The sequence below is a fragment of the Manacus candei genome, unplaced genomic scaffold (genome assembly GCF_025592945.1).
Source record: "Manacus candei isolate 608988 ecotype Guabito, Panama unplaced genomic scaffold, ASM2559294v1 h1tg000008l, whole genome shotgun sequence".
Lineage (NCBI taxonomy): Eukaryota > Metazoa > Chordata > Aves > Passeriformes > Pipridae > Manacus > Manacus candei.
The window spans coordinates 25176531-25320709 of NW_026138056.1; the positions used below are offsets into that span (position 1 = coordinate 25176531).

Below are 144179 nucleotides of genomic sequence, written 5' to 3' on the forward strand. Positions count from 1 at the left end.
GGAAGGGGCTTTAAGACAAAACCCAAACCCAACAAACCCTATCCACTGTCTGTATAACTATTCAATTAAAATCCATGTATATGGACAAATCTTTCTCTTCACAGGACCTGTCAACTGACCAGGATAAATTACTGCAGCCTAGGCAAAAATTATTTTATTAGACATAGGAATAAAACGATGAACTCTTCAGACATTTCCATTTCTATTTTTCCTGACTCCACAATTAAGAAAACATGATTAGACTTCCATCTTACTGAATCCCAGATTACAAGCAAAGAGCAAAAAATGCAATAACATTTAAAAACCAGTTTTAAGCAATTAAAAAGAAATTATCCAGCCAGACAATAATCTTATGCTAAAACAAGCAATATCAAACTGGAAACATAAGTCTCAAAATCTTATAAGTTTATGAGTGTTTCCATTCCAAGGTAGAAAATTCTAAATCACTGCTTTTGCCTCAAACATAATAATTATGTATTTTTAGTTATGATACAAAAGACAGAAGATGCTGGCTTCCAATACTCTATCCAAATTCTAGAACAACTGTTATTATTCTATATTACTTGGCAGACAGCGACAACTCCTATAAGGCAAGGATGAAGATTAAGCCATTGTGGAAACAAAAGTGCTTTTGTTAAAGTCCAAAGGCCAAGAATTTCTGTCCATAAGGCCAAAAGGAGACAAAAAGCAATGTCAGTATTAACAGTCAAGAATATATTCTTTAGAAGTTTTTGGAAATTAACCTGAAGTTTGCATTTCAAGACTACTGTGAATGAGGTTTACAAGAAACAGTTTGCCTTAGGGAAACAACTATTACAACCCTCCTATAAGTCTTAAAGATCTCAAGAAGTACCTTAGATGTTCCCTTCATAATTTGTTCCTCCACCTGTTATGATTCTGAGAGCCCCAGTACAACCGGATATCACAACCAAACTGATTTAGAGTCAAAGTACCAGACTAGACACTTAAAATTTTCCCCCCTGGCTTAAGGTACAAGTTGAGAGCAAGGCACACAGGATTTGTGAAGGTCTTTCTAGAAACATCAGAGTTGAAATGTGACTTTTGGCAGCAGGTATATAATATATACAATTCTCTCAAAATTTCTGATTTCCAATTTTCCAGTTTCATGTCAGATTTCCAGAATCAGACAGATTCACAGTTCCACCACTTCAAATCAAGGCATGGCATAGCTACTTCTACTGAAGCAGACTGGGCATATTACAGGGCATGCTGCTCTAGAGTTCTCAAGCCAAGCAAGTATAAGTCTGCCAAGTCCATTTCAGGAGGTGTGAACCAAACACTTGGGAATCGTGACTGTAATTAGCGGAAACATATAATAAATTATACTGCAATAACTCTAAATAGCACTAAACAATTGAAGAATGGATAGTTACTTGTAGAGAATATTTTGTACTGGAAACGTTTATTCTGAACAGTAAGCAATTGAACTGTAGAAGATACAGAATGCAGATTTATTACTCTGTTGGGTATAAATTCAATTATAATAACAGGTTTTAATTAAAATTATTTTATTTATCAGCTTGATTGCTCATAATTATCCTCAATCAATAAGCAGTTCAATACTTTGGTTACCTTGATAGACTAATTTAGTAACTTCTTCTTAAGACTCAAATAAATCTCTCACTCGTTCTCAAGTGCAATGGGTTGAATTATATCCATTACAAAAGCGTACAGAGGAAACATTATCTGCATATTAAACTGGAAAACTAACTGGATGAAGCTTCACATTGAATACAATTTTAAAAGATAATGGAAGAATTCTTAAATTGAGATTTTTTCCAGTTGTAGCAAAGGGCACAATAAATCAGTTTTAAGAAGTTGTAGCTTCTAAATATTTTTTCATAAAAACATATATAGGAGAAATCAAACTATTCCTAACAGAGGTGAAACAAAGCAAAGCAGTTAGAATAAAGGAATGTTTCTCATAACTTGATCCATTTATTTAATTCCCTCTTCACGGAGCATTAATTGCCTCCCAAAACAAACACAAGACATTGTAAGAACCACCACCCTCTAAAATCGGCCAGACAAGTTTTTAAAGAAGGTCCAACGCACACTAATTCTCCAAGATACACTTTAAAAGCACACACAGAAGCGAACAGTGCTACTCAAATCAACTCTTCCTATGATCATACACGCTCCCTTCTAATTTTCAGGTGCTAAAAGCTATATCTCAGAAAGGTTTTTTGTTCCTTGTAAGAGATTTCTAACCAACAAACAATAAGACTCTGCAACATTTCCGATTATTTCAGTTCTGTTTTAATGATATGGGGCAATTCTAAGAGCAGACATTGTGCAGCTAGTAACTACAAAATAAAGAGGTCTATTGGTGTGGTCTTGGAATCCCAATTTGAAATGCAAATTTGAGTCAAGGTAATTAACTGAAAAGCCAGAGTATCTGAAAACGCATACTAAGTTTTTACTTCAATTTTGTAATACTTCTTGAGGAACTTGGAAAAAGTGAAGGTGGTAGAACATCATATATCACCAAGATTACAAAAACTGGAGGGAAATAATACATTGCAACAGTGATCCTCATTAAGTAAGTTATTTCATCACAGTAAATGTTTAAAAAAGCGTCAATGTTTTTTAAAAAGTGTTGAATCCTCCCCTCAAGTATTTGAAGAGAGATAAACCTTTTTCCTTAGTCAAAATGGCTTTTTAAAAAAAGTTTCTCAAAACAACATCAATAATCAAAAAACATGAATTGTATTTTCCTTAATCCATAATATCTCTAGTGCTGAAGAGCCATCCATGTAAAAAGCAGATTCTTTGGGGACATTAGTCAATTAACTTAATAAACCCCAGTTTTACGAGGATTTATCCTTCCTGCTGCGAGGTGAGTCCGCTCCATTTGAGGTCACTGTTCCATTTATTCCATTTTCTACAAAACAAGAAAACATTTTTCAAATACAATGAGATGTTTTATATTTTTTTACATTTTTCTAGGTCCTACACAAACAGTCTTTTAAATTATTTTCTGACTTATCTTCTACATTAAACCTCATAATTATCATCAGGAATGCAACAGTATAACACAGTTTTTACAAAGTGCAAAATTTAAAGTTTACTACAATAAATTCCAGTTTGCTGATGTGGCCAGACACTGAAATATGTGCATTATATACACCAAGACTGAAAAATCAAGACTAGTTACAGTATTTGTGAAAAAGTAAAACACAACCTGTAGATGACGTTCTGTGAAATTTTGGAGACACAGTATACACACAATTCCCTTGTATAGGTCTTAATTATTTGTTCCACCTATTTTATATTAGAAATTCTTACTAAAATTACACTCCTTCATTTACAAGTATTTCATATATATGCACATACAATTTTATAAAAGATGGACAGAAGGAAACACTAGTTCAGATTTGCAATGAGTATGCATACATGGAAAGAGTACTTCAAATAGGTGGAACACAAAAAAGTGTTTTAAACAGTTCAATTACATATATTACTCTTTCAAAACCACAGTTTTGCTGCATCCTGTGCAAGTGTTCTGAACAGACAACATTACAGGAACACTAAAAACAGAAGAATAAGAAAGAACAGAGTTCTTTTCTTTCTATTTAAAATAAACAAAAAAATTCTTCAGTCTCAAGACAGGTATAGCTCAATTATTTTGCGAATTAAACCACAACTCCAATTAACTGACTTTTTCACTGTTCGTTTACTGCTTGCAAGTGTCCACTGAAGTTGGATGAAAACCAGCAAATTCATCAAATTATATGAATGAAATAGATTTGGAGATTTTGACTCACTGATTAAAACACCGTTAAAGTTTATATTTTAAAATTATTTGACATAAAAGACTTCAGTTAAATTAAAGAAATACCATAGTGAGTATGCAATGAACACGGAGCTCTGGTTAAATAGGACACTTCTGATTCAATAGGACACTTTCACATAGGAAACTACCTTCACTCAATTATAAAAAAAATCCCCCTGTATTTTCTGATGAAAACAAAAAACCCCAACACCACACAGAAGCCAAGTTGTGATAATTACAAATCATTTAAAGGGAGTGCAGCAAAAAATCTAAAGCACATCATTTTAATAAAAAAGAAACTTGGGGGAAATAAAAAATGGATCACCCACCACAAATCTCAGTTCTTGATGCAAATAGTCTTCACACACACTATGTTCAATATATCAAAAGGTGGAACAAGTTGGTAATACATGATTGGGAGAAAGGATCATGCTGAAAAAAGCTTTTGAAACAACTTCAGCAGTTTCAAAAAAGTCCAGAAGTTATTCAAGCTAGCAATTAAGTACACAGAAGCTTAACTGATGGTAGAACAGAAATACTGAAGTATGGGGAAACTTTATTTTTAAAAGAGGACATAATTTTTCTTGGAGGAAAGAGCATTCAGTTCATCTTTCATGCTCTTTCTATAAAAAGAGTGTGACATAATCAAAAAGTAAAACCTGGAGTCATCAGTACATTTCCAAATGCTTCAACACAGGTTTAGACTAGTAAGTAGTTATTACCTCCCTTTAGACAACTAGCAAATTCTATTTTTTGTAAAAACAGTTCAACACAAGACTATTTACTGAGTGGATCATCAAACCATCTCTTTGCCCTAAAACCTCAGAATTTTCTGAAAATAAACAACAAGCCTGAAATTAATTGCAAGAAAATTTTACAAATAATTGTTTATGAGAACAGATCTAAAATTGTGTCTGTTCCCTTTTTATAAGTGAAAAAAAACATAAGCATGACATATATTTTGTTCGAGAACTGAAATGAAAGATAATAAAAATATCATGTTACAAACAGTAATTCCTTCATTTGGGCAATTAGAAAATCCAAACAATATATAGTGTGTATTTTTTAAATCATTTCTCCCCACAGTAACATTCACCAATACTGTTTCTGTAACGGAGTCCTCTCACTTGCAAGTTAAATATAAAATGCTTCTTTAGCAACTCTATTAAAAAAGGCTCTGCACATCCTGAGGTTGTTTTTGAGAAGTCAAGGTAACAGAAAAACTGCAACTACAAACCTCTTTCTTTTCTGGAGGTCTTTCCTTTAGCTGATACAAACTTCTTTTTCACTGACTGAGGCTGGGAAGAAGAATGCTCTCTCCACCTCCGAAGCTGGAAATTAATGAACTTCCACATCATGAATGCTTGAGTCATGCAGATAGAGGCCAGCACGCTGATTCTAGAAACAAAACACAAGTGAAGTTTTATCAGTAAGTTTGTCACGCATGAGAGTGATTCTTTCTAGATAACACGAATTTTTACAAGTTCAGTTTTGTTCAGGCTATTTTTTATTTTTTTTGGCAACTTCCACCCCTTCCTCCCTGTAAAATCCATTTGCTAAGCCATGCAAGTGTTTGCTCCCACAGCGCGACTGGGCTTAAGCACAGATGATCAAAACGGGATATACAGCAATAGTGAAGTCTTTGCCCATCAAAACTGGGAAGCACTAGGTTTGTTTCCTGCTCTCTTTTTCAGAATTACTCTCAAGGTACCAGGCAGCAACAGCTGAAAATGGTTTAAGAGTGTCTTGCCATTCTGAGTATCAGTTCTACAGGGTAATGCTTACATTGCCAATGTTTCAATAACTTCCTTTTCTAGATTTAATTCATAAGAAGGCCAGGTGGTTGGTAGAACATTCTGCATCATGTTGCAATAACAGGAGCCATAGCAACGACAGAGAGGCACAAATCTTCAACCAAGACCAAAGATGCTGTGGACATACCACCTTGACCTCTATAGATAAACTCACTGCAATTATATCCAGAATTCAATTTACTAAATCTGAAACATTTAAAATTAGTGTTTATAATTGAATATTCCTTTTAATTCTGGGTGTCTTTTGACAAAGAAGAGTAACCAGTTACAGATTTCTCAGCTGTAGACTGTAAATAATTCAATTCATTTCACTGTAGTTTAAAAGTTTGTTACATAAGCTATTCCCATTGATCCCATCAGTTGCATGAAAATACTCAATCATTCAGAATTACTGGCATTAATACCATACCATACCATACCATTTATATTGTGTATCTAACACAGGTTTACAGTACATGCTTAAGAACTGTTTCAGGTTTACTATACCTAACAGCCAGGACATTAAAGTTTCCAGTACTGAAATTCAGCTGCTGATCTTCTGCTCTTGCTAGTCCAAAGCCAAAAGTGAGGACTGAGAGAATCAAGGTGAGAAGCCTTCCCAAAACAAAAAGAACTGCCCATAGTGAAAATCTAGAAATAAAAACACCACAAACACTGAATGAATTTTCCATTCAAAACACATGCACTAACAAGACAAATGTTTACCCTTCACCATGCAAATTTGTTTGGAATATAAGAACTTACCTAAATTCATTGCACCTATTCCACATGAGTCTTGCATTATGTTCTGAAAACTAATTTCAACTCAATGGAAAGTGCTTTCCAGTACTATTAGAACATAAGCATGTTATTAATTCCTACAGGACTGGCTGTAGGATACTGAACCTATCCTGTTCCTTTCTCTACAAAACTTTAAAAAAAAAATTAGTACACATTGTGAGATTTTATTTCATTTTTATACTGCTACTAACATTTACTTAAACAGGCTAAAACAAGGTTAAAAAACCAGTTGTTTAAGAGATATAAGTACTAACACTTCTCTGGAGAACTGTGGTCTCTAAGAAAAACTGTTCGAACTTCCTTGTAATTTTGGTTTCTGGCTAGTCAAATGCAAAAGGCTTTAAGGTAGAAATTATATGAATTTAAAATATAAAGACTACTTACCCTTTCTGGTATTTTTCATCACTGAAGTAGAAAAGACGGGATATGTGGAAAAGAAATTCAACGAAGTAATGCAATACCAGAAGAACAAGTCCAAGATGGGTCAGACTATCAAAACAAATAAAACAAACATTCAGACATTTTGTTACATGTTTAAGAAAGGGAATGAAGCCAGAAAAAGTTTACAATTGACTTACTTCAGGAGATAGGCTCCAGCAATATGAAAGAGGTAAAGTCCAATGTAGACAATCTGGCGAAAGATATCTTCCTATTAGGAAGAAAAAAACAACCATGACTTATACACAATGTTATACAGTATGGTACAATGTTATCTATTATCACTATTCCCTAGTCTTGGAAATTCTTCTTTGTTTATCAATTACCTTAACATGGCCTGGTCTGGCCTGGCACTGAATTACTCAGCCTGGGTCATCTAATTCCACACATAACTCATTGCTTACTTAGCAATAATATTCAGAATCTTGTACATATGCTACTGTGAGAAAATGCATCAAACACAAAAAAGATGCTTTTTAAAAGGGCCCAGTTTTATTTGTTACGACTCTTGTGAATTTGTACAAGCTATTACAATACTTATTTTGTATACATATAACTGTATCATCAGCTCCTACAGTTCCACATGTTTGCTGCTAATCAGATTGTCAGATTGCTACAGAAATAAAAAAAAAAACAGTCTACAAACCAAAATGAAAACTTTTCCTAGTGTTGGCGTTGATTTTAAAAATTCAAGAACATTCAAAATTCTGGCACACTGTTGCTAGCAAATACAGAGAATATAGTTATTAACTAGTCATGCTAAACCTCATGGTCACACTTCAATTCAGGTTTTAGCCAGCTCCATTAAATTGAACACTTCATGGAGACAAAATAATAAAGAGGGAGACACACAGCACGTGGAAAGCAGATTGTGCCATCTGTGAACAGAAGAATCACTAAAGTATGCCAGATCACAATAAAAATCTGTTTTGAAGCAGTATGCAGAGTACATTCAAGCTGTGCTTAAGAAACTCCTATTTTTTGGAAAAATCCCCTAAAGTTCAAGGATCTTCAGCTTTATCTAGTCTACATGCAAAGAAAAAAGGCCTAACATTTTAATCTTGTAACATCTATAGTATGTTATTCAATACTCAATCTCAAATCCAACAAACATATAGAATCAAACACTTCTGACAACAGCAAACACCACACACAAAGCACCATACCACAAAGGGTAAGAAAAGAGATGAACAAAGACCTACTCTAAATTATCTGAAAGAAAACAAAAATAAATACTTCTTTGAGATAAACTAGAGAATAGACAGTACAAATAGTTAGTTTCTCCAACTACTAACAGGAGAAGCCTTTTACACTAACTTCAGAACTCAGGTAACATTTCAACAGCCTATGCTGCCCGCTCAGACAAACTGGGGGAGACTGAAGGCCTACTGGAATAATGCAACCGGAGATAGACATGCCTATACAGAGTACCGGAGTTAAGAAGTTCTTCCCTTGTCTGTGTCAGCAGTAAAGACAACTAGACCTGAGTAAATGCAGCCAGTTCCTTCAAGAGACGGAATAAAGCAAGGAAGCCAAGAGGGCAGAGGTTAAGCCACGGTGAAAGAAATATCAACTATGAACTTGCTAAAACAAATGAACTATTCTCTAAACTTAATGCAAAAGTCAGAGGCCAAAATTTCAAGTACTGACCCAATAAAACACTATTATTCAACATACAGCACTTAGGCCACTTGTGACAGCTTTCTTGAACTTATGTTAAAAAAAAAATCTCCAGACTTGGCCATGAAGTTACATTTGAGAGGTACCATTAGCACAATATGGGAACATGAGCTGCAGTGCATCTGCAAAACAGTGTTTATACTGCATCAGACCAGCATAAAAACAATGCATCTCATTACTATTTTACTAAGCCTCTTCTAGGCTCCTAAACAAAGACCTATGCTTACATAACACCTATGTATCATTTTCTTGAATAAACTCTGGCAGCAGAGATATAGCCTAGTCACACAGCAACAACAGTTACAGAATCATTTGGGCTTGAAGAGCCGCTTGTACATCATCTAGTCCAACCTTTCTACCATGGGCAGGGACTTCTATCACTAGATCAGGTTGCTCAAAGCCCCATCCGACCTCACCTTGAACACTTCAAATAAAGGGGAAACCACAACTTCTCTAGGCAATCTGTTCCACTGTCTCACCATCTTCATAGTTAAGAATTTCTTTGTATCTATTCTAAACCCACCCTCTTTCAGATTAAAATCATTGCCCCTTGTCTTCTCACTATAGGCCTTGATAAAAAGTCTCTTTCCATATTTCTTGTAAGGCCAGTTCAAACAGTGTGAGGCCACAATAAGTTCTCCCTGGAGCCTCCTATTCTCCAGGCTGAACAACCCCAACTCTTTCACCCTGTCTTCACAGGGGGGCTGCTCCAGCCCTCTGTTCATCTTTGTGGCTCTTCTCTGGACCTGCTCAAACAGATTCATACCTTTCCTGTGCTGGGGACCCCAGAGCAGGACACAGTACTCCAAGTGGGGTTTCACCAGAGTGGAGTAGAGGGGCAGAACAACCAGCTGGTCACCGCTTTTTATGCAGCCCAGGTTCCAACTGGCTTTCTGGGATGCAAGGGTACATTACTAGCTTATGTCCAACTTTTCATCCCCAGTACCCCAAGTGTTCTGCAGGGCTGTTCTCAATCCATTCATCCCCAGCCTTTATTGATGTTGGGGATTCCCATAATCCACGTGCAGGACCTTGCACTTGGCCTTGTTCACATGGACCCAGTCCAAGCCTGTCAGGATACTCTAGATGGCACCCCTTTCCTCAAGCAAATCAACTGCAACACTCAGCCTGGTGGCTCTGCAAACTTGCTGAGGGTGCACTTGATCCCTTTGCCTGATGAAATGTCAAACAGCACTGGTTCCAGTACAGATCCTTGAAGAAAATTGCTTGTTACTAGTTTCCACTTGGACATTGACTCACTGACTGTAACTCTCTGGAAGCAGCCATCCAGCCAGCTCCTTATCCATCTAACAGTCCATCCATCAAATCCATCTCCTTCCAATTTAGAAGTAAGAATGCTGTGGGGGATCCTATGAAAAGCCTTAACAGAAGTTCAGGTAGATAACATCAGCAGCTCTTCCCTCATCCGCTGATGCAGTCACTCCACCATAGAAAGCCACTAAGTTAGTCAAGCACGATTTGCCTTTGGTGAAGCCATGTTGAAGAGTTTAAAACAGGAAAGTTTAAGCAGGAAAATGTATATGCAAAATGATCTTGAGCAACAACATGCGAAGAGCCTACTTAAATCGGTCAGGAAGGCAAGAAGCGTGCTACAAAAAATCTGAAGTGAACTCAGTGTTATGAGAACCCAAACACAGAAAACCCTCAGGGAAAAAATGCTGCTGTTAAAAATTGAGAACTGAAAAAAATATCAATACATAACTAACCAGAACTTCTGCAGAGGATAGTGGTACTTAAATCCCAGACTTTAATACCACTTTGATTTATAAAATTATTCACAGCTTGTATTCTACACCTATATCATGATTCATCAACTAGCTGTGATTTCAATGAGACTATTCAGACTACCAATTATGAGAAACAAAAAAAAAGTTTGAAAAGAAAATCTCACATTCATTCCTCAAGGGAAAATTCTTTCAGCAGATGAGAAACACTAGTAATTTTTATTTACACAACAGATATACAACAATTTTAATGCAATTAGAAATACTGAAATATTTACTGCAATTAGAAATACTGAAATAACTAAAATGAAAAAAGACCCCTTTCTCACATGGACATTTGAGCCCCCCAAATTCCATCAAGAAAAGTGAGTAACACAAATCAGAATAGGGTAGGAAATCTAGGGTAACACATTACTCTCCAAGTTCAAAAGAAATTAACTACTCCACTGTTTGAGCTGCTTGCTCTGCAGTTCCTTCCATTTACATTTTGAACTTACTTTTTTAGTTTTCTGGAAGTACAATTCTGGAAAAGCATGAAACCAATATGCCAACTGTAAGATGTAGAAAAACTTCATTTGAAACCTGTGCAATACAGTAAGAATTGAACCACATTACTTATTATGAATAAAATTAAAACATTTCAGAAGCCTTCTAGTGAACACATTTTATCACTGTCTCTTAAAGAAAACATACAGATCCTTCCTGCCAGCCAACTTTAAACTAAGATTTTAAAAATCAAAATCATTGAGATAAAGCTTGCAAAAACTTAATTCTCTAAGTAACAGCCTACAGAAAGAGAACTTTGTATGCTACAATTGTCAAAGAATTGAGAGGCCACATAAATACAACCAAAAATGCATCAGTGACTAATACAGTTTTACAAACTACTTATTCCACACAAATTGTATGTGACACAAGCTAAGTTTAAAACCCCCCCTCCTCTCGCCCAGCAATCCCCCAAGGAAGAGGCCTTACGGAATCAGTGTGTGCGGATAGTCCCTCCACAGAGAGGTTGGATCTGATATATAGTTCTCCTAAAAGAAAAAAAAAACCAAACAAAACCTTTCAATACACTCTCAGAGATGTTACTTTCTAGTCAGAAATAATGACTGGAAATACATGTATGCATTTATGTGTACAAACACATGTGTACACATCTACATACACAAGTAAAAGCTGCAGATCTAATTTTTTTTTTAAACCCAAGAAATCACAAATAAGCAGAACAAAACCCACCCACAAAACAACTCCCCAAAACAAAAGACAGTAGTACTGGCTTAGGAAAATAAAAAACAATCAATCAAATCATGTGTTTGTTCCATATAGAATGAGATGGAAGTTATTTCAGCATCTCTACAGCCATAAGTCTTCTAATGTAAACTGCTGACAGGCTTTGAGTTTAACTAATAAAAGGAAAGTTTTTCCAGGAGTTATTATATTAAAGGAAAAGAAAAAAAATACTCTTTCCCTTCACATTCAGCCACTAGCTTTAACCTGAAAGGACACATTGACTTCAGACTACAGCAGTGGGCCCATATACCCATTTTCTAGGCTCCAAAATGCTACATATAGTGCTTTTTAAACATTTATTTTATGTTAATAAAACAACACAAAAAAACTACAGAGAATTAAGTACCATAATAGTTAAATGGTTTTACCTTACTCTGTTCACAGTAAATACACTCAAGACTCAGCAACAGCAACACTACTGGACTTTATACTCAGTTATGACTACAACCTACACAGAATTCTTAAACTTGTCCCCACTTTAAAATTAAAACCAGCTAAAACCAGAAAAATAAGCCCAAACCACATTTATCAGCAGTCTAAGTGAAGCTTTTGAAATCACATAATACAAACAGAAGAGGGGGCATACTTACAGAGACAAGAATACTCGTTCCCCAAACACAGGAGAAAAGGTAGAATGCACTAAGTTGCCCAGACTCATTGAACTTGCTATGCTTTGTTTTTGAAAAGTGCATTTTCCTGTTAATTTTCTGAAATGAAAATCCATTGTTATTTATATGCTGCAGTACTTCACATTTACCTGGTAACTGCATTAGAACATCTAAAAGTTTTAATGCATGTTTTTACAGTTAAAAGCTTTAATGCAGAAGTTTACTTTTAAGTTAATAGTCTTAAGGTCTAATTAAAACCTGACCATTTTCTTGATGAAAGGAATTAATATTTTGTACTTACATCCAGTACATACTCCTGAATTATAGCGTGTATGATTATTGCTACAAGCATGTAAAAGAAAATCGTAGCCAAGTCTTTGATGCCATAGTGATAGAGAGAGATTGTTTCTGCAGATTGTTCTTCTAAAAGGCAAACAGAATGAACTGTTAGGCATCAATACAGTTTAATGGCTAATAAGTTTGTTTTTCAGAGTGAAACTTTTCACAGAAGTTACCTTGTAGTCAGCTGAACAAATAAAAGTCAAATTAAACTGCCACCACAAACTAGGTCACTAGATTGTTTATAGTTTTCTCCATCACATCACAAACTCATTTTGACTCTGGAAAGAAGTACTATAAAACAAAAAACTTAAGTGCAGCACTTAGGAAGCTTACCCAAACGCATTGAAAGCAGACAATAAAAATATGTTAAGCTATCACCCCGCTTTGACTATTAAAGACTGTCACTTGTAAAGCCCAAGTAAGAATCTGTGTGAACTTATCTACCAGTCAGATGGTGTTTTAGCACTAATGATGAATATATCAGAACAGAAACACTGTCTCTAACCTAATTAATTAAAATGGAGTTTTAATAGAGTGAAATCCTTGAAAGCTGCTTATTATCTATTCAAATTGACAAATTTACCTACCATCAGTCTAGAAAGCATGGCATACCAATAATGTCTGAATACACAGTCTCATAACTAACCTCCTGCAAGATACATACCTGTGGCAGGAATGGTAACATTATACTGAAGTGTAACAAAAATGACAGCTGCTTTTGCTGTAATCTGAAAGAGGAAAAAAACAAATTCTCATGGAAGTAAGCTACATTAAACTGAAGACATATGCCAATACATTTAGCACCCTTGCCCAGCACATTTGTCCCCTCCCAAAAAAGTGATCATGTTATCACACCGCTTCACCTGACTTTTCAAAGGCAGCACACATTGCCTGGTCTGTATAGATTTGTTTACAGAATACCAAACCTCCTGAATGAAATATCCTTGAAAATGCCACTTACAAATAGTCTTTCCTACAACATTGAAATGAAAACATGCTACAATGCTTTCCTCAGTCCATACTGTATGATTACATTAACAGAATGCACAATATCATGGAACCCCTAGACCATGATGCATTCAGCAATGACCGAGAATAAACTTTATTTAAAAGTACTTTTTTTTATTTGACAAAATTTGAAAGTCAATTATCATATTCATAAAACTGTGAGTGATCTGAAAAATGTGGACAGGGAAGGAAAAAAAGCATAAAGAACAGAAAACCATTTCAGGCCAGTGGCATACCAACTCAATACAATTAGCATTCTTTTGACCTTGGGGATCCTTTGGCAAGATGCGTAAAACAAATGTGATTAAATTTAGCAGTAGTGGTACTACTCCTTTATGACTGGTTGTAAGAAAAAGTAGAATGAATAAAAGCAATTTGGAGGGAGGATGTTTGTCCTAATGGCTTTTTTCTGAGGGTGGAGATATTCTAAAAAGCCTAGTAAATAAGCAGGAGTACAAGTTCTTATTTGTCAAAAATCAGAAACTTATTTTTAACTTTAATGCATCTTAGTTGAATTCCAACATGAAACAACATGTCTTAACAGAAGGAAAAATAACTGTGCTTTACAACAGCATTTGTGATCTGATAGTTTTTCATTGCTGTAAAAACCTAGCATCTTTGTGGCATTCATAGGGCTGATGAAAAAAACAAGCTCTTTTATGAATCCTGGAAGGATACATTGAGTATCTGAAAATAATTATTAGGTTACTACCAGCATTAATTATCATTCACGGGAAATGAGATTAAGTTTTAAAAGCAGCTCTTTGTCAACAAGCCCTAAATTTTCTATGAAACCCTGAATACATGGCAGACTGTTCAGTCCATGTAACTTCAGGGTATCCAGCTAGTTTGCCTAAATTACTGAGATCACCTCGGGTTCCCTATCCATCAAGGGAGGATGGATGTCCTCAGAGGACAATTCAAAACACCAGTCAATTCTCAACTACCCTTTGAAGCTCTGTCAGCTACTCTCAGTACTAATTCAATTGCACAAGTCAGGCAGTGATTTCCAAGACCTATATCAAAGCCTTAAAAAAACTGCTACAATCTTCTCAGCCACATCACATCTGTACCAACAAAGATATATGGCCTCTCTACACCAGGGTAGAAAAAACATGGGGTAAAAAAACTGGAAACAAAAGAATTCAGAACACATCCAATCCCCCACAAAACTTCCAACACTATCAATAATACTGTCAATACAGTAACTCTGAAGTAGGCATAAAAGGTAAATGTCTAGGTCCACTTCTTTAATGTCATTCCCCAGAAAACCACCATACTGGTGGTGTCTTGGTGATTTCTAATAGCAAACTCAAACATAACACCTTTGTTGGTCTGCCCTGTTTTTACTTTTGGGGTATATATATATACTTACATATATATGTATCTGGTTTTCCTAACTCCACTGGGCCTTAGTGTTGAGCAGTACCGATGGCTGGATAAAACTATTCTGAAAACCACCCATATAACAAAAAGGTCCACAGCCCTAAACAAATATCTAAAATAAAGCCCAAATACGTGTCTAAACAAACGTCTAAAATACCAAAAAGCCAGAAACACTTAGCCAATGAACTAATGAACCAATGAACTGATTACTCTGATGATCAGTGATCTTAGTTTCAGTGATCTCAGTCTTCAACGACCTCAGATCATTGACAACATTTTGGCAGTCACACAGGTAAGTCACCTTTTCAGTTCCCTCAGAAGGTAATCGAGAAGAGCCAAAAAGGCACGTTTTAAAACATCTGCATTCAACATGGGTTCCCAGAGAGCGCCTGGCCCGCAGCAGGGCCGGCCCTCAGGCCGAAGGGAGAGCTCCCCTCTGCCGCTGCCAACCCTCGGCCCACCTCCGAGGCGGGAGGTGGCAGCGAGGGGTGACCAGCGCCATCCGAGCGGCGCCTCGAACCGCCTGGAGCGCTGGGATGCTCCGCGGGCAGCGCGGGGGCGCGGGCAGGGGGACCCGAGCGCTGCTGTAAGGACACGTCACCGCTGCCTTCCCTTCCCGCCGCGCCGCCCGACGGGAGCCGTAGTGCCGGCGGGGCCGCCACACAAAGAGCGGGGGATCGGCTGTGGCGGCCGGGCCTCGCCCCCCGCCCCCTCCTCGCCGTGCCGCGCACTCCTCCTCCCTCTCCCGTCTGCCACGTAACCCCGCCGCCCGCAGGAACTCCCCGCCGCCGCCAAGGGACGCAGCGCGCCCACCCCCTGCCCGGCCCCGCACGGCCTCCCTCCCTCCCTCCCTCCCAGGGCGGCGGGGGGAAGCGGGACTCGGGTCCTGGCGGCAGCCGCAGGCTGCGCCTCTCCGAGCCGAGCCGAGCCGAGGAAGAGGGCGTTCCCCCGGCGGAGCGAGGATGCACCGCAGGGAGGGCGCCCGCTCTGGCGGTCGGGCCGTGCGGCGGGGCGGCAGTCGGCTCCCTTCCCGCGTACACCGTGGGGCGGCGGGCAGGTGCGCCGGGAGGCTGTGCCGCTGGCCCTCGCTGCATCGGGACTCCTGCGCCCTCCCACTCCCTCCCTCCCCTCCAGCACCGAGAGCCCCCGGCGGAGCAGGGGGAAGAGGGACGAGGACCCCGGGCGGGGGCGTTGGCGCCGCCTCACCTCGAACATGAGCCCCAGCAGGAAGATCATGGCCATGCAGGACACGATGTCCGCATGGTTCTGCACGATGAACTCGTGGCTCAGCACTGGCGGGTTCTTGTTGCTCTTCTTGCGGATCGCCATGGCGGGCCGGGAGCTGGGCGCCGGCGCCGCCGCCTCCCCGCTGCCAGCACAGCTCCGCTCGCCGCGGCCAGGAAGAGGCGGAGGGGGAGGAGGCGACCGCGCAGCCGGGGAATGGCACGGCCGCCGCTCCGCTTCCCCCTCCCGCAGCGCCCCTGCCGGCCGGCGGCGCCTCCGCCCGCGCTCCGCCCGCCCGGGGGCGGCAGTTCGAACCCACCAACCCGGGAGCGGCCCCGGGACGCGGCGTGGCCGGGACTCGTCAGCAGAGCCGTGCCCTGCCGTGCCGTGCCGTGCCGTGCCGTGCCACCTGGGCAGCGTCCAGGTGCTGCGTCCTTGGCAGCGCGGCCGGGTACTCGCTGGCCGTAGCCCGAAACCCTCGCTGGGCGCGGGCCCAGCTTCTCTCCCACCGGGACAGCGGCGACATAAAATGACTGGGGATCCCGCCGGGGTCGCGACCTAATAGAGCGGGCTGCCCCCGCTTCGGGCTGTGCCACGGAGCCGGGTCGGACTCCACTCCCTCTCGGCACCCCCGCCATCCAGGTTCACTTTTTTTTTTTCCACTCTTTCCTTCTCCGAGGCTAAGCTTGGTGGTCACCAGACCCCCGCAGGCCGTAAGATGGGCTCCCGGAGGGTGCAAGGAGGACGCCCGCCGGGCTCGTTCTAGGTACGGCCGAGGCGCAGCCGCACGGTCCCGATGTCACCAGCGGCTCCCGCTGTCCCTCTGCTCACACTGTAGTGTGCAGCCAGAAGTAACATGTAGCAATTACAGTAACAAGGAATCCAAGTGCAAGAAAGGAGAGGGGAAGAAAAGCTAACCGAGAAGTACAGGAGGAAGAGACATTAACAGAAGATTAGAAGTAGATTAAAAAAACAAGCCAGTCACAGGAGACTCTCGCCTGGTTTAAATGGATGAATGAAGAGGTCTGAGAAATAAACGCTGATGTGGAAGACATCCAGGCTGAATTCAGCTGTCCTTCGTCCCCTCCAAAATTCATGTTCTGTTTATTTATTAAAGCTTCTGGGTGGCAGATACTCCCCGTGGATATATGAAAAAGAAAGATCAAGAAAATGACTAATTTACAGCTGAAATTTAGTGTTGTCAGCAGCTAATGAATACAGGGTAAGAAATTAGGGTAAGAAATTAAGGTTCAGCTGTTTGGTTGGTATTGCTTCGCCCTGCCAGAATTGAGAGCATGCATCAAATATATTGTATGAGCTGTTGGTGATAGGTTCATTTCTTCCTACTGTATGGACCAGACTGATCTCCAGGTTTTTCAACTATAAAACATCTTCCTCAGCTGTGTAGATGCTCAGAGGTTTCCTGTGAATTTCATAAATCATCAGACAGATATATTTGGTGTCTAGAGATGATCTAGGATACTTAAAAAATACAGAAAAGGCTACAGAAAATTTCCTTGCATGGCTGTATTTTTTTTTTAAGATTAAACAGAAGCAGCATTCATATTTCAATCCCAAGATGTTTTATACCCTAGAAATCTCTTAATCCCCTGGATACACCAGTATTTTGTTACTCTAAAGTAAGCAGAACACTATTTCAACAATAACAATGTGAAAGTATATCCCTGACTGCATACAGTGTAGTCATGGATGTAACATATTGCACCTGTGAAGTACATTGGGCTGGGATAAAAATTGGAATCCTTTTTGCAGTATGTTTGCATCAATGTCCCACCTCAGACTTAAAAGAAATTACGTCATCTCATCTCCACAGAATATAACAAACAGGACTTAACTGGGACAAGACGTGCTTTCCCAAGCTGTAATCAGCAAGTGCCTTGAGCATTTGGCTGGATGTCCTGTCATACAAGCACTGAGCCCCTTGGTTTCAGCTTGGTTTTGTGTTTGTCCTGATGATACAGTCTATAAACTGCTATACTGAGGCAACCTGTCACTTCATCTGAAGTTTCCACACCTTCCTTTTATCAGCAGTTCCCTCTTCTGCCACATGAAGTTTCATATGGCTGTTGTTACAACCCACCCCAGAAAAAGGGGGGGGGGTAACCCAGGTTCTTACCAATAATTCCCTTGGGGTGGATTAGAGTGAAACAACACTGAATAATCGGTGTCTGAAAACATATATAGGTAGGGTTTATTTTAACAATTTTGTTTTAACAGGTATGTTAGCATTTTGGGTGTTGTCATCTATATTATCTATCATAGGGATAACCCCTGGAGGGGGAAATGCATAAGGGAGAGAAAGGAAAGACAGGATAAGGGTAAGGGAAAGAAAAGCTGAGAGTAGAAAGATGTCTATAGTCACCGCCCACGGGGTCCAGTGATGAAACTTGGGAGTTGCAGCTTCCATGTCTGTCAGTTGAAGTGGAGGCCTTGGTCTGTTGGGGGTGAAGGAGGGAAGCCCCCACACTCAAAGAAGTTATGAGTTACTATATCCATGGTTAGTGTCACAGGCCATGCCAGGAGCCTCCAACATCTCCTGGGTCTGTGCTGAGTTTTCCTGAGGGGCCTGCCTGGCCAAAAGGGTTTTTCCCACCTTTCAAGATTGGCGGGGGGATGGGCGGGGGGGGGGGGGGGAGGGGGATGGGCTTTGATGGGCCATCAGAGGTATAATGCAAAAGTCCTGCAGAAGCCAGCAAAAGTCCTTTGGCAATCATAGAATGCATAAACCATTAACTGTTTCAGTCTCTGACAGCTGTCTAGGCAAAGTGGGATAATCTGAAACACAGACAGTCAGCCTTCACTCTGCTTCTTGCCAGTAGGTGGCTGGCCTATGTTTGCTACGTTTCTTTCCAGATATCCATGTTTTGCAACACTAGGCTTCAAAATGGTCACATGATTTAGGAAAGAAGTTCCCTATCACCTGAAACAGGAGAAGCCACTAGCACCTGTGCATGTGTGTGCCCAAAACCTCACCAAGAAAACCAAATAAAGTGTATCAGGTGGCAAGACTGTGGAGACTTTGGGAGGAAGAGTATTATGGCACCTTCAGTTGTAAGACACAAACACAACACTCTTCCTATTTGGGAACCTTTCCTTAATTCACTTGTCATCAAACATGCTTAAAGATAGAACCAAGAACAATTTTAAAAGAAGTCTAAATAAGCAAGTTAGCAAGAAACAGAATAGAAAACCTCAAAAAGGTTATAACTATCATCAAACTTCTTTCCTAGGTCTTAAACCTAATAAATGATGCAGTCCCTCAGAACAGAATCTTCACGTGAGCTGGCAGGAAGGCTGGAAACACTTGTGCTTCCTCCAGCTTCTGTCCTCAGCTCTTTAGAAAGTTAACACAGCAAATGACTTTTGCCCTTCTAGCCTGTTGAGACAGAAATTGCTCCTTCTCTTGTTTTTATCTGTAACTTTCAGTGCATTCTGCACAGATGAACATATTCACGTAAGGGATGTGAATAGGCTAATTCCCATTTTTATACATACACAGCCTAAAGCTTACATTACCACCATTTTTAAATAAACATTCCGTCTGACATAATCAACAAGGAGTCTTGAGACCTTTACAACATGTCATAGCAAAGGTAAGCACCCTTTATTACATATACATCTCAGTAACAGTGTAAACTCTGCTCTTAATATTTCAAAGACACAATACACAATCATTAATGACTTGTCTGGTTAAACTGCCCTTTCCCTCATTTTCTTTTGAAGATGTCAGGCATTTGTTGTGGCACAGCACAGAACATGAAGTTCTCTGATTTGTATTCTCTTACTTTCTTCGCTGTCTGCAAGTTCCAACAATTCTTTAATTGGATTCTAAAGCCATTTCCCTGTATTTAAAAACTTACAGTAAAACAGAAGAAAATGGTTAGGCAACATTAGGTTTCTTCTTTAGATCAAAAAGAGAATGAGATATCACCTCTTCATACTGGTTTCCTACTGTCTTAGGCTTTCAGACCTCATGACAGAAAACTGTCATTTCACTGATATTTCTGTTTTCCTGAAGCAAAACGATGTAAGAGCATGTGAATTTTTTTTTTTTTAAAGAAAGTAGTGATAGTTATGCTTCTATTCCTAACAATGGAAAAGAAAACTACAGATTCATGAAATAGCTACAGGAGAACTAATTATTAATGGCAAGAAGTCCATTCTGAGTAACTATGAAGAGAGAAAGAATCCAAAAGGAATTGAAAAAAAAATGTTTGTGTGGGGAAGGAATAAAAAGAGTCTGAAACAGAAAAATGCAAGTAAACGGAAAATACAAAAGAAAGGAAAACTAGGAGACCTGAAAAAGACCTCAAAACAGCACTGCACCAAAAGTTAAAAGTGAGTGCATGTCATGATGTGGCCAAAAGTCAGATCAATGAAGTTTGCAAACAGCATAATTTTAGCAGAAAGTAATTATTTCCCTTCTGAAGGGGTCTGGCTGCTACTTCAGAATATAATTTCAGTTTTGGATGCTGTTCTCGGGAGCATTTTTGTTTTGGATTTGTCTCATCTGATCAGAACAAATGCCATCAACTCCATAAAATAATGCTAAGTATGATGACATGTCTTTACATACCCAAACATATTCATATTTCACAAATGAGGGTACAGGATTGAATGGCGAAAGGTTTTAAGGGACATATATTTGTCCCTGGTAGTTTCAAAACATTTCATATCTGCTTTTGTTTTTTAAGGTTGAGCCAACATTAAAAGAAGTGTGTGTATCATTAAATGCCACATACTTGGAACACACAAAGTAATGCCAACATTTATGTACTATTCTTCAGGTGTAAGCTAAACAGGGAAGGGAACTCACAGTTTAAATTAATCATCAAACATTGTATTGTAATACACTATACAGTATTTTACAACCAAATACAACCTTTAGTTAAAATATTTGTAATTTAAGTGGATTTAACAGCAAAACTTGAAGATTGTTAGTTATGATGTCACAGATAAAGTTAACTTCATATGGTGTGCAATACGTATCTCAATTTATATAGATTTTAAATTACATTCTTGCAGAATCTTAGAAGATAAAGAATTTAAGAATCTACTCCAACTCAGGACATTTTTGACACTGGTTAGTTAAAATTACTGAATCCTCTGAATGAATTCCATAGAAATGGTGTTTCCACCAGAAAACAGAGAAGCCTGAAATTACTTTCAGTATTTGTTCAAACCTATTGCAGCGAACAACCAGCAAAGATGAGCACAGTCAGCTAAATTAGAAAAGGAACATAACCCCAGTATTTACATCTATTAATAGAAATAATTTGGTTTTTTAGAACGTACAGATAACTTATTAGAAAATCACTTCTTGAGAAGCACAAGCAAATGAAAACAGGTTTAGAATAACATACTTTCTCTTCTTTTTACTACAGTTTTTTATATATCTGATTTATAAAGTTTATTATATTGCTTTATGACATCATAATATTAAGTTCATAAGACCTTGCTATTTGTCTTCTGCCACTGGGCATTTTGTAACAAAGGTATGATTTGGTTCTTCACGCTCATTCCATTTTATTAGCTCAGTACCTATCAGGATACTTTTAAAATTCCTATGAAGTAGAATATGAAAAACATTAGTTAACTGACTGTAACATTGCTTTAAAACTGTGTTACTGATTTAAAAAAAAATAAGTAAAAATTAGTTTTTATTTTACATATAGGCTGAGCTCATATACTTTTTCATACAGCAATTGTGCAGATTAAATACATTCTTGAGCAATCTTGCATAACTTATAAATTGTTTTTCCATCTGAAGGTGGGAGTTTCGTCACGTACTGTTAAGAAAAAAAAGGCCAAATTAGTCACAAACCAACCCTTAAGATTCTATTTATAAACATTAGACTATCTCAAACTTAAACCTGTACATGCACATATATGTATACATGTAATTTTTTATTAAAGCTATTGAAATACTTTCCTTCAGGCCAATGTTCAGTTTTCATGGAAGGTGATAAACATGAACTGTTTCACAATGTAACCTAGCAAAATCAAGAGAGATTAATAAAAAGGGTTTGATAATACTCTAGTTATTTAAAGTTCAGAATATTAAACTTTCTAGATATTAAGATATCTGAGGTAGAAGAGCCCTTGTTCTATTTTCTGAACTTTATACACTTTAGAGGGAAAAAAAGTCTGTGCTGCTAAATTAAGAACATTCAAATTATTTTTGTCTCTTCATCAGCAATGATATAATGACCAAATTATATCCAAACACGGGAGAAAGCTTTCATGCACATATTGTGCTGTGCTCCTGTTTACAAGACATTATTTTTCTGTTTCAAGTAAGAAAAGGAGATCTGTAAAGGCAGTGTCACTCCCAACTGAAGTTGTAAAAGTTATGTACCAAGAAAAACCGCAGTCCCCAGTATGAAGCAGTAAATGAATGACTGCAGCAGACAGCATATGGCCATCATTTGCATTGAGTAACTCTCTTATAAGGTTGTAATGTGCCTGTCACACTCCTTAGCGACACTGACAAGATGTTTCTTGGGAAAAATATTTTGTGAAAATTAAGCAGACAGTGTTACGTCTACAACTCGAGCCTTCCACAATGAGAACAAAACTTGAAATGCTGCAACTCTGAGTAGGTGGAAAGGACATAAAAATCAAATGAGCAAGTGCCATGAGAGCACACAAGCACTGGCATGCTATGTGCCCAGAACCAACAGAATCAGTTTTCCCTAACAGACGTCCTTAATTTGAACTGAAAAATGGACAAAGGTCACGTGATGTTAAGCATTTACCATAGACCCGGGCCTAAGCTTATATTTAAAAATTCAGCAACTGCAGAGATCAGCACCCCAAGTGTTATGATGAGATTGTTTTCCTCCTTCTCTGTGAGCACAAACTGAAGTTTAAAAACCAAACCAAACCAAAAAACTTCAAAGGGCGTTTCTTGTCCTTCCTGAAAAACAGGAGCATACATCTGAATCAAGGACTTCCAACTGGAGTAAGAGTCACAATTATTCTGATTAGTATCTCCTCTAGTTATTTAAACATAACAATATTTTCAAGTAATTGATTCTTTGTGAACAAATAACTGACTGTATCTGCTGTCTCTTCAAAACTGAAAAGTGATTTCTGAGGAAAACTGAGTTATTTTTGTTCAGTAAACACGGAAATGGTGTTTTTGGGAAAACAAACAAACAAACAAATAAACCCTTAAGTTTGTAGCTCGCTCAGACAAAGTAATTCCCAGACATTCAAGATGCACGCAGGTTTTTGTAGGGAAGACTGCAAGTCTACCTTTCAAGGGAAAGTTAATTTATCCACTACTTGACCTAAATAGAAAATGCTGTTTCTTGAACTACTTTGGTAGTGAAAGGAAGGGATAAACCAGTTAACAGCGCCCAATGCCCTTGAGGAATCTGCTGGAGCCAAAGTGCAGAAACGTGTAGGTCAGTAATGCACATTAATAACCAAGAATTGAGATAATATTTAAAAGCTGGTGCACTATCGTGCTGGTAAGCTTCTATGGCGTTCTGCACAAGTAAGTCTAAAGACAACACTTTCTGAACTTGAGTAATAACTGCATTTGTGTGACACTAGTCTATTTTCTTTGAATAAAAAGAAGGTTATTATTATTACAAAAATTAAGTTTCAGTTGTTCAATTAGTATCTAGTAGCTGTTTTATCATTAAAATAAACAGAAGGTCTAAGTTGAAAAAAACCCCACTAATTTCATGTTGTTATTCAGGCTGGTAAATGCTGAAAATCTGAAACAGCTGTAAATATTCGTGTCGTTATTTACTTATAAGTAGACAGTCCTGGGTGCAGTTATGTAATGAACAGGAAGAAATATATTCCTTAGCTTCTGTCTGAATAACATTTCCATATGCACATGCCATTACAGAAACAGAAACAGTAAACTAAATTCAGTTGCTGTGCTTAGGTACTGTACTAATCAGGAATCGTAAAAATTTACACTGCTTGATGTTAAGCATCTCTAGAACACATACACACAAAAATACGCATTTAAGAAATGCAGAAACTTAAATGTAAACCCATAAAATGCTATGTACTTGCATATTTAGGTATGAATTCCAGAAAATATACAAAGATATAAATGCTAGCATTAGGAATGTATTCTACGGTATGCTGTAAATAAAAATTTAAAGGTATATGCACTGTGCTCTAGGCAAGTAATAAATACTTCATGGAATATTTTCTAAAAGTTTGAAAATACTGTACAATCATTTTGTATATCACTCTACTTGAAACTGAAACAAAGCTACTGCAACAAATTGCATCTTTTTCCCCTATAAAATAATGCACTATAATAAAATGAGTAACAGTACATAAAACATGAAAATAAAAATGACCCTCCTCTTACCCCCCATCCACAACTTACACACTTTTCCTTCTTTTTCCAGCTTCTTCAAGTGGACTAGGAGGTTTTTTTCTGCTGCTGGAAGTAAATTTTCAGGGATTTCCTAATGGGAACAAAAAATATGCATGTTGCGTTTGTTTAAATATTCATCAATTATTTTTTCAATATATGGAACTCATGGTTTATTACCACATATTTTCCTCTTCTGAACTGCCATGTTGAACATTCAGTTAGTTACAGGAAACAGAGATGAGTAAATCATTTTTACACCAGTTAAACTAGCAGTCTAACAACACATTTTTGTTTACTTTGCTCATTTTTTGCATTATCCGTTTGTATGATGCAAACTTTGGCCAGCATTGAGAAGACTGTGCTCTTCTGAGCTTTGTCTGCACTGGGTTGTCAGTGTAGCTGAGTATTTTTAAAGACAAACTTAAGACGCATTTCTCCACATAAACCTATCACTTCTATTCCACAACAACATTTGCATAGGTTTAAATATCCTGCAGTGATTAGTGTCTGTAAATAAGTGAACAATTAAAAAATATAACAGCTTCAGGAGGACAAAACATCTCTTAAAATTTTTCAATGCTCATTAGGTAAAAAATAGTAACACTGGTTGCCCAGAGAAGCTGTGGATGCCCAATCCCTGGAAGTGTTCAAGGACAGTGTGGGTAGGGCTTTGAGCAACCTGGTCTAGTGGAAGATGTCCCTGCCTGTGGCATCTATAATGATTACTCAAAATCTCCCTCTCCAGCTCTATCATCCTAAAAGTAAAGCTTTTTTTTTTGTTTTTGAAAATTAAAAAGTTTTTCTCTAAATAATATGAGCATGGTAGGAAAATTCACTAGAAAATTAGTTAAATAAATTGTGAACCTTTAAAATGCTTTAAAAGCACACACTTTTCTTTGTAATATAAAGCTTTAGTAGTATTGAAAAAATTTTTATATATATAGGACAAGTGATTTGTGATTTACAGAAACATGACAATGGCTGTATACTCAAAAACTAGTTGATCAGGCTGGAAAACTGCAGAAGCTGAATTGCCACAGGTAACAGTACATCAGCACTGCAAAACATTCAACTTGACGTACTCATTCTTTTGGAAACTGGAGGTCAGCAGAACCATGAAAAACGAGTTGTGAAGCTGTTACAGATCTGTGCACAAGCCAAAGCCATTGGCAACTTTGTCATCTTCCTCCTAAGTAAATGCTGTATCTCTCATCTCTGTTTGCTAGGAGGGGCAACCCCCACACAACAGGGATTGCGGAGGTTACATGAAGAATGATGAAGTAGCAAAAAAAATACTCTTACTCCTGTCTAATGACATACAAGCTATCCAACTTCTGAGTAGCAACATCCATCTCTGTGGAGCTGCAGTTTACCTGCAATCTCCTGCAGACTGATAAATCAGGAACTAGAAGTTCTAACCAATCTTCAGGAGACTCCAAACACAGTTTGGCAAATCAGTGACTACTCGCCACGTTATACTTTTCACTCAGAACCAAGTTGTACAACTTTATTTTTGCTTCATCCTATGAAACTGTGCTTAGGGCCATCTAGGTAGTGAAATAAGAAGTTCGTAAGAATCATCTGGGTCTCACTCCAATGAAGTGCTTAAGCAATACAACTTAGATGCAGTCATAAGTGAACCCCGAACAAGCAGAATTTTTTTTTTCTCTCTTTTAAGAAGCCACCATGGTCTTCACCCAAAGACTTCAACTGTTACGTACAATTTTATGAACATAACCTCAATTTTCTTTAGCTTGATCTAAAAACTTTGAATCAACAATTACCTTGTATACTATCTTTACAAGCTCTGAGGATGTGTATGATTTTCCAGTATTCTTCTGGAACACATTTAGAATTTGCTGCTCACGTGCAACTCGGTGAGAAATGTAGTTTTGGATTCTAGTATTTGCATCACGTACTACGGGGCCGTGACCTAAAAATCAAAACACACATACCAGAGCACTATTACTCAAATCTGGAATTAAGTATGCTATTGAATAATTGAAACATTCCTATATAAACTCCGGTAGATTTAAGAGTCATAAGAAATAAGCAGCACCTTTATGTATCACCCTGTCAGAGCATCCTTGATGTTAAATTGTCAGACATTCTTTGAATGATTTTGTGTGTGGGTTTTTTTTTGTTTTTTTTTTTCTTCCCATCATATAAATAGGCCACAATTAAGTTTGAATGTCTGTATCACAGTCTGCAACTGAAAAGCATTAAGATGGAAAGGAAGAATTAGGATACGAAAAGTCTGAATGGGGAAAAGGAATACTTCAGACGGAATGAGGAAAGCAAGGGAAGACTACTTTAGGCTATTCAAAAAAATGGAAAGGAGTTCATTGCTGAGCAGACTTTAAAATGAGATTCATGTTATTATAGTATCTGTGTTTGCCTGTCTTCCCCTCCCCAAAGGACATTGATACTGATGATTTAAACTGATACTGGCCTTTGAACAACAGTGGCTGATGTAAAGGACTCAGGTACTACTGTCCTGTTGGGGGCTACCTAGCAAGCACTGAGGTGGCATCTTTAATTGTGACAGGTAATTTTCCAGGACAGATCTTCAGAACTGATTCATACACTGTATTTTATTCCTTTAAAAGCATAAGTGATCATAAGTATGATCAAAAAAAATTAACAGAAGGGACAAATCAGTGAGCCAATCGGAATGTGTCAGGGCAGGAATAAGCAAGGCACAGGGAAAGTTACAGGTGGGTCATTTCATGTCCAGCTGGTTAATAAAGAAAAACAGACATGTTTTTTCCTGGACTGATTGTGCCAGTTCCAAAATGTTCAGCTTACTGACAGGTCTTTGAATCACCTTAAGAAAAGGCTTAATTGGTTAAGCACTAACCTTTATGGAAAAATCAAATACTGCCTCATGGTACACTAAAATGATAGATGAAAATGTTCTTCAGCCATGAGAATTACATGCACAGATATTAAACTTAATGTTTTACCTATTGAGAAATCTACTTGCATGAATAATCATCACATGCTTTTTATAGCAAGGTTTCCTATTTCTTTGCCTGTATATCTCACTGAAGTAGCAACAGCAATTTCCAGCTCTGCCAATGCAAACTCTGAGTAATTCACAAAATTAGTAGAAAAGAAAGTAGTGTAAAAAACCATAGCTTTCTTTTAGAAGTTATCTAGTATCATCCAAGTTGGACAGTTTCTTTTTGAGATTCTTGGACTATTTAAAAAAATCACCTTATTCTTTACTTGTACTTTGGGTTAACTGACTAAATGGCTTTTTAGTATTAAGGCTCTTTAAATTAAAGCTCATTTTGCCTGAGGACAGGCAGCTTATAGAAAAAGAGCAATTAGTTTTTCATGTTTTGAATATCTGTGAAATAAAGTGTCAAAGGAATCTGTTCTTCTGTAAGTCAAAATATACACAATTCAACTTATACACTCACTTCAGCACATCTGAAATTACTAAATATAGCTTGAAGCTTACCTTGTGTAAATATAGTATTATAAATATAAGATATGTAATGTGCAAATATAAAACTATACTGTCATATGCATTTATATTTAATGATTTCAAACATATTTAATCTGAAGCTATTGTCCCTTACAATGTAAATTACAAATATAACACTGTTACCATTTATAAACCCAAAACTTTAAATTTAGAAAAAACACACTAAAGGGTATACAAAGCAGAGACTGTAACAGTAACTGTCCATTCTCTTGCATTCTCTAAGGACAGAAGTCTCATTAAAGCAATCAAAAGTGAGGCCTGCACATGGAATCACAAGGCATCTTAAAAGCTGTCCCCACTCTTCCAAGTGATTTAATTGACTTAGACTACAGGACCAATGTCAGGACCTGAAATGGAATCCACATTTTGCAAAGTTAAAGGCATTTCATATCCATTACATCATCTGATCCCTAGCTGTTGTGTATGCATATGCATACATTAAAATGATGTCAGAAATCTATGAACTAAATCCAGATGTGGATCTTTCCCATCCATCATTTTTCCAGGACAGCAATATAGTTAACTTCATCCATAAATGGATTTATATCTGAATAAATGTAAAACGTTTCTGAGCAGACGAAAAGCACTCTCAAAATATGACTGCCATTCCACGAATTTATATCAGACAGATTCATATTATTTTCTAGTAACACACTGTGAAATAATACAGATACTCTTACCTTAAATTACAGCACAAAGGATAGAACTGAAGAAAACAACTGGCTCATGAAATTTTGCATAGATTCCTAAATCCAGAACCATTTTTTCTGTATTATGAAGGAATATTGTTCATTATTACAGGATGGGGAGCCCTCTGCTGACTAAAATGCCTTTTTCTTGTCCCCAGGATTCTCATCAAATACGGACTGTAAGTAGATGTCATGAGTATTCTGCCTGAGTCACTTCTACATTAAATTCAAAAAGAAGCACAGAAGGGGAATGATTGGCAAAATTCAGCTACTCACAGCTAGCCAGCAGTCAGCTTGTTACAAAAATTCATCTAATTCTGAGGCTGCCACATGAGTGCTAAAGCATGGATGGGGAACAGAAAAACAGTTCAAAAATTATGAAGATCTAAAACTGCAGTACAGACGAAGTTCTCAACTTACATAGAATGTGTAGTAAAGCAAACTACCTTCTGCTATAGTTATCCAACAGCATAAACAATTGTTCTGATTGAGCAATAACCATCTTCTACCCAACTGCACATACACTTTGTGGTGCATGGATGAAAAAAGAAAGTTAATTTTGAACCAACTCAATACTTGGCTACTCATCACTGAAAATGCATAATATCACACTGGCTTCCTAATTGCAAGTACAGTAGAAGCACAGTTACAACAGTAGCAAACAGTTACATATAAAAGGCACAAATATTCAGCCTGGGTGAATGTGTAATCTAGATACATAACCATTAAGAATAGAGTGAAATACAACAGATAAAATTGATAAACAAAATAGAATTTGGCATATATGGACTTTTGGAAGGCAGAAATTCAATTAGAGGAACAGATTGAAAGAGAGTAGAACATTTGAGTGAGATTCTGGAAGCTAAAATATTTTTAGTTTTAACAGAAGTTAAGCCAATAACTATGACCAAGTTGCTATTCTGACTACATCAGCCTCCATGTCCATGGAATATCTATAATGATGTTTTTCTTAAATAGCATTTTTATGCTTAGATCTTAAAGCACTTAAAGGACACCTACTTCAAAAGAAGGCTATTTTAAGAGTGAACAAGACAGTAGGCCAAATATAGATGGTTAATGGGAGCAAGACAGGACTGAGAATGTAGACACAGTAGCTCAGAATGACAAGTTGAAGATGATGAAACAGAAAAAAGGCAGAAAAAAATCCTGAAATGTAGCTCTGAGAAAGCAAATGAGGAGTTTAAACCATTGTTACATAATGAGTTCTTAAAATGCAGTCTTGTCAAATAGACAGATGATTTATATGAAAAGTAAATGCATTCCCAAGGTTTGCAGGAAAGAGAGGAAAAAAATTAAAGAAAAGTCATAGACTGAGTGAATCGGCAACTTATTTTTAGAACACGTTTGGCTCTTGTTCAAATTTAACCTAAGTCATTAACTAAGACAACCATTTCACAGTTCTGCAGCTTTTCAAGATGAATTTGTGATTAATCTGTGTTGCAAGGGACAGACATCTCTCTCAAAAAACTTTACTAGGTACTCACAGTGGCAGAATATGTGGGGATGAAAAGGACCAAAAGAACAACTATCATTTTTATTTCCAATGTAACATTAAGGCACATGGATACAGTAATATAAGAAAACTAAATTTGCTGTATAATTTAAACAGTGAAAGATTCTGGCCTCTGGAGGTTTTGGGCACAGAAACACAAGATTCACCCTCAAATGGAGAAATTTCAGGAAGGAAAGATACCTACCACTACGAATTTTCAAGTCTTGCAAACCACCATGCCATAAAGTCACCTTAGCTTAGTGCTTATTAAGTAATGAACTTGAATTGTTACATCAGGAATGGTGTTTGATTGTAATAAGAGTTCTCAAATTCTTAGAGGACATACTTCAAAATTACACAGTAAAAGAAAGAAGTTAAAAATAGAACCACTTACCTGGATATATCAAATCTGGTTTCATTTCTAACAACCTTTTCAAAGTTTTCATGTAATCATACAGGTCTTCAATTACTGTTGTTCCTTCCCCTAAAATACAGTCACCGGAAAATACAGCATTTTCTTCTTCTAGATGTAAAATCATGTGATCATCAGTGTGTCCTGGTGTATATAAAACTCTGTTTAAAGAACAACAACAAAAAAGCATAAGTTTTTCACACAGCAAATATGCTTAATTTTTGAAGCAAGAACAAATAATAATAAAATCACACACTTGCAAAGCAGCCCACAAGAATCAGAAAAAAACTGACCAAGAAAAGGCTGAAAAGTTCATGTAACCAGGGTATCACTTTGTCTAATCCCAGTCCATTTCCTTATACCAGGCAGAGAACACAGATCATCATCTCTAACTTTACTTACTGACATGCCTTTACTTACGTGACACATCATAATACAAGTGCATTAAGGGAGCTGACTAGCAGTGTACAACTTCTGTTTTAGAGGGCTTTACTCTGAAGCTTTCAAAGATTCAAATATTATTTCCAAATTGAAAAGCGTGACATTCTTGACATACACCTTGTACTTAGCAATAAGGTTAATGATGATGTCTATTCCTTTAGAAATTAACTCTAAATTTCTGAACCTGACCCAGACAAAGTTAAATCTCTCAAAATTTATTTTTCCCTGAAAGCCCCATGGCAGAGAGGAGCAGAGCCATCAAATACAAAGAACCATGGTCTTTTAGCTGTTCTATGTGCAGGTCATTAAACATCTGAATGGTGAAGATTAAGGACCCACATCTTGAATCAGCGCTGCATTAGCATGCCACAAAGGGACAGTGGATATGTGTGTATATGTGGTAACCTGAGCTGCCAAGGAGCTGCACTGTGGTACTCTTTCACTAGGATTTCTGAAAGGCAGAAGGCCTTACGCTGAGGCTGATGCAGACCGAGAGTAACACAGCTCCCATCGGCACCACTGCTGAACCTGATCACGATCTTCCTGTTAACGGCAGATGCACCAAAGCAGTGATCAGGAACTGCCAGAGCTGGTGCCAAGCACGGTGGACAGGGAAAGGCTAAACAGCTCCCAGCCAGGGCTAGGAGACCACAAGTGCAGCACCGTCCAACGCAATGACTTCCAGCTCTTACTGAATACTGAGCTCAGAAGGAAGCAGGTGAGCCATCACCCTATGGAAGCAACATCAAAATCGAGATGATGGGTTGTATCTTGCCTTTGTGGGAAGTGTTATGCTCCAGTTCTTGATGAAACTTTACCAGGAAACCACTAACATGGAAAAACAATGGAAAATGAACCCAGCACTGCCTGGCTCACCTTGAAAACTTGAAGGTTGCTAACTAAAATTTAACATGCAGATACTGCTATCTCGGAACCAGTGGTGGATCTGAGAGTATTCTTAAAGAGCTTACCTGCTTTTAACCAAGCATGAAGTTTGGATGCATTACCCCTGTCATGACTCCATAGGGGCTGTGATGTCTATTATAAATTCTCACCAGGCTGAACAAAGACACCAGACACATGATAGGGAACTCCTGTGCTTAGTGGTATAATCTTCTTAACTCTGGGAACTAGCCCGCTATTTAGTCCCAGAAGTGTTGGCTAACAACCACTTAACTTTGACAACACACTTAACAAACTCCCATTCCTCACAACAAACTTCTCAAAGGTGTTGGCTAAATAGCCCTGTATTTTTACAACAAACTCCCAACTCCCACAACAGCACAGCCAGCCTGTTTGAGCCCTCCAGGAAGGCAGCTGGGGTGGGGGAATGATGCAGGCATGAGTCTGAAGGCAGAAAAGGAAGTTGGCTCGGAACTGCCTCAGTGCTGCCCCACTTCCATGGGATCCTCTCTGCCAACCACAACTTTCTTGTCATGACAGTCATAATGTTTGAGACAAAACATGCTTAGGCCTGGTCCTCCACCACCTCAAACTTCAAAATGTGCCACTCTTGTCTTACTAGGATTGAAATTTAAAAAGTTGGTTTACATCTTTAAATTTTTGTCCAAACATGGGCCACTTAAGGAAGTGAAAGGTCTTCGATGTGCAATATAATACTCTTTTTATTAATTTTTTTTTTACACTAACAAAATAAAATGCTTTTGGACAAATATGTCCTAAAAATACCCTTTTTTAAAAAAAATGTGGCTTTTTTTTTTCTTCTAATCAACCAACTGACATTCTGCAAGTTGGGATATAATTCCCAGCTAAACTGAGGAAAACAAGCAAACTTTGTCCTTAGAAGTGTAATGCCTTGTTAATGAAAGGAGCCTGGAAAGAGAACGATCAGACCTTTTTGTTGTGTGTGTGCTTCCATGAGGCAGAGTGGTTTTCTGTTTCACACTCATTCAAACTAACATTACAGGCAATATCCTCCCTGGGAAGAAGTTCTCCCAGACTGGTACCCTACAAGAACCTCATAGGTTTAAAATTTAACATTTAACATTTTAAGTATTAAATGTTTTAGTGTCTCCTTGGGAAATATTTTTAAAGTAAAGAGAAAGGCATGCTAAATCATCCATCCAGACTACCATACACTTTCACAAAAGTATCAATTTTAATAGTAAGTACTTATGTAAGAGTGATAAGAAAGTATGTAAAATTTTATTTGATTTTCCCAAAGAAAATATTTTTCTAGGGAAATGTTCCTAATTTTCTCTGCTGAGTCCAAAGACTAAAGGCTAATTCCTGATAATTCTTATTCATAAAATCGATTTCTTTGTATTAACATACCTGCTGGATTATGACAGGAAGTCCACATGCATAAGTGATGAAAAGACTAGATGTATGGGTTTGCAGTCATAGAAATTAGGATTCGTGTATGTGTCAGAATTCTGAAGAAAAAAGAACTTGCAGAAATTGGTGTTTACCTGAGTGTGGCTCCCTCTGTCTGTATCACATCACCCTCTTTAAGATAAAAATATTTATGTCCTCCTTCTATTGTTTCTTCACAGTGAGGGACGCGAGGGAGCTTACAGATGCGATATCCTGAGTCTAATATTTAAAGAAAGTAAAGAAATTGATGTTTGGAATTTGTCACTAACAAACCTAATTCCACAGAAAGGTTACTTTTTTAATGAGTACGATTACTTATCACACAGTACAAATACAAAACTAGAAACAATAAATTCTGTATAGTAACTTTATGTTTGTAAAGAATAGAGAAAGCCACTGATTTTGAATACTGTACTCTGTACCAGCAACAAATTAGAAGATGAAAAAAACAATCAGAAATGAAATTAAAAGGTCAGTAATTATAATATTTTACAAATATTCCTTCTTGAGTCATCAAAAGCCACCCTGCATAAACTTTTACACCACCACTAAGATTTCTGCACTCGCATTCTCATTATGATTCAACATTTGCCTAAAACTGGAGACTTTTCTGAGCTGCAAATTCCCTTAGCTTTTATTGTTTTGAACTGTGCATGACTTGGCTGGAACACCTATGGATAAGAACCCAGAAAGGCATTTATATTCCTTGCTAGTCTTTACAACCACACTCATGGGTTGACAAGCCCAAAATCCTCACCAAGACACCAACTGTTTTCAGTAGTGCCCAGGCTTCTTTGCAGAAAAGTACTTAGCAGTTTTACAAAATAAAGCCTGTGACAAAGTTCATGATAAAGTTCAACAATGTTAAGAATTACTGCATTATCCATACTGCTTATTCTCTTCCCAGGTACCAAAGCAGAAATGTCCTCTACTGTTTATCAATATGAAATACACATTTTTAGATCAGAATTTACCTGTGGACTGCCCTACCACTTTCCCCTCATGATCTGAGGCCTACAAATTTGTCAGCAATTATTAGTGGGTTCCTGTAGGAATCTCAAAGTTATGCATGTTTCTTTTTCAAAATTCAAGTTATTTGTTTTTACACAAGTGAAAATAACAATCAATTTGTCACTGCAGTCAATGCAAAAAGGAAGGATTATCAAGTTTTTCTCTCATCACTTAATACCATGTAAACTGCTGATGGTAATCTAAGTTCTCATTGTTCACACATAAGAAAAAATCACTATGAAGGTATGCACAGGCACTGAAGAAAAACTGTAGTACTACAAGTACAATATTCAGATTGCTCTCATTCAATACACTGCAACAGTATCATGAAAGTACATGTATCTTACATGAAGATTCCAGAAGAATAATCCAGCTGTTTTGCACAGAAGCATTCAGTTAATGTTTTTCACTTGCCACGTATCTAACATTTTCAATGTTATTATGAAATGAGATTTCAGTATCTGAAACCTCTGGCTTACCATTCGGGATGTTTTCGCAGATATCAGGTATTCCACCAGTATGATCACGATGCCAGTGTGTCACTAAAATTTCTTGAATAGAGACATTGAAGTCTGACAGTGCCTGCTTTAAACAGCTGATATATTCAGGAATAGCTGGCTCTCCGGTGTCAATAAGGACTCTTCTACACACGGACAAAAAAAGGGAGGGACATACAAACAGCACAGAATTAAGAGTGTTCATTTGAAACACAAAAAATAATAGAAGAAGACAACATTGCATGGAAACGTGGCAATAACTGATGTCTCCATATCCAGACGCCATCTCTTTCTCCCCGATACGCCAACGCCCCGTCAAGACAATTTAAAAAGTGAGATAAATAATAAACATATCCCACACATTTACAACTCCGGGACAAGTAGCAGGAACCATCGTTTAGTACGGCCGGGGAGCTGCGCGGCCTGAGGCTCCCACCGGCTTCCCTCAGGGAATTCCCGGCCTCCGCACAAGTGTCGCACGGCCGAGGCTCCACACCCCACCTGTCCAAGCCACCTCCGGGCACCTGCCCCGAAAATCTAACGCTTTAGTGTTTCTTTCCTCTTCCTCACCCTAATTAAGGGACTTGTGAACAGGCCGGCAGCCGCCTCTCGCCCCAGAGGCAGCGCACAGCCCCGCGGCGGGGCGGGGGAAGCCACCGGCGGCTGGGGAAAGAGAGACGATCTCCGCCGCCAGGTCCCCTTCTCCCTGCCCCGTTCCCGAGCAGGGTCGGTACCTGTGCCCGGTGCCCACCAGGTAGGTGTTGGTGCCCTGCAGAGTCATGGGCCCCGGGTTGCAGCCCAGCACCCGCACCACCCGCGACGAGAGCCGCTCGATGCGCGGCAGCAGCGACACCATCCTTGCAGCGAATCCTCCCGAATTCCCAGCTCCCCTCCCCTCCCAACGCCAGCGGGCGGGAAGGCGGAAGCCTGTGTTCCCCGTGCTCCGCCTCCCGGTGCCCGGTCGCGGCGCCTTCCGCCCGGCTCTGGGGCGAACCCGCCGTGAGGCGGCTCCTCCCGGCCCGCGGCCCAGGCGGGGCGGCCGCCGGGTTCGCCTGAAACTCGGCCTCTGCCTACGAACGCCGTGGCGATCCACCGGGATAAAGTTATCCTTCGTGGAGAACAGTTCTCAGTAGAAATCAGTCCTCCTTTTCCCGGTCGGTGCCTCGCTGCTGCTCAGTGAGAGGCAGGTCCAGGCTCTGCAGGATTCTTCCAGAGAAATTTGTTGCAGGGGCAGCTGCACCTTCTCTATATTCTAGGAACGTGCCCACTTACAGAGTATGTAGGAGCTATATATGCTCTGTATGGCATATAGGAGCAATTTTGGATTCAGCATTTAAAAAAAAAAAAAGGAGAGCTACTGGAGAGTGTCCAGTGAAGGGCCAGTGAGATGATGAAGGGACTGGAGCATCTCTTCTGTTAGGAGAGGTGAGAGAGCTGGGACTGTCCAGCCTGCAGAAGAGCAGGCCCAGGAAAATCTCATCAGTGTATATAAATACGTAAAGGGAGGGTGTACAGAGGACAGAGCTAGGCTCTGTCACAGGGCCATTGCTGCCTGTCCTGTCATGGTGCCCAGTGCCAGAACCAGAGGCAACGGGGCACAACCCAAAACACAGGATGTTCCTTCTGAACATCAGGAAACGCTTTTTTACTGTGAGTGTGACCAGGAGCTGGCACAGGTTGCCCAAGGAGGTTGTGGAGTCTCCATTCTGGGAGATACTCAAAAGTCATCTGGACATGGTCCAGGGCAACTGGCTCTAGGTGGCTCTGCTGGAGCAGGGGCTTGGACCAGATGACCTCCAGTGATCTCACCTCAGCCATTCTGTGATTTTGTGAAATTTTGTCACTGTCAGGTAGTAATATTGTGTTTGCAAACAGCATTCATTCTAGAGTCTGCAAGGTGCTGAAATTCACCTGTTTGGCTTTGCAGTGTCCCTTCTGAAACCCCCAATTATTTGCCTTTCAGTTGACATTGTTAAAGAAATTAGGGCAGGCTTGTTCTCTCCTTAAACCACTTGTAAATGAAGAATAAACATAATTTAACCTGAAATAAAAGCAGGTAATATTATTACGGGAATGTTACCAATATTAGAATTTCAAATATTATCTGATTGTTTTATATCTATATTAGATCCCATATGTTACCTATAACAAATAAATGTAAATTTCTAAGATGATCGTAGCAATACAAAGAACAAAAAGTGTTTGGTGGTAGCATATTTTTTTCTTAAATGTTCATTATGTGAAAATAGAGGTGCAACTCTTATGTGCGATCTAGGGCCATTTCTAGGATTTGCATGGGCAAACAGAACAGATTCTCACTTTCTTCTGAAGGGACAGAAATCACCAAACATAATCTTGATAGGCAAAGTTCCAAAAGACTTATTAGAAACAAACAACTCAGTGCACAGCATGGAACTGAAAAACAAAACTTTGTGGCTTCAACAGAACTTTGTAACTTCATGAAAATTCAAAGTTTAATTTTTTTTTAAATGGACTTAAATGCTATTGTGGGCAGGTAATACATGCAATACATGCCAGGAGATGTGCTATTAAAAGCTTCAGATACTAACAAATGTCTGCATCTTGCCATGCATGACAAACTGGTGTTCCCCACTCTAACACTGCGTCTTTTTCCTCCTTCCCATGTTGGGAACTGGTTCTGGGTTTGGCACAGATCCACCTGATGCCTTTGGCTCCCTGGGCAGTGCGAGGCAGGGGATGGCACAAGGCAGGGAGGCAGCTCTGAGGTAGGTCCTGCTGCCTGCCTAGCCATGCTGCACTTGCTGGTATCGGCTCACAACTCAGATTTTCAGCTGGCCTCAAAGGTCAGAGAACAAATGCTACTCGGCCAGACAGCAGTGATGCACCTTCACTGTCCAAGGACCAACAGCAAGCTTGCTTCCAGGCTGTGTCTTCAGTGCTAGTTTAGCTACATTTAAAGTGCTTGCTAACCCGTCAGCTGCATTACCTTGCAGTCACCCATGCAGCCAAATACCTTGCCTCATGATGCACAAGTGACTTGCCAGGCAGTACCTTATGCAGGCCTATATCATGTAGTAATTAAAAAAATTTACTCCTGGACATGGACTTCAATTGCAGCTGTTAATTGGTTGGCATCACAAAAGCCACAGACAGAAAATGTGCCACTGATGCTGATAATCCCTATATTTAGGCCTTCTAGATAATTTCTTTGATTTATATAATAAACGTTTACTTATTTGAGATTTAGAATATCTATTTACTTATTTGAGGTATAAACCCATTGCATTTATTTTTTATTCTCAAGATCACTAAAGCATTAACTACAGACAACAGAAAGGATGTTTCAGGTCAAAGGAAAGAAGCCTTTTTGTGTGCAGGTGTGCTGCTGAAGTAAGCTAGAAAACCCTATACAAAATATTCCAATCTCATCCCATATCATTTGCCTCTATATTGTTTTATAAACAACTGTGACTAGACCTGAATTTACCTAATCCTGAGGTGCCCTATTGTACTTAATTTGTAGCTATTTGTTGGTACATTCAACCCATTTTCAGTCTTTAGTTGCTGCGTCATTAGAAGAAGTTACTACCTAACCCAAGGCAAATTGCATATTTAAGTGGTTTTCTACTTTTAAGACAATTCTGAGTTTAGAGAAGGTTTCTGAAATTATTTATCTGAATTTTACCTGTTGATTACTCAGAAATAGTAAGGTGCCAGTTATTTAGCAGGAGCTATGAATCTGTTTCATCTGTAGGTGGCAGCAATGGTGCCTTTGGAAAACGAAGTGCAAGTTCTATTATCTTCATTTCCTGTACAAGCCCATCTTTTAAAAAAGTCTGTTGTTTCTCTTCAAATACAGAAGTTAATAGGCATGTAGTGAAAGTCTTGCTGTTATGCTCTAATGTGGTACAAGAAAATATGAGTGTATATCCTGAGGTTCTTATAGCGCTCTCTTCTGTTTTACATTGTTAAGACAAAATTTTGAGGCGAAAAATGTTCTGCAGTAGATAGTGTTAGGCTACCAGTAAAAAAAAAGAAAAAAAAAGCTGAGTTTCAATAAACCTAGAAAGAGATTGCTGGTAATATACAATGTGATGTATCATGGAAGATTATTTTGTAACAACTGTGAGACACAGATTGGTATTTCTGAAAATCCCACCGTGTCACTCTTTGAATTTTTAGCACTCAAGAAATCTTTTGAGTACTGGCACTTGGCTTTCTTCCACATTTTAACTGTAAATGTTGAGGATAAATGCCTCTCCACTGTGTCTGTGTAATAGCCTAATAGAACTAAGCACAAGCATGTAATTCTGTAGTAGTTAGACAGAATCAACTGAATAGTAGATAGAAAATGTCTTGACAGACTTATCTGCATAGACATTGGTACATGTAAGTTTTGTTGAGAGGATTTTTAGTTGGTAGATTTTTAAGTTATTTTAATGCAATTATAGATGCTATTTATAAAAGTAAGATTTCTTGGTACTTGTAGAATATTTCTTCCTTTATGCTTTTTATCTGGTACAGAGATAAGTAAAGAGACCTTAAACCAAACAGAAGTGAAGAAGATTTTGCAGAGAGGAAGGCCACGGGCTACAAGATTCCTACATTAAGAGGCAACATTGTGTAGAAAATATAAGAAGTCAGATCAGCAGATTTATGGGAGATGATTAGAGGCAATGTTGAAGGGACTGGGACATCTCTGTAAGAGGAAAGGCTGAGAGAGCTGTGACTGTCCAGCCTGGAGAAGAGAAGGCTCAGGGGTTCTCATCAATGCCTATAAATACCTGAAGGGTAAAAGCAAAGAGAATGGAGTCAGGCTGTTTTCAGTGGTGCCCTGTGCCAGGACCAAAGCCAATGGGCATAAACTGCTCACAGAAGGTTCCTTCTGAACATCAGGAAACACTTCTTCAGTGTGAGGGTGACCAAGTGCTACACGGGTTACTCAGGGCGGTTGTGTAGCGTCCCTCCTTGGAGGTATTAACAAACCATCGGGACACAGTCCCGGGCAGCCTGTTGTAGATGGCACTGCTTGAGCAGGGGGGTTGGACCAGGTGACCTCCATCAGTCCATTCCCACCTCAGCTGTTCTGTGACTTTGTAAGATTCTCCTAAAAACCTGTATGTTAATGCTGCTCAGAACATGAATACTTTTGCGTTCCCTGGGCAGGTGACCAGGAGTTCTGCTGTAGCAGGGTACCAAGAAGCTATGATGATAGAAAACTGCTGGCAGCTTGTACAACTATGCAGGAATAATTCATGAAGAAGCAGGGGGATCTATTACACTGAGATGAAGTCATCAACCACTATATTCTTTCAAGCCATGCATTTTCTTGGGTAACGTCCCTTAATACCAATGGCAAAAACATTCCTTGACTGCAAAGAAAGTATCAAAAGTAAAGACACACAATAAATCTTCAGAAATTTTTTAGGTCAGCATTTCATCCTGGGTATTTCTATGCTTATCCCAGTGAGGACCTTGGTTTCCAATGTCTGAAATAATTCAAAGATAAAATGTTCAGGGTCCTGTTAACACTAATCAAAGCAGGGAGAAAAGGTCCTTCCTACCCCCTTTGGAACCAAATAAAAGGATGTGTACTGAATACCAGAGGAGATCTGTCACAATTTAGAAATGTGCTTGCTTTGATGCCAAGTCTAACCAGAAGACAAATTAATTATCCAGCCTGTAATTTAGCTTGTGAGCTGCTTGACTTACACTCCATGAATCAGATACACAAACCTTGCCTCTCTCTCTGTGCTACAGAGTTTTTGTCATTTTTAAATTATAACAAAGGTCACAACAATGAATTTGTGATGTGGCTGATTTAAATCTGTAGCTTAGTTTTTATTTGGGCAAATAGCTTGGAAAGCCTATTACAAATTTTAAAAAGCTGTGGTGGAGCTAAAAGAATTTAAAACTATATACCAAATGCAGTATATAATGTATTTATTGCTCTGCTGCTAAATTATGTATATTTTTATAATTCAAGGAGAGCATATCTCAGATGACTAACATCTTTCATACAGAAAGGAATTATATTAATAATTGACTAAGATCAGTAGAGATTTTATAGGGTTTAAAAGAAACCTATGTTGTACTGGAGAGCAGGTGCTTTTCAAATTTGGCCCAGATCCAAAGAGAGGGACACTCTTGGTAAAAGCTGCTAATTGTAAATAGTCTAGTCCAGTCAGTTTGCCACTGTCCATCTGTCTGCAGCTACTCTTGCAGTCTCATCCATCGAGGTTCCAGTGAAGTGAATGTTGTGAAGAATCAGTGGCCAAGTCCATTCCAATGGATCTTCTGCAAGTGGAACAATCAAGTCAGGAGTAAGCAAGGCAGGATTGGCATAATGAAACTATTTTGTTTTTCTCTGCAAATATTATAGAGGTTTATGTTGGTTCAATTTGCTGCAAAAGAACGCAGTAGCCTAATATGAGTTTAAAAGAAATATCGTCTCCAAAAGCTATATTCTGACAGAATGCTTGTATTCATTTGGCCACTTATGGGACAGAACAGGTGTCATTGTAATTGCTGAGCTGCTTCTTCTCTGACATCCCTGGGATTTTATTGTGGAGCAATATAAAACTACATTTTTAATTAGTGAATTCATGTTGCTCACAGCCATTACAAAGAGCTTGTTGGGCATGCACACAGTAGGCCTGTTATCTTTGAATCATCCCCAAGATGCTTCTGCACAGGCAGAAAGGCCTCTGCTGCATTTATTCAGAAGGCCATTATGGCCCCACTGATGTCCTAAGGTGTTTTCCCAGCGTGTTGTCTCACTGGAATGAACCATGTGCAATTGAACCAGGAATAATGCAGTACTGTTTTGGCTTCAGGCACTGGGTTTTTTAGCTTTGGAAAATTCACTTGATCCGTTGATTCTGTTCTTCAGGTGATGACATGAAAATAATGGTATTTCAAGCACTGCAAGGACTGCTTAGGAGTAGCATGTTTCTGACCTATAAGGGGAAGCAGGAAGTTGCACAAGAAAAGGCAAGCATTGATATTATGTTTGCTATGAAGATAGGATTGTACCTCCTATCCTCCTAGTCTAGAGCTATAAAAGCTATAGACTGCTCTGGCTGAGGGTGTGCACAACACTTGCACCTTGTACCCTGCAGCTATTTTAAACATGAATAAAAATTTCATGTTGAGTGCCAAGAGCTCAGCTGGAGCAGACTTGTGCAAACACCTGTAGTTTCACCAGAGGAAAGCAATTTTAATCATTTGTCCTTGGAGATGTGTGGACTCTTCATGTATCATTGCACAGAAAAGCTTTTTGTACATTTTTTTAGAATGCATTGTACTACAATTTTCAACTATAGCAAAAAAATGTGGTTCTTTTTTTTTTTTAATTTTTATAGAGTAAACTTAATTTATTGAAGGAATTTTATAATCTGTTAAGCTTAATATTAACTATAGACAGGGACTTCTAAAGTTTTTAAAATAGAATTTTTAGAATATATTCTTAAGAATGACAGTTCTTTACAGGTAGCAAATCATTAACTGTGTCACATGGTTTCCATATGAATTTAGTTTCACTTTGTGTTATATCAGTAAGCCCTTTAACTTTCTTTGGATTGCAAATCTTGTAAAGGTATGGATGGGAAACCTGCAAATATGCAAATCTACAATTTTTGAACTGAAAAAACCTCTATCCATGGCCAGTATTCAGGTAACCCTGCATTTTTTAATATGATTTTAAATGTATAGTGAAAAAGGAAGGATTTTTCTAATCACATTTTATTGTTTCTGCTTTATTACAAAATGATGCTCTTAAAGTATTTTAGTTTTTAGAGCAGTTATATTTATGCTGACTGACAGTCACTTTACTCTTCTTGCTCCTGTCATGTTAGATCTCATATGTTTAATAAGACTGGGGACAATATATTTCTGAGTGATACAAGACCCTCTCTCCTGTGGCAGTTGATTGAACCCCTCCTTGTACATGAGACCACGATGCTCTTTGGAGTGCTATCATGCATAAAATATAGGGGATATTAAAGGCTGAGATCTTCAACAGCGATTTCATCTGAGAGCAGGTGCACCTGTGAGCAGGCATTGGTGCTTGCACTTGGAACTCACATTGGACATCTGTCAGTACAGATTTGTGAGTCTCTGGTAGCAATTTTTTAGGTAACTGTGAGCAAAATGTAAATCCTGTGTCTTACCAGCCATTCCAAGGCTGTTTCAAGACTAGATTCCTTATTCAAGATAATTATGAGACAGTAAGCAAGCTGCCACGCTTGGTGTGGCTCTTCATTTGTCTTAGCTTACCTGATGGCTTCATATTACTACCAAGATGTCCAGACAGGTCTGCAGACTGCTGGCGTGGCAGCAGTTTGGACAGTAGGCTTGTCAGAGGTAGAAATCACCTGGCTCACAGCTACTCTTCTTGCTGTTGTTTCAGAGGAGTCTGGACATAGCCTATAAAACTTTCTTTCTTATATTCCTCTTTGTGAAGTGCTCAGATACAAAAGGATGGGGAGGCTGTAAAGAGAGATGAATCCAGTTACCTTTTTTATTTATTTCAGGTGCAAAATTAGAGGCCAATCCTTGCCACTGGAATGTCTAGTACAGTATTACTCATTAAATGTGAACCTTGATATACTGCCTATTTTGGCCATAAATTGCCTTCCAAAGAACTTTCTGTTTGAATCTAGTTATTGACTAACTAACCTTTTGCTGTTGTGCTTCCTGCAGCAGTCAGATAATGGACCTGACCAGGGTTTTTTTGTTTTCTTTGGTTTGTTTCTATATTTGGTTTTGGTTTTAATCAGTTCTAAAAGCAATGCATAATGTTCTTGTTACAAAAAAGGGTACAGCTTGACAAAGGTGGTATGTCAACTTGCAGAATGATATGATGTTATATAGAGTAAATACAGTTTCCTTTGGAATTTTCATGAATGAACAGTAGCAATAAATTCTTGTTGGTTCCTACACAAGTTTTCAAATATAAAACATTTCAAAGAATCACAGAACAGCTGGGGTTGGATGAGACTTCTGGAGATCATCTAGTCCAACCTCCCTGTTAAAGTAGGTTCACCTGGAGCAGGTTGCACAGAATTGCATCTAGACGGGTTTTGAATATCTCTGCAGAAGGACACTCCACAACCTCTCTGAACAGTCTGGTTTAGTGGTTTTTCACCTTAAAGTAAAGTCTTACCTTATATTCAAATGGAATTTCCAGTGTTTCAGTCTGTGCTTGTTGATCCTTGTCCTGTTGCTGGGCACCACTGAAAAGAGTCTGGCTCCATCCTCTTGACACCTGGCATTAAGATATTTGTATGCATTAATAAGATCCCCTCTCAGTTGTCTCTTCTCCAGCCTGAACAAGCCCAACTCTCTTAGTTGTTCCTCCTGGAAGAGTTGCTAGAGGCCCCTAATCATCTTCATAACCCTCTGCTGGACCCTTTCCAGTAGTTCCTTGTCATTATTGAACTGGGGAGCTCAGAACTGGACACAGTACTGCAGATGCAGCCTCACCAAGGCAGAGTAGAAGGGTAGAATAACCTGCCTCAACCTGCTGGCCACACTCTTTGTAGTGCACCCCAGGATGCCACTGGCCACCTTGGCCACACAGACACACTGCTGGCTCATGGTTAACTTGTCTATTTGTGTTTGTAAACACAAAGTTTGGTTTATGTTGGACTTTGTAGTGAAGTCCACTTCCCACAATCTAAATGTGAATTGGATATAAATTGCGTTAGTGATTTGAAAGACATTAGTGGTATTTTATTGTAGGGGATAGGAAAGAACAGTGTAAGGATTCCAACTATCCCAGCTGAAAGATTGCCTGGACCAGGACATGAAACCTAAGTAGGAGATAGAATGAGAGGCTAGAAAAAGCTAAGGCCTAGATCCAAAAAAATAGTGTTTAGACACTCATCACCTTTTCAGGCTGTTATGTTCCCACTTGTCTTTATTAGGAAATTAAGAGCTTAAATTCTCTTTTTTGGGTTTATACCTGGGTCACAGCATAGACGAGCCCAGTCAACACAAGCAAAGAATAGTCATTACCTTTGTTCATGAGTTATTAACCAATTCTCTCATTTCATTCCTCTGTGGCAGTGTGCCTGAATTCACAAAAATCCAAAGGGACCTGCCTACACGTGCCCTTCCCCTGCTCTAAGATCCCTGGCCCAGCTGTTCCCCATGTATTGTCTGCTGCTGTTTGGCACTGGCACCACCCCAAACCCAGTGGGGTTGCCATGTTCTGCATCCCATCCTTTGTGTTTGCTGCCAGCACCTTTTTCCTAAGACAAGTAAATGAGATAAGGGATTTTGTCATTTTAATTTTTAGCTTTGCACAGTTGGACATGAATGAGACCAAGAATGTACTGCCATATAGCTTTTCTGTTTCACCTGGCAAATACCAAAGATCTACAGAGGAAAAACATGTAAGGACTACCCAAAGAAGTCAAAAGAATCCTTGTAGTGTTGGGCAGTGTAAATGTAGTTCAAACTGCAAATTAATTCTATTTGTAGTGGACTATGTAGTTAAATCATCTGCATGTAGCTACTTCTCACACAGCTTGGGAGACAATTCTCAAAGAGGTGTAGACTGGTGCAGGTCAGGTCATTACAAGCCTCTTTAACAGAAGAGCTGCAATCCTATTCAGCACTTTCTTGCTGCATGTGGAAAACAGAGCAGGAATGATAAAACCACTAGATGTATGCACACAAATGCAGTAACGCAGTTGGAAATTGCAGAATGATGTGTACTCTGATGCAGTTGTGTGCACTCAAGACAGAAGTTTTCTCAATGTTTTGTGCTGCATACAGTAAAGGAGAAGAGCTCAGAAGTTAAGAAACTCCTGGAAAGGTATCAATCTTTTCCCCATAAACTGCTTTTAAAAACTTGCTTGTTTCTTAGTGTTTTGCAACCGTTAGGAATTACCTCAACGGCTGCCTGAGTGGAGAATCACTGGTTGGGAGAGTGACCTCAGCAGGTTCAGAAATGCACGTCTCTTGGCTTGATTGTTCACTGATATCTCATTACATTCTGTATTTTGTGCTTGCCTATTTAAATGGTTGTGAGAATTTAAAGAATTTGCTGTATGATACTTTAAATGAGGGAGATATTGCTACTGCTAATCTTCTTTTTTCTTCTTGTTTTTAGGAACCACTAATGAAGAATGACTCCACCAATTAAAAAGACAATTTACATTTATCTTTTCCAGAATAGATATGTATCAAGGAAGTTAATTTAATATTTAGATCAAGAACACAGAAAAATGCAAGTCCCTTTGCCATAATAAAAATGCATAACCCAACTTTTCTTTGCATAGAGCCCTATGAGCAGGAGGTATCATCAGTAAAAAGACTCTATTGTAGTAAAGCATTTAGATTCCTTTACATGAAGTGAGGAGAGAATGATAAGTGGCAGTCTAACACATGATGAAATTTACTAAGCAGAATTTTTTTGCTTTAGTTGGCGGAATTATAATTTATGTAGTTGATATTGGAGTGGACTTTTGGGTAGCTAGTAAATATTTCTGTCAAGGACAATATTCTTGGAGTATATTGATACTGTGTTTTAGAGGTATTTCATCATTAGTAACTCAGATATTTAGTTATGAATGGTTTAAAAACGACTGGGAAGGTACTGATACTGGGAAGTTGAAATGGATTTTTCTAGTTCATCTCTTTCACTGTGGAATTTTTATAAGGTACGTAAACCTCTAAATTTATCTTAAAATGAGAAATCATGTTCCTTTAAGACAGTTATTAAGAAATGCTTAGTATGACTTCAGGGACAAGACCAGTTCTGGCCTTAACAATTACTATGAAAGGAAGGAGATTTTTGTCTGCTTTTGCCAGGGTAAATTTTATCGGGTTTTGATGTACCTTCAGATCTTCTTTTATTTACTTGTAAGTAATAATTTTTATCATTCACAACCCAATTCTGTTTGATTAATCAGCCTTTTGATATGGCATATGTAATAAAACTGCTTGCTTTATAGTGTAGTACTGTTGTAGCTGATAAATATAAGTTTTCAAAGTGATGTTATGCACACTAAACAGCTGAAGTAAGAGGTAATTTTTCAACCTGAGAATCTAACCATATGTAGAAAAACAACCAAAATTCAATAGAGAAATGAATAGCTGCATATAAGAACACTTGCAGCAGTACTTCTGCAGGGACTGAGTTAATTGTGATAGGAATCTTTGCTTAGCTCTAAGGTAATTACCTTAACTCTAAGGTAATCCACAAAACTCTTGGACTTACCTGAACTCATACCCTTTCCTGAATGAATACCTCTTACCATGAATTTCTGTATCTTTTGAATCTTCTTTCCCAGAATTAGCCCCATCTTCTCTGAGTGGCTTATTACGTAGCAAACATTATTTTGCCCTTTGCACTGACAGTGTTTTCTACTTGATCTCCTGTTCTTTGTTGCACAAATGATATTTTCTCCTATGCTGCCACTTACACCTGGAAAACTTCCAAGATGATATGTATAAACTGCAAAGTTCTTTCAGCCACTCCTCACAATTCAGCAGGTTGAAAATGCATACTGTAAGGTATAAACTGATAACAGCAAGCTGGCATTTGTGCTTGTACCTCTGTGACCAGCTACTTCCTGTTGTATGTGTTTTCTTTGGAATATCAAGGTACAACTCTCTCATGTCCTACCTCTTAGTCATCTGATTTATGCAGTTAATTTAGACAATGAGTCTCTCAGGTCTAAGGATGCAGTCAATGGATAAAAATAGATTCTGTCACGAGTCAGGTCATACTTGTCAAGATGAACTTCTCCAGAAGGTCATTTGGGACAGGAACCTGAACTACAGATGAAAATGGGAGCCTCCCCAGTAAATATGTCTTGGCCAGTGAATTTAGGATGCTTGAATTGGGAAGATTACCAAATTATCTTTCTTCATTTTTTCCCTTCCTTCTTCGCTTCTTCCATTTCTCATATGCCTTTTACATTACTTGCTGCATCTTTGAACCAGGGAACTTAGACTCATAGAACAGTTTGATTTGGAAGGGATCTTCAAGATGATCTCACTCCAACCCCCCTGCCATGGGCAGGGACACCTTCCACTAGATCAACCTGGCCTTGAACTCTTCAAGGGATGGGGCATCCACAACTTCTTTGCGCAACCTGTGCCAGTGCCTCACCACCCTCACAGGAAAGAGTTTCATTCCTAATATCTCATGCTAACCTACTATCTTTCAGTTTGAAGCCATTCTCCCTTGTTCTATCACTACATACCCTTGTACAGAGTCCCTCTCCAGCTTTCTTCTAGGCTCCCTTTAGGTACTGGTGACTTACAAGCTGGTACCCTTTAGCTACTGGAACTTTGTCATGTTTGTACAGTGCACAGCACAATGGGAATCAGTTTGGTTATCTTATCACACTGCCAATGCTAAGTAATAAATATGAAAATCATATATGTGTATACACTTATGTATATACATATATATATTAAAAAAGAAAAATGAAATAAAAATATTACATATCTAATAAGGCTTTAGTTTCTTTTAATGAAAAGAATGTATACCTGAAATTGTATTTTATATGAAATATTATTCTCTGCAAGGAGACCTAATTAAGTTGGTAAAGTGTATATTAACTATGCTGACTACAATGATTTTCAGCCTGACTAACTTAAGTGGTTCACACAGATGTTGGTAGAATCGAGAACAGTCTGTGACATAACAGATAACAAAACAATAACACAGTCAGGGAATGTGGGAAAGCAGGACATTTCTCTAGGGCACCATATGAATTCTGGAGCCATCTGATGTGTAGCAGTTTGCAACATCAGTCAAGGACACACCTGTTGGAGACTACATTTTAGCAGTTTCTAACCTTTGCTTTCAGAATAGAAGGCCATACAGGCAGAAGCTGTTGTGATACAGGCAGGTGCTATTGTGTCTCTTGATGCTTGAAGGTAGCATCAGGATGCCCTGATGTTCTGAAAAGGAGCAGATGGAAGATTTTTTTGCATATTTGTAAAGATTAATTCTAAATCCATGAGGCATGAGAGTAAATGTGAGTGCTTTGCTGAGTCTGAGATTATTTAATTATATGTTTTTAAAAGACAATGAGAAAAATTCAGAGCCAAGATAGATGATGTTCTGTTAATACCTCATGCTGGGCTGCAGTGTGGGCCCTGCTCTGAGTTAGTACCAGCTGGCAGCAGTGAGCACATGTGTGGGAGGTGCATCCAGGTAAAGGAACTCCTCTGCATAGTGGCAGAGCTCTGGGAGGAAGTGAGTAGGCTGAGGAGTATCAGGGAGGGGCAGACAGATAGAATCACACCTGGCCTTCCCTGAGACAGGCCCAACAGTCACAGGACATGATACGGACAATTCCCTATCCTCTCTCCACCTGGCTGAGCACAGCGACTTAAGGCTACGGGGCAATGGCAACAAGTTCCTTCCCAGGTGTGTCTCCTCTGTGACTACCTTCACAGGTGTCCTGCCACAACAGGTGTGAGGCTCTGCAAGTGGAACTGAGTAATAGCAAGTATGATGGTTCATCTAGCTTGGAGGTGTCACTGAGGTTACGTTACCCTACACCCTGTGTCAAACTCATTGCTCTCCACAACTGAAAGCAGGCTGTAGTGAGGTGTGGGTGAATCTCTTCTCTCAAGTAACAGATGATAGGATGAGAGGAAAGGAAACAGCCTCAACTTGCCCCTGGAAGGCTTAGATTGGATATTAGGAAAAATTTCTTCATTGCAAGGTCTGACAAGCATTGAAGCAGGCTGCCCAGGGAAGTGGTGATGTCACCAACCATGGAGGTATTTAAAAGACATGTAGATGTGGCACTTAGGGACATGGTTTGGTGGTGGACTTGGTAGTGTTAGAGCAATGGTTGGACTCGATGGCCTTAAAGTCTTTTCTAATCTAAACTATTCTATGATTCTTGTGTTTGATCACATTTTCTTAATATATATTTACTGCCCTAAGTCCTGACTTAGTTGCATCAGTTTCGTGGATTTAATCCCAGTATTTTGATACTTAGAAGGTGAAGTTTAGTATGCAACAGAGAGTATTTTTCCTTTGATTAAGGATTTATATAATTTATATGACATTGAATACTGTGACAGCGTGACCAGAATTTAGACAGGACAGTCACTATTGCCAGGCTGCTCACACCCTGCCTGTATGAACTTCTAAATGGCACTCAAATCTTCAACAGTGTAGTGTGATGAGATGGGATGTGTAGTGTAATGCTGGGATTGTGTTGCAAAGTTCTCATTGGAAATCTGAGGGGAAGCATGTGATATGGAAACATTGGCAAGGCAGCTTGCCTGTCACATGTGAAGGCTGTGAAGCTGTGAAGCAACAAAACCAAATAGCTGTCACCTCTGTGAATTCCCAGTCAGAGACAAAGCCTTCCTAATTTTACAGGAGATAAGGAGCAAATTTCATCCCTTATGAAATGATGATGAAAATGTAGGAGCATCTCAAGAACAGAGAGACGGTGGAGCTGTGTTTCCATGAGTTTTTATAACAAGTAGGAGCCCTATCATCTGTGTTCTCCACAAAGCAACACTGCAAAGGCAGAAACCTTTTTTTCCCCCGTCAAAGCGAATATGATATTTAGAAACACTGATAATTCTTTACCATTCACATATGATGATTCCAGTTATAAAGAAATTATGGATTTTTTACTCTGTTGGCTTCCAAGTAGCTAATATACCTTGAATTAATGCAAAACATATTCTCTGTAATGAATTTAGAGGAAGAAAAAGTAAATTATAAACCTACATTTGTCTGTATTACTGACATACCCATTTCACCTTCAGTTTAAGATGGACATCTACTTAAAATACATAACTAATCCAATACTTTCAGTTAATGTCTTTTTATTACAGTTGAAGTACCTTTTTGGAAAGACTTTTTACGGTTTATGAATATTGAAGCACAGAGCTTCTACAGCAATAGATATATTATAGGAAAATAGATTATAGGAATATAACTATGATAGGGTCAGAGCAGGCACAGGGTTTAGGTGAGCCATGGGCATGATAAAGGAGAAAATTTGAACCTGACTTACTCTTTAGTATGGACTGAACTTTGCCTTAGGCTGGGAATGCAGTTGTCCAACACTAGGCCTAAAAGTTGGCTATGAACCCTTCCTAAAATGTCCTTCTATTGCATGCCAAATGGGCAGATGACAATGGGAGTGTAAGCTCAAGATACTTTTAAATGATGAAAAATTTCTCACAGTGAACTACAGTGACAAAAGCACATGGAGCTCAGAGAACATCGCTGTGCTTAATATATAGTTAAAGAGCAATAGAAATATTTTGACTTTTCTAGAAGAAACCAATGTATTATATACAGTCAGGAGTATACTTCATGGTATACTATAGCATACCATCTTATAACAATATAAACCTAGTATACCATGCTCAGAAGGAATGCACTTTGAAAAACTGACAAGTGATTTCAGGTGTGCATCCAGCTAAAATATTCCTTTTACAACATGCCCTGCATATCACCTGCCTTCTCAGCTGTGAGCTCCACAGCTTGAAATTTTTGCAGCTGGTTTCCACTTCTTGCTGCTTGGACAAACACAGGCTCTGGTGAGTGAGTCCACGGACAACTAGCAGATCAGTCTACCCAATTGTTTTTTCTTGAAAACATTGCAAACTTTCCAGATGTTTACATCTCAGATGAGAACCAGATGTTTTGGAATACTAATTGTTTTATAAACGGAAAAAGCTATAGATGCCTTGCCAAACAGTTCAGTTCTTTACTTATGAGTGATTATTCAGAGAATACTAAGAAAAACATACAAAACCATAAAAGTAGAAAAGAGTTTCCTTTGGGAGTAAATAATGGATCTAGAGCCAGCTCATGGAATCAGGAATCAGCCTGAATGGCAGAGATGTGGTCTATGAATCTCTGCAAGGAGAAGAGCAAAGGCTCTTCCTCTAAGGCTCTTTAATAGTAGCATAGCTGCTCCACACCTACTCCTACCAATGCTTCCATGTTACAATTCTCATTTGTATGGTCAACATGCTTTAACATATCAGGGAATAAGTTCTGAGTCCTCTAGCATGCTCTTAACCAAGCACCTGCCAATCCCAGCTGTCTTGGTTGTAGCTGGGAAGAACCCCTGATGCTGTCTCCCCTGTGGTCAAAGGATTTGGTCTTTAAAGATGCTGAAGGTGTTAATCTTATAACCCCCGAAGGAGTCAGGAATTCTTCCTAGCTCCCTTTGTAAGCAGAAGGAGACTGTGATCCACTGCTATATTCCTGAGTATTTAGAAAGTAACACTGTAGTGATTTTTTTTAAAAAAAGTTTGTTATATGTTTGCAATTCATCAGGGATTATACTTGAGCTTATGGCTCTAAACTATACTTACATAGATGTGGATGTTCAGAGCTGAATATTCACTAGTACTCTTAGAAAGATACAAAAAAAGTGAATGAGTATCCCAAAGAGGGACTGAGGAGAGATGCTAAGGGAATTTTCAGAAATGCAGTACTTTCAAAGAAATAAGAACCTAACAAAACAAAGCTTGTAATCTTTATTCAGACAAGTCTGATTCTGTTAGTTTTTATATTGCACAGTATTGCTGTGCTTAAATGATTTTCTGATATCTCTGATACCAGACAGATATCAGAAAAAATTTTAGCTTAGTAGAAGATGCTAGATTACATTCAAAGATAAATATCAGTGGAAAATGAAATGGGAAAAGTTGTTGTTAGACTATATAATTTTATTGGGTTGCTCTTCTAAAAACTGCTGTCTAATCAGTTTTCTTTTTTTATTAGGTATTGGTTTGCTTTGAAATATGGCTGCCAAGCTGCATTTAAACTAAAAAGCAGTGGAAATGCTTCAGAAACAGATCCTTCCAACTTCATTAAAAAACAAGCTATTGATGCAGTGACTGATATTAACATGCTCAGGGTGTTCAAGGCTTTTCTTGAGACCACGCCACAACTTTTTGTCCAGATTTACATCCTCATGCAACATGGCAAAATTAATTGCTATCAATGTGAGTCTGTCTTTTTCCTTAATTTGCAAGTTGAGTATCTTACTTAAAAATATAACTCATGTGATTGGATAACATTTTAAACATACCTTGGAAAACACACATTCCACAGTATAATTACCTTCATTTAATTAGATTTTCTGTCTATTGGATGGTCCAGTCTGCTAAATCAATGAGAAGGAAGATTTCACTATAAAAAGTCACTTAGGCAATACCTTTAAGAACCATAGGCTGGGCACAGGCATACCAAACAGGTATCAGATGCCTAGATTTAGGTAACTAAAGTGAGCCCTAAAATTAGGGTGACTTGTTATGAAGCACAGAGTAAATATAAAATTGTGGTAAAGTGTTAAGAAGCATAAACTTGTCCAAAACTTCATTCAGATATTATAATGTAAAATAAGTATCTTCTTCTCTGGTTTAACATTTTTCCTTGTGTTTTGTCTAGATGCTGCCATTTTTATGTCTTTTTGTGGTATCTCCCTTTCAATGGTTGATTATCAGATGTCATTACAAAAATCTCTGCCTGACAAAGGTGAATTTTGTGTGCCTTCCAAGTTCATGTATCTCTTCTATAAACTGCTTACCATCACTTCTTGGGTACTCAGTATTTCACTTATCACTCTACTGAGTGTTAGAATTTCTGTAATTCTGCTGATATTTCTTTGGATCTGTGGCTTCACTTGGACTTTGAAACAACGTACAACATTTTGCAAATCTAAGAAGATGGAATATCTGTACAGAACTGTAGTTGGAATAATTCTAATTTTTACATTTTTTAACATAAAGGAGAGAAGAACGAAAGTTTGCATTTCTATTTATTATGCTACTCACACTGTAGTAACTCTAGGTATTTTGTTTGTATATATGTTCTGGAAACCTTCCATTATCAAGGAAATGCATTTTACAATTGTGATCATCTTAACTATTTTACATCTGGTGTTAGGTATTATTTTTCTTGTTGTTTATTATAAGCATTTTCATCCGACTACTTATTGCAGACCACAGGTATGTTTAGATCAAGTTGATGGAATGACAGGACAAAAAGATAGAGTGAAAACCAGCAGATTTCAAAATTTTTTAATGCCATGAATGGTATAGATCTTTTTTTGTGAAGACTTCAAAGCAAATACTGGACAATCTGTTTCTCTGTCTTGTTTCGTATGTATCATCACATAAGGGACCAGAGTTATTGACTTTGAATAACTATTTGTTTTCTGTGATGCTGTACAAAAACTGTAACATGAATATTCACCTGCTGGTGAAAGTTACTTTTGAAAAAGAAACAATCTATCTATCCAACACATTCCACTGTTTTAGTTTTTTTTCAAAATGCAAATGTAAGATAGGAAAAGCTAAAAGTTAATAAAATGAAACCTAGCATTAAAACCACATTCTATTCATTTATGTTGATTCTGTTAAAAATAAGGCAGTGGGCAGTGATCAGTTATCTGCTTTTCCCCATTAGTGTAAGAGCTGCAGTTCGTTTTTAGATGCACATGGTAACAAACTGTACTGCCTTCTCCCTAAACATCCCCTAAAGAAGAATAGCTTTGATTTATGGCTTAATCACTGTCTTGCAGCAAGGAAATTTGGGGAGATATTTTCAAGCATTTTATCTTCTAGGTGTTTTAATGACTCCTTTGTTGTTTTTGTTCTGCTAATCTTTCACAGAATCTTCTGTACTTAGGGGTGATGCCAGCTTGTTGGGGTTATAATAGCAGCCTGAGTGATTTATGGATGGCAACAGGAGTTTTGCATATAAAGGAAGAACTATCTTCCATAAAGCTTTTGTCTCCTTTGGGCTCTAAGATGCAACACTTTCAATGGTGGTTTCCACTGAAATAGGAGGCTGTGCAAGGTATGCAGTATGCTCTTTGTCACTGGAGAAAAGAGAAAAGAGGAGTGACTTCTGATAAATTGCACTCACAGGGACTGGGAAAAGATATAATAAGTATCTTGTCCATCAAGAATTTTTGGCAGAAGGCAGAGTGAAATTAGACAACGTTTCATTGAATGCTAAAACAAAGGAAGTAAGGTTGATAGTCAGTATCTTCAGAAATAAAATTTAAGGGGAAGTATTTCAGAGCTTCCGTGTTTTAAATCTGTATTATGAAAATCTGGGGCTCTTTCTCTCCCATTTTCACTGCCAGTAAGTCACATTTGCAGTTAAAGTGGCTACAGACAAAGGGAGGAAACAGGGTCTGAGAAAAAAAGACTAGAGATAAGAAAAACTGATAAACTTCACCAGGAACCAAATCTTTTAGCATTGTTGATTAACAGCAAACTTCCCTGAAACTTTGGAGGAATGGCTGATAATAAGGTCGATAGTTAGGGTGCTCAAGAACCATGTCTTGTGCCTTTTGTATCAAGTTCATGGACTGCAGAATGCCTTTTTCTTGTTACTCTTCCAGCCTTACCAAATCTTACCGAAGTTTCTAAACGTGGTTCTTTCCTGTTCCGTGTCCACATTTTATTTACCATGCAAACCACGTGCATCTCCTTAATCCTCGTCAAGGAAATGAATTTCTATGTGCATAGTTTGAACTGAATGGTCTGACTTTCTGAGACTGCACATGAGAAAGTAGTGTAATGAGAAGAGTTCGCTTCTAAAATCCCTCATTTCCACTTAGAGAGAACTAAATATGGGTCCAGAAGTTAAGACATAGAAAAGCACAATCCATGAGACTAAAGCAATAGTTTTTTTAAAATTAATATATAAAAGAGTATCTTCACTTCTCTCTACTCTGGAAAACAGATTTCCAGATTTTTTTGCCCTGGAACATTCCTTCTTAGGTAAGAGGAAAAAGCCCAAGGCTCCACCCTACCTCATGCACCATGATTGCCCTAAATTCTGTCTCCTTTATTGCAGAGTATTTACTACCAGTGATGGTGTCCTTGGCAGCAAAATGCTAGCCTGGTTTTAGGCTGAATATACTTTTATTTTGCTATGAAAAAAATAGGATCCTAAATAGTGAAGATGATCCCTATATTGCTTCCCACACTTGTTTGTTTATCTAAAATCCTGAGGAGGAACTAGAGTAAAGAATGGTGGGAAATGGAGAATATTATCTCTGTCTTGAAGAAAATGACAACTTTTTGTCTACCCATTATTTTGAAGACCACCTCAAACTTTATACATTATCTGAGAAGCAGATCTCTGGGGAAATATGGGATCCTGAGAAGTCCTAGTGTGGGCGTTTCAACCCTGGGGCCTCCAGGTTGTCTGCCTGCTGACAGAAATCTGGAGCCCGAGTTGCTCTGGAGGAAGGTTAGTTTCTGGTGAAGCAAAAGAATTTGTCCTGCTGATTTTTTTTTTCTCCTTTCAATGTACTGAGAAATTCCAAATAAAAGTATTTCATTGCCATCTCTCTGGCCAACTCCTAACACTCACTTTCTTTCATGAGAGAAAAGCTGAATATTATGCTACCTTCTGTTCTTATGTCTCCTCGCCCCCTCTTCTGTGCCACTAAGAGGAATATTATGCTGAAGTTGAGTTGGTAAGAAAGATACCTAAGTGGCTGTTTATATCACTCTAATTCAAATATACAGCAAACCCAATTACTTCAGTTTCAATCCGTACTTTATGCTTGTAAATCCTTGTGGATATAGCCGTATCCTAAAACAGCGAAATGATCCTTGGGGAAATCATGTATATTGTTTCAATAAAGCTTAAAGAGACCTTCAGTGTCCTGCCACCGATATGTCTCCATTTTGCTGTCAGTCATAGGGCCTCAAGAGATGGGAATTCCTGGTAGCTTGTACCCTGTAGATTTTTATCTACAGGGGAATATTATGAGAATAAAAATGTTTCAACTGTAAAGTCCTCCCTCTCTTCTTGACCTTGAGTTCAAGCTTTTCACTTGATTCCCTTCATTTTCACAGATATGAAAATGGCTTCTTATTAATTTGGTCATTCTAACTCAGAATCACTGTGGTGGAGTGGACAAGAAAGCACATGAACTGACTCCAGACACATTTCATATCACCAGTGACCACTTCAGACAAAACAAAAAAAGCCCCACTTCACCTGGATGTAAAGTTTAAACAATAGACTTCATACATATCCTTTCTGTTCCTGACTAATCTTAAAATTCAGCTGCCACTCAGTTCATGCGTTGTGCTTGACCTTGTCATTTTAATCTAACTGCAAATTGAAAACAAATGGGTTTTTTTCTCCCTTTTTTTTTGGTGTTAAGTATGCCCATTACATCTTACAAGAAGTATTTTAATAAGTGAAATAAAATTAATAAACAATTTCTTCCTGTTTTGACTACTGACAGACCTGGGTAAGAAGAACAACATTCAACGGAATTGTTTTAATTATCTTACTAATATTCAACGTGCCATTTGATGGCATGGGTGAGCTCACCTGATGTACCACAGATAGCACTGATTTATGAAGCCATAATTGGGTTTCCAATAAACATTTGTCAAAATAATGTATTCATTCAAACCAATGCCTTCTTTATTTATTCATATAAAAGAGCACTTAACTTTCAACAAAGAATTGCCTGCCATCAAAAACACTCCATAAACGGGGGAAATTTATGAAGATACAGTACCAAATGGTGATTGGTGGAAGACTAAAGTTCACTTTAACCCTTCAGAGTGCTGAGTTGCACCTCTTGCTCGGTTCTAGTACTAGACATATTTCTTACTGAAAGCCCCAAGCCCAAACATTAACCTTTGTATATTTGCACATTGAAGTACCATCTCTTTTTTCTACCATAGAGTCTTACATCTCAAGGATGGTTTCAAAACTAGCATCTCTCATTTTTATTATGCAGTGTAGAAGCATGCACAGAGCTCAAATATTTTTAGGCTGACCTACATTCTGCCCACAGGTTTCACCATGTGTACATTCTTCCAGGAAAAGATAAGCTTTGAAAGGTTAAACAACATATCTTGTCTGAACCTGAAGAAGTACATGTACTTGTCATTAATTCCAAGTGAAGAATTGTCCTGTTTTACCTCTTCATGCGCTTCTCTAGTTTAATTTTACAGAATTTTTGTAGAAGAATAGCAAAGTAGATGGGCTGTGCCATAGATATTTGAATGAAGTGCAGCTAATCCCTTGGAGTCCATCTTCAACAAAAAAATTTTCTTCTTTTACCTCCGATTAGCTAACATATAAAAAATACAAGTCACACCAAAGATTCTCACTATGCAAGTCTTACATTCATTAGCTTAGTAAAATGCAGACTTTGGTAGTATAGGCAGTGATGCTTCAAGCAATGTAACCTGCTAGAATCTGTTGAAAATACAAGTTGCACTGGCCTTCCTATGGCTGTATTCTGGTTTCTATATGTTTCTATTTTTAGCATACGGTTTTTGTTTCTGACAGTGAACACAGATGTAAATAACAGAACATCATTATCATTATCATTATCATTACTACTAGTGGCACTTTGTTGAAGTGTCTAGGATGACAATATGTAGAAGAAAATCTGTCTGTTGGATCTGGAAAGCAACAAAAAATTAGTAGTAAAGTTCTGTAATGCTTTATCTGATCACTTACAAGTGATCTCAAGTCTCTCTGATTCAGCAGAGACATTTTGTAATGGAAGCCTAGAAAGGAGATAGTTAATAATTTTGATCTGTGAGCAGTAAGTAAACTGCTGAAAATAAAGGGCCAAATGTTACTGGACAGTTCCTGGATGCTGTCATAAAATAAATGACAAAGCTACATGTTTGCAGGTCACTTGCAAAGATGAAGGTACAGAGAAAGGCATAGTGGGTAGAGAAAATGGGAGCTGGTGTTTTTTCCACATAACAGAATCCACACATTCAGTCTAACTTGAAGTATGTTATGCTGTAGTAGAGGTGAAAGAAATCTCAAACATAATTTTCATCTTTTTTTTCCGAGACCATGACTTTTAATTACTCGAATTCAATGCACTGTAGCACAAATATTTCTGTGCAGAAGCTTTGTCTTATCTCTTCTTCCCTCTTTGAGTGTTTGGTTGCCACCGTAAAGTATAAGTTCAGCTGCTGCCTTCTCTAGGGCCTAGTTTCCTTCAGAGGTTTCTTTTGGTGAATATTCAGCCCATGATTGAAAAAACAGCTTCTCTTCTTCAATGGCAGGTATTTAGTCATCAGAATTTTTCTGTGTGTTCACATAGAAGTTTGAGCAACTTCAGAAAATTGCCATTAGGTTTTTATAATTCTGCTATGCTTATATTTGAGGTTTTCCAAAAAACTACGTTCTTCATGAAGATGTGCATCTTTAGTGAACATTGCATTATTCAGCTGAGAGAAGAAATGGATTTACCTGGTTGAAGTTAAGCTGAGTGGGGATACATGCCACTGTCATGTTGGAGACTGAGTGCTATTGATAGTTTTGTAAGCCATCAGGTCTTTGTCATACTGTTTGAATTGGATGAAAAGGCAGAGAGAGAAGAGAGTATTTTTATAATCTGGGCTCTGGAAAATGGTGTCATACAATAGGTACAATGACACATTAAGACCTTGTACTACAGGTCTCTTCCACACTGTTTGGGGCTGTATTTTGCTGGGCTATAGACATTCCTAAACTTAGATTTAAAAGAATAAGTCTTCGTCTCCTGTCAGTTGCTTGTGTCAGCACTCTCAAGCAGAAAACAGTACCTCATATAGCTCTGTGCTGCTCTGTCACATTCACTAGTGTGTGGCAGTGTTACCTGAGTGGTATTGGTACCCTTACTTGTAGGTTAGTATATACCTCAGATTTCTGTCATACACAATTAATTCAAATTGCATGTTAAGTTGTATAAGGTTCTCTTTGACCAATGGAGAAAAAAATTCACACCCAAGGGACTGCCATCCTGTCTATCCTACCACCTATTTAGGATGTGATAAATGTTCCTTTAGGAGGTGCCCTTTCCTTTTGACTATGGCAAAAATGTCAACCGTGTGCACTTTAGGTAGGTAGAACTAGGTTATGTAACTGACCCTTTGCATAGTAAAACTATCATATGTAGCAGAACTCCAGTAAATTATCAGTAAGATTTTTTCCTCAGGTTGTTTATATAGGGAGCAAAGGGATGTTAGTTGGCTGTTTCAACCACTGAATCCTAAAAACTGAATGGTAGGAATGCATCTTCTCTATCCTATTGACATGGACTATTCTGAGGTGTTGAGAGCCTTTGAATTTCATTTGCTTCTTCGGCATAAAGGCGTACATTTAGCATTTCAGACTACCTTATTAAAGACTTTGGACCACTTCTGAACAGCATGTTGAAATAAGTAACCTTTCTCTGAAGCTTGGTATTAATGTCCTCTGTGCCAAAAGCAACCATCTCAAGTTCTTGAAAGATAAATGCATTATCAACTTTTATTAGGTGCAAATTGCTGATATGGCCCTATTTTCTCATGTGAGAAGAAAAGTGGAAGGAACTTACCCCTGGTGAATTCTTCCTGGATGCTCTACCATGGCCTTGAGTACATGGACTTAACCGAGTGTGACCTTATATTCTGCAGAGCTGAATGGCACAGTTACATAAACACAAGGGAAAACAGACTAGGCCACATAATATGGAAGAAGTCCCTTATAAACAACTTCTTAAATGACACTACCAGAATTTGCATAAGCTAATGAGCTAGTGCATTAGCAAACAGTTACCGTAATCAACAGCATTTTAAAAAAGCATAATATAAGCAAAGTTACATTTCAAGTTGCATGTCCATTTCTACTGTGTTCTGTTAAACAAGAATTGTATAACAGAAATAAGCATGGCAATTTCAAACAAGAATGACTATTGTGTGAAAAAAATGACTATAAAATTATAATTACTGATTTGACATCCATAATTATAATCAGACTTGAACAACAATTGTAGCTATCAGTAACTAATTTATGTCTTTCTTTGATGGAAGAAATGAAACCCCAAAAAGCCTTTCCTCACTTATGTTCTCCAAGCCAAAGAAATAATGTTTACATGTATGTATTTAGAAGTATAATTAAAGCAGCTGGGTGTGGCCTTCCTCCATCAGAAAGAAAACCAAAACACAAAACCACAAGGGTTTTTGTTGTTATTTTTGTTTGGTTTTGGGTTTTTGTTTTTTTTTTTTTTTTTTTGCTAATGAGGGACTGCACATGGGAGAACAGAAACTGTTAACTTGCAGGCCTTGTCATAGGCAATGACTGTTTTTCCCTCACCACAGTGGGCTGGACCTCTGAGGCTGGGCAATTACCAACCACCACATGCAAAGTGCAGTGCAAACCAGCCCTTCGTTTGCTGGTTAATGACTACATACACTTGCATGTTTTGAGAAAGGTGCTCAGCTCATCCACTTGGGAAACAAGCAAGTGAATGCCAGTAAAATACTGTCTTCCACTTCCAGCTTCCATTTATCAATAAAATGTTCAAATGGGTGACTGTCAAAGCAATGACTTATTTGCTGCGTACAGAAGTCCCAACAATATTGTGTCAGTGGTATCTTATGTATATGTCAGACAGCCATACACCAAGCCAAGAGTTCTACATGATTTAAGATCTCTGTGTGAATTTTTGTTTTAAAAAAGAACTTTCTCAGCAGTAGATTAGAAAGGATCTGTGGTTACTGATACAGTTTGCTGTAGCAAATCTCAGGAAGTTAAAGGTGTTGCTCAGGGGAGTAAATGGATCAATTCAATATGGTACCATACTAAAAAAGAAAAAGGGCCTGTTTTGTAAATTTTAGATTTAGTAGGATTCCCCTACTGCCTACTGACCTCTAGAAGCAAGTTCTCAGCAAGTGCAATTCACCATCGCTTTATCATCTGGCAGTCAGAGCACAGCTTGAGAAAACAGCATATACAACATCACAAGCCATTAAAAAGTAATTTCAGAAGAGACTTGCCCATACCTTGTCTCTCTCACTCCTTCATCTTCTGTGAATGCTGCTGCTGTTCAACAGAGCTCTGCTGCTGCTGTTCAGCAAGAAGCATCTTTGTGTGACACGCAGGCAGTCTGTGCTTGGGTAGGTCAAATGGCAATAGGATTTTGGAAACCACCTGAGTGGGGCTGAGGTGTAGAAGAGAGAGGAAGAAGAAGCAGGTTAGTTCCTGCTCTGTTCCAGCATAAAGCCCCTGTTTCAGCTCAGTCTCCACTAGTCCCTCACTTGTGCCTGTGGAGAGGGCAGGAGCCCATCTCCTGCACAGGAGGAAAGGGGACAGCCTGGCTGTGCAGCCAGATAAGTGCCCCCAAGTGAGGCTTTTCTGATGCACCTCATCCCTGCTGCTTATCTAAAGATAATCTGAGTGTTGCATAGTTCCCTTGCTTCTGCAGGCCTAATTATTGTACATACATGGCCTACTTTTCCACATTTTCTTCCTTTCTGTGTCAGTGTCCCGTCCACAAATTATGATGCCATGCACCTTCTTTCAGATGAGGAGCACTAGGTAGTCCTCCTCTCTCTATACCAGAGGTTCTGTCACACCTTTTTCAGGAACCTTTGTCCGGTGTCTTTTCCACCCATCCCTTCTGTCTCCGTAAGTCTGTCAGTCTCCCATTTCAGCCATTTTACTGCTTCTATGCACATATCCTCATTTTCCCAGGTCTTGTCCTTCTCCTTCATGGCTTTGTGTGATTTCTCCATCCTCCAATGCCTACACTAGTGCCACTGCTGTACTTCTGGCCCTGACATAATTTTGTTACTAACTTATTACTTATCTTTCTGCCCAGCTGTGTCACAATTACAGAACAGCTGAGATTGGAAGGGACCTATGGAGGTTATATGGTCCAACCCCCCTGCTCAAGCAGGGACACTTAGGGGCACCTGGGTTGTTAGTTACAGAAATTCCCCAAATGCAGTCATGTTACAGTTTCAACATGCAGCAAATGTTCCTGGCTTGAAAATTTTGGATCGTGAGAACTTGAAAAAAGAAACACACCAAGAAAAGCTCCCAGATCCTGAATTACTGTGTCACGTGAGCAGGCCACAGTTTTTGCATTTCCAGGTAAAAAAATTGGAAAACAACATGGACCCAATTGTGAGAAGGAGATGTGGCTTTTAAAAGACTTTCAACACCTAATATTAATAGAAAAGCCTGATATAATCTTCCTCATTTATATGGTTTGTGAGAAACCTCAGCCTACATGTTGTTGCTCTATCACAGGACCCTTCCTGAGATTGCTATTCCCCTAACTTCCTACAGAGTGAGGTTGAATAGTCACATCTTCATTGTTTGTGGGTGTCCACATGAGCTGCAGATTGACCATCCTGCAAAGGCAGGGACACAGGGCCAGCTCTAAACCCCTTTGAAGGGAGGCATTAAGTGTACTGCAGTGAGCTGCTTTGTGAGCACCTTGGGAGTTTTATAGTGTGGATGTGGTCCTGTGTAAGAGTGAAAAAGGCCCTTTGGGCTTCAGCCAAAGTATCCCTGCAGTGTTTCACTGATCCATGCGGATGGACTGGTTTTGTCCAGGACTCCAGAGTGGCTGACCACTTGTCTATTTAACTTAACTATATGTTCCTACAGCCAGGCTTATATATGTCTGTACAATCTGTATTTATTTCATCCTTAGTATTTTACTTCTGTTACTCTAGGTAATATAGCTGACTGCAAAAAGAGCACCTTTGCCAGTGATGTATTCTAGTGTGACAAACAGGACAAACATGATACCAACAAAAATAGCATAATGCACCACAAAATATTCATATATATATATATATACATATAATGAAAACAGATGGTTGTTGCTGTGCTGGGAGGGGCAGTATTGTTTATTGTATAAGCAGCCATAAGTGTGGGGGCTGATTTTCATTTTTCTAATCCTTTCTTGACATCCTGGGTCTGTTGCCTAACAACTAATCTCCTTCATGCATAAACTATTAACTGGCAGTTCTAGCATTCATCATGCAACCAATTGTCTTTATTTAGGGACTATTTTAATCTGAAAAACGGTTTATATTAGAAACACATTCTTAGCAGAAAGCTAAAAAGACTTTATAATCTTTCAAATAGGCATCAGGGAGTGGTATGGTGATTTCCTTTAATAGTGATAATGCCAGAAGGTCAGTTCTGAGATTTAATTACCTAGAACATTATTAAAGAAAGGAACATAATAGAGGGTGTGGTAGTTTGGTCTAGGCCTTCCTTGGTGACCAGTTTGTAACCAAGGAAGGGTCCAGATTTACCCAGTATTCCCTATGATTTTTACGTAATCCAGGCTAAAAGAAGAAAGGAGGAGAGGCCTTTGCTCTCTTTCCTTCCGGTGGATTGGAGGTGCAGGTTCCCTGCTGTTGAGTCTGTCGTGTTGGGGAGCGAGGCCTGGTAAGGCCTTGTCGACCTTGGGAGACAGAGGTTGCCGGCGATCGTTCCAGCGTGACCTTCTGTTGTCCCAAGGAGAGTAGTAAGATAGTCTTTTGCTAATTTCTTTTAGTTACTAGATCTCGGGCTACTGATTGGGATATACATATATTTTATTTCTGTTTTGTTCCTTTTCCCCTCCCTTTCCCTTGTGAAATGGTATATATATTTCAATTGTATATAACTGTAACATAAATGTAAATATATTTATATATATATTGCTTTAGCTGTCTCTCTCTCGTTTGGGTTTTCTTGGTTGTTTTTTCCCTCAGGACAGTGGAAGCCAGTTTGTGCAGTGGGGGCCCTGGCAGACTCTTGGGAAACATGCCCAGCAGGACCGAGCTAAGGCAATGTGTTTGGTTTGACAACTTCTGGTTTGCACAGGAAATCAGAGAGAGCTTTCTCAGTCCAACTGAAATCACTGCCCATCTTACAATATTTATATGCTCTAAACAAGCAGGCACTCCTTTAAACTTAAAAAAGAGGTTGAGTTTTGTCCAACTGAGGTCTGTAATAAAAATCCCATTGATTTCAGTGGGGTCAAGACTTTACCTCACTGTTTCTTTTCCTGAGCTGCTGTTTTGAAGTCCAACATGGTAATAAAAATGATTAGAGGAAGTGCCACAGACTCTCTTTTTCCAAGCCTTTTCTGGAAATCACGGACATCCCTCCTTTATCAGTGCATTTTATACTCCCTCCTTTGACCCCTGTGTCAGGCTAATGGCTTTCTGATTAAGAGTCAGATAAACCTGCTGCAGAGCTCATCAATATCACTCCCTTTCGGCCACAGGTCTGGGTCAGTGATGTGAGCATGAAATATGCCTTTCCTCCTGACCTGCTGATGGAAAAATGTTGTGCTACTGTAGGGCTTGCTGCTCTGAGTTAAAGACAGCCTAGCAAATGAATCAGGTGTGGAGTTCTTCCCCTGGAAATTCTTTATGCCCTAATTGTTTGATCATCTTCATCCCAAGGTTTTACTGCCAATACTTTTACCCCATCTATTTCTGGAAATGGATGAGTACTATAAGTGTCTTCTTGTCATAGACCTGGGGATTTGCATTTCTTTATTTTTGCTTGAGAAGAATAAATAAACTGGATCAGTGTGACTAGTAACATGCCAAGAGTTTAAACACATGAAATGCCTAAGTTAGTGCTTTCAATATTTTTCTTCTCTGGGGGTCATCATTGTTTGGTGTTCTGCAAATAACTGCTCCTGAGATTATACTCTTCTCTGCTCTCAGTGTTTGCCAAGGCAGTCAGGAGTACGTGGCCATCCATCTTTTAGCTAGAAACTATGGAACTAACACAATGCATAGGATTAGGTGTCTACCTAAATTTAGCAGTGAATGCATATGTACACTAGTTGTCTCATCCACAAACTTAGAGATCCTTAGAGAGTTCTTCAGCTCACTATCCAGTACAGATGGGATTCAGCTGCCTAATCATGTATGTCTAGTGACATTTTGATGCTCCAGGATATTTCACCTGGCCACCATTTGCTGCTCTTGAAGGGCCAAAATTTTCTGTATGTCCTGTGCCCAGCCTCCCTTGGTTCTGTCCCAAGTGTCCTAGAGCACCTCAAACAGCTCTCCACATCTCTCTTTAGGAGCGTGAATGCCTCTTTTGTTTATTTATCTTAGGATAAGGTGAAATTCTCTCTTGGCTTCACTGACTTTATTGATTAATTCTCCATTGATTAGTCTGGAAGTTTAAGATGACCTTGGCTCACTGTAGACACTTAAATTCTGGTGACTTTCTGTCTGAAACCTAATCCTTGTGCCCCTACCTAAGAGCTCCCGAGTCTTTAGGATTATAATTAGTATTTCTCAACATGGTTTAAGGAATTATTATTTATTAGTGTCAGTTTGCCTGTCTAATCATAGTATGCAGTGGTGCTGGTGTTTTCAGATGGGGCCTTAGAAGGGATTTAAAATGTGGAGGAATTTGCACAACACACAACAGAGATGAATTTCACATTTTGTGACTTTTCCTTTAAAACAGACTTATTGAGTCAGGAGGTTTGTTCATGCATTTGGCAACTTGCTTAATAGTAGCCTTTGAAAGACCTACTGTGCCACTGTCAGAAGTTAATATTTTTTTCTAATTGGGATTATCTGTTAATCCAATCATTACCTTTTCTTATAAATGCCAAAACCTCATCGAGCATTAATTTTGCTAAAAGACCTTATGATATGATATATAATGTAATATTCATAATTTATATGGTATTTTACAGTATCTTCAAAGTAGCAGCCCCATTATTAGACTTTGAAGTTTTATAAACTGTTAGTGTGTTGCTCTGTGTGGTTTATTTGTGCTAATTTGTGAAGTGCTGAGGAACTAATAGTAGTTGCACAGTCTCTGTAGGTATCAGGTGGCATTCAGCTCCGAAACGCTCAAGGAGTTAATTATTTGGGGTAGAACAAAGGAAAAATGCCTATCCTATTTTCCACTGAGAAGATATGAACTGCTACCTGACCATAAAAATGACAGAGTTTTTAATAATAATTCACATTAATAATCTCCTCATCAGACTGGCTAGTAGCTCTGTTAATGAATAGCAAGCTAGATTTATATTTATATACTGTTTTTACCCTACAGGGCAACAGAGCTTTGCAGTCTTGCAAAGGAGACCTCAGCATTAAGGTTTTATTTTTATTTTTTTTCCTTTCCAAAGAAGAGTTGACACACAGACAGCAAGACTTCATTGTATGTGTATTTGTACAGGAGAATTATATATTTTTTTTAAATGCATGCTACCGCACTTCATTGTTTAGAAAATGGCATATGATATCAATATCAAAGATCTCACAGCAATGCATGGACCCAGGGGACAGAGTCTAAACTACGGTGTGTAAACTTAATTTGGTCGTTTCCTGACTTGTGCTTGGCTGACGCTAACCCATTCACTTTCTCATGAAGTTAGTATTTATAGAGAGCATGTGCAAACATAGACTATATTTCATTCAATTTTTGGTTTAGTTATTTTGTATTCTGGTGCATCTGTTTCTACTGAAATCCCTTTGTCATAACTGAGTAATGTTAAAAAAATTAAATGTCTTATTTTTCTTTAAGAAAAATTCTCCATTAAGAAATCTAACCTTTGCTTATCTCCTACAGATTTAGTAAACTAGAGCAAATAAAAGCATTCCAATGGCTGTATGAAAGGTGCTTGTTTGCATGTGTTTGGGGGTGGCAGCAGTGGAACCACTTGCAGATATCAACACCCATGGTAGCCTTTGGTAGCGGTCTTTTAAAACTGAAATTTATTTGAATTCCAAGAAAAGACAGACACTGTTAGTTGATGTTGGTGCTGTATGACACCTGGAATAATTTGTATGTTTTTTACCAATTTTACATCCCATTTCTGCCTGTTCAGCAATAAGCCAGTCAGAACCACTCCTATAATTTTAATGCTGCACTAGCTATTGGAAAGGGTATTGTATGCCCTCTGCTCCCTCCTCCAGCTCCAGGGTGGAATTTCCAGAAAAAATGAAAGATCAGGCTTCATTTTCTACCCTTTTTGTCTGCTTTCTCTGCTTTCTTTTTGACACAGGACCAATTCTGCTTGAACTTTATGCCAACTGTCTGATAGAGGATATTGGGCTTTCCCACAACTTTACGAGTAAAAGTTTTCTAGTTGTTTTCCTATGCAATTCATGAAACCAGCTGGAGTAGGAGATACATGCCTAGCATCCAAACAAGACCTGCATTATGCTTCTACAAGAACTGGAATAGCCTTCTGACATCACTGGAGTTCAACCTCTTGAGCAAAACCTAGTCTTTTGGTGGCAGAATTCTCCCTTTGGTGGTACTAACTTCTAAGAGAATTCACTTTCGAGCTCATGACAGCTAATTCTAACCTTAATATTTTTTTATTAGAATTTTGGACAACAACTGTGAAGTAATAATATCAAGAGCTGTGTTTCAGATGGTGAGGGTTAGTTCCTGCACATGGTTGAGTGGGAAGCGGAAGGTGTAAGGGAACATGAAGCATTTTCTTTTGGATAGTAGCATACATGAGTCCCTCCCTAGTATTCAGCCCCTCCTACCTTTTAAACTGATGTCCTTTCTTAACTCCATACATAAGCATGTGCTTTGCAAAGTTGAGCAATGGATTTAAAATACTCAGTGGCACTGCAGCCTAAAGATCAACATAGCTTCTACATGCATTTAAAAATATAATTCTCTGATTTGTTTCAAGGCAGAAATGGTTAACTGGAAAAACACAGCCCAGCACCACAGGCTCTCTATGTGCAAGGGCTTTAATGACCCCCAACTTTTAAAAATTTGTCAGACATAAAAGCAGTACTAATCTGATTAGTAACTGTGATTGAGTAAATCTACTGTAAAAATGGACCGTGCCCTGTTTTGAACATGATACCATGCTGGTCATTTGAGAACTGCCACTGTGAAACATAAAAGTCTCTTTGATGGAATATTTATTTTATGAGTTGAAAAAAAGGGATAATATAATATTGTTTGTTTTCAAAATCACTTGTAAAATTTTATTAGCCAAGGAGCCAATATTCAAAGCAGTCAAGAAAAGGCATGCTGTTCAGAACCAGAGATGAAAACTCATTAGAGAGGAAATCAAGTGGTTTAAGTACAAGAACTGCTCACTCTAATTCTTTTTTCTGCAGCACCCCTTATGAATAAAAAGTATTTTAGAAAACCATATTTGCTAAGTTGAAAAAGTCAGCACTCGGTTGTGGGGCCTTGGAAACCCCCACTGAGCTTTCTATCTGCCCTCCAGAATATTTCTGCATGTCCCTTTGGCAGACACAACTACTAATTTTAAAGCAGAGAAACGTCTTCATTCCTTGGTGCTCACGTGCACTGCAATTAGTCTTATTACAAAATGCCAAAAAATCTCTGGCAGCTAAAATAAAGTCCAGATAAATGTCCACACCACTGATGAATTAGTTCCTTGAAAAGAAGTAGGGGTGGACAGGAGCCACAACATTTGGATCTTGATCCAGATCTGGAAAACCTGAGGCTTGTGTTTTGGCTCAGCTCACTATATACATATATAGAAGGAGGTCAGCAGCAGCATTTGCATCCAGATTTCATTAACTGTTTATTTTAAGGGCATGCATGTGTACACACACACATGGCTTACGATTGTTAGCCAAACTTCAAATAGAACAATAAATAATATTGCATATAAAATGTCTCATTTTACATTCGCCCACACGTAGAGGTATTTCCTTTCTGGTCAGAGCATCTAAGAGGCTGTCCTGAGTCAGGAATGCTTGACCAGCCTCTCTTGCTCCAACATTAATGTTCTGTTTACCTAATTAAATATTAGCTCAAACTGTTTGCATGGCAGAACATGCCAGTTACTGAGAGAGAAAAAACCCACTTTCCTAAGCCAAAAAGTGCATTTTTTAGACATGAGATGCAACTTATCACCTCAGCTTAAAAGCTTTTAATTTTTTTAAAAGAGAAGTAATTTCACCTTGTAATAAAGGACTTTTACCTTGTTCAATAAAGTGAAAAATATTAATTTTTAGGATAGATGGAAATCTTAATTTGTTCTGCAGCAAGTCTCTTGCTCCATGTTCAGTTTGTCTGCATTTTTGTACAGAAGGAAACATTTTAGAGCACATACAGAAGAAATTACCAGGACATTGCTCCTGCTTTTCCCTCTGCACCAGAGCATTTGCAGTCCTGGGTGACTGGAGCCCAGACCTCCCTCTGCTCCTGCAGTCCTGGACCTGTGCCTTTTGGTGCCCGGGGAAGTTTCCAAACCGCCACATTCCCATTAGAAAGTGAGGACGTGTCCTGCTCCTTACATGGAGCAATGGAGGATTTGTGAATACCAAGGGACTTGTGCCAGCAGGGCAGGTTGTGCACAGCAGGTGACTGCCAGGGACCGGACAGGAGAGCCACAGAGCTCACTGCCCAAAACCCTGCTGCTGCACTCTCCTTGGGAAACCAGCTTCAAATTGTGCCCATGCCTGAAAGATCTTACCATAAACCTATTTGCTCCTGGATCCAGATAGTTTTTGAGCATTTGTGGGAGAAATCACAGGTGCAAAGTCCTGACACTTTGGTTGGGGCAGCAGGGGAAGTCCTGAGCACTGCCAGCGTTCACAAGTGAGGCTTTAAAGTCTGGCTGTAAGACAACCCTGTGCAATGAGTTTTGTTGAACACTTGCTGTTAAATCTGCATTTCTTTGAACAAAGGTCTTGAACCTAAAACTGTTTGAAACAACATTTTTTAGTGATTCACTTGTAATAAATACAGATGAATTAAAATTTCCCCTCCATAGGCTGTGTTCTGCTCATTGAGGAGAAAGAAAAATAGACATTTTTCAGACTTTTTAACCTATGATTCAAGCTCTTCATATTTGTACATACATACATGTGTTTTAGTACTTATAGATACATACATATATTTTAAAGATCTTTTCATAAAGCGTGCCTCCTATAAAGACAGATCTGTGAAAATTAAATAGGAGGCTAAAGGATTTATCTAGGTTGGGGGGAAACTTTCTGAAATGTAAAGATGAGTATTCTTTGTTCCAAATCCAACAACCTGCACCTGTGACATACATTTTTTTTCTATTTTGAATCTTAACTGAATTTGTGTCAACAGTTCAATGGGTGCAAACTCTAAAGAAGGTCACCAGAAGGGCTTATTTTGATAATTTTCTGCATCAGATTTCCGCTGTAATAAAGGCACTGTAGGGATGGTCAGCTTATAACTAAGAAGTAAGGTAAAAAGCAATTTCCTAGGCTTGAAAGAATGAGGCATAAAAAGGAAGACAAGCACCTGGAACAGTTTCCATGTTGCTCATCAAGACCACAAGTAAAGATCCAGTACGATTACTTTCTTTCAACCATCCTGTGATCCACTCTGTACAAAAAACCCATAAGTAACAGTGACCATAGCACACACCTATTGTGATTCTAAAATGAATCTTTGTTCTTCATGTAGTTAATTTATGACACAAATTCTCTATCGAGCAATTATATACATGCACAAGGACAAGGAGTAATAAATATATAATATTTTAGTGCGTGGTAACTACAGTGGAGTCAAGTCTGGAAATCTGAAGGAGAGTGCAAAACAGATCCATTGAATGAAATGAAACATTATGTCCTAAAAAAAGGGACTCAAATCAGGACTGTTAAAACCCAATATGGATTTTCTCACCAACATTCTGACAGAAACTGAACTTGATTCACTATTCTTTTATACTTTCAGCATATTCTATTCCAGTATATTTCAAAATCAGACTATTTGCTAGAAAAAACTCTGTTTGTATTGAAACACAGGAATCACATATTTTCATCCCTCTGAATTAGGAAATCCCAAATGTATGGGGTCCCAGGCTGCTTGTTAGGGATGATGGTTTGTGTAGAACAAGCGATGAACAACTCTTTGTTTCATTCCCAAACAGTTTTATAAATAGAGCTCACTTACAATCTCATAAACTTCATTCTATCCCGAGGCCTTTCTGCAGAGCTTCATTTACACACTCACAAATTGAGCATTTAAGAGGTTTACTTTAGTTTGATAATGATCTATTAGAACTGATTATATACATATAAAAATTGAGTATCTAGTACAAACATTCTTTCACATAAACAATGCATCACCTCATTTCACTGTGGTCTCATTTCTGGATGGGGTATCAAGTTCATGACATTACGCTAGGGCAAAGTGACTCGCTCTCGTAGCATAGTGCTTTGGAGCTTCAAAAACACAGAGCACCAGACCTTCAGCATTTTTGGGAAGTTCCTTCTTAACAGAGGTCATTGTTGTAAATCGGGTGAGATTTTACATGTGTGTATGAGATTTTGTAGGAGGTATGTATGTGTGCATACACGGAGAGGGGGGAACAGAGGTGGAAGGACGGTGTTAGTCGTAGGAACTTACAATATTCTGGTCACTTAGAAAGGGCATTCAGCATATCACTGGTTATTATTGAGGCTTCTTTGTTTTCAACTTCTAAAATATCTCAAATAGCAATTCCTGAACCCTGGCCCACATCCTTTTCTTTCATATTCCTTCCTAGGCTTCTGTCTTATGAAATATTAAGCACCTTCCCAAGCTTCCACATGAAGCAAATGGCATTTCCTCTGGCATGGCCCGGGTTTCATGACTGCAGTTTGGAGGGTGCCCTGTGCAGAGCAGTGGAGGGAGTGATTGTGACCACTGTCACAGCATTGCTGTTCCCCAGCGGGATGAGTTATTCCAGGGAGAGAAACTGGGAATGAATAGATTGAGGGCAATTCTGGTTGCTGCCTTACACCAACATCTGAGGTTATCCATCAGAGACAGCGAGGAGGAGGTAAGAGGAACATGCCAGATAGGAATAAGTATATCCCAGATACTCCATCTGCTGTCAGTGCCAGTGCTGCCACCTAGAAAAGGGCTGTCATGATGGTGGTGGCTTAAATTGGCTGGAAGGAGTCCAAGGGAGCAGCAAAATTTACTGGGGAAGAGATTGCTGCAAGGAAAAAAGGAGAAGGACTTCTGGAAAATCTTTCTCTCCTCCAAAATATGCCAAATATCACATTATTGCTAAAATTCTCTGTAATCAGTGTCCCAAAGCTGTTCTTCAGCGAATGAACGAAAGGAAAATCTGGTCACCCACCAGTGCCTTGGTGCACTTAACGGTTCTATCAACCAGTCAAACAGTGAAAATATTGATGTCTCCTCAAACTGTGCCTGACTTATTTAATATAGGCTGACAGTCCATTATCAGCAACATCTCAAGTGCCAAAAAACATTAATGCTGTATTATGTCTTCTCAAGTGAAAACACAAATGAGCATGTAACCATTTTTCTCATCCCTCTGTGACTGTTAGCAGAGCAGACCCCAGTGGCTGGATTTCCAACAATGTAACTGAAATAACTGGAGAAAACATAGACACAACAATTTTAGTTTTCATGCCAAGTCCAGATAATTTTAAGATTTTTTTTTTCTTTTTTTACCAAGGTTTTTGCTCAGCATTTATTTCAGGTATGATAATGCAGTTTTCTGTTTCTACAAGGAATTCACAAGAATATTTCCATTGATAGGTTAATTCATTGATAGGCAATCATATGTATTTATAAACAGCACAAATAATTATGACTAAGAATATGCAGCCAAAAAAGTAAAAAGGAAGGGTAAAATTAATTTTATAATCCTCTCTAGAATCGCTTATTTTTTTCTTCTGAAGGATTTTTTTTCCAGACAGGCATTCCCAGAGAAGGCTCCAATGGTTTACTGTCAAAAAATGTCTGATTCTTTGTTAACTGTTTACATTTGATGAGCTCTACAATATCCTTACAAGTAACATCAAAGACTGAGTCAGTCCCTGCATTCAGTTTATTCCCACACTTGAAATGAATACCGTCCGAAGAAAGCTGTAGTTCACCACTGCCAAAGGAGCCAACCCATGGATACAGACAGCAACAGGGCTCTGCTGTGGATAAATATGTGGTTGAGGCCCAACTTTGTTTTCTGATAAATCTACAGTGATCATTAGCTCTAAATATCACTAAGTATTGTCAGCCCTAAATATCTCCTGATTTCTGGGAGAAACTATTTACAAGAGCATGTAGTGACAGGACAAGGGGGAATGGATTCAAACTGTAGTGTAGATTTAAATCAAATGTTAGAAAAAAATTTTTTACTGTGAGGGGGGCAAGGCACTGGAACAGGTTGTCCAGAGAAACTGTGGTTGCTCCATCCCTGGAAGTGTCAAAGGCCAGGTTGGATGGAGCTCTGAGCAACCTGGTCTAGTGGAAGGTGTCCTTGCCCATGGCAGGGGGGCTGGAAACGAGACAATCTTTAAGGTCCCTTCCAACCCAGGCCATTCTATGATTCTTGTTTGCTGAAATTCAAGTTAGTTGATCATCAGTTCAAGCACAGGAAAACGTTTCTCACAACATTCTTTTTGTTGGAGAAGAATACTGGAAGAAATATGGGAACCTTCTAAATTTTATTATTTTTTTGGGTAGTAACCACCTCTTTTTTTTGTCATTGTGTATTTCTGAAGGGACTGCCTGACCACTTGGAGTACTGATCAGACTAGGACGGTCTAACTGCTTGCAGTACTGAAAAAACATGCTAAGAAAGCGAGAATAAAATAACAAAGATTAAACCTGTAAATTGACCAACACCGAAGTTAGAGATGTCTCCTCAGTACTTTATAATTCACAAAAGCATATAAACCTAGGTATTGACCTAATGTTGTGGTTGCAATCTGTAAATTCAACCCTCTTGGTCAGTGGGACCCTCAATTCATAAACCAGCACTATCTTAATTTCTCTGCTGATGCAACACATTTGTTCTTACACGTTTCCTCTCGGAGGCCAGATACTCCCCTCGGTTTCCCCCTCCTACGCCGTTTGTTTCCGCCTGATCCAGCGACAACGGAGCTGCTCTCCCTGGAGCAGGGTGGGGAGTTGTGCAGGGGCCCGTTTCGTCCTTTCCGCCCATCCCGCCGTGTCCCGAAGGAAGGTGACTCCTCTCGGTCGGGGTTTTCCGAGCGCTCCCCTCAGAGCCCTGGGGCCGGTTCCGCCGGCAGATGGCGCTGCCTCCACACGAACTCGCCGCTCCATGAGGGGCTCCGGCGGGTTTGGATCGGGCATAAGGAATAAATTCTTCGCTGTGAGAGTGGTGAGGCGCTGGAACAGGTTGCCCAGAGAAATTGTGGATGCCCCATCCCTGGAATTGTTCAAGGTCAGTCTGGATGGAGCTCTGAGCAACCTGGTCTAGCGGAAGGTGACCCTGCCCAAGGCAGGGGGGCTGGAACTGGATGATCCCTGAAGTCCCTTCCAACTCAAACGAGTCAGTGATCTTATGAGGTTGATTTTTTTTAAAGCTAATACATTTTATACTTTAGCAGCTGATGCAGCTGTTCATCCATCAGACTGAATCTAGCAACAAAGATTTTTTTTTTGAGGAATCTACAGACATTACTTACAAAAATGTTTACTACACAGAAGTGAAAAAGCAGCAGACTGTCAATTTTTTACAGAAATAATGTCTACTGTGGCAAAATTTTCATATTTCTGGAAATTGTTAAAGCTAAAAAAAAAACCTGGCAATTTTGAGGCATTCCGATTTTCAGAATTAAAATATTCAGCGTTTTCTGAAAAATCAAGCACATGGTGTTTCAAACTGAGAACCCCAAATTGCTGGTTACTTTTCAAAAAGTAGGCCTGTAAGTGCTGAACCTCTTACTGCTACTGTACTCACTGATAAAAATGAAGTAGCTCATATTGCCATCTGAAATATTTTGGCCTTCAGAGCAGACGCAGTTATGCTGTCTCATGAGATCATAGCCAAGTCAACAGTATTTGTTCAAACCTTTGTTTTTTGCTGGCCAATCCTCAAAGGATCTGTGTTTAGTTTCAACTGTTATCAACCACCCAGCTGGAAAGCAATGTAAGAAATGGTGCTCAGTACTTGGTTTCATAGTCAAACACCATCAGAGCTTGAGAAAGAAGAAGAAAAGAAAGATGATTTGGGCATGGGTTTGATTCACCCCTTTGTATATACAGGGCCCACTAAAATTTTTGGATCTGAATCTATATGTATATGAAATGAGGGAACTTTCAGATCCACGCTGTTGGTTTGGTTTGGATCTACCTCTCTGCTTTGAATTGTTTGGGTGTTTGCTTGAAGCTTGCCCAACTTGCCCACATTTTTTGAATGTGGAAAACTGAGTTGAAAATGTGACCAACTGCCTCCTTTTTTGTTATTTGGCAATTTCAGTTCTCAACAGAAACTAGAAATGAAACCTGCATGTTTTAAAACTTCCAGCACTTCAGCTGACAATTAGTGTTGGGTGGTAACAAGGACAAAGAGGTGCAGATGTGAGACACTTGAATGATCCTGGATGTCCCTTCTTCTTTCCTGGACCCAGACTATCAATAGTGTGAAATGATCTTATATGAAAAATGATTTTAGAAGGGGCTAATGTTAACACAGCACATCCCTATAGATACTTCAGTAAGAAAGAGATTTCCCTACTCCTTGATTCACACACCATTTCCGTTTTGAACGAGAAAGTTAGATGAGATATATGAAACAGAAAACTGCTTCTGTTATGTGTGCCTCTTATTTTCTGCAGTTCTGGGCACTTGAAATAGAACCTCACTGGCATCATTTATTCCTCATTCAACACTTTAAAAATACAATTAAGTAAAAATAATCAGAGTATCTGCACTGGCCCTTATTTTATAATCAGTTCATAATTACACATTATTTTTATCTGAATTCTTACTCTGTGTTATTTTTCCTGTGATAGCACTCATAATGAGCAAAACATGATTGTGAAAATAGCTGGTGGTCTGGTATTATTTGAATGTTTAATAAAAATCTACCTGTATTCATTGTATGATTTCATGTGGCCCTTGTCATTTCACCTCCTACGTACACTGAGTTTTCCTAATTTATTACAGGCCTATTTGTGTCCACAGCTCCATTTAAATCTGCTTTCTAGCAATGGGAGTCCACTGTGTTTCCTTAAAATTGCACTGAAGCAAACATTTGCTCAACTCAAAACTGAAGTCTATGCAGGTTTTCCTTATGTAATTTGTAAAGCAAGTTAGGGATAAAAAGCGAAAACTCAAATGTTCTTATTGTACTAAGAAAACTTAATGTATCAGCTGGGCCATGGGTGCAAGCCAGGGTGGGAAATGACATATGCTGATGCTACTTACTTAATGATGCTCTGTCATTTTTTGTGTGCCTGTGTTCAATAGTGGCATAGGAAGTTAATTTTACAAAAGCCTCCCAGAATTAATCTCTGTAGCAAATCTCTGCAGGTAGTGATCTGCACTTTCTGATGTCAAAGAGCAGGTAGTTCAGCATCTTTCTTTTTGACTTGCAGAGTAAGTACTGAAAAGCTTTCCGGGAACTTTTCCATGTTACCGGTGCTGCCTCTCACAAAGTGGATGAACGATGACTATAATAAGTCAAAGATAGTAGCTAGAAATACAAGAAACAGGGTCACAGCTTATTTCTCTTCTAAAACAGAATAAATTGCTTGGCGCTTCAGGGTGAAGAGCTTTAAATTTGCAGAGTGGATTTGCTTGAGCTGACAGTCTTTGAAGAGCTTGACCTGTAACTTGTATGCTCCTGTTCCACTGGAGCCCAGCCCCATAACTCACCCCGAGAGAGAGTGACAGCGTCACCTATAAAATTATGTCCTCTCCTCACTGGTGAGCTCAGGATTAGTCTCTTTGAAAATGCTAACCGAGGTCTGAAGGTATCACATAGCTGCTTGGGACAGCAGTGGTGATGTTTGTGGAACCGTTCTCTGTCTCAGGGCTAATCTCCGGGATAATTTAAATTAACCTTACAGATCTCTGGAAACCCCATTCCCCATGATGGACTATCTCTATTATACCCAGTCTCAATCTTAAAAGTTTAACCCCAGCTGACATCATGATGTTATATCAAAAGCTTTAAACTGATATATATCTAAATAACCTTCCAACCTTCCTCGATTAGACTTTACGTTTTGCTTTAAAGTCTGTTCGCCCCCTCATGTAAACACCATATCTACTGTGAATAATGCTAACCAGAGAAAGCAGGACATCTTGACATCTTCTTGTGTTTACTTTGTCCCAAGACAGATTGCTGTGGCAAATAGATGTGATGTATCAAAGAACTCCCCCTCCTCAGGTTGGGGAAGGTTTTGAAACTGATCAGCCTGGAGTGGGAAGGGAGCGGGGTTTTTTACCTTAGTAAAGGTACCTCAGGGGCAGACTCTGGCTTCTGGTCTGGGAAGCCAAATTATTCTCTGTTAGTAAAAGTATTTATAGTCGTCATTACAACTTTGACTGCGGAGTACATGGCCAAAAGCCACTAGAAGCATAGAGAAACATGAACTAAAAGTGCAGTTTCAGTCCAAAGCTGGAGTAAAAGAAATAAATCATCCTTTGTAGAATTATTAAAAAAAAATTAGCCTGTCAAAAATTAGGCAAACAGCTTTTTTTTTTTTTTCTTTTTTGAAAAGGTGCTTTGCGGTTAGGAGAAAGGAGTTTATGTCTCAGGGATTTTTGCATAGCAGCCAGGGTAATTCTCACCATGCACCTCCTGCTGAGGTGGCTGCCACCCGCTGCACTGCCCAGCCCTCATGTCTCTCCCCAGCCTAAGGCATGTCAGAAAGATGCTGCAGCAAAGAAGGCCAGCAAGGTCTCAGGAGTGTTTGGGCCAGGAGAGACTCTACTTACCTATGGACTTATTTCTAATGACTCGTCTGACCTGGCCTGCACTACCTTTCTCACTTCTCTGTGAGTGTTCACCACCAACAGACTCAGAATAAAGAAGTCTGGACAGAGTTGTTCTGCTGCTTTCTGTTATGTGTATGGAAAGTCTCAAATATTTAATGAGGGGAGGAAGAGAACTGTGTGGAGTGTAATCACCTTTTTAGTCAGGTGCCTCCTGCCGTTTTTTGTGGGTGTGTTACATTGGATCACACAATAGAAAAGCTAAAACCCTTCTAAAAACAAAAGATTACTCAATTGCTTGGCAGCATTCAAGCTGTTCATGTTCTCCCTGGGCCACGGCAGAGAAGTTTTTACTTCTTGGCAATTTCGAGCAGGTTGAAGACTAGTTACAGAATTAAGGAAAAAAATATGAACCTGAGTAAGGTAGATCAACCACCATGTTTTTCAGCAAATGTGAAAGTTTTTACTTCCAGCCTGCTTTTTGAGTTCTAGTGTCAATGATGGAGCAACTAAAGCAGTTGCAAAATAATGATGCAAAGAGGCCATGTGTCTTATGGTTTATGTACAAGACAGAAGCTGACAGAACATTAAAGGCTCTAACTGTCTCAGAGGCACCAGCCTTGGGAGAACATTTTTTCCCCATTTCCATGTTGGTTATGCCCTGGGGAGTACTCATGGGATTGTTTCTCTGGTGTCTGTGATTTCACAATTATGCAATCTACCTCCAGGGATATGATCTGTTGACTCAAAAAATAAAACAAAGATCTAAATAAAAATGAGAACAAAGGTACAATAGGAAAATGGATTTAGGGAGAAAACATGGAAATTTCCAAGCATTCCTACAAAGGTGGATAAACTAAGCCACACATTTCATCTACTTAAATATAGAGCAAAGGTGAAGTAGGCACTGATGTGATCCCTAGTCCTTGTAAAGCTGTTCTGGTGGCTCTAAGCAGGTTTAAGCATAACCTTGGTGGATTTCTGGGGGAAAATCCTCAGTGTAAGGATCTTCATCTCTTTTTGCTTGTGCCCTCTAAATCCTAGGGAGTACTGACCTGTGGTGTATTTGACCTAGGAATCCTCCAAGTGCTTTAACTTCTCTATGATATTCTCCTTTGACATGCCTACTGTGCTTACTCACCCAGGCACTGCATCTGCCCTGCTGTTAGCTGTACCTTCTTTATCTTTCTGTGCCAATGCAAAACCACTGGCAAACTGCTCTAAGGAGCAGTTACAGATTCCTTCAAGTAAGCTGATCTAAAATTTTGTCTTTTTGGCTTGCTGGTAGCTCATGATCTGAGGAGTAGCAAGTCAGGTCAGCCCCTGCTCTCACTCTAGCACCCAGCAGATGCTTTCAGGGCAAATGGAGATCCATATTCTCTCTCCATGTATAGGGACAACCTGTGTCTAATTAAATATCAACTCTTTGAGGGACTGGGTGGCCTGCTTCTTCATTCAGACAGCAGGTGACTTAATGGCCAAAAATAAAAGGCCCTTTAAAAGTTAAAATGTTTGATGCATGTGTTTTGTAGGCTGGCACAGTATTCTGAATGCCAAGAACACAATCACACAGCATTTTCTCTCTCACACACATCCCAGATAATGTAAAACAATATAAAGTCTTTCAGTGTGAAATGGAATGGGAAGAGATTGTAGGAGAGTCCTTCTAAGTGGTTTTTTTTCTTTTTCACGTCAAAAGGGGAAGTTTGTCCCAAGGGTATTAAGTACAACTTGCATGAATCAGACAAGACCCTGGGATCTTGCTACATTCAGCTCTGGGGTCCCCAGTACAGGAAGGACATTGACCTGTTGAGGTAAGTCCACAGTAGGGCCACCAAGATGATTAGAAGGGTGGAGCACCTCTCCCATGAGGAAAGGCTGAGAGAAGTGGGTTTGATCAGCCTGGAAAAGAGAAGGCTTAGCTGTGATCTAATTGTGTCCTTCTAGTACCTGAAGGGAGCCTACAAGAAAGATGGAGAGGGACTTTTTACAAGAGCATGTAGTGACAGGACAAGGGGGAATGGATTCAAACTAAAAGACAGTAGGTTTAGATTAGATATTAGGAAAAAATTTTTTACTGTAAGGCTGGTGAGGCACTAGAGCAGGTTGCCCAGAGAAGCTGGGGATGCCCCATCCCTGGAAGCGTTCAAGGCCAGGCTGGATGAACTCTGGGCAACCTGGTCTAGTGGAAGGTGTCCTTGCCCATGACAGGGGGATTGGAACTAGATGATCTTTAAGATCGCTTCCAATTCAACCCATTCTGTAATTATATTATTATACGACTCTATGATCTTGTACAAGATGAGTGACCTGAACAGTTAACGAGGTTGTTTCCTTTGGCTCTTTTACAAAAATATTCTTATATCAGGGAGTGCTGACAATTTTCTTTCCCTGTGTTTCAAATTCAACTCCTGACAATACAGGTACTAAAAAACAACTAGTCACTTAAAAGACAATAATTCTGTTTAATCTTGGTATCATTATAAATAAAGTGATAAATTTAACAGTCAGTATAACTGACTTAGTTTCTAACTGCACTTACAAGCATCCTTCCTACCACCTGCCCCAGGGATCCTCACTGCGGTGCAAGTCATCTAACAACCATTTCCTTCAGTCGGTGGTGAATTTGGCCTAAATTTCAATTACATTTCTGGTTTTTGTCCTGGAATCACTAATAGTGAGTCAAAGAATCAGTTCAAATGCTGTGATTTATGTGAGAGTTAAATGCCACTGAAAGGCAAAGCAACTGCTTCTCAAGACTGATTGCTGTTGCAATGTTTGGTGTTTTTCTTAAAAGTCCCAGGGAGAGTTTCATGAGAATCCAGTTACTTTAAATTTAAACTAACCCCCAACAAATTTATAGGTCCTCAAAAATTGTGAAGGAAACACTAAAAGAGAGGCTTTTTAATGGCTTAGAAGCCAAAGAACCAAATACTTAAGCCAAGGAATTGAATGTTCAGCATTCGAACGAGGATTTAAAACCCATTGCTGCTGCTTTTAAGATAATGATTTATGAATGATTGCTTTGGTGATGCTGAACAAAGCCCTGGGCCCTGAGGCTGTATATCCTCTGTGCTTGCTTTGGCATTCAGGAAACACAATTTTACTCTAGGGTGTAGAGACTTGGAAGGGCTTCATCTCATCTGACTTTGGTGATTAAATAGCTGTCTATGTGTAACATAGATGCCCATTGTAGTTGTCAGCCTGAATAACTATTGAATGACTGTAGCCTACTGCAGAATGGGAAAGGGCTGTTGAAAAAGTGTCCTTACTGTGTACAAGAGGAAAGGACTCATAACAATCACCTGCAAGCTGAAGCCCTAGGCACTAGGACAGAAAGCAGTTAAGGCAGGATGCTCAAGCAATAGGGTCAAAGGGGCTGTCCGGAAGGATGGCATGGCTCCTATTGCTGCAGACTTCCAAGGTGAGCACATGGCTCATGGGGGTGTCCTGGGGGCAAGCTGTGGGCATGGTAGATGCTAAATGTGTGTGTTTGGAGTGGCTGTGGTAGGCAGCCTGTGACAGGGCTTGCAGATGGTCTAGGGGATTCACTGCCTGCGCTGACAGCAAAATTGCTCTGGGGAACAGTCCCTTTAAAAATTGTAAAGCCGTATCCCTGGAGTCAAGGGCAGGAAGAGCTAAGTCTGACAATGATGGCCAAAGCACAGACAACTACAAGCTCAATACGATAATGCAAAGGAGTTGAAGCACCTGAAGAGCTATTTTGTCCCTGCTGGGGTGAAAAGGAGCAGTTTTTCACAAAGCTGGTCCTGAGAGGGAGATTCCTGCATCAAGTCACCTGCTGTGTGGTGTGTAAATACCTCTGGGGCTCATCAGAGCGAAATCCAAGGCATGGCAGCAGATGCTGCCTGAGGCAGGTGTGATGCACCATCAACACTAGTACATCAGCAGTTACAGGAGTGTGGTTCTGCAACAGGACTTTTGTGTTTCTTCAACTTAGCCTGCTTGAGCAGCTGCTCTTCATTGAATAAGAAGCAAGAAGAAACAACTCAGATCAACCGCAGTCAAGGGCAAACATTTACTGTCTGCCTTTAACAGTTTAGAGCAAATGAAAAATTTATTTTGTAAGAAACACGCTTTATGTCTTGACCCAAGTCACATAAAATAGATGTGGTTGTAGAGTATGAAACAGTCCAAGCTGAAGTGGTGAATCCAGCTGTTATTTGCAGGTCATGTCACCCATGTGTTTTGAGTGCTCAGACAGCGTAAAAAGCCATAACTCTCAAAACTAAGGCATTTCACCATAATTGATTAATCTTTTGGCACAGACCTTTTTAAGTGCTTTATTCTCTAGGTGCTATTTTTCACATTTTGTCTCCTTATTAAAATCTACAGACATCCAATCAGGTCTCAGAAACAATGACCTATGACTCATGTAACCATTGACAGACTGTTTTGGAACAACTCACAAAAAGCTGAAATGCATTAAACTATTCAGCTAATACATAAATAGAATACAGGGTCAGTTTGCAAGCCATTTGTTAATAGACTAAAGGGCTTCCTTCCCACAAAAATAATTTAAAACATGATTTATCCGGCTTCTTCCAGAATAATTAATTCTTTCCAGAATCTCCTCGATCCAAGTTACAGATGTAAAGGCTAGTCTGGCTATAGCTGTCAAGGACAACCTTTTTGTAGGTTTTGGATTGTTTCTCATTCCTTATATGCTGGCAAAAGCCTAGCTGGCTGTGGTAACCCGGTCTGCAGATAAATTTCAAGAGTCTTCTTTACTCTTTCTCTTGGGTTAACAGAGGAGCCCCCTTAATTTTGAAGTATTTGGTATTTTCTGTTTACAGGGGAGTTTCCGGAGAGTTGTGGTGATCCTGGTTGAGCAAGCTGATAAAGTAGAGAGGAAGTACTTCATCTAAATAGGCTAAATGCTGAGGCTGTGATCAAGAAGCTGGCCAAAGGATTGGATTTGACTGAAAGAGGATTGGAAATTAATTTCTCCACATTTAGTTATGTTGAAAAATCTTTTGTTGTTCTGAATACATGCCAGATGTCACTGTAGAATAGTGGAAATGCCGCCTAACCACTTAACTAGTTGGTCCTCCAATTTTTCCTGCAGCGCAATTAAGAATATATATCAATATATAGATATCAAGGAGAATAGAGGCTGATTTAGTCCACTCTTCTGTTTTCATTAGCATCTAATGGCAAATGCTTACAGAAATGTAAGAGAAAAGAGCAAATGGATAGTTGATAAGTTCAGTGCCTGTTTGCAGCTCAAGGTCTTGCTCACTTAGACAAACTATCTGATTTTCTGATAGCCCTCAACAGAGCTTTTTTCTGTGAGTTTGTACTGGCAGTGCTTGAACCCATGTAATGTCTCAGCATCCATTATGTTTGAGGGTCTTACCAGGGGTAGTGGTAAACTTCTTTTATTAATTTTGAATATAATTCCAAATATTTTTAATTGACGTCACCTACTTTTAGAATACTGTGTGACAGCAGTCACTTCCCATTCAACTTCATACCACACAGCATTTTACCAATTGCCATCTTTACTGCCTTGATTACCTCTTCCTCAGACTAAGCATTTTAGTCTATGCTGAAGATATCTGATTGGTCGTATATATCTTTCCATCTCAAATTCTAATATAGACATTATGTCTCATTACTGGTGCATGTAGCTGAATGTGCCAAAAAACATTACTCTCTGTAAGTTTGAATTATTGCAATTATCTGATAAAGCTGGTTGCCAAACCAAAAACTTATTTGTCAGATTTCTGGATCTGATTGTGGATCTCCAAGGCTGCAATGCTCCCGGCCTCTCCACAGCAGCAGAGTACTGCAGTGCAGCCTGTGCTGGTTCCCTCTACACCAGGCTCTTAATTGTCACACACATTATGCTGGCAGACTCTTCATACACTCTGCCACACATTTACAGCCAAAATAGGAGCTAAGCATAACTTTACACCTGCCTGTCTGCAGGATTCAAATTCTTTTAATCATTACTGCCCCATCTCCTGCCCTGCCACAGCAGCCGCTGGGCTGGCAGAGAGCTTCAGCAGCATTCCCTGACCACATGCTATGGAGAAACTCCCTGTTCAGCAGCAGGGTAGGGCAGCTCTGCTGCCTTGGAGCTCCTCTTGAGTCATTTCCACACTGAGGAGAGCCAGTGGGCTGCTGGCACATACAGACTGGGGGGCCGGGGGTTATCCAAAGTGCAGATGTGGTTAGGTGCAAACTGCAGCACACTTTGGAGAGGACGGATGTGACCGGATAGGTGGAATACACACATGGCATTATGTCAGTGAGAACAGCTGGACTTGACTATATGGTCATAATTTTGCATATAATTACATAAGTTCTTTCTGGCCTTACAAGGCTTTTCTTTCAAAGGTCGATCATGCTGTCCAGATATGTTTTTCTAATGCTTTAGTATTTTATTATGATATTATAAAAACATAAATGATGTACTACTGGATTACCTATCAGCATCCATTCTAAATGATCCACACTGTATAAAGCAATATATTTTGAAATGAAATATAAGTCTAAAAAAAGCAATCAGGTTTTGAAAGAAATACATTACCTTTTTGTTTTAAAAGGCAAAGGAAGTTATAAAGATTCATTATTTTTCACACATGGTTGTGCTTTAAAAGGCATCAGATGGACAGAGCCAAGTTTCACAGCCAGAAGAAACTCAATGGCATCCTCTATAAATCAAGATTTCCTTTCTTTTACTCTCCTGAGCCAGGTGCTCCAAAGGGTTACCACTAGGAGTCAAATCTTTCAAATTGGGAAAAATAGCAGTACATAAAAACACGTAACTTGCAAAAAGAGAGAATATGTCAAACTTTTGCCTTTGAAAACATGTCAAATAAAACCAAAGTTAATGCTTTTTGTTCAAACTGTAAGCTGTGAACTTCCTGAGAGCACAGAGATTCCTAGTCAAGAGAGAAGATCTCTAAAAATTTCCTGAAAAGAAAGTAGGATAAAACAGAAGTAGATGAGTATATTTTTGAATGATAGTAGTAAAATTTAATTCATTATTGAGATCATCTATCATTGTGGGTATCCATACGGGTGCAGCTGCACTCTCCTACAACATTCCCACATTTGGTTGATAGGAAATTTGAATGAAAGATGGTGCTGTAATTCCTCATCCCAGAGACATGACTTGCTCTTTTTCAGCATATGAAAAGAGTTAGTCACTTACCGATTATGAACATTACACATATCCTCAGTCCTAACAAGTTATTATCTAATTCGGGCAAGATGGACAAAGTAGGAGCACTAAATATAAGTATTTACAGGGAGAGTGACATTAGAAAGGCATAAGAGGCTGCTTTTTATCACGTGTAAATAAATTTGATTATATATACCTGTAAAGATACATATATTAAATGAATCTATATATTCATATGTATAAAAACAGGTATCTTATAACACATGTGAAAGCTTATATACCTACTTCTTCCAATCTTAAATTTTAAGGGTTATCAATTCTAAAGCTCAAAGGTAGCCCATCTGGTTTTATAAGTTAGGAAATTACATAGTCTAACAATGGACTATAGTTAATCCTCTATTTGAATCTGAGTCCTGTCATGAGGTAAATATCTTTCTAATCAGACTCTGGAAGAAAAAGAAACGGAGACATTTTCCTTATGGGGAGGTTTTAAGACAAGCTAGAAAACATGGCTTGGGCCTTGTTTAGATCATCCTCCTTTGACTAGGAGGAAGGGGGCAGACTAAATAATGACTCATAGTTGTATTTAGCTCTGATTCTAACTGTATGAGAAGAACAGCAGTATTGTGTTGAATATTCTTAAATAAAGTCTGGTTGCTCCTCCCCAAAACTGATGCAACAGTACAGATAAGGCAATAGATGGGTTATGTACGGCCGTAGTAATTTCTGTTATTCTTTGCTATGGTATTACACTGATGGAGAAGGTGAGGTGCCAACACACATTGGCTCTTTCTCACCTTCGACATAATTAGAATTAATGTTTGTTTTGTTATTTCATAATAAGTGGAGCATATACATTTCTTATAATCAGTGTTCGTTGGTCCAGAAACAATCAAACTTAAATATCCTGTGTAATCATAAACAGAACCAACTCGTGTGCCACCTTTGAAATGAGGATGCAGTGGGTACTCAGATGAGCAAAGGCCTGGAAATGTGAAATGAATCCTTTTTTGATTTGCCAATTTTAACAAGGAATCGGACTTGACCATTTCTCTGCATTTTCCGATTACTTTTGATGACATGGGAAAACCATTGCAGATTTTATCTACCCATCTGCTTCTTCAATTGGTGAAGAGATACAGCAGGAAATGTTTATTGAGTCTGATCTAACCTGCAAACCATATTCCCCATAACTTTGTTATACTGGACAGGATACAGAAATTCTGCAGGGATTTTATGAAAACTCAGCCTTCTGAAAGGATTCCCTGCTAGAAAATGCAAGATCGTCATGGAACCCTTCACTGTGGTGCTGTTTAGAAGATAGGTGTCTGGGAATACCTACCTAAGAAGAATTGGTGAGCCATCAATCAGTGGTGAGAGAATCAAACAGTGGTGAAAAACAAATAGTTCAATTAACTTCTTTAGTCTGGTTTCTTGGGGAAGTTAATAAATGTGTCAGAAGAAATACACAGCAAATACAGATCCTCAGCTGAACACGTGGTAGTTGTATACTCCTAGAAGTATGAAGTAAATGATCAGCTACTTGCATGTCAGACCTGAAATGATATTATTCTCAAGAAATGCTTCAAAATCAGTTTAGAACTAGTTCACTGAATGGTGACTAAACTGTATCTCATAGCCAAGCAAAATATTCACTATTATAATGTAAAACAGAGATAAAAAAATTCTTGAAAAAATTAATGACGTATATAGAGCACTGCCTATATTTTTGCACAAACAAGCTTCCCTCTTAAAAGACCCAATTTTCAAGAGACACGATTTCAATTTCAAATCCTCCTGTGAACACAAACCCCGTTGTAGAGATAAGACTCCCGTTTTATTATTGAAAAAAATAAATTGAAATTTAAAATAAACAGAATACACAAATCTTACTGAAAATCATAAAAACCTGCTGTCCTCAAGCTGGCACTACCCGGTCGACATAGAAACAGAAGCACCCACCACAGCACCCTGTGTCATCTGTGTCATGTTTTGTGGGAAGGTCATAAATTGGGAGTATATAATCATGTTAATGTTTTCTGAGGGAAAATAGAGAGGAGGTGACTAATTTGTTAGCTGATAGCATTACACATAAAGCGGTACTGTAGGCTAGACTTATTTCCAAACTATTGTTATTACCTGTAAGGAAATCTGCAGCATGGTTTGCTGGAGGTCGGTAGACACAATGGGAACCTGATTAATGCTGAAAGGGTGTCATGAAGTGAAGAAACAGCAACTTCTTTATCTGCAAAAGCAATTAGATAGCAGTCTCACAAATTAAGTGGTTGCTGAGTGGTGCTCAGAGAAACATGCTGCCTTCTCTTCACACCTGTCCTGTGTGGCATCTGACAAACAGTAGTGAGCTATTAGCAGTTATTGACATTTGTCAACCCTCTGGTTTTCTAGCAGGAAAACGGAAATGGCAGCAATCATGCCCAATTTAGTTTCTCATGATGTCAGGGCTTCGTGGACTCACACACACATCAAGAAGCACCCAGAAAAGGTTTACAGATGTGCAGAAGGCAGTCAGCTATGACAGTGATGTTGCCAATGTTGCACATGGATCAACTAACGATTAAGATATCAAAAGCGATCACTGTGGCTTACTGACAGCGAGCTCAATTGTTTGCACCTGTTTCCCCTGCATTACACATGAGTCTGGAATGGATTACCCTGCCTTATGCTAGACACATTTCACCTTTCCACACCATGATATACTCCAGCAACATCTCTGCTAAAGATCAGGCAATTCACTTTACCATAAGGACCATGAAAAAGGATGGGACAATTTGTTGCTTGTTTTATCTTTGGTGAAAGATTTCAATTGCTACAGTGATTTAAAAAAAACATATGGGCTTAAACAAGAACTTATTGCTTCTTCTCTGCAGAATCAGGTACTGACTGCAAGCCACACAGTCAGACATCATCCTGACTACTTAAATCCAGAAACAGACTTGAACTTCATCTCCTAGGAATTAGAACTACCTCTTCTTCTTACCACAGTATTTGTAAAGAAACTCCAAATACTTTGTTGTCCAGAGGACCTTCTGATCACCCACTTTTGAGAAAACCAACTCTAGCACCAATAGAAGTAAAGATACAGCAGTTCAGATCCTTTCCTTAAGGGGAGCCCATAAATCTCGCAGCAGTACAATTTTCTTGAACTTGGCTTCCAGGGTTACCCAAACTAGTTAAATCTAACCTGCCACAGGTATGTCTGACCATGCTGCCATCTGCCCCCTCTTGTAATATAGGCACAATTTTCATATCAGACTGTAAGCAAACTGCTACAATCTGGTAACTGGATTCCTGCAGAGATTTTTTTCAGTGTTTGTAGTGCAGAATTATCAGCCAGGAGTTATGGCTGATTCGTCCAGCCCTCTTGGTAGAGGGCTGGTGAGAAGACTGGGTTTGGTGGTCTGAATTATAGTCGAAACCATTCAGAAACAAGAAAGATATCTTCAGGGAAAGCCAGTCACAATTCAGAAATGGTTTTCTATGAAAACAGGCTAAATTTATTAAGAACATTCAGAACAAATAGTCCATCTGTGTGTCATGTACAAAAAGTAGGGGCTGACATGCAAGTTAGTAACACAGCTTTTACATGAAGTCTGCAGTGAAAAGTCATAAACCAAGCACAAAGAATTTCACAATTAATGGATCATAAGTATCACATTATTTTCTTGAGTAACACCAAAGTAAATAGCTTAATGGAATTTCTAATAATTTATGTTTTTTCTTCTACATGATGTTCCCATCTGTCACAGACACGTACATGTTTAAAATTAGCTACTTCTTCATTTTAGAAGATGTGATTGACGTGAATGAAATAAAATAAAATTAGAGCGTTAGGACATTTTAACTTTTGTTTCATCAATACATTTAGCTGACTATGATTAACACGTATTTCTGTTCCATTTCTTTACTTTGTAGTGTTTTGTCTTCATTTTGTGGATACCCCAGGAAGGGGATGGGACATTTAAATGGCAGGGAATTCAAATGGAAACTGAATTATTTTCACTTGTGCTCTTATGGCTTTAAAGTGTGCAAATATCAGCACAGGGATTCTTTGAACACAGAGGGAATACAATATCCTCTTTGAAAACAGATCAGCTCTTAGACTGAGCTTCATCTTTTATTAGGCTGAAGGTTTTTTCATCATACATGCTATAGATATCCATGGTTGGCAAACGCCACCCTTGATTGCCCTGGCTTGTGGTCATATCATTTTGACCTGATGAACAAGGCACTGAATTTGGACTCAGAGCAGATGGATGCTATTCCTGATAGTGCTGCAGGCTGGTATTTTTCATTATAGATCACAGTTTTCCAACCTATAAATCGAAAGGAAAACTATAATTTATTACATAATTGGGGAAAAACTGATGAAAAACTTTATAAATGTCTGTAATTCTGTCAACTTTTACAGACTCACAGAATGACTGGTGTGGAAAAGGACCTCTGGAAGTCACCTGGTCCAACCCCCTGCTCAATCAGGGGCACTAGAGACAGTTGCCCAGGACCATGTCCAATAGGTTTTCGAGCATCTCTTAAGGATGGAGACTCCACAACCACCCAGGCAACCTGTGTCAGTGCTCAGTCATCCTCACTCGGAAGAAGTGTTTCCTGAAGTTCAGAGGGAGCATTCTGTGTTTTGCCTTGTGCCCATTGCCTCTGGTCTGGCACTGGGCGTCACTGAAAAGAGTCCTCTTTGCACCCTTCCTTCAGGTATTTATATGCATTAATGAGATCCACCAAGCCTTTCTCTTCTCCAGGCTAAACAGTCTCCACTCTCTGTCTCCTCACAGGAGACATACTCCAGCCCCTTCATCATTTTTGTTGCCTTGTGTTGGACTTTCTCCACTAGGTCTGTATCTTTCTTGTACTGGGGAGCCCAGAACTGGAACCAACACCCCAGAAGAGTCTCACCAGCACTGAGTAGAGAGGAGTCTTGATGTGGTGAGAACTTTCTGACTAACACATCTCAGGAGGCTTTTGGCTGCCTTTTCCATAAGAATGTGCTGCTGTCTTGTGCTGAATCTGCTGTCCACCAGGACCCTCAGGTCCCTTTCTGCCAAGTTTCTTTCCAGCTGAGTGTTCTACAGCCTGTACAGTGTTTTTCCTCCCCTGGTGCAGAACTTTACAATTCTTTTTGATCTTCAGAGGAGGCCAATTGTCCAGCCTGTCAGGGACCATCTGAATGGTGACATCTGGTTAATAGCTAGTTTATATGTTTTACTATTTATCAGTCTTTTCCAAAATGAACTCAAGACTTCTCTGCTCTATGTAATGAAAGTTTAAACAAATTAACAAAAAAATTTCAAAATTTAGCAGTATGCTTAGTCTATGTAACTGCCTATTCAGATGTGTTTGTCAGAACATTTTCTCAAAAATTATTCCTCAGACATGAAAGTCTTTTAGGTAATCCTATGTAATCAGTGAAGCACTGAATTTTGAGGGGAATAGAGCAATAGCTATTTAAGATCAAAACACATTCTGTAGGTCATGTTTATAATCTAACATGTCCCAGAGCTTATATTATTAAAACTGTAGTCCTTTTTTTAAGATTAGACATCACCATGAACTAGAAAATGATACCTTAAGGAACAAACAACACTCCCCCCCCCCATTTTACTTGTGTTGTAAGCTGTCTCTGAACTGGAAAGGTTTAATTCTGATCTCATAGGTACACTTCAAGTGCAGAAGTCTGCACATACCACCTTGTGAAACCAGCTACTATGTCTGAGTGAGTAAGAGGTATTTTTCAAGATTCTCTGGTGTGTATAAAGAAACATGAACTTACCTTATTTTCCCCTTAAGACAACTAATTTGAATCTCTTTTGATGCTACTACTACTGCTAATGCATTAAATATTATTGATTTCCCAATATTTTGTTAATGTTTTTATTTCTGTTTAACCTGTAAGATGCTGGCCAGACCCAGAGTTGTCTGAAAGACAGAAAACAACTGGACTACAATGGAGATGGTCAAAAAAGTCAACTATGTGTTCAGAGTTTGGGACTGTTTGTTGCAGGCAAACATGGTTAAGAGGAACCAAGGATGTCACATAGAAAAGAGAAGAATGTTCCCCTCAATAAAAACATCAGAATGTAGTAACTAGAAAGCAGCATAATAGTATAGTAGCTCTTTTGTATTTCTGTATTTCCTAATAAAATAAAATAATTTTTTTTGCTGAATTTTTTGCATCTATTTATTTTTTTTGCATGTATTAAACAAAGACTGTATTTTAAGAGGCAATACAAAGGATATAATTTAAAGATCTCTCAAATACAAAACGAATTCCTTTAGCATACATGGTATCACAACATCTAGCCCTTGGCCCTTAGGAATAAAATAAACCAATAGGAAACTTCTATAGGGTTTTCTTTTTTAAAAAAAAGAAGTCATTTATATGCAACTGCTGCTGATCGTTACCTAAAGTCATTATTTTACAAACATTAGTAAAGTAAGTGGGTCACAGAAATGGGACAGACATTAACTGAAGTACATGGTCAGATTACACAGATAAAGTGACATGTAAGAAGGCCTCAGACTATTGGGCCATAGTTCTAGGAAATATTTTTTTACAATTTAGAAAGATGAGGCCACTATTAGTGTATAAAGAATTCCCTTTATGCCATGCCACAGGTAAAATAGAAAGAAAAATGCACTATCCAAGTTGAAGTACATTTATTTGGACGTTAAGAATTAGACTAGAATCTGGGTCACTAGCTTTCATACAGGCAAAATTAGTGGTTATGTCAATGACTTTAAAGAGAGTAAAGAGACTAAAAGCTGTATTTTTATTGCTGAGATATATATAAACAGAATATATAATGGGAAATGGATGACCCTCCTCACAGAGAAATGAAAACATGAATAGTTTCCCTTATAAATGGGTCCTACAAAACATTTTCTTGCAGTGACAGGGGAAAGGAATAATGCAGGTCTGACATAAATAAAATTTTTTTAAAGAACTGACATGGGCAGTTTAGCAGATCAAGGTATTTGGAATGCATTTATTCATCCCTTATATTCAGAAATTACACGTCATTCACTATTATTATTAATAATTAGCAGAATCAAGACCTTCCCATTAAGTGGAAGGTACCACACTATGCTAGCAAACTGGCATGGCTAAGCAGTGCAGCTAATAGCTAAAGCATAATCTCATTTTTTTCATTTTTTTTTCATGGCTAGGCTTTGTGAACGAAGATTTAGGAAGGCTCTATCCACATTTGTTACAAGCACGCTGGTGGCTAATGAGGCCAATACGAGACAGACACATCCGATTGCAAAAGGCACAGCAGAAAGACTCCTTAGATGGTGTATTCTGCAAAACACGGTTCTTTCTTTCTTGTCTTTTCTCCTTGAGAGTGATCCTGCGTGTGTTCTCAAAGGCATCAGCAACGTTATAGATGGTCTGTCTCCAGGCCTCCCGATTGGAGGCCAGAGTAGACCAGTTATGTTGATCAATATGGCCCAGGCTGAGATGTTGTTTCAGGGAGTCCTTGTATCTTTTCTTCGGGGCTCCTCTCTTGCGGCAGCCAGTGGCAAGTTCACCATAAAGCAAGATCTTAGGGAGGCGGTGGTCCTTCATCCTTGAGACATGCCCTGCCCAACGCAGCTGTGTTCTCAGCAACATGGCCTCAATACTTGTGACAGCTGCTTGTTCTAGAACAGATGTATTGGTCACATAATCCGACCAGTGGATGTTTAGGATTGCACAGAGGCAGCGTTGATGGAAGCGTTCTAGGAGACGCAGGTGGTGGCGGTAGATGACCCATAATTTGGAACCATATAAGAGAGTAGACAGCACTATGGCTCTGTAGACACTAAAGCATAATCTAACATAACTACATAAAACCTAGCAAAAAGGGAAAAAACCCCTAAGAAACTGTTACAAATATTTTGTGAGATCTGTGCAAAAGTCCCTGGGATCCAAGGGCTTCACTTAAATCCTGAGTAAGCTCTTATCTTTAATAACATGTGAGAGGAGGGACTTCCAAAGTTTAGCTATTTGTTGTGTGTGTTCACCTTTTGTCTGCTTTAAACCTGCCACCTACTAATTTCATTTGATGCCTCAGACTGTGGTTAGGAAGAGACAAGAAGCAGTTGATCTGTATCTGTCATGCTACTTTTTGTTTTGCAGACCCCTACCACAATCTCCCTCAGATGCCTTTTCCAGGAAGAAAAGCCCTCATTAGTTCCTGCCGGAGCACTTTCCTGGCCCTTTGATTATCCTTGTTGCTTTTCTCTGAATCTGTTGCCATTCTACAATATCTTTTCTGAGGAGGGGAAAGACATGGGCAAACTGTTTGTGTAGCTGTATGATGGTGAGCAGACCTTGCTGCCCCTTGTCTACGAGTGACACTTGCCTTTGTACAGAGCCCTGTGAAATCCCCTGGTGACCTTCTTTGCTGTGAAAGTGACTTTTTAGTCTTAACTTCTGATTCTATTACTTACTCTTGCTTATGTGAATGTTATGTCTCTCATTTGAAGTGCTGCAATAGTTCTTTTGATCCATGACTTGCCTTTACAGAACCCTGTGCTCACTCTTCTCTGGTACCTCTCATTCCAGGATTTTCTGATACTGACTGAGCCCAGAAAGTGGCAGGTGGTACCTCCCAAGAATGTGCCCCAAAGCATCCTGCACAGATGCAGAATGTTTGCATCTTACACAGGCAAATATGGAGATGGATTTTAGCTCTCCACAGAGGATAAGACTTGAAAGAGAGTAAAAAGCCAAATTTTACAAAACTTGGCTGTTGCAAAATTTACTATATAAAGATATTTAGATTAAATAAATTACACTTTAGGTATATAGTGATTGTAACACACACAAACGTTTGTTTATATATGCTCACTATCTAAAGAATATATATATAAAAAGTCAACTACATCTATAAAATCTCTGTATTACAAGTGATTAAGGAAGTGTAGTTGAAATCATAATCCTGCAAAATCTATACTTTTAACCTCCAAACCCTTGGACTTTGTATTTGTTCTCATTTATTTTCCGTCAGTTTTCTAAGATGAGATCCAGACTATATGAATGAAGCTTCCTTTGCTATAGCTGGATACCTATTTCATATGTGGGGTACTGAGGCAGAAAAAGAGCAAATGAATTACTGAAGATCACACAGGCCATGCAGAGCAGCAGGCGAGGAAGGGGGTTCACGTTTTCACGTTCAGGTTAACACTAGGCACAGAACCATGCTGCGTGCCTAAGGGGCCTTGGGCTAATTCAAGCTACAGTATTGGTAACAAAGGGGACAAAGACATTTCTAAAGGGTAATTATTCCTCTACAGTTCTAGTCAAACTAGCTTTGTGAGCACAGTCTTGTGACTGTGAACATTCACAGCGCTTCACTGCTGCTAAGGAAAAAAATGTTTTTTGCCTTGGGGCTATTTGAGCAGAAAGAGAAATGCCTCACAGTGTTAGGAAACAGTCTATCAGTCAAATGAATCACTCATATACAGCCATAAGCAGTACAGATGTGTTGTAATCACTGCTTAATAATTGCTTTCAGGTCAAATAATGTTCAAGGGATTACCACATCTGTAAGATGCTCTAAAAAAAAGTACAGGACATTTTGTACAGACTGATTTAGAAAAGCAGGCTGTTATTTTTAGGGATGTAACTTTTTGTGTTATATTACTGATGCGCAGTGGGGCAACATCTATATTTTAAGCACAAAAGGAATATAAATAAATTAAGTGCTCTCATGATTTTAATATTATTAGCTGGGCTTTTCTTCAACATGATCTTTCATTTAGAAAACACCTGTAAAACTGTGTGTTTTTTAGATCCTCCCCTGTTACTTTTGGATGCTGTTTATCAATTCTGCATGTGTGCTATGAGCACAAGTTGAATTATTTCCCCTGGTTGTCTGAAAGCATCTAATCATAGTCCAGACTCAAATTAAGCATATTGCGTGCACTAATTTCTGTGAAACTCATATTGAGTTTGGGGACTAACCAGCTACAAAAGCACCTACAGAGTAACCAGAGGATCAGTAGGTTTCAGCTCAGTGACCATTAGGCTTTTGTTCTTGTTCCCCTCTCTCCCCCTCTCTTTAGAAACAGGTGGTATTTATCTAAGCAGCCTGCACTAGGCAGCTGGCTGATGGGTCCCTCCAGCTGGACATCTTCTCTACATTTAGCTCAACCACACCTGCTTCAGATAGCAAACAAGAAGTGTTTTATCTGCTGTATCTGGAGGAAAAGTTGAGGGGGGGTCATGAGGAAGAGGAGAATGGAAAATCCTGGGCCAATCACATTTCTTTCAGCTGTAATATTTTGCAAAGTTTGTACAGCCCATCTGGTCTTGTACCAGAGGAAAAAAGAGTGAAGTTCAAGAGCTTTTTCTTTTGCTCTGTTATACTACTCTTTTTAACACAGTTATTTCATTATCTCTTGCTATCATTTGATCAGATTTATCTTCCATTGAAACTTCCTTTCCCTTGAAGTAGACAGTGACATGAGAATGCATGCCTTTCCAAGCTTTTATTGTTCTGAATTAAGAAATGGTAGAATAGTCTCATGAAAGATTAATGACTTCCCGTAAGCATCTTTGTACCTGAGGACAAGCAATTACAAAAATATGTCCAAAAGAAAACAAGAAAGGATATTAGACTGTATTGGCCAGGTATTTCTTGGCAGACAGCAAGCTTAGCTTGTTACATTGCCAGGATATTTAGAGCTAAGACAACTTCTTTCTTGACCTCATGTATCATATTTTGTTTTGTACATTAAGAGCAATGTTTTCTTTGCAAGAAAAACTGACACTCTACAGGTATTTTCCTTGATTCTTCACTGCACTTAAGTTCCTACTTCTGTCCCAGTACCTTCTTTGAGAGGTAGTTCTACTGAAAGCTGACACTTTAGGACTGAGAAAAAAATATATTTGTAAGCTATTTCATGCTTATCAATTCTTGGTTTCTTTCCTATTTTCTTTTAATTATTTTTTTCCTTGTGCAGGGATTTTTCATAAGGTTTACTTTTGGTTTGCTAAGAGAGTTAAAGCAAGAATCTGTAAAAAGTAGTCTCTAATACTCTAAATACTGAAGTAAGCATTCACCATTTGATAGGCTGTCTGTCACAGTCTTTGAGAGAGGCTGGAAACCAAAGAGCCTCTTATTTCTCTAATAAGTGCACTGACACTGCAGTGTGTACTGATTGCTGCTTCTCCATTTATCCCACTGGTATGTTGCAATTAAAAGGAAATACTGATGGAAAAATGTTGTGGAGGATCAGAGTTAAACTTATAAAATCCATCAGAGTGGAGACTCTTTGCTACAATTCTGACTGTGACACACCATCTCAGGAAGGGCAGTGTAGATGCCCGCAGGATCACCTCTGTGTCCGTCACATAAAGTATTAGGCATACACAGCCTTTACATCTGGCTTTGTTGGAACTGCTGAAATGCAGAGACTTCCGTAAAATATCCACTGGTGGGTCAGCTTGTAATTATATTGTATCTATTTCCTACAGTTAAAGTGCAATCCTACAACTTGCCTAAAAATATGGGATTTGACTGGAATTAGCCATGATGCACTTGATTTTCCTGTCCAGTTCCTCAACACTATGTTTATTTTAACATAGATGTCTAATCTATGTAAAATTGCTGAATTTCATCCTTTTCCCAGTAAAGCAGCTAAGTGGGTATTTACTGATTTTGAGAGCTTACCTGGAAACCTGCATAAGCACATTCCTTAGAAACACATTTTTCGGTAAGTCTGAAGTTCTTCATTGAACTGTGCTATGAAATCTCTCCTTTGGAGAAGGTGCTATTCCATGCCCTCAAATGGGTGTAATATAGTCTATTGTAAACATATAAGAAAATGCTGTTCATATTGGACCAGTATAATGCAGTCTATTTTGACAGCAAAGCAGTTTTAGTGGTGATTGGAAAAGATACAAAAAGGCTGTAACTCAGGAGAGTAAAGGTGTGTTGCAATCATTTTGTAATACCAGCATAAGAAACCAGGATGAGCAAAAGCAGTACAAGTGCATTATTCATTTTTATTCAACTAGAGCTCCTTAAGTAAAAACATAACCTGCATTTAATGTACTCTATAGGAACAGGATCGTTGTAACAAAACTATCTTTTGTTTCAATGGGTGAGTTATTTGTTTATGCCAATTGCCCTGCAGTTGCACTGCTAAAATCTGAGACTGAAGGGTACATATCTTTGAAAATGCAGCAGGCATGTGGGGATACATCAGCTTCTAAAATCTAAAGAGTCTTCTCTGATATGGTCATAAGAGGATGCTTATACTTCATCAAGAATTTAGGAGATTTTTCTCCTGACCTGTGAAAGCTATATCAGATGGGCTCACTACATGATTAAAAAAAAAAAAAAAGGGAAGAAGTAAAGAAAAATGCATAAATCTATTTTTATAAGTAAGTGACACCTTAACTTACAGTATTAAACCTGCCTAAAGCGTAAGAACTGGATTAACTAGAGGGACTATCATACACTGCTGAAAGTGGCATACCTGAATAAGGCAAAATGACTAAATGACAAAGAAATGAAAATAATGAGAAAAACATTTATAAAGGCTTAAATGTGTGAAAATTAAACCACGATTTTGACCCTAGTTATGGACCAATTATTTTAACCACTGATAATTCCTACATAGGATGGCCTTATAAAACCTGCCATTATCCCTAACTGGGTTAGTGACTTTTTTCACTGCCAGTTTTCTACAATGAAATTATGTGAATGAGAAACTTCTTTTCTTAGAATAGGATCATGCAGTCATCACCCACAAATGTAAGCACAGGAAGGCAGACATGCAGGAGACTACAAAATTAAGGGATAAGCAGAGGGGTGTCATAGTCAAGCAGAAGCAACGTGCTGTCAAATGTTCAGGTGGGAGAGCAACTGCGGGATATGAGACCTTGGCTAGCCTAGACAGTACACCCTTATGCAACAATATATTGACTTCACAATGCTGGATTTGCAGTTGCTGGTCTCTAATCTTATCTTGGTGGTCTGTGAAATATGCTGAGAGCTCAGGGAGTGTCAGCTGCTCCAAAAGAGTGGCAATGCCACTAAAAGAAACTCCTACTTCTATGACTTCATATCATGTCTTTGTAAAATAAGCATGGATAGAGTTCCAACTAATCCTAATTTTTGAAGCAAAAAGGCAAGCATTACTAAATGCTCACAGATAATCTGTTTTTATATAGTGCATTTCTTTTTATGGGATCTTACTGACTTCTCTTTTATTCACTAACTATATTTTGTTTGGCAGTTTCTTTGCTTCATGCTACATTTTCTTCATCGCAGTTATCATAATTCTCACAACTGTTTAGTTTGGGATTTTGTTTGTTAGTTTGTTTTGGGTTTTTTTGTTTAGTTTTGTTTGTTTGTTTGTTTGTTTGTTTTAAAATATATTTCTGGCAGGAAAAAGCCAGCCACATCAGTTCTCTTCCTCCTGAGTACAAATCCTATAGCCTGGAGAACTATAATGATACTGGATAGAATGATTTCCCATATAACTTTTGGTGTATCAAAAAATCTGTGAAAGCCAAGGCAGAAATGAACTGCAGTATATACAGCAAACATGAGGAACTGCTCTTCTTTATGCAAGATCATTCACAGAATGCTGGGACAAGCCTGAGCCAGTTATTGGCTTATCCGTTATGATGTCAGGTGAAGGTAAAATTAATATGGGGACAAATACATTAAAAATGTGAATGTTTAAAGTTACTGTTTGAAGAGAAAGCATGAAAATATCTTCAGTTTCTAACTGCTGCATTCATTGTTACTGCCATGGAAGTGTGGCATGCTCCAGCCAGTAGCTCTGATTGAAGGAAATACTCATATTGAGCCTTGACTGACTGCATGTAGGTCTTTCAACAATGGGATTTAACATTCTGACCTAACATTTAATGTATTAATCCTAATTTTATGCTGATACTAAGACTCTCTGCTGTATTAAATCAACCTAGGTTAATTCAAAATTACATCTCTCCCACCCACTATCAATAGGTCCACTGTTTGGTTCCACAGAACTGACCACCCACTTTTATGAGAATCTGCAGTGAATTAGAAAATCTGTCATTGCTGGAGGAGCTGGACAGCTAGGATATGGCCTGTCATTCCCTCCGTACAATACACACCCTTTGTCCGCTATCTCTTAAACTAACCTGACATAACTTAGCCTCCTGGTCAATGGCATCTTTATTCTCTCCCAAGGAATGCTTCATTCACCAGCATTATTAAGAAATTTCTGGACAATGTTTAGTGGCTGCGCAATCATCCAAGGTTCTATTAAAAAGCCATCTGGGTAATTAATAGCACATTTGTTCTCAGCCTCCTCCCAATTTGTCCATTAGTGGAATAAAAGCACAGGACAAAGGGTAATGTGGTTCGGTTATATTTTACAAGAATTCTTCAGGAAGTTGAAAACACATGATAGTTTTCCAAAGATACATACGTTTATGGGCACTCTACAAGAGCTGCAAAACTGCACAAGCCAGGGGCTCTTAATCAGGCTTCTCCCCTGTAGATAGCACATCAGCTATTGACTGTGGGCTGCTTTGTGCTGATGCTCTCCAGCCTGAGATGGGGAGGGTGTGTGAATTGTCTCCTTCATCTCAATTCAATTACAGCTGATAAATCCAATTCCAAGATCCACATCAGGGCACCACATCAAACACAGCACGAATGACTTTTATACTCTTTCACCTGATATTTGAAGGCTTTTCTGAGGTTTCTTTTAATGTCTTCTCTTGAAAGCAGAATTACAGCCTCAGGCTGCACTCTGTGAGGTGGTTTTATTATTTCCCTTTAATTTGTTCTTTCTTTTTCTTCTGTCTTGAAAGCACCTGAAGAAGAAACACTTTAAGATTTCATAAGTTTTTTGACAAAATTAAGAAATACTCCTCTTAAGTTGTGATTTTAGTCCCTTTATTCTTTTTTTCAACTCCTGTGAAATGAACTATTGCTAAATAGCTATGCTTCAGCAGCAGGGATCTCTCTTGCACCACAGAAAATTAAAACTAATGTTTGTGTGTACTCAGTTATAATCGAGTGTAGGGCTGAGCTGGTGTAAACTCAGTGATGAGCTTAGTAGGACTGTGATGATTTATGCCATGAGTGGATCTGGCCTCTCAAGAAAATAAGCCTGAAATTCATCAGCCAGAGAGATTTTTCATATAAATTCTGTTGACGAAAAGTTGGATTGTGGATGAAACGTGATTTTTCATTTAAAAAGTCTCTGCTTTCTGTGAAAATTTTTTGTTTCTTGGGATTGAAAAATGAAATTTCTGAAAACCAGGACATTTATTTGCCTATGTTGCCTCAGAGACTCGTGAGGATTATATTTCTGTTGTTTTATTTGTCTTAGTGGGCTGTGCACTGCAGGGAAAAATGCAGTTCTCAAATGAATCATGATATGACAGTGTTGTGGTTCACCATCTCATAGAGATTGCAGAACAGATTGAAATAGCCTGTCTAGAGAGCATGTCATGTCCATGCTTCTTTGCATGTGCTGTCCAGTGTTCAGAGAACCATGACAGTGTTTCAGAAACCACCAGCCTCCACTTTTTTTTTGTTTTAATTTTCTTAATTAAATAAAGGTGAGGATACTGGATTGCTTTTCTGTTTTGTTTTGGTTTAGTTTTAGCAGATTCCCTGGGAGGTGCAGCTATTCAGTGTTATTTGAGCTTTTTTGGATCGTGCTTTGCTTTCTTACTGGTTCTTTGTTTTCCACACTAAGAGCAACTCTCCTTTGTCTTGTATTTTGATGGATAATTGTGGATCACTAACAAGCACTGTGCGAAATTAACATTTTCACCATATCTGGTGAATTTTTGCAGCTAATAGAATTTCCACCCGGGTGGCAAGGAGCCATTCTTTACAATTCTTTTCTCCAAGCAGCAAATAGAGCTGTTTATTTATGTGACTTTGTTTGTGAAAGAGTTTTTCCATTGAAAATGGAAAAAATTTCCTGTTTTCTATTCAACTCTAGTCTAGGAGATAAAAGACCAAATCCCAGAGACAGCTTTTCCCCACCTTTGTGGAGAGTGTTGAGATTTCAGTCTGGATTTGAGCCAAAGCAAAGAGAGTGTACAGCACAGAAGCAACACAACACACACACTGGATTTTTAATGTACTTTGCACTCCAAAGCTTCCCCTCACACTTGTGTGAAGGAGCTCTTTCCACAGCACTATAAATATTTGTTGACACTTCACAGCCTCAAGTGCCTGTAAGAACACTGTGTTTATAAAGTAAGTGCTCTGTAAATACTTGAAGGACTTAAGGTCCTGACTGTGCAGCACCCATATTTAAGCTTTGTTGGCATGTTGTAGACCTACCAACTTAAGCAATGCTCTCATTAAAAGTCACCAAAGCCCTTCAAGTTTAAATTTAATTCTGAGAGTAATCTCATTAAAATTAACAATGCACTCATAATTTTGCAGATTCCAGTGGACATTGCCACACCAGGCCAGGAGGCTTGCCAAACTTTTTTTTTGACATGACATGGCTTCTCCTACACAAAATGTTCCTTAATATCTGCATTTTGTACATCACACTGACATATTCCTTAGTGCCATACTGGGTAACAGTGCTTCTCTGGGTGATATTTCTGCTGCCCGTGCTGTAGAAAGAGGAGCAACTCACCCCCACACAGGGCACTGGGAACCTGAACATATTTTCTGATTTCCTTGTGTGAAAGGATGTGCACACCTCTTCATACATCCTAAATGAAAAGGGGCAGGAAGACCTCGGGGATGAAGAAAGGACAATGGTACCAATGAATTGTGTTAAAAGCCTAAAATCACTCAGGTGGAAGGCACATGTGGTAGAGAAACATTTAAGAAAGGTTTCCACCATGGTCCCTCAGCTCACAGATTCCACAGATCCCAGATATCACACTCACAGCATTGGGAACCTTCTGGGCAGTTAGTCTGTCCAGAGTTGCCAATGACACTCAATCAATCATCATTTGCACGTGCCCCAATTTATATCTACATCAGCCTATAAAAGAGAAGCTTGCTGTCTTAGAATAGTATTTAGATCTATGTCTGTGCATGCTATTGGTGCAAAAAACACCCAAATCTCTGAATCTGTAAGCAATGCTGATTGTATCTGGTGCTTACAAAAATGACTGAACCTGTTTTGTCTAAAATTTGCGCTATTATTATTGTTCACACCTTCTCTTTGGGTTTCACTTTTTCACTGTCTCTCATATGAAGGCTTCCCTCCAAGGGATTTACAAGGCTCAACTGAGATGCACAAAATAATTTAAAGACTTGTTTTAAATCCTTGTTCAAAGTGTACTGATGTTTTAAGTGTTAGGGAACTTCTCCAGCTTGCTCTACAAGCTCAGACAGAAGACTTTTTAGAGAAACTCGAATTCCTCTGGTTCAGAGGTGAGACAGGCTGTGTTTCAGTGAGGAGAGTGGGGCGTTTCTTACCTCTTGGCTGAACTGACTTGAAGAAATTGGCTCGCTTGCACCTGAAGTTTTTAACTTAGTTCAGGAAATTTTGGTTGCAGGGGTGCTCTAGGTACAAGACAAAAATGACTGGTTTTGCAGATCATATATCAGGACATTTTCATTCCATTCCTCTATTTTACCTACACCATCCTTTTCCACAACAACAGAAAATTTTTTCTTTGCTTTTGTGTTTGGGACTATCTGCATACTGAAAGAAGACTGATCCTAAGCTACTTACATTGGATATTTTTGTCCCATTGACTTTCTGACAAATGAGAGCTGCCTTCTATAAAACTTAAAAGCAGTGCAAGCTGAACTGTTTCTGACCTGTACTTGACCTACTCAGCTTCATCTGCTCTTGACAGACCTTTCAACAGCAAGCTCACAAAACTCTCTTTTTTTACATTACTCTTGAATAAAGCTGCTAGGCTATTTTTTTTCCTTCACTATTTTAGTTTCATTGACCTTTGTGTTTCACTATTTCTACTAGCTCCTTCCTCCTCAGGTTCATCTTGTAAGAAAACCACAGAGAATGTTTTATTTTGCTACTCATACCAGAGTGCATTTCCAAATGGTGTGAGTGCACTGAGAAGACGCACACGAAAGGGTTGAACAATTTAGGAAAAACACCCTTCTAATAATTTCATAGTTATTCTAGCTGAATATGGTGAGCTAAAAATGCTCTGTGGGATTCTCAGTCATGTATTAGAGGTGGTTGAAATGAGAGGGAAAAAATCCTGCAATCTCCTCTCTTGTGCTTTTCTGTTTATATCTCTCTATGAGATATAAACTATGTGTTTATATATATATATATATATATATATTATTTATATATATATATATATATTATATATATATATATATATAATATATATATATGTGTTTATATATATATATAACACTATGTGTTATATCTCTCTATTAGATATAAACAAAGTGTTTCATAGTCGACATAACTTCATTTTAAGTAATTCCATTTTTAGTTTTCTGAGTCCAGTTTTGTGATATATTAAGTATATCCTGTGAGGTGCTGAATATGTACTGAAAGCAGTAAACACTAAGCATTCCCTTGAAAGCTTTTCAGTGACAGAAAAAGTATAAGTCATTTTTCTTCATTGTCCTGTTTACCAAAAAAGAACTAAGTTAGACCAAGATGATTAAGCTACTATTTTGGTTTGCTTTCAAATAATTTGCAGTTTATGGGGTGAAAAATAATCAATTTTTCTTAATATGATCTATCTTTTGCATAGAAAAAATATAAATGAGAATTTGTCTATTTTCTGCTTTGTACAGGCAATTACAAATTAGGATAAATAGATTATACAGAGTCACTGAAGGGATTACTGAAGGAAATGCCGTACACTTGAGAACACTTTTATTTGCACAGTAAGACAGCAGCAAAAATCACCATGCTGTACCAGACCACTGTAATAACTTCTTCCAGTGATTAAAGACAAAAATCTGCTATGTAGAAATCAACTTGGTTTGTCCCTGTTAAGGTAAACTCATTAGAAAAAACAGAATAGAAGCATATGGACTACATTCAAACAAATAGATTAGGGACTAAATTAACCTTGTAAATCTACATTAACTTGTTCTACACTCATGAACTTCAGTGCTTGAATGTGATACACAAAGAAATCAAGAGGTCCGTGCTTCAGGGAATTTTTCCTATTTTGATGAAGTTTCTAGTTTCTGCTTGCGCTTTGCATACCTTTCCTACTCTCTGTGGAAGAGGTCGTTTCAGCACAAGCACTGAAATGACAACAAAAGTAACATTTCTAAAGAATTCCATGCAAAGGAGAGAGGAAAAAGGAAAGCTTATGCCTGCCTTACCCTTCTTTTGTGCTGTCTGGGCCAATAAAATATATACTACTCTGTCCAGTGGAAGATTTCAAATCTATTCTAGGCACAAATACAATTTTTTTTCCTTAGGATAAATTATAACTTTGATAATATGTTTGTCTACTCCATCTTCCTCTTTCTAATCCAGTTTTCCTGTGAATACGAGATCTCTCTTACACAGGGATTCTAGAGCCATCAGTGCAATGAATATTATGTTGAAACACAGAATATGCACAGTCATCATCCTTGATGATGTCATCAAGCAGGTCCTAGTAGGCCTAGTGTTGTGTTTTCAGCTGTGTGTAGGAACAGAATATATTATCACTATGCCCTATTCACCAGCCAAAGCCTTCCATTTTTTGCCTATGTTCCATAAAGATTGTTGTCAGAAAAGGAAGGACTACAGGGAGACCTGGAATTCCAGAGTCTGAGATGATAACCGAGTTAGATTTGTAAATAGAATCAGAATTTTGTACCTACCCATAAAACAACTGTGGAAAATTTGCCTGATTAGGAAGTCTGCAGTCCACTTCATGTTTGCAGTTCACCAAGGCAAGGAGATTCCTGCATACCTGGTTGGAAAAAATAAAATGCTTGCTTACATTTGGTTTATTAGCTTGGGAATCTCATGCAACCATTTCTTCACATGTTCCTTCTCTTCTTTATCCTGGAGGCTGAACAGCTTTTTTCCTCATTCCTCCTTTAATTCACAATGTGTTGGAGTATACGTAGCTTTTCTGTTGATGTAGCTGATGGAATTTTTGCTCATGTGAATGAGGAATCTCTGGCAGAACTGTGCATTCTGATCTACCATAATACCCTTCCTGAAAGTTGTTGCCTTGGGAGACTAAACAAAAAATGAATATATAGTTGGAAAGATTCTTTTTTTCTATGGATGGTTCCTCATAATCTAAGTATTGTCATACAGTTCCTACAAGGTTATCTGTTTCCACAGATTTGTTTGGAAAGACAGAGGGAGAGGATGGGTAAGGTTAAATGCCAGGATATCTCAAGATGTGTGATTATAGTTTCAGATGCTAGTCTTGTGTGTAAGGTTTCCCTTAATAGTCTGTAGAAGCTTTGTATAAATCACTCAAAAATTATGTTGGATCTTGGGAACTGAAGTGCAGAAGCTATCCACAGCTCTGTGTAAGTGCAATTACAACAAAAAATTCAAAGAGAAAAGCATGACTACAGCCAGGAAGTTAAAGTATATTTTGCATATCTGAGTAAGTTTACCTTTTGTGGCTAAAGGACCTCAGAAAACCTGCTGTAGCTAGAATATGGAGTGGTGTAGTCTCAATATGAAAGAGGTTATCAATCTTGGGGTAGAAATCCTTGTTTTCTTCTGTGTCCTTAAACATATACCTATTTGAACATCAGCATGAATTCCCATCACATATTGGACTGCTTTTAACATAACTCACTAACATAACACAAATCACAAAAGTAATTTCCCTGATTGTGCCTATCAATGTCATTCAGCCTGAAAGATTTCACTGCATGAAATGGATGCTTTATGTGTAACATTCTGGAGAATTGTGAATGAGTCAAGCTCAACCTTAGGGCCCTAGGATGATACAGAAACACTCTCTTAAACAAAACAAAATTGTAAGCAATAAAAAAAATGAGAAATATTAATAAAAATGTAATAAGTAATAATAAGATGAAAAACAGTCAGAACAGATTGCCAAAAGCAGTTTGAGTCAAAGCTAGTTCCAAATCTAATTTTCTTCTTTGCTGAATAGGTAGTGTGATGGATAGACAGGAAACAATAATAGTGACATATTTTGCCTCTAGGAAAGTTTTTAAAAATATGAGCTCCATGTGCCATATCCATAAATTATGGGAAAATAGTATTCTGGCTTTCTTGGGTCAAAGTTAGGTCAAGATCAGTAGATGCAGAATTGCTTGAAAACTCGTACCTAAACAGTAGCTATTTCTGATTCTCTGTTATGCATATAAGTAGGATTCTGAAAGGACATCTTCAGCCAGTGTCATTCAACACTTTTAGTATTGACTTGGCTGATTAGAGAACATGTTTACAAAATAGGCAAATAGTAAAAGTCTGTGAAGGGTTACTAGCAGACTAGAAGAAAGACTCAGCATTTGAAATATCTTTGAAAACTTGAGAAGTCAGTTAATTGGATTAATTGAATTAATTGAATTCCATGGAGAAAAACACAAAGGAAAGAAAAAATTAGACCTCTTCAATGTGCAGGGTAATTGGTTCAGGTAGTAATAAACAAGTTAAAAAAAATAAGGTAGCAATAATCAAAGGGAAAAAATAAGAACCTAAGGGAAATGTGGTTCTGGTTTTTAGTAAAAACCGTTCTAGCTAAAAATCAAGAAAAAATATTTTATTTGGTTTTTGATTAGGCTTTATCTGGACCATCATTTCCTTATTGGCATATCTCCTTTCAAAAAAGATGCAGATCAATGGCAACAGCGAAACAATAAAATGTAACCCACAGGGGACATTAAATTAATTATTGAAGATTCATCTGGGAGATATGAAAAAATTAACTATGCCTGAGAAAGCCCAAGTGTCACCTGCTGGGGATGACCTAGACAATGTTTTGAGGCCTCTCCATTTCCGTGTTACATGGTTATAGAGATGGACTCAGTTCACTTTGCAGTGGCATTTGTCATGTTTTCCTTTTTCATGCTTTCTGAACTGGTGATTCAGGAAGCTGGGGCAGGTCCAGACATGCATTAGAGTTAATGGATGTTTACACAAGGAACAATGTCTTTGCATTTGAGGTATTTAAAAACAGATGAAATCAGAAAAAGGGCCTCAGTGGTGCTAAATGAATTGGGATGCATGTCCGTGTACTGTGAAAGCTGCCAGATCTTCCCTAACATACCAAAGCCACAAGCTAGGATTATTATTTATCCATATACCAGTCAATTCAATTAAGTGCCAAAGGTGTTATCTTGCCCATATTGTTGCAGGTTTTGGCACACTTTCAGGACACAAGAACATCATTTCTATGAACAGCCTGATGCAGAGTCTAGCAGCAGATCGAGTTGTTGCCAGACTCATCCTTATTTCTGTGGAGTTACGGAGGGATGGACTGAGATATTCACTTACAATTTCTGCTGACATTGGAAACGTGGCTACTGTGTAGATGTGTGGACACTGTGGTACGGGCTGCCAGGTGGGTGGACAAGTCTTGGGCCACATAAAGTTTGTCGTGTCAAAAGTGTCCATAAGGTGAGCTGATAGGAACTGCAGAAGTGAGAGAACTGCAGCATTTCCAGCATGGTGCTGGCTTGCTGTTTCTCTGTGCTCATGCATATGGACCTCTTCTACAATGAACCTGATTTTTTGAGGATGAAGGAAGTAATTTGTTGGGTACTGGGTCTGACATTTGGCTTGGGGTCCTCAGGGCAATCTTGAGAGAAACTTTTCTGAATTATGGGTTATGTGATGAAGACCATGTAACTCCTTAATACCTCATTTGTGATGGTGGAGAACACAGGGTAAATGACACAAAAGAAGCACAGAACTGTGACCTGATTCTTAAACTGATCTCCGTGTCTGTTGTCACAGCGTATCTTGATGGATGGACAAAAGCAGCCTTGTCCGGTTTGGTTCTGCTAAAGGAAGTGCACAATATGGTATTTGTGTGGCTGCAGAAATACTAGGCTTTTTTTTCTTTCTTATTCTAGTTAGTTTGATACTAGTTTTTTTTTTTTTTTAATTAAAAAAAAAAGAGCAACAACCAAAAAAAATAAGCATGTGGCATTTTACTTCTTCAGTGAAGTTAGCCATTTCACTAATGATGAAAATACTCACCAGAACTTGCTACATCGGTATTGAGATCAAAGTATTAGTTGAATAATTGATTGCCAGAAAATACACATGTATTTTCAGGCAAACACTTTATACCTTCCCCCTGCCTTACTCAGAGTAAAGTAATAAAAAGTATGGACAAAAAGTTGTGGTGCCTATTTGTCACTCAGCTCACTTTGTTTCAAAAATAAAAATTGCCATGTCACTTCATTAACTTATATCTTGTTCTAAAGTCAGCTACCAGTGTGATCTTGTGTTATTCATGTGTCACTGAAGAGTATAAATAGGATATATCAGGTCTTTTGCAATATCTCAGAGGGTTTCCATCTCTTCAACTTTATTAATTTCTTTTGTTTTCATGCTGATGTCCAGGTGTCCCTGTCCTGAGCAGCCAGAAATAGCTGTTCAGTGCAGACATATCTGGCTCAAACTCACCCTGCTGCCTACATGTCCCTGGCACAATCCGCTTCTCTCCCACACAGTCCCATCGTGTTCAACAGTGAATGCAAAGCCTCGAGTTTAAAAAATCCCCGAGCTTTAAAAGCTTTAAAAACTACATGCACCCTTGAAAGAGATCAGGGTTCACTGAGAGTTTTGTCAATGGACCAGGCTGTTCTTATTGGAAAGGAATTTATTTGATGAAGTTATCTGTGAAGACAATTTCCTAGGATAATTCCTCAGAGGTGCCCCCATTCTCAGGGAACTGCAAACTCCCTTAGTCACAGGGCCTAAGTTGATCCCTTTCCCACAGATTTTGTGTTCAGGTACTGAATAAAATGCCTCTGCTATTAGTGATTACTTTTATGAACACAGTTCTGGGACAGATGTATCTTTAAGACTTATTTTCACTCCATATTAAACTCCATTTTCACTCCTGATTAAACATTTAACCATATGCAGTAATTATTCACATTAGTGCACTAGGCAGAATCCTTAGTGAAGTATTAAATAGATTACGATTGCACATTGCACTTTACTGTGATAAAAAAAGATAAAGTAATAAAGATTTGTGAACAAAATAATGTGTAATTTGTGGGGGACAAGATAAGAGGCCACAGTACACAGAGGCCTGATTTCCAAATCCTTTTTGTATGTCCTAGGATAATATTGGCTTTCAGTGTCTTTCAAGACTTACCTTTTACTTAAAATTTTTGAAGTTTTACCATTTACAATTTTTTTTCAAGTTTTACATTTTACATTTACATTTTACATTTACATTTATAATTTCCAGATGGGTTCCTATAGTCACTTGAAATCTTCAAAATCATACTTCTTATGTCTTCCACATCCCAACCCCTTCAAAATGGTAAGTGTGGTTTTGCATAAAACAGATGCTTCCTTTTAGAAAAAGTTTGTTACAAGAGAATAGACTTCAGGATCAAGGGAATTAGGTAAGCCATGCAATTACCAGAAAATATATGCTCCAGTGCAACTGGAAAGCACCATCTGGGATGTTTCAGACTGTAGCAGTTCTACAAAAATCTACTTGTTGAAAGAAATAGACACTGCAAGGGCATTTAATCATCTCACTTTCTCATATAAAAGGAAATCCCTGAACTCCTTTAGAATATCAGCTTTGGGTATAATTAGCCTAGTGATGATAATGCGCTTCACAGAGAGAGGTGGATTTTTTGAAACTTTTCAAGTATCTGAGAAACACATTTATTAGCTGATGTTATCAGTTGCCACCATCACCCAGTGATTTCAGCAAAATTGAACTGCAGAGATGATTTCACCTTAGGTACCCTGAGAGTTATCAAAGGAAAAGCACAAGACCGACCCGAGTGTCTTTAAGATGAATCAGAAAATTTAGTTGCAGCCACACTTTTAGTTTTGTACTGTGATGTCTATCTGCAGAGTCCTTCTGACCCCAGGCTATACGATGTTCTGCACTAGTATGTGGAGTAAACTTTAGGACAGGTATTTTTGGCAGCTAGTGGAAACAGCAAAAGATATGTTCATATCTTCACAATGAAAATGGCATTTCATGTCAGGTGTCAGTCCAATTCTCTCCTGCACTGTTTTGAAGGAAAATTCATTATCTTTAAATATCTTTTTTTAGTTGTAAAAGCAGTCAATCAGTCTGCATCACAAGCTACTGACACTGTCTTCCTCAGCCAGACATGTCTTTGTTCAACTCGGGTTTTCTTCTGGTGCAAAGAGAAGGACCAGTAATATCTCTGACTTTGATGCTGCATCAGGAATTTAGTATATTCACTTTAGTCTTTGCATTTCTTTGTCACTTGGGTAGAAAATGGTAGGTCTTGAAATTTTATTTATCAGTGATGCCTTCTTCTCTATATTGCAGCTAGAAGACACTCTTTTTCATGGGCCAATGGTTCCTAAAACCTGGAGCCCCACCAGACCCTTGAGTGTTACAATGGTGCTGCTTATTTTAATTGCCATGTAGTGCATAGAAAAGGCTGAGTCCACAGAGCTGTTTGAAAGTGGGGCTATACTGAAAACCCTGGAGCTGATATGGCACATGTCCTTACACTGTACTGAAGGCAGACATGATCTAATGCTGATGCAAAAGTAATGTGACTGTTTTACTCTCCTTGTATGTCCCACATACAGCTGATGATGGCACTGTGATAACATAGCACTGCAGATAGCTTATTTTGCCCACTGTGTCTTGTAGACATCTACAATGCTATGGTGACAAAACTTCTGAAGGCAGATGCATTAACCAATCTTATTTTTTACTCACAGTTTATCAATATCATTCCAGAAAAAGTTTCCTCAGATGACAAAATTGGCTCATGTGTCATGATTTTAGACATCCTATGCTGCACAGGTAAAACACTTGGCCTTTTTTGAAGTCCTCTTTGTTCTAAGAGCCTTCAAAACCTGAACACTGTGATGGTATAAGTTAATCAGTGGCAAAACTAACATAAGTGTCAGAGGAAAAAGCATCTACCACAGACGGGGTCTTGCTGACAAGAATATTGTCTTGTTCCTTCAAATTTCTAGACCAGTCCATGACGACATAAGAACCTGTTCAAAGTGTCTAGAGCATACCTTTAGATATACCCCTGACATTTCCACTCTAACACCAACCTGGTTATAAAATCTTCTCTAAGGTGACTGTGCTCATTTGTGGTGCAGTTACCAGCACAATTACATCCACATTAGGAGCAGCTTGAATACCAGCAAGGAAATCCCAAAGTACTCATTGCCTATATCTCACTAGCCCAATATAAACTGAAGTCTAAAATTTCTATTGCATTATTGTGTAGTAAGGATAGTAGTTAGTATGCTTACTAATACCTTTTAATGATTGAACATAAAAGGGAATTTACATAACCAGTTCAGACAGGCTGGGTCCCCCTTTTCAGGTGTGAAACATGATTCTAAATCATATGAGCAGGTAGAGCAAAGGTAGCTTGTTACACAATGCCTGGCTTTGTTACAAACACAAGCTGCTCTTACTGGAACCTGAAATTTTGCCATCTATATGACTTTAATCAAACCAACAGATGTTAGTCAGCTGACATTGCTTTGTTCACATGGAGTGTTATGTGTGCTGCTTCTGTGGAAAACTTACAAGAGAAAGCAAAGCACAGATACTGAACTCTAAGCCTTGGGATCAGATGATGAACTACACTGGAGCAGTTTGTATGCATGGCCCTTACAAAATGTTCAGTGATTAATGTGTCTCCCTTCTGCTTATTGTACAAGCCATGCTATTGTGTGATTACTCTCACAGCACCATTACACCAAAATTCAAGTCCTAGACCAAAATGTATTATGCTGTTTCTAAGCAGGGTCTATTTTACTGGTGTGTGTAAAACTGCACACTTCCTTGGAAGCCAGCAGTTTTTGAGCATATTTTAAGTCAAAGGAGTAATGTTACCTGGCCTCTGTTATTCATTAGGACTCTCTTCTCACAGTGGGGCTTTTGAAAAACAGCTAGAACTTCAGCTACCCAATATCACTGAAATAGAAAGAAATTTTCATGAATATTTTTTTTTTTTTAAAAATCGGAACCTGTGTGTCAGAGTTTGTCACAATAATGATAATTTTCTTTGTCAAAATAATATTATCTTTTTCTGCTGCTTGTTTATTTCCGTTTTTTTGAATTTTGCACACCATTATTTATTGCTATATAAAAAGTGACAGGAGAGTGAAATTTGGTATGTTCAAAGAGTCATGACTCAGCACAGCACTTTCAAGGCATTTCAGTTCAGCTGTTCAGTCATTAATTATCACAAGACTAGACTAGTCCGTTGCTTGCTCGCAAAAAAGATAAAAAAATAGGAGGAATCACGGACAAAAAGAAAACAGATTAAAAATGCAGCTACAACACCACTGAAAGGGAGATCAATCATCAACAGTACGCATGAGAGAAGGGTGAATGGTTGAGGGTATAGATTGAGATCATCAGTTAGGGCATGGTTTCCTTAGCTTTTTCCTGTTTCAGTTGTAATGATTGTATCGGACAGATTTGACATCGGCAGTTCTGCTGTCCCAGCATCCAGACTTAGACTGCTTCTTCTTATTAAGATCTGGAATTGTTTCTGTCCAGAAAACACTCTCTCCAGAGAAATGGATTTTGTCTGAGGGTATTCCAAGCTCCCTTGCACAAGGAGAGTAGGTGGGGAGCAAATATCCTCAAAACGGGTTATAGTGGGCAAAAATGAGCTTGCTGTGCCCATGCCTGAACACGGAGGGCCATGCTGTCATGGTGCCAAAGTCAATCTAAAAAGTTGTATGAAGAAGTGAGAAGCCTTTATCTCAACCCACGAGTTTTTGCACTTTTATTGTTTCAATTCTCTCTCCCTGCCAACTGGTGGAGGATGAGCCAGCAGTTGGATGGGGTTGAACTGCCCACCAGGGTTAACCCCCATCACCCCATGGGCCTCAGCACATTATAATCAAACACAAATCAGACTGGTTTGATGCATTTAGGCACACTGACTCTTGAAGTTTTCTAATCAATAGTCAAAATAGTTGATAAAATTTATCATTGAATGTACATCATCTTTGCTCAGGAATATTTGACCAGATGTGACACTCTGTAGCTGCTGTCATTCACATAACTTTAGGAAATTTCACAACAGCACCCCATTTCTAGCATTATAGATTCTAGAAATGTTAGACTTCATGGGGATGTGAAGATGGTGCAGTTTGGATTGTCCAAAGTCTTACAAACTGATAGGAAAGCCCAACACAAGAAAAAGAATATCACAAATAACCTGTGTAGACAGAGTGGTAATCTTTGTTTATGTCCAGGAGTATTTTACCTCTGCTTAATTAAAGTATTTAATTCATAATTCTAAATTAGAATCCTGTTTGCCTAACACTTGCTATATAACCACTATGGGTTTCCAATGTCTACCATCCATTCACTCTATGGACAACCTTACACTGTAGATGCTTAATGTTAGGTAGCTTAAACCTCCCAGTAATATCTAGTGCTTTTTTAATAATTTTTTTTTTCTTAAGAATAGGCAGAAATATGAACAAATATTATTCTCAAGCACTGAAAATACTCGTCTTGAGTATCATGAATGGTGATTCTGGAAAAGGTTTTAAAGAAAAGGGAGTCTTACACATCTGGGTCAAAGTGGGAGTTTCTGAGCTTTGTGTATTTAGCTCACCTGTCACATCAGGTTTGCTTTTCTGGGTGCAAAATCCTGTCCAGAGCTCTGAATCACCTATGGTTAACAAACAGACTCATCATCAGTGTCTGACACTGACATTCCACCACTGACATTCCACACCACTAGCGGAATAAAAGAATGGAATTTTGCTGGGAGGGATGGGAGGGGTGCTTCTTTTGATCCAGACTGAAGACAAAAAAGTTTTGGCTATGGTGGCACAGTTTGTGCCTATAGAAGCACAGTTATTTTTGGAGGTTGCTATCCTTAGTAAACCAGCCAACAACCACAGAGCACATGAATCAAATTATTTTGTTTGCATATTTACAGTATAATGTATTTGACTTGTCAAACTAACTTAATGGAAAATTAACAGGCGTTCCACCTCTTGCTGTGTCTCTGCCTCTACAGTATGAACAAGTTGGTGAAAACCATGGCAAACAACCGCTAGTCGCTTTTGATTATAGAGAGCAGACATTAAGGTTGCAGAAATTCTACATCTTGTGGTGCTGTCTGGAAAGCAGAGGCCATGATTTGTGGGACAATCCCAACAAAAACTGCAGATTGTGGGATCTACCACTGTGCATATTATTTTAGAGTTAGTTCAGGAGAAGAATGAAAAACTGAGAAGATTACAGTTTGCCAACCCCTAAGTCTGGCTGTTTTTCTCGGTCATATATCTCAAAAGAAAAATGTCCAAGAAAAGAGAGAATATGAGGAAGCAGTTGCTTGGCAGTTCTAGCTTGGCTTCTACCATGTTGTACTCTGAGTTTTAGATTGAGTTCTGTGCTAGGAGGCTGCATCTGTTATTTGGATTCTAAAGAATATTTTTTTCCTCACTGAGTATATGTTTTATCATCCTCATTTATATGCACTCATTTTATCAGTTTTAAAATAAAAATTAATATTAAAACTGTAAAAACCCAATGAAATTAAATATAGTGTATAGGCAGATATTGATTCATTTCCCTGCCTGAAGATTCTGTCAGAAATATTTTTTCCTCCATTATTTTTTACATTAGTAGTTTAGATCCAGTCCTATTTTTCCTGAAATTCTGCAAGAAACCTGACAGTCATTCTGACATTTTCAAATAGATCTGAACAATGGAATTAACTGAAACCACAGGGTATTTTTATTAAGATGACACAAATAAAACCCTAAATTTGTAACTAATAATTTGAATCAGAGAAAAAGAAAACCACTTGCAAGAAGAAAATCGAAAAAACAATTCTTACTCCTTCACTTCAGTACTGAAATGATTTGCCAGGATAGTAATAAGTACATTTCAGTAAATTAGAAATGAATTTTGATTCGCAGCACTGAAATCTCTTTTTATACTCCCTTTTTATATTCACTCTTGTAACCATTCTAGTTAACACTAAAGTCCATGGAAAATTAATTTTCAGTCCATGCCAAAGTTAGAGAAGCTTATCAAGAATAACAATCTCGGGAGCAGTAGAACTTTTTTCCAAATTTCTCGTTAGTGTTAAGATGCCTATCAACTCATTTTGGCAAGTGAAGGCATGACTGAGACAGTGCAGGTCACTGTTGCTTGAATTGCCTTCAGCCCAGCTGCACTTTTTTACTAGATCTTTTTCCTGTTTGTTTTTTTCTCTTCACCATGTGAACCAATGCCTAGAGATTCAGCGTGGAAGATCCTACAGAGATCTGACCCTGCTTTCCCACAAAGACCATGCACATTCATATATGCTACAATAACAATTTCTCTTTCACAATGAACCCTGCTGAAGGACAAATGAACACAAAGAGAAAAATGAAAAGCAAGATCCCATATAATAATAATGAGAATGAATAACCAGGGGAATTAGACACAGAGGTATTTTGCAGTATCAACCTACGTACTGGAAATTTGCAAAGGCAAATGCAATATTCACACACACAGTACAAAGGTGAGCTCCAGTGCAACCATAATTTAAGAGAGTTGGAGTGATGCAGTCCAAAGCTGTTCCTATAGCAATTTTGAATATGCAACAAATCTTTGTAGCCAGTTGTACTGTGAATCAACAGCTGCTGATGGATTAATGGAATATTTTCTCACTGGTTATTTCAAGCCATTTGTCTTCTTTGTGTGCAGACTAAAAGCTAAAACATTCAGACAGCTCACATACTCAGCTCCGTCAAGCACAGACGTATCATCTCTTCTTCCTATGGTGAAAAAAGGACATATTATATATTAGGCAAAACTGCTAGCAAAAAGCTTGCTAACCTTGCTGGCAATTTCATAACCTCCTTCCTAATAGTAACAAAGTGCATGTAAGGTGAAAGTAAATCTATATAATTCCCCAGTAATTTTCTCACTCACATACATTCAACTTACTATTTTGAAACCTGACATATAATGGATCTAGAAGTACAGATTTATTTCTCTGTATTCAGACTCAAAGCTTTTTTAGAACTATCCTGGCAACAACCTGCTTCACGATGGAGCAGTTTCCCCAGCCAATATTGGGAACTCTCTCAATTTTCTGCCATTAAAGTAGAAAATCTCATCACTGAGAAGATTAATTGTTTCCCTTTTGAGCAAAGTAGGACTATAGGGACAAGGGGAGCTGCTGGGTAGCCTTCTTCCTTTACATCTATCTGGAGAAGAACAGAAATGTCAGTTCTAGAGGCGCAGTAGTGGGTATATGGTCTAGGAAAGATAATGGGGGAAAGGTTTCCTCTAACCACATCTAAGCCAACTATGCCTAAATTGAATTCAAAGGGGAAAATTGCAGCAACTTAAAGTATAGTATTTTAATGCAAACCCAGGGAGATAGCAGGAGTGTAGTGACATTTATCAGAGTTCCAAAAAAAAAAAAAAAAAAAAGAGAAGGAACAAACTGCTCTCTGTCCTTGGCCTGATAATTTGCCTTTTACCTTCTGCATTTTCATATATTAGTTTGAAAAGCAGAGGACCATAACAATCAACAACAGATGTTCCATACAATCAGTGTGGTACATGAATTCAGTTAGCATGCAAATTTTCATCCCTGGGCTATTCATGTGGACTGCTGGGAAAACAGTCAGCCTGCTTTGCAAAAATAGATAGAAGGAGTATGATTAAAATGTCTGGATTCAATCACATGTTTAATCACCATCCACTTTTTTTATCTCAGCTACAATGACTGGTAGCTATTATGACAAAAATTTGAAAATGTGCATGACACACAGTGGCACCCAGGAGCCTTATAGGTGGTCTGTGTTTGATCAAAGTGATCAAAGCTTTGTTCTGTGTTTCCCTCTGGCCCACCTCACCACAACAACCTTAAATGCACAAAATATGATTTATAGGAGGGTGTTCTATACTTTCATTCTTAGGCTAGAGTGTTATAAACTGCCTCTCAGATTTTCAGTGAAACCAATAAATTATGTTCTCCCTCCTTAAAAGTAACAATAGATGACTATATTGTCTATTTATAAATGAATTATCAGGGGTAATATAGGAGAACAGAGACTTCTAACCTACTTACACACAAATAGAAGGTGAATCCTAAGAATAATTTTGGTGTGTCCCAAAAAAAGTTTATTCAAACCATTCTGAAACTTAAGGGTCCCATAACAGTCACCCCCATGCTACTTTGTCATTTTCTTTGTAGTTGTGGATGGGTACCAGAAGGGTGCAGGGAAAAGTAGTAGGAAAAATTATAATCTCGATTTCTTTTTTTAAAATCTAAGTGCTTTACTTAGATTTTTTGGCAAGAATATATATTATTTATTCAATGAATGATAAGCAAAATAAAAAAAGAAGCCTTCTGAGGGATAGACTGGAAATCTTACTCTGGTAAGTGCTTGCTCATGTGAAGAGTTCTGCTGTATTCAAAGAGACTATTCTAGTGAGTTACATAATATAACTCAAAATTAACCCAAATAAAATTGAAAAGGAAAATTGTCAAATGGCCGGAAGACTATTTATAGTACACTGTGTATTAGGGATGACCCTAGATGGTAAAATAGCAAGGAAGAGGAAATTCTCTGATGGGGTGATCTGAGGATCACATATAGTACAGTACTGTGTTGACAAAGAAATAAAAGCAAGAGTCACTTTAAAGGGAATCCCAGGACACTACCAAAATTAGAATATTTACAAATATGGGTAAGACAAGCAGAATTTTGCTAAGTCTAGAGAACTGGACCCAAAAGGATAAAATAGCATCTGACTTGGGAATATGCATGCTATGAAAGCAGAGGAGAAAGTAAAATGAAATCTGTAATTAGCAGCAGAAACTTAGGTTGGAGAAATGCCTAGAGACAGAACTGACATGGGAGGCAGTGGCTCTACATCTGCTGAAACCAGCAAGGTGAACATGAGATTCATGACACATGTTCATTTATGGAACACATTTTGAAATTTGCACAAATGAGAAATTAGCAAGTATTCAAAGTTTTGAGAAATGAATGGTGTCTGATATTATTGACCTTCATTGGGATTGTATTCTGGTCCTAATAAATTACCTTGGGCCTTTACTGAAAATTCCTTTCATAGGCCAAGGGGCAGGAAAGGTAGAGTGAATTTAACTTTCAGAGGATGAAACTGAGTGGATGGTTTTGGAGAATTAAGCCTTTCAGCTTGAGACAAACTGAACATCCAGTAATTCCTGTGTCCTTTCAATGTGCCTCAAGCTGTGACAACCCAGCCTCTCCCTGGAGTACCAAAACAATACCCATGTGTCTTCCATTACAGAACATAAGTAACAGAAAATTTCAAATACAGGGTAAAGAAGAGAGATTGCAAGTAAATAAATAAAGAGTCCTGATACCTGCTGCTACATGTGTCAGTACACAGATGATGGGCTATGAGGGCAACATTTACCCTGGTTTTGTACCAGTTCTGTTGGCAGTGGGAGGCTCATGTCATTATTTAGAAACGAAAGGCTGTAGCTGAGCTATTTAGATGAAGAAGACTGAGTGCTATAACAAGAGAGGTAACATATGCCAGTGGATCAGATGCAATTTGTACATTTTAACATTGAAACATTCTGTCCTGATTAAAGCTTAATTGAACAAAACTAACTCTGCAGACTTTTTGGCTACAATGAACACAAATATTTAAAATGCACAGTTCTTGATTAAAACAGTGATTGTGCAGCATGACTAGCAGAATTAATATTTAAACAAAAAGGAAAGGAATGAAAACATAAAATGTTCCCAAGTTACCCAAAGAGAACTGCGGTGGTAAAGATTCTGAGGTTGGTCACTGTACACTATAAAACGACTCTTTTTCTTTATTAAAACAAAGAGACATTAAGCACTCATTCTTTTTGGTTTTTAAGTTGGACTTGGTTGGTCAGCTGACCTTGTCACTTTTGAAAACCACCTTCAAACTTATTTTTCATTCTTTTTATTTGTCAGGCAATTTTGATATTTGCCCATGTTCTCCAGTGCTGGAGAACAAAATTGAAGAAGGAATTCTTAGTGAGTTGATGGCAAAATGTCTGGAGAAGTTTCAATAAATGATTTTGTTTATTTACCCACATAAGCAACCCTTTAGTAGTTCTGCCTTTGGTACAGGCTGTTTTGGACAACACAGTAGAAGATGGAGACAAGAGGCTAGCAGAGAAACCAAGAACTGCTACTCATGAAAGCTAATCCATTTTTCAAGTATTTCCATTTGTTTCCATCAAGGAGTGTGTAAGCAGCCTTTCCCACCCAAGTCTCATGGCAGGATTTAGCAGTTCCTCTCACAGATCCAGAAATGATGCAATCGACACTCTAATTTGAGGCCTATTCAGAAGAATGAGTTGTGCTATTAATTTCAGATGATGTGTGAAATTTCCCAACCTTCCTTTTCCAGAATTGCTCATTTTGCAGGAGCAGGTCTCATGTTCTGACAGGTCCCTGAAGTACAGAGCTACATGGCTGTTGACCTTACACATGAAGTGTAAAGGTCACCAGAGTAGTTCTCTTAGCACTAGAATTAAGAAGTGAGCCTGCCTATTTAATATGTGAAAAACAAAAGTATTTAGTGGAAAAGACCTAGTAAAGGGGAAGCATTACAGTCTACTGAGCATAGCAGGGTACTGAGTCAAACACAGTAAGTCTTTCAACATAGATAAAAGAAAAAGAAGAAGAATTTAAAATTAAAGATGTTAACACATACTCCATTGTTACATTAAAGTGGCAACAGCCCATGAAAATGAGTAAGCAGTAAGTTTCTAGTGGGACCAGATGGCTTGTAAAGCTTTTTGAATAACTATTTAATCTATGAAAGTGTACCTCCCCAACCCAAACCTTTGTAGACAAAAACTTTCTGTAAAAGTCATATTTGACAACTACTGTACAAAAATGCCTTGCCATGAGAGACTATCATCTGTTTACTATATTAAATATACGGATCTCTGTGTTTTTATTAGAAGACTTTTTCCTTTAACAAGGCAGATGGAGGAGCTTACATGTACAGCAAATTTTTTTACTGCAAAAATATGTACAAGATATAGTGTAGGAATGGCATGACATTTGGGCAAGATTACAAATTCTCTCTCTGGGTGCTGCTCAGAGACAAGAAATACAGTTATATTTACTTAATTCCTGTGGCAGTGGATGTAAAACTCACTTGTCAAAGAGCACAAAAGATACTTCTGTTAGCTCAGGTCCTTTTATGCTGCTAGTAGACCCTACCAATTTGAGAAATTTAAAAGAAAGTCTGTAGCTAGAGATTATTTTTAGCATACATACATGTGTCTGTGTGACACCTCCTAGAGGTGTCGATACCCATGCAATGGAAAATCCTTCCTTATGGAACTGACCAACTGATGTACCACTTTTGAACTGGAAGTGAGCTTTGGACCATCTCGTTCACTCAGTCATGGACTTCAACACTTCACTAAACAAATGGCATTTTAACTGAGGTCTGATGTCAGAGATTTGTAAACTGCAACCAAAGGTAATTACTAATACACTTAGGTCTTGAACAGTATTCCTTAAAGAGGTATTATGCAAGTAATATTTTTCAATTTTTTAAGCTTTAAGTTATCTATATAAATTGTTTCCCTTAGCAACAATACATTCCATATTAATGTGAGCAGCTTTTCAAAAGACTTCTTTTTAAAAAAATTCACTGTATTGTCTCAAAAGTTTCTTATTATTGATAAGACTTCTTATGGATTTTTACTTGCTACCATGTATCTATAAAATTTGTACCAAAAAGGAAAAAACCTGGAATTTTGGAAAGGAAAAGAAAGAAGGAGGAATAAAGAATCAAAAAAAGAGAAGAAGGAAGAAAGGAAAAAGGAGAGGTTCGGAGAGGAGAGGTTCGGAGAGGAGAGGAGAGGGGAGGTGAGGTGAGGGGAAGGGAAGGGAGGGGAGGGAGGGGAGGAGAGGGAGGGGAGGGGAGAAGAAGAGAAGCGAAGGCAATTGTTACATGTCATTATTCTGCTATGGACTAACTGATGGCAGACTATACTGAATATGGATTTAAGGCCAAATTCTCTGTTGGAGGAAATGGACAACTTCTTTGATGCCACTAGAGCACTAATCACTTCAATCAGCAGAGGGAACAGGCCTGTATCTTACATGGTTCTTTTAACAATTCAGGAAATTTAAATTCTTGAATGCATCAGCCTTTTTAATTCATGTTTTCCTAACAGTTAAGACCATATAAAAGTTGCCCCATGGAGAAACAGGACTATCTAGAACCATGTCCCCGTTTAATATTGTATGCTAAGATGTGTTCAAGGGATGATATGAGCATTCACTGGGATTTATTTACAAGAAGATGTATATTTCCACTATGACCTTTAAAAAACTATCCTGTCAATGGATCTATGCACAGTTCAGAGAATCTTAGCATGCTGTAGTATACGTCAGAGTTATCACACAACTCTTCCTCTTTTCTTGCTTTAGGCCACCAAATCACAACTAGTGAGGTGTGTTTTACTTGAGAAGCATAATGATGTTAGAGATGAGGCATGGCACTGAGCCCAGGCTAATATGTTTTGTTATTAGCCTGGGCTCCATTCCAACACTGCTGGGATGCTTGGAGTGGGAGGAACAAGGAAGAGGAGAATGGAAATAAATTGACATTGGCTATGGCGTGGAAATGGGGCGAGAAAACAGATGTATTATGCTGGCTGCAGAGGAGTCCAATTAGGTGAGAAGATACCAGCTTCTTTGACAAGGTGGGGCCAACATTACAGTCCTGAATCAGATCAGGATGGAGTGTTATACTGTGCAAATCAGAAGATATCTTTCCTATATAGGCAAATGTGAAGCAACTGAAAAAAAAAAGCTCTTCTCCTTACAGAGAAGACAGTAATCCAGAGTAGTTTTGGCACTTGAATTAAAGAGACAAGAAAATGAAGCAATGCAAAATCACTTTGAAATTCCTTCCAGTATGTAAATGAGTGTGTGCATTTTTACATTAGACCAGATTACTGTTCTTTGGCAAAAAACTGTATCATGTCCACTGATAGTTAAAACAGATCTGAATTGCTGTGTTTCTGGTCTTGAAGTCATGGCAGGTAAAAAAAATAGAATACATAGAATATCTGTTAAAACTGTAGATAATTCCTGGATATAAGATAGAAAATAACAAACATAGAAAACTAATTAATAAAGTTGCAGACCAGGTGAAGAAATATCTGAGAGAGAGGAAGCCAAAGTAAAAGACTGTGTTACTAGAAGTGGCAAAGACTTAGTAATAGTTACAGAAGTGATGGGGACCCTAATTGCAGGGGCCTGTGATGCCGGTTGAAGGTTCTTGCTCCCAGAGGTTGTGGCTCTTGTTCACAGTAAGCTCTTACACTTTTGGCATGGCATGGGATCCATCACAGTGGATTATCTAGCAATCTAGAGCCAGCAAAATAGATGCCTACAAGCTGTACAGCACTTTTCTTCCACAGTGCCAATTGCCTTTGTGCTGTTAGTATGTGGTGGAAATTATGGCAGATCAGAGCCTCTGCTGGGGGAAAGAGCTGGCACAGTAATCTCAAATGGAGAGAATACAAAAGGTTTTACTGAAGTCCTCTTAGAGAGCAGTTTTCAACCCTGGATGCTGACTTGGGCCTTGACTTTTGTTGTTGCCTATTCTGCAGTTACTCTTGCATCCAACAGCTGGAGCAGCCATAAGTAAACACACAGCACGGGGCCAGAGTTCATGTCTGCTGATGAAACCACTGCTAAAAATCAATTCATCTGACAGCATCAACCCAGCTCTTTTTGGCAGTTGCAGAAGCAAAGGCCCAACTACACACTGTCTCTTTATTTTCCACTGTAATATGCAAGGACTCCTACATTTTTGTCAGTTCAGTGGAAAGAACATTATTTTAACTGTTTGCTTAGTAATAGGTGAAAAGAAAATTCACATTTCCCTTTCCTTGTGCTGTCCAGCAGAATTATTAGAGAACCACTGCACTTAATATGTTAAAGATAAGAGGTTTTTACATTCACCTACTGTGATGATATCAAACGTTATTTGTGTATTTCCACAAGTCTGTTTTGCTGATTGCCTTGTATCTCAAGTGTGTCTCATTGGTATCATATCTGCTGCATTGCTCCTGTAGCACATCATGTGTATGTCATCTTTCTCTTTTGCTTCCTCCCTGTTCGAAGAGACTTGGGCAGGCAACTTCTATCAACGTTTGTAGTATGCTGACAACACAGAAATGTCTTTTGGAAACAGACCTCCTCTCAAGCTATGTGTCCATTGTACCAAATAAAAAAAAAACCTACTGTGATTCTTGGGACTGTCCTGTGCAGGGCCATGAGTTCGACTTTGATGATCCTTGTGGGTCCCTTCCAACTCAGTATATTCTGTGATTCTGTGATTTTGTGATTCTGTAATTAGCACTCTGTCTGGTCTCACTTGCCCTCCTGGCTTGATTCTCCCATACACTATATATGTACCAAACCCCACCTCCTAAGACCAGCTTTAAATCCTAGGAGCATTGAAGGTCTTTAGAAAATATATTTCTCAGGCAATATAAAGCTCTCTGAACCCAGCAAGTTTCTTCAAGTTCCACTGCACAATGTTACCATTACTCAAAAAAGACTAGCTTAGTGGCTGCTATTTTAGGCTGTCTATTTTTGTTTTAGAAGTATTGATAAGAAAATTATGAACTCCAAAGTGTTTGAAAATCCTGGCTTCTGGTGACAAAAGTTCAAAATTTATGATACAGAATCCCAAGAGATTTATAAATAACTGATTCCTTTGCCTATTTGTTCCTGATTTCTTAGATGTATGCTTGGAGTACATCTCTGAGAGAGTCTTCAAAACCAGAAAAGCTTAAAAGGCATTGTTTCTTTTAAATAAAGGTTGAGAGTATCAAATAATCATCTGATCTAGGAGCAGGGCCCTGTAAAATGGTACACAGGTTGTCAAGGAAAAAAAATGGCAACAGCATAGCGAATCAAAACACCAGCTTAACTGATTTTGAATGGGGAAGATGTTGATTAATCTGATTATCAGTTTTCACTGATTAATAATTGATTATTTATGCATTGAGAGTATCCTTATTTTAAGTAACGGTAGTTTAAATAATGACAACTGCTATTCATTTAGTTGAAAACTGTGACTAAATGTTTCTTCCAGTACACAGGGCCTGTGTTTTCTGCTTGTTCTTATATTAGGGAGTTCTTTCCTTTTTTGTCACACAGTGAAACCTATGTCAAAAGCTTGTATCATCATTTTCAATTTTTTGCAAAATAGGGACCTCAAAAACTGCAAAAAATTAATTTTTTATTGGTGATGAGCTTTTGTATCACAATTAATACTCTTCAAGGGAACAATGTGATACCATTTCCTCTGGTTGCTTATTGCATTTCTGTAGTTGGATATGTCCTTTTTCCATCACAGAATCATCATCATCATCATCATCATCATCATCATCATCATCATCATTGAATAGTTTAGGTTGGAAGGGACCTTAAACACCATCTAGTTCTAACCTGTTGCCATGGGTAACCTTATAGTAGAGCAGGTTGCTCAAAGACCCATCCAATCTGACCTTGAACACTTCCAGGGATGGAGCATCCACAGCTTCTCTCAGTAACCTGTTCCGGTCCCTTACCACACTCACAGGAAAGAATTTCTTCCTAATGTTTCATCTAAACCTACTCTCTTTCAGTTTGAAGTCATTGACCCTTGTCCTGTCACTGCATGACCTTGTAAAAAGTCTCTCTCTATTTTTGTACCTTCTTGATCACTTGTTTATGGTGCAGTTAGAGCTACACTACTGCTTTTTTAATGTTTTAAAATGTGTGATGATATATTTCAAAGAGGATTTCAGGCGAAAAACATTCACTAATTGACCTGTTACAAGGTTCCTCCTTAGCTCCCCTTAGTCTGGAGACTGAAGGACAGTGTGCATCTTAAAGTACTCTATTTTTATGTTGTGCTAAGTCAGCATTTACTGACTCTTTACAGAGCTCTTACTCTGTACCTGCACTACAGATCTCAGTGCAGCACTGAAACTTATTTACATCATGACTCTATGGACAGGAATAGCTTCTTGCCACAAAGCAGGAATGTGATATCTACTTGACATTCCCAAATCTGTCCATGGAGTGTCAATGAGTCTCCCTTTGGCTTGTCCTTCTAAACATTTATTTGTGCTGTTTGAATGTAGCAGAAATGCATTTTACAATAAACTTAATCCACCAGTAGGATTAGGCCAGTGAGCAAATATAGAAATACAGATTCACATGAATACATGCTTCTCAGCAGATTCTTTCAGTTCCTCATGGCTTGCCAGGTACAGCCAGAAAGACTCATGGCAAAATGGCTGAGCACATGCACACACTTTTCCAGCAAAGCAATGACTTCATTGAGCAGCAATCAGAGGACAATAGTTGTACCAATATGCACAGTGAGTTAGAAATGGAAGTAGACTCACATAGGCCTCAGCTGACAGACCATTTATGGAAGGCAGTGATATTTACTCACTGATGGACCCATTTTGGTTATTAGGTTGGAAAACCATCTACTTGCAGCATCCCAGTGCTTTTGTTTCTTGTTTTTTTTAAGACTCCTCACACGGAAGGTGATGGCAGGCCAGCTGTCCTCATGTACAGCTTCCTCAGCACCTGCCTTTTGAACCAGTGTATATGGCCAGGACTGGGACAGAAGAGGTAATGTTGGCAGAAGATACTGTGTTCAGCATCTTAGGTTTTTTCTCTGCTGGGATTGTCTTGTTGATATCCATACTGGTATCACATTTGAGTGCAGATACAGTTAGACTGGGATAAATGCAAGTATATGGCTTCAATTCTTTGCTATCTGAGGAACATACCACCAGAACAGGTCACAATCCTAAGGAAATGGCCAGCAAAAATCTGAAGTGCACAGGTAACCTAACAGTGGTGCTACTTTTAAAATAATCTACAAAAGGCTGCACTGTCACTGACCTTGTTCTTTTGTGTGGCCAAGACATACAAAGTAAGTCTGGATTAAGCCAAAATAAAAGTGCCTGTGTAGCTTCTTGCACCTGATAGAATCATAGAATCATTTTTGTTGGAAAAGAACTTTAAGATCATCAAGTCTAATCACAAAACGAACACCAAGTCCACCAAAAGAAGCGATGGGATGACCAAACATCCTTTTCCGGGTGCTCTCTACAGTGCAGCTGGAGATGATGATAGTGAAAATAAGTGTTACAATTTTTACCATGCTTCCCTTCTAGTAATACAGACATTTCATCCTTGACCTAGCCAAACTCCCAATGTGTTCTTCCCACCTGTGGTGGCACCAGCACAGGCTGCAGCACAGTTGTACAGCAACTTGCAAGTGTTGCACGCTGACATCTTTTAGCATCTTTTAACATTAGTAACTTAAGCTACACTGGTGCAATATTTTCATGCATGGAAGAGTTAAGTTTTAACTGTTACAGGTGCTGGGACAGAGAAGATAACTCCTCACAACTCAAAAACTTGTATTTGAATTGATTTCCTACTTCACACTATGGTTACTTGTTTTGCATAGAATCTTTTTTATTAACTTTTATTAGTGTAAAATAATTTTCATTCTGATGATGCTTAGGTAAATGTGTTCTGAGCACAAGAAAAATCTCTTCTCAGTTTTCTAAATTTGAGAGTGCTGAAATCTAGGGATTTGATTTTGTGCCCACTTTTGGGCTATACAAAAGCTTTTTGCAAAACTTCTTCACAGTATTTTATCCATAAAATAAGGTTTCTGTGTTTTAAATGCAGTATTTTCCATATTTTTTTTCACCTGGGAGATGTAAAAGATTGTGACTTAACAAAAAAAAAATCACACAAAGTATATAACAGAGAAAATTATTTTCTTTAGAGAAAGAACTTCTGTACACAAGGCTGCTCTAGAACTCAAGTTATAATTTCCCCCACAAAATAAGTAGAATCCCCCTTTCTTACTTTATGTTTTGTCATAACCACTGCTGTCTTTCCAATGCTACTGGAGGAAAGATCTGATTGGGCACTGTGGTTGCTACAGAATGATCTCCTCTTTTAAAATACATCCCCTATCACTTTGAAGTGCATCATGCAATCAAAAATAGATGTGCTTTACTCTCTGCTTGCAGATTTTTCCATTCAAAAGGAAAAATGTTGCTGTATGTATGCATGTGCTAAATCAGAGACTAAAAAGCCTTGCTCATTTTGTGAGAACCCTAAAGTAAACAATTGTTATTTTTAAACAGACCTGGCCTTCATAGAGGCTGCTGAAATCCCAAAGAAAACTCATTGAATCCTCTGCCAGAGCTTTTCAGTGACCTTCAGCTGCTTCCTGAGTCACCTCTGTCTCTGCTAACACTCAGGGTAATATCTGCCTTTCTAGCAGATTCATAAAAGGTATCACTCCTTGGCTTATTCACTGCTGATCACAAGATTATAAAAATAAGAAACTGCTCCAATAGACATCAACTCTGTGTGCTGATATCTAAACACTAAAAAAGTGAGTTTGACTTTCATACAGGTGAAAACCTTAGATATCTCTGATTTAAACCATTTAAACCATTTAAAAATGTTGTGAGTAGGCCAGACAGATTTCACTAGCGACACATAAAGCCCATAACCAGTAAAACTGAGTAGCTGTTCCTCTTTCTTCTCTTCACAGAGCTGTATTTCCAGTGGACCAACAAAGAGGTCTTTGGTAAAGTTAGTGGTATGGACTTAAGAAAAAACATCAAAACCTATATTAATAATCCTGTTTGTTTCAGTTAATTTCCTCTGGGGTCAGAAGTTAGCAAGAGATCCAAGGAGCTGGCTTAGACAGCCTTCAAAGGTTTAAAGGTTCCCCAAATTTCTTTAATTAGGTCAACTTCATTCTGTTTTCAGTCAGAAAGAAGCCAAACAAAAGCAGAATGTGGACATGGCTAGAGACTGATGTAGAAACAATAGACTGAGGATGACAGAGGCATGAACTTCAAAATAGAGATACTGAAAGATTTAACTTTTTTTATTGCCCCCACTGCCCCAAAAGAAAAAAAAAATAAGAAAAAAACCCCACAACACAATCAAAACCCATTCCAAAACAGCAAACCCCCAAAGAAGCTACTGGAATAACAAAGATGTGAGGTAAGTTCCTGGTAAGATTTCAGGTTCAAATTTTCTGCTTAAATAGTTAAAGGTTATTAAACCACACATCTGAATAGTGGAAGACAAAGTGTACACTGAATGCTAACTAAGCTGGGTTAGCTTATTTTCACAAAATATTGAGACTGCTCTTGCTTATATGGAAATGTCAGTGACTACCCTTCCTGCAAGTTTTGTCCTTTCTTCCTTTTCTTCTTAAAATGACAGCACTTTAAAGGTCTGTCTTGCAAATTCTTTAATATTATCATATCAAAAAACATGCTAAGAAATTGATATTCTCCACTACTCTGAAAAGCAAACCTGCCAATATTTATCACCTGATATGTTTGTTATTCTGTCCATCTGCTCCTGCACGTATGTACTAGCCATAAAAATAACGTAAATTCTCTAAGGTGAATGGAAGATTTTAAAGCCTTCTTACCCTCATACACATAAAAAAAAAATTATTTACTTCCAAAGTTCCAAATGGAAAAATCCTACTTAAAATACAGTCTGCAAATCCACAAATGGCAAGGTGGAAATGACAAGCAGAATGAAGTGGGGAAAAAAGTTACAATGAGATTAAATATTGCATAAAAAAAAGGCAGGGGGAAAAGTATCTGTAAGTGCCAAAATACCTGCCAAGTAACAGACTATCCTTCAGCTGTGTTGAATTTGAACAGTTTCCCATTGTATCACATCATCCATTTCTGGGCCACCTATAAGTTTTGAGCTGGCTTGTTAAGTAAAGCACACAAAAACAACTCAGTAAAATCAAGTAATACCTTGGAATAATTTGCAGTTCCTTCTCTCTTCCTTTTCCCTCGCTGGTTTCCTTTAGACAAGAGGGAAATCAAGTAAATTTAGAGCCATGCTTTCCAGAAGAATGGTTAGCAATTAATATCAGGTTTTAGAGACCTGTCACCTGCATTTCTTTTTTTAGGTTCACAGAACTATATTTATGGCAGCAGTTGCAATAATTGCCATTTGAAGCCCCAAAAATCATGGTAGAATCAGATTGCAGAGCGTTAAACCTGCAGGCTTTTAAAGGTGGTCTGCATAGAGGGCTGAAATCTGAAAGATTTGTCACCAGCAAAACCTCATACCTTCTAAAGTATTTTTGTTGATGATTTAAACTATCATCCAGCATTTGTGGAGGACAAAAGGATTATTTCCAAGGATTGTTCCTACTATTCCTTCCATTTTTGTTTGAGTCTTTATGTGTTACTGTGGTGATGGCACTGGAAGCTGAACTACTTCCACTTCCAATGGCTGTGGACTGCAGGTAATTCACCAAAGTGTTGAAAAAGATTAAATGCTGAGAATCAAGCAAGTCGGAAAATACAGGAAAAGTTGCCTCTTTCGGAGCTTGTAATTAGCTCTCCTTTAATAGATGTTCACCTGATTGTTATTCTGTACTGATGCAGTGCTTTCTGAGAGCTTTGGCACCACTGTGCTAGAAGCCACAGGGAAATGTCATTCTTTGGTTCAGTCTGTAGTACCAGGATGGTAGGGTGAACAGGGGCTGGGAAAGCCGGGGAGAGAATGGGCTCTGACACTAATATCACAGCGCAGCTCCCGAGGGCTCATCTTGCTCTTATCTGGAGGCATGACTGTATGACACAGGCTCAGCTCAGAGCCATAAAAGCCTTCACATGTGTTTGGGCTTTGCATTGAAGAGGGAACTGATGCATAGTGCTGCTGCTGTGATCTTCCAGCTGAACAGCCTTGATGCGCATTGTTCCTAGATAGCTCTCAACCTGCCGGGCTATTATTTGCCTGTAACTTAATACACACGTTAGTGAGAGATGAGTTTTCAGGAGGGACTTGAAGAAGGGGAAAGGTTACAGGCTTGAAGAGACTTTCAAGGCATAGGGTCTGGCACTGGCCCTCTGGTTCATTGCTCTTTGTACTTACAGCACATATGCAGACAGCCTGGAAAACAGAGAGGGAGAGCTTTTTTGTCAGATAAAGTAGAGATGTATGCCAGTGGATCACTGTGGCTGTCTTTTTAACAGCAGCTCCTGGCTACTGTTCCATTAGCCCTGTACTGAAGTTGCTCAGAGCCTCTGCACCTCGATGGCATTTCCTGAACAGCAACTCAGCAAAGCTAACCTTCAAATGTGCACGTGCCAGTACATTGATACATAAGGGAAAAGTAATTTCCATCAAGTGAAAACAAATAATTGTCCACTCATGACCTCGGAACTACGAATCCTTGCAAGGTGTTGCAAATCCAGTGGCACATCTCAGCTTTACTATTGTATCTCAGCTGGGCCAGTGCCTTTACGGGAAAAAAAAAATCGAACACTCACAAACTTGTATAATTTCTGCTGGCTGAGTAATTCCTATTTTTGGGGGGCCAAGAGCAGTCATAATTCATAATGGAGCAACTGTCTGGTTACTATTAGTTTTCTTTTTTTGTTTTCTTCCAATCAGAGAAGTGTTTGCATGACAAGTGAAAGGTGTGAGAGTAGGGAGTAAAGGAAAGATGTACCTATAGAGTTATTCACAACGCTGAAGTGAAGTACCTAAGCACAGGGTTGTGGGAGTTTTTTTTGTGTCCAAGGTATAACTGTGTTACACAGCTTCATAGCTGTTACCAGTCCACATGAAGGCTTCTACTGCTGTCTCTGCCATCATCATTTTAGATGGTTTCTTTCTTACCCCAACACTTGGTGCTGCTTATGAGCACATTTGAAGGCCAGAAGAGCAGAAAGACATCACTCAGAATGCATAACTGTCCAATTAACAGAAACAATGTATTAAGGGCAGTACATGTTTGGGAGAGGATGAATTTAATATCTCACATTCTGATTTCCCAGCTCCAGAAATGGATCTCTAAAGATTACACCCAAATCATTGGCAGGTCACTGAGTTACTGTATGTGTGTTAATGTCAAAAAAAGAAAAGTTAAATAAGTACTTAAATTCAATATTTATTCCAGTTTCAGATTCATCAATGAGATATTTATAATTTCAAACAGCATATATTTTCTAAGATGTTGAATTTTGTTTTCTTTTACTGACTTGGTTGGACTAAGAGAAACTAGAGCTTGGGGTTCAGATCAGGAAGTCTGTCCAGCTCAGGTTAATCCATTTTTAGGAGAAAATCTCCTGCTCTACTTAACAGAAAGCTACAAGCTGTTGAAAAAAATGTTATTTTTCAAATTATCGAGAGATATTTTGCTGTACTGTTTCTCATTTCACAGAACTATGATGTAGTAATGACAGAATTTTGTCAATTAAAGTATTTTTCTTAAATACAGTAATATAATAATATGCAATTGTTTTGGGGAAAAATTAAGAAAAGAAATTCACAAGTTTTTTACTAAAGCCATAAAAAATGTAGCTCCTGTATTTCATTTAAAGTTATTGTGTAAATTGAAATTTCCGATTTCTGGGAAATTCTTATTAATAATACCTTAACTGCTTCTTAGTAATCCTTCCACAAAACACTGGGGTGGAGTCCAGTAGTTTCAATATTTTCCATATTTGAATACTGCCATGAGGGTTCAAGTCTGAGATATTAATATTGGAGCTTTATGGAGAAAGGTAATTTTCCAAAATATGAATATAAATTCCAATTTAACAACTGGTGACTCAGCAATGCAGGTTGTATTAGTATTATATACTTTATTATTATTATTTACTATGTTATTACTTTATTTGCTTTATCATCATTGTATATTATATTATGTTATAACACAGTAATCTGAGGAAAAATGTATTAGGCTTTATACCAGTTCTTGTCAAGGCAGTGTAAGCTTTATACTAAAACAAAACTCTAACTCTTGTACTTTAGATAGTGAATATTAATTTACTAAGTTTTACTTGATTCTGTCTTTCAAAAGTAACATCACTCCTTTGGGATAAGATTAATATTCGTGCAGTGTTTTGATTTAAAAAGCTTCAGTAGGCATATAACTATTTAATATTAAATTAAACAGGATTATTTTGGAAATATGAACTATTGCATGTGGGGTCAAAAGCAAGGGAATCTGAATCTGAACTCTGCTTCTGAAAGCAGAAGTCAGAAAGAAAATGAAATCAGGATTTTTCATACAAAGCACTAATGCTTCAATAGTTTTTAAAACTGCAACTGCAGTTTTTAATTCTTGGATGGACTTTGCCTCTTATGTTAAAGTAATTCACCCCCACGCACTATGCTCTATATTGTCACTTGATGCATCCTTATTACTTCTCCAGGTATTAAAGGGGTATGATATGTTTTCATTTCATTAATCTTCTTTCAGGGGGCAGTGATAAGTTCATCCAACTCTCTACTCTCAAGACTGAAAATTCTTTTCAATTAAAAAATCGTCTCCACAGATGGTACCAGCATTAGCAGCAGCCCATTCTGTCTACAACAACAAATATTTAGATATTTCAGGAATTACCCTATAAATCACTGGACATGGAATGATCTGCAATATTGAAAAAAAAAAAAAAGGGCTACCAAAAGTTAAGATGATGAGAATCTGGGCCATATGGTTTATTGTCTCTTCGATGTATCAGTTTCATCACTGTGTCTGAAGAATTTAACTGCATGTTAAGGTGAAATATAGTGAAAAATTTAACAAAGCTATTAACTATAAATATGTTATCCAAAACATTAGGATCACAAAGGTGATAATAGAAATGGTTTAAAGTCAGGGAAAATTCTCTGTTAAAGGGGATTAAAGAGGCCATTTATTGAATAGGATGGATTTCTTCCAACCCCTTATGTGCAGAAAGCATGCAATGCGTGAATAATTCATCCAGAAATTCTATCGTGAAGTTGTATCAGTTTCCACAGTAAAACCTGGTTGTGGAGGAGGAAAATACATCAACATCTGTGACAGGCCCTATGAAGAGACAGTTGCAAAGCCTTTCAGGCACCAGGAGAAAACCAAAATATAATAAATTCACCAAGTGTCAAATTTGTGTCGGCTGAGTAATGACACCATATGTCTGGGTTGCCGTGTCACTGCAGGCTGCCCCACAAAAACAGCCCCCACGCCTCCCGTTCTCACTAACCTCCCCTCCCCTACCCCTCCTCCGGCTTTATAAAATGTGCTTCAGCTACCGTTTTCCACCCAGAAGATGGATAGAGATCCACTTGATAAATATGACTCTTGGCCAGGCTTTTAAACCAGAGCTCAAATATGTCTCTTTTTTCCCGTCCCAGGCCAGGTGAAATGATCACTTCCAGTCCAATGCATGCTCTCTAATTTTTTGTCCAATGAAACAGAGGCATCCAACCCGGAAGGATGGTTAACATTCCAGAAGAAGCAGGCTTTTCTAGCCTGGGGGGGCATGAAACAATGCTTAAAACTGCAGGAGGAAACGGCTGACTGGGCTGGTGGCAAAGCATCACTACCCCACAAGAAAGGCTCTTTCTTGGATGTAGTGCTCTTGCCTGCAGTGAATAAATTCTGATGTGGTGCTTGTGTCCCAGAAAAAGGTGCTGACTGCACTGTTCCTACTGTCTGATCCCTGCTGGCAACTGCTAGACAAATAAACCAGGGGGAAGGAAAGGGGCGGGGGGTGGAGGGAATGGCAAGTTTTAGGTGTTAAATTGGGTTTGCTCTACATTGAAAAACAGGGACAAAGAGAGAGGGCACGGTATTTCCCTGAACTGTCTGTACTGACAAGTGAAATCACTCCAGATGACATATTTGAGTCAAATCCCTGGAAAGGCACCTGAGCTTCTCTCCAAGTTCTGCTTAAAACCTCAATTCTACAAACTGCTTCACAAGCTGCCAACTCGCATTTTGTTTTAGAAAGCTCTAGATTTGTCATCAAGAACCTCTCCATTCCAATGTTGTGATTGCTGTTCCCATAGCCAGCTTGCCCTCACTGGTAGCTTTTGCAATTGTATGTTTCATAGAACTCAGTTTAAGGCCAGGTAGTAAACACTTTTTGTAAGCATAGTGAAGATGATCTACAGAAAATAGAGAACTGGTTATTGCAGAACAACTAGCATTATACAGGGGCTGATGACAGAGACAGTTATGAGCTCTTAAGAGATATCAACAAGTCTTATCTTCCCTTGTAAAACAGAAGAATATTAAATAAATGAAATATGAGATCAGTTAGAATCAAACTTTTTAATTTCAACAAAGTCAAAGAAATGTGAACCTATGCAACAGGGAAGAAAAAACCAATAGCAAATTTTGCTGCCTAGCAAAATTCTGTATTTTTGACATCACTCAATGAAAATCCATAAATCCCTAAATACACTTGCTCTTGAGGAAGGGAGATAAGTAAGAAAAAGCAAAAAAGGAACACCTACTGGAACAAGTGAGCTCCACTGTGAGTTGTTCAGTTACAGACATCTATCTGTCATCATTGCTTTTATGAACATAGGAATCAATGACAAGTCTGTCAATAAAAGGAGGGAAAAATGAAACCATGTCTTTAAAACAGAAGGGAAATATATCTTATATGCATATCTGCAATTGTATATGTATATCTGCAGGCTGTCAAGCTAACATGCACATGGAAAATGGAAACCAGAATGTCCTCTAAGGAGGTCATTGAAATGGGGAGGACAAAATCATAACAGAATTGCTTTGGCTTTGCTATTTGTTCATTTAACAAAGAACTAAAGACGTGCGGAAAACCTTGGTTACCAAAAAAAACCCAACCACACAACCAAACCACAATCTCCCTCCCCCCCCAAAAAAGAAAAAACCCACAAAATTAAAAACACAAACCAAAAAACAAAAAGAATTTTGATATTTGGTTGAAGATGAACTTGTAATTTTGCAAAGAATAACATTTTGGACAGAAATAGACTCCTGATGGTTATTGAAGGGCTGGTAGATTTTTTTTTTGGTGACTAACAGGAGAGTAATAAACTTACTAAGGAAACTTTGCTCTGACTCTATTATTTAATAATTAATTATATGGAATTCTTGTCAAGATTTTCTGGAGTGTCAAATGGAAAAGGTCATAAATCAAGGAGACAGGACATATAGAAATATATAGTTAGCGAACTCTAGCAAGTTAAAAACCCCTCTGCTATGTACTCAGTGGGTAATTCTGACGACATATCTCTTAGAAATGTAAGTAAATGGCAGGTTGAATAGTGAAAGAGTAAAATAGTATCTTTTATAATCTCGTTTTCACAGAGCAGCACTATGGGTGTAGGTATGCAAAAAAAGAAAGATTTTGTCACACTGATTTAAATTATTCCAGATGAAGCACTGGGATCTGTATACACTTGAAGAGTTAACAAATTTGATTTCTCTAAGCCCTTGTGTCCATAAAACATGACTACAAAAATGGACATAGTAGCAGTTTTGAATACAAATAATTAATGTTTCATCTGAACTAATTTAATGCTTGATAATTTTAGGTTTGACAGCAAAAGCAGCAATTTCTTCTCAGATTCTTAATCTGTCCTCTGCAGGTCTCACTTAGCTTTACCTGGTACTTTCTTAAACCCTTGCTCTGCTTTTTCCTCTTCTTTAGATCCTGACCTTGGTTTCTACAAGAATTTTCCGATTTTCTCTCCCAGTGCTTCTGCTCACACTGTGAAGGTAGAGGTTAGCCAGCTGCTCCCAGGCCACCTCACTCTCTTCTGTCTTCTCCTTGGCTTGGTCTCCAGAGAAGGTAAAGCCTCAACTGCAAAGACATCATGAAGGATCATTCAGTGTCTACAGCACTGGCATCCTAAACATGGTAGAAGCCATCAGAGTAGCACAGAATGCATTTCAGATAAGTAGCAAAAGCTGAAGAAAAAGCAGTACTGTCATCTACCTATAAAAAGAGACAAATGGAGGGAGCTTCTCTTCTAAAGTATTCTTTTTATACTTATATTTTTTTTAACATAGTCATGAAAGTGGAGCTGGTATAAGGGAACCCACTGCTCTCTGAACAGTAGGAACAGTTGGAGATATATGGGGAAATGTATCTGTGAAAGTGACCTTTACCTCTGGAGCAGAGTGCTCTTTGATGCATAAATCTTATGGAGAGACGAGCGTAAGCGACTTTAGCTGATGATTAAACTCTTTTTTTCAGTAATAGTGGAACCAGACAGTAAAATAAAAGCTTGAGAGATGGTTTCTTAAGAGGTACTAAAAAGTCCTTTGAAGGAAAGAGTCCCCCCAAAAGGCTGAAAAAACATCAGTTTATTGACTGACAGGCTCACTATGCTATAGTTAGCCGAAGAAAATGTCTAACAGATCCACTACATTTGTATATTTCTTTATTTTTTTTAGAACAGATGTAGTCTGAACTCCCCCCATTACAACATCAGGCTGATCTGATCCTTCTCAACTGTTTCAGGGTTTTATACAGTTACGGAATACTCAGGAGAAATCATGAGAATTTTACAGTGCTGAGATAAAGCTGTGTGAAAGTGTCTATACATGTCCACAAATATTTCCAAAATCAGAATCTCAGGAGACTCATTTTGCACTTAAAACTGACAAGTGAAAATTCTTGAGCATGAAATTTTGAGCAAAATAGATGCATTTTCTTCAGTGAGCTGCATACAAAGAAAATCCACTCCACGCATCCTAGTGACCCCACTAGCAGATCACCTAGTTTAGGAAGGCTCTTAACTACTGCATCCCCAAACTTTGTGTAACAAATTAGATGCAGAAGCACCTTTCTGGGAACTGTGAAATGTTTTTTTTTCCCTGTCAAATTCCCACACACTTTCAGAGCTGTTGCAGTCAGTCTTATGCATTTTGACAGCATTGAGACTTTATTTTTACACATGCAGACATATCTGCAAATACAGAGTTGATGGTAGAACTGGGGACCTTGACATTAGCTACAGTTCACCTTGCCTGAATGTGTGTTCTGAGGTGGAGGTTCTACATATATACTCAAGAAAACAAATGAAAACACCAATAAGTTGAATGCCAGCATTTTTCTTTGCTTGGCACTAAATTAAACGAGCATGGAACTGTAATTGTAATGGAATGTATCATACAGTCATCTCTAGTGAAATACAAGAGTTCCCTGTCTATATAAGTCAAAGAAATGAAAGAAGTTAGTAGCCTGGAGCAAAGAAGGACTTAACCAAGCCAGAGTGGCTTTAAACCCCTGATGCCACAAATGATTTTCTGAGCAGTGTCTTCCGCCTTAAAAAATTATGCAAATGGAATGTGAAAATTCTGTAAAAAATAAAAATTTCGATCTCTCGAATAACTATAAGCACACAGATCAAGCCTGTCATTTTAGACCATTTATATCCCCTCTGCTAAGAACATGAGGCTAAAGGATACATGAAATTTGTAAAGTACAATTTTGGACAACCAAGAGAGGACTGAGCATTGCAGCACATGATGACGGTATCTAGTAGAAGCAGAGTGAAATTTTACTGGTATTCATATATGGTATGATAAAGTCTCTAGTATTTTTCTTGAATGCAATTACAAATCTGAAGAATATTTTCTGAAGTGATAATGTTTTTGTGGAAACTGCACACTTGGAGAAAAGGGAAAGGAAAAAAAAAGATAAAGAAAAAGGAAAAAGGGAAAGATTTTCTATTAACAGAGGTTTTTCTACTATATTGATGTGTTGCTTTGATGAATGCAACTGATTATTTGTTATGACTTCTGTCCCATCTCCAAAAGACTTTTTAGTACAAGGACTACCTTTTTCACAGTTGTATTACAAATCAGATTTCCACTCCCTAAGCTGAGACAGATGTAAAGTAGAAAGTTCTAATTGCTATATGGTCACCCAATCTATTTTTCCAGACTGCATTGGATTTGTATTATATTTATACTTAAATAACTTCAATTTCATGTTCAGTGTGACAAAAATGAAGAGAAGAAAGTCTCTACGTTATATATAGCAGCACTGCTACTTACAGCAATTCTAGTGGCTTGGTGGGCTACTACAGTGACAAGTGCAATGGACCAATTTGAATAGAACAGCCTGCTTCTCCCAATTTTCAGTAAATCAAATAATGAGTTCCAAATTAAAAAAATATCAGGTATACCCTAGCACATCAGAAGTTCTCCCCGATATTTTGTTAGATTATTTTCTGGGTTTGCTTATTTACATTTTTCTGAGGGTTTTGTTTCTCACTTTGCACTAAATTACAATTCTCTCGATCAAATTGTAGAGTTGTTTAGGTTGGAAAGAATCTTTAAGAACATCTCATTGCTCTTCATATTTATTCCCTTTCAGTCCCAAGTTAAATATCACCCTCCTATCCCCGATTATTGGATTACTCATTAGAAGAGTCAATTAACAATTGTTTACTAGATTACGTAACAGTATTATAACATAAAATAAGCACAGTATATGCATATTGAACTAATGGCTTCCCTGTTAGTGTGTTTAAAACATTTCAAATAAATATCCAAAAGACTATAAATCTTCCATTTCCTTTTGTCTTCCAAAGATTTACTAAAAATTAGAATTTAATTTTTGATTTTAAATAGATTTTATAGGTTTTTGATGCAGAGTTGCTCTCTGTTTTACCTGTAGCAAGAGTCAAGAACCTGTGCGGACCAGAAATCACCTCAGGGCATCAAACCTGCAGCCTCAAAAAACACTAAATGAGTTTCTTTTTCTTTCATAAATCCCTTCTACACAGCAAAATACTTAAAGTGATGCCAGAAACATAAAGAAGATGATCTACCTCATAAACTCTTGGCTAGTGATGCTTGCCCTGGAGTCGCAAGTCCATTGTTTACCTTTCCTTTTGAAGCCTGGGAAAAAATATATCAAAGTATTTTAGGCTGCCAGAATTTTGCACACACAGACACTGGCATTGTGACAGGAAACCCAGATGAAAAAAGATGTCTAGGCTTAAATATCATACCCTCCCCTCAGCTCTTCTTGGGAACCTAGAAACTAGCTTGCATTAAGGAAATGATTATAAAATCATGCACAGAAATGGAAGAACTTTATGACTGACCTACTCTTCTTTCCATGAACCTGCTGGGCATGACATAATTTGGCATTTCTTTCCTGAAATGACTATGGGAAAGGCCTGAAAAGGACCATTTTTTTTTCTGGCCCATGTTTGGCCTCCTGTTCCATATGGTTTGCCGCTGTCTGGTGCAGGAGAGAGCACCAGTTAGCAGCATACACTTTGCTGTAGAGTTGAGAAAGTGACTCACTTTCTAGGTTCATGTATTGATTTCCCAAATGGACATAGCTCATTTCTGTACTGAAAGGTGTGACACAACTCATTATAAACTGCACTGTTCTACTAGCAGAAATTCTAGCTATAACATCTTTTTTTTTTTTTTTTTTTTTTTTTTCATTTTCAGGAAGACATTCAGCTTCCTCCAGTCTTCCAAGTAATGCTTTTTTTCTCCCTACACACCCTCCATCTGCCTCTTGCCTGTTCACAGGTAAATATTCCACTTTACCAGTGAAAACCCTCTGTGGCAAACCAGTATCTTTTGACCACATGGAGCTTGTTTTCCTGTTACTGTATCAAATGCCTTCAGATGGCCATGTGTGCAGATCCTGTTCTCCAGCCATCCTGCAGTTTAATTTAACTAATTATGCAGTTTAACTGAACAATTAGACAACTCCTTTTTCTCAGTATAAATAATAGCCAAAGAAGCCAAGCTCCCTGAAACAAAGATTATGTATTTCCTGTTTGATTTCTCTGTACCAGAACTCTTTCCCTCACACCCCTGAAATGTCTAAGACTTAAAATAACAGCAGAATCTTAATTTTTTATATGTCCCAAGTATATGTGGTTATGTCATCAGGCTAAATGAAGCAACAATTCTCGTTTATTTAGAAATACCCTTGTACTGAAGAAGAAATTAAAAGACATCCCACCAACACACACATTTCTCTATTCCAAAGTACCAGTCCCTTTTCTCAGCAGGTCTCTTCACAAACACAGAAACTGGGCAACAACTATAGCTTCCTCAGGTTGGCTTCCAAGTATGTTTAAGCAATTGCCCTTTGGTCTTTACACTAACCCACACAACCCATTTTGTTGTTTCTTATATAGACTATGTAGTGTTTGGGTGACAGAAAGACAGCAGCAATAGTAAAAAAAAAGGATATGGCATAGCAAGACAATAATTAACATTCCATGTTATGCATATTCCACTCATTCACTCCCATCTCCACCATAACACTCCTTCAGGAGACCACCCTGTCATATCATAAAACAAGGTGATACCTCCTCCCATCATTTCATGGGATTTCTTTTTGCTTAAACAATATAGCATCTTTGTATTCCAGATGTTCCCACTGAAAATAATTTCAATAGTATAGCGAAGACTAAACTGTTCCAAGATGTTGGCAACTACCAACTGAAATTCCAGTAACACACAATATTAACATCAAGATCCTCTGTTTGAGCAATCTCTTTGCTGTGGGCTATATTCCAGCAACACCCTTCTCCATTGTCCTAGCAGCAGAAATAGGAACTGTGAACATGCAAAAACTTTGGGGACCAAATCCCTCTGAGCAACTGGATCCCTGCTCTATGAGAAGACAGTGTTTGCAGATGTTGTTCATGCAAGGCCACCTCTACAAATCACATGAGTCTCCCCAATCCTACAGGTTTGCCTGAAGGTGTAGCCCTGCCACAAACCTCAAATTTTTTATCATGAAAAACCTTTGTAAAAATGCATGTTTCATTTTTATTAGAATTTTGTCTGATATGAGTAAGTAAAAAAAAGTCTACAGGTATCTGCAAAGGAGTATTATTCAGGTAGTTTAATATTTGTTCATATCAGACACTGACTAATCTCACTCTTTGATGTTCTTATTTCCAGCATCCCTTCACTTCTGTATCAAATATGAACTGAGTTTAACAATGCAGCTCAAGTGACTGTAAGACCATTTTAGAGCCATTTTTACTTCTACGAGTTCCCAACACAGTTAGGGAGTAAATTCCTATTTCCCTCTTCCATCCCAAACCATGTCAAAATTTTGGTAACATGCAAATAGATCTTCTATACTCTTAGTGTAGCCCTATAAGACCTTGAGTATGACTGAGAAGTCAGCCAGACCTATACCAGTGATATTTTCTCTTGTCAGTGGAAATTCTCTCTGTTGAGCATGCACCTGAGGTAAGTGACCTCTTTCTGGAAGAGCTCATGTTTCTTTTTGTCCCATTTCCAACTAATCTTATTACTACTACCTGTGAGTCCACCAGTTCATGCTGGAAATGGTCAGTGTGCACCAGACTCTCAGCCAGTCTTATAAGCAAGCAGGAGGCCTGTCAGGAAATAAATTCCCCTGTAATGTCACAGAGGTTGTAGAAGAATCACACAAGCTAAACCCAGAACTCTCACTCTGATAACACTCCTGTTCCCACCCTTGGAATCCACTTCCACCTGCTGAAAGGAACCTTTAAGATCAGGTTCAAAAAATTGTAGATGAATTTGCTATCTCTCAGCCTAACTTTCCTAGGTAGGATGCACTGAATTATTTAAAGCCAAACAGTTCTGATCTTGGATTTGTGTTTTTCTTTGGATAACTGGAACTGTGAGACCCCAGAACTGGCTGAAAGCATAGTTATGCTTAATACTATAAAAATCTTCTTTAAAAGAGTAATCATAAAAACATCTATATGATTTTACCTGATCTCGCCTTACCTCACCAAATAAAAACCACATCTCTGTTGACTTTAGGGAACAGTTTCCTTTTCCTCATACTTTCAAATATTTTTATTGCACTCCATCTAAATTTACAGCAATGCCTAAAACTACTCCAATAAAACCTCAGAATCCGCAATCTCTCCTTATCCTGTAAAATTTTTCTGAAGCAAACAACTGCAGGAATTACACATCTTGGACCTGCTATTTATGTGTTGCTGTTTCTTAAAGAAGTATTCAGTCACTGAGCACAGACTAGATTCTATTACAACCCTGTAGCAGTGTTGCTAGAAGTTCCCTCCTCATTTGCTCACTTCCAAGCCTTTACTCTTATGTGGCAGTAAGGATGACTTCATGTAGCACAGATCAGACTTGCTCCTGTCTGCAATTTGACTTCAGCAAAGCAGTTGTTCCAAACAAGCCACATGGTTTTGGTGTTCCCATAATGGTTTTATCAGCAGATGTTATAAAAATTATGTATGAGATGTTTAAGAGAGTTTTGTAATGGCTTTAAGCTTTAAATTACCAGTATGTAGCCTCAACCCTTACTGAATTTTAATGTATGGTTTTGTAATAGCATTGTCAACATCAGTATTTTATTATTTGCATATTTACCTATTCCAATTATTGTTAGGAAAAGATTTGTTCCAATTTATCCCAACCTACTACAACTTTCTTTCCTCACTTGTTCCCATCTAGTTTTAGTATATATTTTATTTGTCTGTTTCAATCATGAAAACAGTATGGAGAAGGTTCAAACTACATTATTGTAATTATTATTAGATTTGCTCTCTGTAGTTTTTTGATTTTTTTTTTCCTTTCCAGAAGTATTTAGCAAAAGCACCAAAATAAGCTCTGAACAAAAAGGGTTAAAGGACCCTTTCCTGGCTCGGGAATTTGTTTGAACTTGCTGAGTTAATAGCTCCCAGTGATTGAGCTATAACAAAACCACTTCATCCCCTAGACAACAGAAATTGTGAGATAAACTCTGGAAACAAATAAAGGATTTTTGTGAGGAAACTCATGTGGCCCTGTGGAGCAAGAAGAGTTGTAGGAAATGTCTTTGAAATCAAAGTTTATGAATCACTAGTGTCAATAAATATTGCATACAGATGTTATAAAGTGCCTTTTCAGTTTTGATTGCCAAGAAGGTAAACTGGAAACACAGTAGTTGTAAAATGAAGGCATAAAAGGCTGATCAGTGTGATATATAGAGAGAAGAAAAACTGTAATTTTTATAATTTGTATCATCTGTTGATGTAACTTGTGCAGCTGTTGTCAAAATACAGCTATAACAAGTAACCTCTTGATTCAAGTTGGTTTTCTGTATATGTCCTATGCTCTTCCATTTGCCTGTATATACAACTTAAAAGAATTTCCATCAACATCTCTGATCCTATACAAAACTGCAACCTACTTGGTTAGAAGAGCATTCAAACCTCTTCTCAAACCTTTGCACTGCTTCATGACTTTCTTTGGGTTTTTTTCCCTCCTTACTTTTATTTACTGTATGCTTGGAAAAGACTGTACTGCATCATTTCAGCCTTCTTTTGCTGGAAACAATAGCCAAGTGGTAAAAATTTTAAAAAAGTATTACAGAAGCCAGATATCATGTCTGCTTTCCAGACATGTTTTACTACTTATACAGAGATTCGGAAACACTGGAAAAATCCTTATCTGGATGTAGCAAGACTTAAACTCCCAGAGTTAGCTGGTGACATCAGTCTTGTGGGTGCTGAAGCAGTGCAAAGCATTTGTATTACATGCCAGGATTTTCCTTTATGGCCATTTATTAGCCCAGCTGGCTGTTACTGAGTGCCAGGTACTCTGATAGTGATCGCAAGTGTAATAAAATGTCTTCCTACAAAAATTAATTCTGCACAGCTAGTCTAGCATCACTGATGGATTACTTTTAGCAAGCCTAAAATATTTCTTCAGTTGGTTATAACAGATCTTCACATTTCTCAGTTTTCTGGGTCATATAT

The 144179-nt window shown here is 38.4% G+C and overlaps 3 protein-coding genes across 13 annotated transcripts; 1 reads left to right on the forward strand and 2 right to left on the reverse strand.

Annotated features, from left to right (window-relative positions):
- Positions 1-1406: 1406 nt before the first annotated feature.
- On the reverse strand, positions 1407-16387 carry TRAM1 (translocation associated membrane protein 1). The gene is made up of 11 exons (XM_051769003.1): positions 16094-16387; positions 13158-13221; positions 12453-12574; positions 12134-12250; positions 11229-11287; positions 10751-10835; positions 6969-7039; positions 6775-6879; positions 6097-6240; positions 5034-5194; positions 1407-2905 (listed from the first exon to the last, which is right to left on the reverse strand). The coding sequence occupies exons 1-11, from the start codon at positions 16214-16216 to the stop codon at positions 2832-2834; spliced, it is 1125 nt and encodes a 374-aa protein (XP_051624963.1). The 5' UTR covers positions 16217-16387; the 3' UTR covers positions 1407-2831.
- Positions 16388-19712: 3325 nt separating this feature from the next.
- Positions 19713-35872, reverse strand: LACTB2 (lactamase beta 2). Of its 2 annotated transcripts, none has more exons than XM_051769105.1 (7): positions 35619-35872; positions 34867-35030; positions 33472-33595; positions 30581-30759; positions 26273-26421; positions 24502-24579; positions 19713-21921 (listed from the first exon to the last, which is right to left on the reverse strand). In XM_051769105.1, exons 1-7 carry the CDS (start codon positions 35738-35740, stop codon positions 21847-21849), a joined length of 891 nt encoding a protein of 296 aa, XP_051625065.1. In that variant the 5' UTR covers positions 35741-35872; the 3' UTR covers positions 19713-21846. The 2 variants fall into 2 exon arrangements, with proteins under 2 accessions (XP_051625065.1, XP_051625054.1); XM_051769094.1 differs by having other exon boundaries at positions 24498-24579.
- Positions 35873-36015: 143 nt separating this feature from the next.
- On the forward strand, positions 36016-58324 carry XKR9 (XK related 9). 10 transcript variants are annotated; one of them, XM_051768987.1, is made up of 6 exons: positions 36016-36159; positions 38171-38256; positions 40033-40199; positions 41080-41189; positions 52619-52842; positions 53288-54493. In XM_051768987.1, the coding sequence occupies exons 4-6, from the start codon at positions 41155-41157 to the stop codon at positions 53929-53931; spliced, it is 903 nt and encodes a 300-aa protein (XP_051624947.1). In that variant the 5' UTR covers positions 36016-36159; positions 38171-38256; positions 40033-40199; positions 41080-41154; the 3' UTR covers positions 53932-54493. The 10 variants fall into 10 exon arrangements, with proteins under 10 accessions (XP_051624947.1, XP_051624950.1, XP_051624935.1 ...); XM_051769002.1 differs by lacking the exons at positions 36016-36159; positions 38171-38256; positions 40033-40199; positions 41080-41189 and adding exons at positions 41980-42541; positions 45989-46538; positions 56725-58324 and having other exon boundaries at positions 53288-53374; XM_051769001.1 differs by lacking the exons at positions 36016-36159; positions 38171-38256; positions 40033-40199; positions 41080-41189 and adding exons at positions 41980-42541; positions 45989-46538; positions 54514-56654 and having other exon boundaries at positions 53288-53374.
- The last annotated feature ends 85855 nt before the right edge of the window (positions 58325-144179 follow it).

Bases quoted from the DNA above. Each gene is read 5' to 3' on its own strand.
- XKR9 (XM_051768975.1), top strand. From the start codon at position 46,264: ATGATGAAATTTACTAAGCAGAATTTTTTTGCTTTAGTTGGCGGAATT. The intron at 46,539-52,618 runs GTACGTAAACCT...TTTTTTTATTAG, and splicing joins CACTGTGGAATTTTTATAAG to GTATTGGTTTGCTTTGAAAT. The intron at 52,843-53,287 runs GTGAGTCTGTCT...TGTTTTGTCTAG, and splicing joins CAAAATTAATTGCTATCAAT to ATGCTGCCATTTTTATGTCT.
- LACTB2 (XM_051769105.1), bottom strand. From the start codon at position 35,740: ATGGTGTCGCTGCTGCCGCGCATCGAGCGGCTCTCGTCGCGGGTGGTG. The intron at 30,760-33,471 runs GTAAACACCAAT...TTCTTTAAACAG, and splicing joins ACAGAGGGAGCCACACTCAG to AGTTTTATATACACCAGGAC. The intron at 24,580-26,272 runs GTAATTGTTGAT...TGTTCCCATTAG, and splicing joins TTGTAAAGATAGTATACAAG to GAAATCCCTGAAAATTTACT.
- TRAM1 (XM_051769003.1), bottom strand. From the start codon at position 16,216: ATGGCGATCCGCAAGAAGAGCAACAAGAACCCGCCAGTGCTGAGCCAC. The intron at 12,575-13,157 runs GTATGTATCTTG...TTTGCCTTTTAG, and splicing joins TGTTACCATTCCTGCCACAG to AAGAACAATCTGCAGAAACA. The intron at 6,241-6,774 runs GTAAGTAGTCTT...TTTTATTTCTAG, and splicing joins GATGAAAAATACCAGAAAGG to ATTTTCACTATGGGCAGTTC.